Source organism: Zosterops lateralis (assembly GCF_965231275.1).
Source record: "Zosterops lateralis genome assembly, chromosome: 16".
NCBI lineage: Eukaryota > Metazoa > Chordata > Aves > Passeriformes > Zosteropidae > Zosterops > Zosterops lateralis.
This window is the reverse complement of record NC_139776.1, coordinates 13,256,498-13,398,315: the sequence shown is the minus strand read 5'-3', so window position 1 is coordinate 13,398,315 and position 141,818 is coordinate 13,256,498. Positions and strand designations below refer to the sequence as shown.

Below are 141,818 nucleotides of genomic sequence, written 5' to 3'. Positions count from 1 at the left end.
GCCGCGGCACTCGGCCCTCTGGGGTTGTGCCCGTGGCTCTTCCCACTGACAATCCACAGGAATCACAGAGTGCCAGAACGATTTGAGTGGGAAGGAACCTTAAAGGCCATGTCGTTCCATTCCCTGCCAGGGACACCTTCCACTATTCCAGGTTGCTCCAAGCTCCGTCCAATCTGGCCTTGCGACATTTCCAGGGACGAGGCAGCCACAGCTTCTGTGGGCAATCCACGCCAGGACCTCACCACTTGTTCCTTCCCAATATCCCATCTAACTCTGCCCTCTGGCTGTGAGAAGCCATTCCCTGTGTCCTGTCCCTCCATCCCTTGTCCCATGTCCCTCTCCAGCTCTCATGGAGCCCCTTCAGGCACTGGTAGGGGCTCTAAGGTCTCTCTGGACCCTTCTCCTCCTCAGGCTGAGCATGAGCCATGTATGATTCCATAACCTCAGTTTAGGTGTGTAATGTCTACCTCAAACAGATGTGATGTCTTCAGGTTTTAGCACCATGGCACAGTCTGGCTGCAGCATCACGAGCCCAAGAGCAGGGCTTGGAATTCAGCCAGGCAAATCCATGAGAAATTTGTTTGGAGGGCTGGGTAATACTCAAAAACACACTCACAACCTCCACAAGGGTGTTTCCCATGATTGGGATTTCCACTGTGCCATCCCCCCAAATTCAAGGTTGCATTTGAAGTTTATTCCTCTCAGACTGTGACTGCTCATCCCTGTAACTTGGGTAACTGCACAATATTGGAATTGCACTCAGATTCTGGGCTTTAAGGATCTGAGCTTTAGTTACAGAAGTTCAAATTCTATATGGCCTGCTGTCTCATTGGCCTCTTCCTTATTGTCACAACTGTTGGTCTTGAGTGAAATAAGAAAAAAAAAAGTAGAAGAAATCTTTCATTCTGTGTGTTTCTACAAGCTCTTTAACCCAGACTGTGCTTTTCTTACCAAAACTAATGTAGGATTTTTTCCTCAAAATATTAGATCAAAGATACAAGTTCCACCTGGTCTTGGCAAAATGTAATTGGTAACAACTAATTAACAACTAGGGCACCAGCATTCTTCCATTTCTGAGACTTAATTAATTCACAAGGAAAGCAAGGAAGAAGAAAGAACAGGGCAGTCCTGCATCCTGAACAGTCTGTTGGCATGGGAAGGGGGAAAATCAATGTAAGGTGATCTTCCAGGTGTGCTTTGATGTTGTGGGGCTACAACCAGGAGCTTCAAAGGCAGCCTTTTGGTGTCTGTGTGGAGAAACCACAGCCCAGCACTCCTTGCAGTTCCTTTTCTCCTGAGGCTTTCCAAGCATCATGCACAACATCATGTTGTGTTATTCACGAGGCAGCCCAGCTGAATGGAATCTCGGGATTTTTGATCGTCAAGTGTCTCAGGGTATTTGTCATCAATAAAATATATTGCCCAAGTATCACTGACAAAGAAAGTAGAAAATCTTATTCTAGAATGCGTTAACTGATATGTTATGGATGAGGCATTAGGGAATTACCTGTGCTGGTCTATTACTGCCCAGGAATCTGACGGAAGTGCTATGCCCAGAACTGGGCACTGAGCTTTAGGAATATGGACATTAAGTGAGGTGGAGAAGACAGCAATGGAATTGAGAACAAAAAGCTTGGAGGAGCTGGATTTGCATGTGTTGAAAAAGAAGGCTGTGGGGGCAAGATAAGAAGGGGCACAGTGATATTCCAAAGGCCTGTGGGTTATACAGGGAACACTGAGCTGGTGTGTCCTCAGGGACACTGCAACAGCCATTGGGTTAAGTCTCAGCAAGAAGGGTGAAGATTTTTTGTTGTCAAGCACTTGAAGAGGTTGTGGAGGGAATCTCTGTCTATGGTGGTTTTTAAGAACAGCATAGACACACATAACTGAGGATGATATAAAAATATCATTATCCTGTCTCAGGACAGGAGGCTGGTATAGCTGAGCCCTGGGCAGTGAGGAAGGTGTTGAGGCAGTGCAGGCACAGTCATCAGCAATCCATGTGCTCCAGCTTCATGCCAGGGAAAAGCATCCCACAGTGGACAGTCTCATATAACAGGAATAGCAAAGCGAAAGTCTGCAGCAAAAGAAGGAAGAAGAATTTGGTGGGAGACCAGCTTCAGTGTTACAGCAACACAAAACATATCTGATTAATATATTTCCAGTGACCAGAGACAGGACTGAAGGAATGGCTGGAGCTGTGCCAGGGAGAGTCAGGGTGGATATCAGGGAAAGGTTCTTACCCTAGAGAGTGCTGGCACTGCCCAGGCTCCCCAGGGAATGGGCACGGCCCCGAGGCTGCCAGAGCTCCAGGAGCCTTTGGACAGCACTGCAAGAGTGGGGTTGTTGGGTTGTCTGTGCAGGGACAGGAGCTGCATTGGATGAGCACTGTGGGTCCCTTCCAGCTCAGGACATTCTGAATAAAGAGCTGCCTGCAATACCTGAAAATCTGCAGCATCCCTGTAACACAAGAGCAAGTGACGAAGACACAAATGTGGGGAAAATACCCAGAGAAACAGAGTGGTACAGAAATGAGACAGAAAAGTAATCTTTTTGAAGCTGGTTTTCAGAGGCTTAACAGAAAAATATTGTAGTCATCTTGGGAAAAGCTAAAACTGGTCCTGTCCTAGTGACTGCTTTGTCTCCAAAGTGATGGCTTTGCTAACAGAGCATGCTGGGGGTCCTCATGCCCACTGAGGCAAGTGGAAAAGGCACAGGAAAGGAAGACCAAAGATAGACAAAATATTTCTTGTAGGTGATGGCAAAGTTAAATGATAGAGTGTGTGTAAGTTTACATCACCTAATGAGAAGTTACCTGTGGGCCTTCAAGAGTGCAAATGGTCTGGAAATATTAAAATGTAAAACAAATCCCGTAACAATGTTTAGGCTGATGGCTCTGCCTGCTCTAACACTGTATCTTGCATGAAACAGATGACCTTTAAATGTCAGAGTTGGTTGGGAGGCAGAATTTTAACACCTCATGGTAAATAGTTGTATTCATTGGTACCATATTCTTTTATTAGGTAGTAGTAGGGAAATGGAATGAGGCAGGTGTTCCTGCCCATGGCAGGGGGTTCAAACTAGATGATTTTTAAGGTCCCTGCCCACCCAAAACATTCTGTGATTTTATGGCAATCGGATTGGAGGATCTGACATATGAGGAGAAGCTGAGAGAGCCTGGTTATTCAACCTATAAAGACAAAGCTCAGGAGGATCATATCAGCGTGTACAGAGGTGAACAGAAGACAAAGCCAGACTCTTCTGGGTGACAGAAGGGGCAGAAGATACAGGAAATTCTGCTTGAACATAGAAAAAGGACATTTTATTGTGAAGATGGAAGAGGTTGCTCAAAGAAGTTGTGGTGGCCCCATCCTTAGATACTCAAAACTCAGCAGAAAGTCCTGAGGAACCTGTTCCCGCTGCCCCTGTATGAGCAAGGAGCTTGGATCAGAACTCTCCAGAGTCCTTTCCTGCATCCACAAGTCTTCAATTCTGAGGCTCACACAGGCTGACCGAACAACCTGTACCTGCATGAAGGTCAGCTCTCTTTTCCAGCTGGTACCTGACGCCTGCCTGGGGGCTTTAAGCTACTTAGGAGGAATTTCTTCAAGAAAGAGTGATTAGGCATAGGAATGGGCTGCCCAGGGAGGTGGTGGAATCACTGTCCCTGGAAGTGCATAAGGAAAGACTGGACGTGGCACTCAGTGCCATGCTCTAGTTGACATTGTGGTGTTGGCTCCTAGCTTGGACTCGATGATCTGAGAGGTCTTTTCCAGCCTAATTGACCCTGTGATCATGTGATTCTGTATTCAAGAGTGAATAAAGGCTCCCTGCCATAGGAACTGATTGTGTCCCAGGAGCCATGACCTCCAAAGGAGTTTCCACATTATTAAATAGCAGAAGAATGTACATTCTTACATACAAAAAAGCCCTTGATATTCTGACAACAGGGTATGCACAACAGCATGTGACATTATAGAGTCAAGGGCTCACTTTTAGGATATGGTGGAAATCTCTGTTCAGAGCCAGGTCAGGAACAGCTCAGCATGCAAAGGAGACTTGCATGGGAATGCCAACATCCCAACACCGAGCTAGTCAGAGAGAACAGTGGCACAGTTGGAGGCCTGTCATTAGTGGTGTCCCCCAGGGTTCACTCCTGGGCCCACTATTGTTGAACTTGCTCATCAGTGACTTGGATGAAGTGGTTGATGCCTCCCCATCAGGGTCACTGTGCATCCCCTCAGAGGGATCTCAGGCTAGAGAGACGGGCAGAGAGGAACCTTCTGAAATTCAGCAAGGGCCAACGCAGGGTTCTGCACCTGGGGAGGAACAGCCCCAGGCACTGCCCAGGCTGGGGCCAACCTGCTGGGAAGCAGCTTTGTGGAGTAGGACCTGGGGGTGGACAAGAAACTCTCCACAAGCCAGCAGGTGTCCTTGTGGCCAAGGTGGCCCCTGGGATCCTGGAAAGCATTGGGAGAAGCACTACCAGCAGGTCAGAGAGTGATTGCAGCCCCTCTCCTCAGCCCTGGAGGCACATCTGGAGTGCTGTGTCCAGCTCTGCCTCCTCAGCACAGCAGGGACAGGGAGCTCCTGGAGCAGGGCCAGCAGAGGCTGTGGAGCTGATGAGGAGATTGGAGCATCTCCGTGCCCAGGAAAGGCTGAGGAAACTGGGGCTGCTCAGCCTGGAGCCCCAGCCCTGTCTGTCCCTGCCTGCAGGGAGGGCTCCGAGCAGGGCCCAGGCTCTGCTCCCTGGGGCCCAGCAATGGCACCAGAGAAACGGACAGGACCTGATGTCCAGGAAGTTCCACCTCAAGATGAGGAAGAAATTCTTTCCTGGGCAGAGACTGAGCCCTGAACCGGCTGCCCAGGGAGGGTGTGAAGTCTCCCTCACTGGAGACATTTCAGAACCGTCTGGACGCAATCCCGTGCGATGTGCTTTGGGATGGCCCTGCCGGAGGTGGGAGTTTAAACCAGATGCCGCACCGTGGTCCCCTCCAGCCCCGTCCGTGTGGGGATGGCGGGGCTGCGCGAACACGGCTGTGCGAACACGGCAGGAGTTCCCTTCCCTTCCCTTCCCTTCCCTTCCCTTCCCTTCCCTTCCCTTCCCTTCCCTTCCCTTCCCTTCCCTTCCCTTCCCTTCCCTTCCCTTCCCTTCCCCTTCCCCTTCCCCTTCCCCTTCCCCTTCCCCTTCCCCTTCCCCTTCCCTTCCCCTCCCCTCCCCTCAGCGCTCCCGCCGCCGCCCGGCGCGTGCGCAGCGCGGGAAGGCCGCAAGTCGCGCGAGGCGGCGCGGCGGGCGCGCGCAGGCGCGGGGCGGGGCGGCGCGCGGCGCTGATGCAAGAGCCGAGCTCGGACTGAGCCCGCGGCACCCACCGACCCCGGCCCCGGCTCCGGCCCCTCCGGCCCGCGGCCCCGCCGCAGACATGTCCGGCGACGAGGTGAGACCCGCGGGCCGCCGCCACCACCCGCGGGACCGCCGCGCCCGAGGGCCGCGCCGCGCCGGGGCCGCCGCCATGTGGGCGCCGGGCCTGAGGCCTGCGGCGAGCGCGGCCTCCGCCCTGCGCCGGGCTGGGGCCGGGGCCGGGGCGGGCGGGGGTCCCGCCGGGCCGGGGCTGAGGCAGCGCGGGGGGCGCAGGCCGGGCCGGGCCGGGGCGGGGGCCTTGCGTGGAGCCCCGCCAGGCCCGCGTGTGTGTGCCGGGGCCGCAGTCCTGGGCAGGCCTGGAGCTCGCCTGGAGCTCCCGGTGTGCTGCCGGCGGCCGCCCCTGGCACGGAGAAGCCGGAGAGGGAGGCAGATGGCACCGCCACCGCTTCTCCATCGTGTTCTGCGCTCTATGGCGAAACGCAGCGTTTAGGAACGTTCATATCTCGGGTTTTAACCTTGAGAGCCGAGTAGCAACATCTGAACAAATGATAACTACACGTTTTCTAGATACGATGGTGTTTGTCCAGGGACAGTACTGGGGGAGTTGATACATCTGAGAAATTTTTCGGTTGTTGTAAATACCCTGTGTTAGCAGCTTTCCTGGCCTCATTTCCATTGCTCTCATGGGGAAAAGAAATGTTTTCTGTGTGTGTGGGGTGCTCATCAGCGCAGTGTAGCCCCTGGGAAGCTGCTCTGGCTGGATCCAGGCGATGGCTGCTTCTGGTCCTGTATCTTCTCTCCGGTGTTGTTTAAAATACCTGTGTGGCTTGTTTCCTTCAGAGCAAAGTGATCACTCCAGCCTTGGAGACAAGCTTGTCCTACCTCATAAGGGAGAACTGGTGTAATTACGACTTACTTTAGTGGTAGCTGTGTCTGACTTACTCAGCTGCTCTAACATCTACAATGAATACGTTGCATTTTTGTGCCTAAATGTGTCATGGGAGCTGCAGTTCTCATGTCTAGGCTGTTCTCTGCACTCAGGAATGCTTGCATCAGGTGCTGTCTGACTCAGGTGATCACAGGGCCATGTAACAGTTCATGGAGTGTCCTGGTTTGCATTTAGTTTGTAGCAGTAAAACTGGTTTTTTTTTTGCATAGTGGAGTAATTTGATATTGAGGTGATTCCTGGGATCCGTAGTGAAATTCCACCTCTGGGCTGCTTTATGTGGCAGAGAATAAAGACGATGGCAGATAACACAGTTGAGCTGGCACTGCTCTGCAGTGAGTGCAGGTGCCTTCCAGAACTTCTGTGTCTCTGGTTGCTGGGAGTCAAATACTTTGATATTGCTGTTTAGTTGGTGTAGCTTTTTAGAGCCTGTGAAATCAAGGAGGGTGAAGACACATGGAGACAAATTAACACTGGGAACTGGGATAGATGGTAAGAAGTTCATTGTGTTGAGCTGTAGTTTTCTCAGGGTTGTGTATGAATGAGGCTGGTGGCTGGGAGCATCCCTCAGTGCTGCCCAGAGCTGGGGCACAGCACAAGCCCAGTTTTTTGGGGGAACTGCTCTGTTAATGTCTGTTGGGTTTATTAAAAATCCTACAAAGTACATCATCCCACTGAAGATCCAGAAGTTCTTTGAATCTTGCAGTTTTGTGAAGCTTCAGGCAATAATATTAGAAAGTGCTGTATTTTGAGCAGCCAGAAAATTTAAATGCTGCTTGGTCTTAATAATTTTGCCCCTCACCCTCAACATAAATCAGTGTAGTGTAAGGACACCTGAACTGGCTTGGTCAGGGCAGGGGTAATGTCTGCTTCTTAGACATGCCTGTGTTTATTCAGACTAAGGAAATGGGTTTTATTTGTGACTTCTGGTGGAATCCGTGCCATTTGCCACTGTCACAGCAGCTCAGAGGATCATTGGCCTCAGTCTTGAATTGCGTTTGATCTTCGAAACTTTGGATTCTGTTTCCCCCCCTCTGTTTGGTCACTTGCAAATTTTCTGTAAGTTGGGATTTTGACAGTGTAGGCACTTGAAGTCAGGAGCAGGTGTATGAGAAGGAGCCATGTGTCTACAGGGGAGAAAACCCCATATGGGAACTTGGCTCTGAGAGCAGGAACAGGATGAGGATTTATTTTTTTTTCACACAGGAAAGGCATCCAGGTTTGTTGTGTTTGTGTTGGGGGTGTGGTTCCTTCAGTAGAGAACCTGCAACTTTGTAGTTTGTCTCCTCTGGATGGTGTCATAAAGTTCGGACCAATGTGCTGAGCAGAGAAAAGGAATAAAGAAGGTTTGGAAACGTCTGCCTTAGACAGGCAGAACATGACCAGCTGGGTTATCAGGCTGGTTCATTTATGTCATGATTTATTAAAGCAAACGTGACCTAAGGCTCCTGCTGAGTGCTTGTTGAAGCCCTTGGTGAACAAAATATTTCAGGCTTAGGCCTCCTCCTCCTCAGGCTGTGGAGCGTTACATGTTCTGAGCAGGTGTTGGGTGTGCAGAACCCTGGCCTGCCCTGCCTGGCTGGGGTGGCCCTGCTCAAGGCTCCTGGGTTTAATGCTGAAAACCAGTCTCCTGCATCCAGGAGTTGTCTTGGTGAGTTCAGTTCAGTGGTTTGGCTGCAGACACTCAGTCTCTGTAGAAACAAGAGATCCTTTATGGTGGTTCAAATGTCTTTTCCCTCACAAAAAGAGTGATTTGGGGTGGGTGGGCTGGTTCCTTCTTAGAAACTGTTACATCTGACCAAGGCATGATCTTAGGTTTGTTTCACATGAGATAATAAAAACCTCTTCAGAGTCTTGCAGAGCCTCTCCAAGGAAATGAGTCAGGCCTTTGTGCTCGATTCGAGGCTGTGCCGTGTGTCCGAGCCGTGTGTCCGTGCAGGGTGTCCATGCAGCAGTTCTGCTGTCCCAGCAGGCTGGGGGGCAGGAGGAGGCAGGTATGGAACCTGTTGGACGTGCTGTGATTTCTGTGCATTACAGCAGCGTAATTTGCACCACTGTCTAAGGAAGCAGCAGAGGAAATCTCTCTGGCAGAACTCTTTTCAAGATCATTCCAGCACAGTGTGTGCAACTGAAGACCCACTTCAGCACCTGGAAAGCCTCAGTGGCCCCCGTGTGTTTGCAGCCTTTGGGGGTGTTGTGGCTCAGACACCCATGTGAGCAGTTTGATGCCTTTTGTAGAGCCTGTGTGAAACATACATGTTTCAGAAAATGGGAAGAATATCACAAGAACAGCATGTGTAGGAGATTTAGAAGTGCGAGGAAAGGTTGTGTTGTGGGGAGAGGGAAACCACCAGACTTCAGGGGGTAGCTGGGCAAGAAGTTGGAGAACTGCTCCTTAGTGAAGTTCTGGTTCTTTCCTGTGTGAAGGTGTTCATGGTGGTGAAGTACAGCTCTGTGACAACATTCTTCCATTACTTGATAAGAAATAAACACTGGAGAAAGTGTCTAAAATGGTTGTATTTAGTTTACATCAGTTGTATTTAGTACGTACTGAGGTATGGCAGTCCAGGCAGATGCGTGTGACAAACTGACCAACAGCTGGGATGTCAGCTTGTGTCTGAAGTGAAACAAAAGGCTTTAATGTGTTGGAAAAAAATCCCTTAGGTCTGCAGTTGATGAATAGGTTAAAAGTGAGTCTGGGGTTAGTGCTTTCTTCACAGCCAGACAAGGTGAATTAAGCTGCTTTGCTGGCTAAAGAGCTCATTAGCAGCTTTTAATCACTTGGTGACTGAGGTTCAGTTCCTCAGTCTGGGGAGGGAGAAGGATGAGACCTTGGCCATTTCACAGTGTTCAGAGCTGATGTCTTGCTGTATCACCAGCCCCTTCTAGGTTTCCTCCTCATCCAGAGTGTTCTTGTCAAGAGAGTTGTTGGCAAATCTTACCTTGAATAAATGTGGGAATTAATGTGCCTCACAGGTGGAAGTGATCTGTGCTCAGGCCATGTGTTGAGTGGTGCTGTACTTAATACTGCAGAATTGGAGTCCATAATGGTCATAAAATAGAGTGGTAGCCAGTCTGGTCAGAGAGTCACAGCTTTAACATGTTTTCAGCTGCAATAATAAAGAGGTGACAAGAAACTTGGACTACAGGAAAAGTAACAGATGCTGTGAACTCCTGTAGTTGACACAGTTGAGGTTTAAGCAGAGGAGCAGTGTGGGAAAAGTGTTACCAATAATAAATGAGGGATGATTATTAAGCTGCTAAGGAGCTCTTGACTTTTACAGATGATTTTCGATCCTACTATGAGCAAGAAGAAGAAGAAAAAGAAGAAGCCCTTCATGCTGGATGAGGAAGGAGGAGGAGGAGGAGACACACAAGCGGAAGAGACTCAGCAATCAGAAACAAAGGAAGTTGAACCAGAGCCAACAGAAGACAAAGATGTTGAAGCAGATGAAGAAGACAGCAGGAAGAAAGGTAAAGTGAATCCATGTAGATAAACTCTCAAAGGTGCTGTTTTGAGACTACAAGCCCAGTTTCAAGAATTTGGCATCCCAGAGTGTAATACCAGAGCCTTGGTTTGTTCAGAGATTTGTGAGTAATCTCTGCTCCCTGTTTGGAGGGCAGATTGCCCTCCTGCTTGGAATCACGTTCGCAGACATCACCAAGCTCCCAGGGGCTTATGTAATTTCCACTTTCCTAACTCAAACAGTCCTTTGTTAAAGGCACTGAAAAGAGACTAAAATAGCGTGAAGGTTTAAATCTTCCATATGCAGTTGTTGCAGTAATTCCACAATTATGGCTCTTTTTAATTTGAACAATTAAGCAATACTGTGAATAGCAGAAACATGATTAAAGGAGTTTCTAGTTTTTGGACAGTTCTAAATGTGATAACCCAAGTGTTCTTTGGAGTCTTTCAGGAAGTGTGTGATTTTGTATAAAAATCTTTTTAAATTGAGGCCAATGTCATTTCAAGATTACCTAATTCAGAGAGTGCCATTAACTTAAATCCAGTTTGTTGATAAAATTGGCTCCTGCTGCAGACCAAAGAAACTGTACCTTCCTCCTGCACTTCTCATTTTTTGTCCAAGATCTCTAATGACAAAAGTGTCTAATTTATCTTGTACAGCAGAAAAAAAAGGTTAAATGTTTAAAGGATCAAAAGACACAGTTAGAAGATGGAGCAACTAAAACAGTATTTGGGAGCAGAGGAGGATGATCTCTTCAAACCTGAAGGATATCCACATGGGTTACAGATCATTGCTCATGTCTTACTGTAGTGTCTTAAAGATTTGGATGTAACTTAGAAACCTCAATGTCTGAACTGTTTCTACAGTTACACTTCTTTAGACAACCTTTTGGTTTTGTTTTTTAGATACAACAGATGACTTGGATGATTTAAACTTCTTCAATCAAAAGAAAAAAAAGAAAAAAACAAAAAAGATATTTGATATAGATGAAGCAGAAGAAGGTGTAAAGGTTTGTTTACATAACTTGACTATGGCTGAAAATGCTCTTCCTTCCATTTTCTTGAGACTGACAGTGGAGGAGTTGTCTCAAGTCTGTCACTGTCTTGGTGCAGTTCATAACTGAACTTTATATGTCTTTCATCTTTTTTGATGAACTTTTTGCTCCTGCCTGGACATTTTGTCCAGAAGTGGAAAAACCTGCCTGCTCTGCACAATGAGCAAATAAAAAAATTCACCAGTCTGTAGGGAGGGCTGATTAACCTCAAGGTTAATTGTCTTTTGGGGTTAGAGAGGTAACGATGTCAGAAGCCACACACAGAACAGCCATCTAAAGGCCAGCACTTCAAATAAAGTGCACATATCTGCCAAGAAATGTGTTTTCACTCTGGTGTTTTCTTTGGAAAGGATTGGCTACTGTGATGTGTTCCAGAAGGTGTACAAGATATTTTTACTCTTCTCAAGTTTTATTCCAAGTAGTGTTTTTGTATCACATGTCAGTGTAACTGGCAAGCCCAGAGAGCAAGGGGATAGAGAAATGTTATGTTATGCATAAACCTCCTCTACAGATTCTGCCTTTTGGGGAAGAAAATGTTCCTCTGATCTGCCTCAGAAGACAAAATACTTGCTCTGTGGTCTTTCAGTGTGCAGAATTGTGATAACAAATTGGAATAGCACAGCTTTGCCTTCCCTTACTGTCACCACGAGGGGTGATTTGTTCCCTCCTGTCCTCAGATGGCTGCTGCCTTTAAGTGCAGCCTGACCTTGTCCCTGACTAGCCAGAAGTTAAGCCAGAAGGTGCAAATCTGTCCCTGCTCATGGCAGTGGTGCAGGGTACAGGGCTCTCTTGGACATGCTGGAGTTCCATTCTTACCTGTTGGGTCTCAGGGCTGTGGTGGATGTCAGTTATTCACCTCTGTAGTGTGCAGTATTTCTGGTGCTGTGCAGTGGAGGGCTGTGGTGAACACTGGATAAACTACAGTCTTACTTCTTTGCAGGAATTGAAAATTGAAGGAGATGTGCCAGAGACAGTAGAACCTGAAGATGACCTTGATATCATGCTGGGCAATAAAAAGAAGAAAAAGAAGAATGTGAAGTTCCCAGATGAAGATGAGATAATGGAGAAGGATGAAGGTAGAAGTATAACCTAGCTCAGGGAAATGTCAAAAGTGAAATGTAGTCCACCTTGTATGTGAATAGGTTCTGTTCTAATGCCTTTAATTTTTCCAGAATTTGTCGGAAGACTGTTCTATAAAAGCACTGTATAAATTTCCCATGAGTGCTGGTGTCCCTTGTTGACAGAGAAGACTTGAGTCCACATCTTAGTGGAATTTTCTCCTGTATACCTTTTAGAAATCATGTAAGCATGAGGTTAAAGAATACTTCCTAATGAATCCCCAAAAACTTTCTTTACAGCATTTGAGGATGAAGATAGCAAAAAAGATGATGGAATTTCTTTTAGCCTTCAGTCAGGACCTGCGTGGGCAGGCTCAGAAAGGGACTACACATATGATGAGGTAATGTTCCAGAGACTTTAAAACATATTTTCCATGTTCATCTGCATCAGTGGAGCCTTATGCTCCTATTTCTAACTTCAAAGTGAAGGACTTGCAGTCAGAAGCTCATGAGCAGAAGCTAACGAGGCATGTCTTCTCTCACAGTAATTTTCACATGGGGCAACATTGAGTTGTAGTAGTTCAGTAGTTCAGACACCTCTGCCACAGGCAGAGCAAACCCTTGGGGAAACAGCGTTGGGATTCTGCATTTATCAGAACGTTTTAAGTGTGTTCTGGAGCAGGTGGGGAAATGCTCTTAGGCAGAGGTAGTCTGATACTCACTGTGAATGCTGTTTCAAGTGTTTTTTAGAGGTGAGGTGCTTTGAAGAGTGGAAAATGCTCATGTGGGTGTGGATCCCTTGTTTTGCAGTTGCTCAACAGAGTTTTTAACATCATGCGGGAAAAGAACCCGGACATGGTGGCCGGAGAGAAGAGGAAATTTGTCATGAAGCCCCCGCAGGTTGTGAGAGTAGGGACCAAGAAAACGTCTTTTGTCAACTTCACAGATATCTGCAAATTGTAAGTGTCCCCTTTAGATTTCCCAGGAATAGCAGATGGATGCACTGCTCTGTGCTCCTGTGGTGAAGGCAGAGTTTTCTGGCAAGTGACTGTGGCAAACCAGCAGTGGAAGCTATTTCAGTCAGAGAGCTCATTACATTTCTCTGTGAGAAGATATTTCTGAACATGATTTATTGAGATAATTTCTAATTTTATACTTAAATTATGAAAATGGTACGTGGGCTGAAACTTGGTGAGTTCATTGGCTTCTGTCAAGTTGGGTCACCAGTGACATTTGTGTGCAAGCCTTGAGGAGAAGGGTGGGAAAAGTTCTTTCTAATTTGAGCTGACTACAAATACTGTTCTCTTGGTAAATGATATGGACTCCCAGTAGTGTTTTCCCACTGTTTTCTGCAGATATCTCTGTCATAGTTATGTCTTGTGAAGGCAGCTCTGTTCTTTGTGAGCACTTCTGGGAACACAGATCTGATGGGTATCAGAAGTGCCAGAAAACAGGCCTGGTGAAACCCTGCTGAGGATCTGGGTTGTGCACTAAGGGGAGTTCTTAATGGTAGCTACTAATGTTTTTTCAGGGGATGGGACAGTAATAATGAAAGTGTTTAATAGAAAACTTCTTTTAACTAGTTGTTGTAATCTTGAGTTGGAGATAGTGGGAGATTTTTTTGTGTGGACTGTTCAGGTTTCCTGTGTCCTCATTAATTGTATGTGTGCTCTTTGGTGCAGACCCCTGGCACTGCTCCCTTTGAAACTTTCTAACTTAAGTTGGATTTACCCTGCCAGTCCTGTATAAATATCAAATTTCTCTGAAGTGGGAAGGTTAAACTTTTTTTTTTTTTTTTAGATTACATCGTCAGCCAAAACATCTCCTGGCATTTTTGTTGGCAGAATTGGGTACAAGGTAAGGCTGCTGGGCTGTGGGTGTGTTTAGGGCTGATATTGGTCAAATGCAACATTTTTGAGGTTAGATCTGTATAGGTGGGCTGGAACATGAGGCTTTTGTTCTCTACACTTCAGTGCTGTGCTGGGTAATTAAGGAGAGAACATTTTAGTGAGGAGGTAAAGAGGAAAACTCACAAGTCTAAGGGAATGGTCTTGTTCCACTCCCGTGATGTGCCTCCTGTAGGAAGTAGCTCTAAATACCTCAGAATTTTGGATTTTTTTTTCCCTACAACACAATTGTGGCTGTGCTCTTCTTGAAGGACACATCTTACCTTGCTTCATGTTCCTGATTTGTTTTAATGCTTCACATCTGCAAATCAAATAATTAATTTTCTCTTTTCAATTAGTGGTTCAATAGATGGTAACAACCAACTGGTAATCAAAGGAAGATTCCAGCAAAAACAGATAGAAAATGTCTTGAGAAGATATATCAGTAAGTAGAACTCCCTTTCCCACTGCAGATTTCTCCCAGGCCCCTTGTGATGCCCAGGGGCCCATGTGTGGCCCAGGGGTGTGCCCACCGTGGAGGAGGCTGAGGATAATAATAATGCACGTACAGGTGGTTCTGCCATGGTTAGACCATGGGCTATACTATGCCCTGCACTGAAACATGCCAAGGAAAACAGGGCATTTGAGAACTGCTTGTTTTCATCTGAGTTTCCTATCTTGGCTTTGATGAGGGCTGTGGAAAACAACAGTAATTGTTAATTTTGCAGTCTGTCGTGACCATGAATTGACAGATGCAGTGTTTGTGTGGCACAGCTGGTCAGAGGACTCAGATTATGAGTCACAAAGCTGCTGCTTTAGTGCTGTGTCAGTACCAGAGCTGCTGACACCTGGCAGTGCTGCCTCAGCAGAGCAGCTCAGGGAACCCCAATGGGAACTCTTTACTGGTTATGAACTTTACCACAGCGCCAGTACCACACAAAACCTCCTCTGCAGTAAGCAGGTCTGACTTTCAGGTTAACCAGCCCCTGTGAGCTGGTGGGTGTGTTTGGAGGGCTTTTGCAGAGAGCTGTGCAGCAGCAGCAGCAGCTGGGTTAACTCCCTGTGTTCCCTGCAGAGGAGTACGTCACCTGCCACACGTGCCGCTCCCCCGACACCATCCTGCAGAAGGACACCCGGTTATACTTCCTGCAGTGCGAGACCTGCCACTCCCGCTGCTCCGTGGCCAGCATCAAAACAGGCTTCCAGGCTGTCACAGGCAAGAGAGCACAGCTCCGTGCCAAAGCTAACTAGGTTTGCTAATCAACACTGGAGTTGGCCGAGTGTTCTGGGGAGATGGGACTGGACAGGTTTGCGATCTGAGTGGATTTACCATTGTATTAAAGCAAGGTTGTAAAAACGACAAGAAATTTGGCTTTTGATTGATTGATTGGTCTGTGAAATCCTTGCAAGATGCAGATCCTCAAGCTGTTCACATACATTTGCTCATTGAATATATTTTACCAACTGTAAGGAGCGTGGTGGGAAAGGAGGTGCTTTTTAATCCGTTCAGACTTCTGTAAAACACAAGATAAATTAAAGATACTATAACAGTGAGTGTCTTGGATTTGGATTTTTCCTTCAGTTTCCTCTTCAAACACCGGTGGGAATGGTTGGTGTGTTGTTCTGCAGATCATGTCACTGAGCTATGTCCAAGACCCAGAATGAAGTTTTAAGATAAAGGTTATTTTGCTTTTACATAACAGGCTTATTTTAGTTGTGCTGTCATGAAACAGGGAAACCAGTCACAGAGTCCCAGGCTGACAGGCCAACATGAGCCCTGCTCCTGCTGTACAGCCATGGGTGCCTTGTGCACAGATGGGGGTCAGGGCATATTGGTACTGCTTAATTAGGCAAAAACAGCTCTGAGAGAGTTCAGACACCAGATTGGTGCTGAATCTTAACACAGAATCAATAAACTGTACTGTAAATTTTCATAGTGTCATAGTACTAAATTTTGCAATTTCTAATAGAGAAATGTTTATATTTCTGAACTCCTGCACTCTTCATCACTTTAAAAAGAATCTAAATGCAGAAAAAACAAAACAAAACATAGTAGGTTTAAATGTCATTGTATGGTGGCTGCAACACAGTCTTCTATAAATCTTGAATTTTCAGGAGACACTGCCAAGTAATTTGGGTTCCAAATTAACACTTTTTGCTTCAGGATCTTCCCATGCCCTTCCTCTGCTGGCAGCGTCAGTGACCTCAAGGGGACACCCAGTACTGTCCTCGCTGGGTTTTGTGTAGAAGTTGTTCCAGCTGGGGAGTTCAAAGATGCAGGTGGGGAGTGAAGGTCCCCCGTGGGTTGCAGAAGTGGGGACAGTTGTCACTTGATTGCCAAAATGGCCCAGGGGGAGGGAAAGGTGCAGCAGCTCAGGGCCCACCCCTGCGGGTCAGGGGAGCAGCCTCTTCCCCAGGGGAGCTGGTCCTTCTGAAGGCAATACAGCAAACACCACAATTTGAAGGGTTTCTACTAAGTTTTAACCTTTGTATAATAACACAGAGCACAGTATTGCTGGGGAGTCACTCACTTGCTATTTGAAAACTTCAACAGCGCTGTAAGGTGAAAAATCAAGGTTTTATGGTTGGTTTCTTAAAAGCATTTTGAATTTCAAGTGAGCTATAACAATGTTGGATGTATCTTAAAGTGAATAAAGCCAGGATCAGTGCCTCTTGTAACATTATTGTTGTATTCTTATTTCTTCCTCTAGCAAAGAGTCTCCTATTGGGAATAAAACCTTGGAGAAATGTGAGTTGCCTTTTTGTTTTGGTGACTTGCTGGTGGGACACCCTGAAATAGCTGAAGAGCAATGATACTTTGTTTTTAAATGCTTGTTTTTCCCTGGGCCAGATACCTTTAACATACTTTAAAAAATACAATGTGGCCTTGAGCTGATGGCTGTATTTCAGAGCTTTAAAGAAAAAGTTTGATTTTGTGAAATGGGATCAAAAAGATCCAAGTTAATAAAGGAATAAATCATTGTTCCAACCTCAGCTGTGAGCTCTGGCTTGCAGGAGAGTTTCATGGGTGTATTTTGTAGATGTGCTCTGAGTCTGTGCATGAAACCTTGAAGGCTTTTAATGACTGATACTTGAGTGCAGCATCTTGAGCTGTAGGCTCAGATCCTGCTGTGGAATAACCTCACTGATGCAGGAGAAGTCTCTCTAGGAGTAGATATCGGTTGGGATTTATTTTTTTTACTAAAAAACTTCCAGAGTACATTCAAATAATGTTGTATGAACACAAATGTCTCATGCTTGTTGTGAGGCTGATGTGAGTTTGAAGTGCAGTTGTATTCAGAGGCAAAGTTTTCACTTGAGCTGGCTGTGAGAAAGCAGCTTAGGGCTGGAGTTCTTAACAGAGGAGGGGGTGGCTGTGGTTGCCCTGGGTCTGTGTACAGGTACCTTTTTGGAGGCAGAGCTGGTTTTGTCCATTTTTGTCTCTCTGAGCTGAAAATTGGCTGTGTGGAGATGTGAGAGCCAGATTTTAGGTACTGGAAGTCCCTGTGTGACCAACAGCTGGGCTGCTCCTCTCCATGGATTTTGCCATGCCCAGTTCTCCACCTGATCCAAGTAATGTGACCAATGAAGGTGAAACATCTTCCAGCCCAGAACACTGAAGAAAAAATCATCCGAGCCTTATCCCTGGGGGTGCTGGGAGAACAGACAATTGCTGTTGTGGTCAGCCAGCCTGACATTTACTGATGCCTTGGAAGAATAATCTCTTTATCCCCACTTCTGCCAGTGTGTGCTTTTATCTCCACTGTCAGGTGGTTGCAGCTCAGAGGGTTGGGGACCTTGCTCATGTCACTGAAGTAACCAGGGAAATGGGAACATCTCATTCCCTAATTGAGCACAAATCCAGTGGGATCAGCTGCCCTGGGGCTCATGTGCTTCTGTTCTGCTGAAATCGCTGGTGGCTGCAGTGAAAATCAGTAAGAATAAACTCCATTGCTGGCAGCTTCTGGCCAGAGCAAGAATTAAATAATTTTTTGTAATCACAGCTGGTGTAAAGGAGGAGCATTTATGAAATGGCTCTGTGGAGAGCTGGGAATTCCTGGTTGGTCCTGGGACTGTGACACTGTGCAGTATGTCCTCCAAGGATCACAGCCTGAGATCTTTGGTTTTGGGGCAGCTCTGGGGCAGAGAGTCTGGGGCACCTGGGGTTGTCAGCAGGGAGAGGAAAAGAGTTTCAAAGCTGCTGCCACCAGGACAGGGTTTGTCACAAACTGCAGGGGCTGTTGAGCTTTAATCGGGTGAAAGGACCTGTGGTGGTGGGTGAGGAGGAGGTAAGGAATAGAAACAGCAGCAAGTTCCTGAAAATCAAGAAAATGGAAAGTTAAGTGAAATGCCAGCAGCTGAGAATCATTAGAATTTATCTGTTCATCTTCTAAATAACGTTTCTCCAGCTCTCTGTTCTTCCCCTGTGCTCAGTTTTCCCCCAGAGGTGATTCCACATTACTGGGATAGTGTCCGAGAAGGTGAGAGGCCAGGCTTTGAAGAGGATTTAAATGCTGATGTAGAACAGAAATCAGTATCTGCACAAATTTAGCAGTTCACATTCAGTCTGGATGGAGAGCAAACTGCAAAGCGTCTCCAGCTCCTAAAAGGATTGCTGGATTTTCTTTCTGAGTTGTTCCTGCCGTGGTGAAGGTCAGTGCCTTGCTGCCAGAGGCCCCAGGTCCCAGGGGGATCAGGACAAGCCTGTCCTGGTGAAAACCCTTCCTGCTGTTTGCAGCAGTGCCAGAGCTGGGGAGGGCTGGATTCCCTCTGTGTCCAGGGGAGCAGCAGGCTGGGCCTGTCTGGCTCTGCCTCATTCTGCTCTCTGCATCTGTAGGGACATTTGGCACTTCACAGCTGGCTCTGCTTCCAGGGGTTTGTCCACCCTGGGAAAACTCAAGTGGCTCTAGTTTGGGTTAACAGCTGAGAGGATTTGGGGTGAACACTCAATCCTGTGGCAGAGAAAGGAGCACAATTCTGTGTGTCCCTTCCCTCAAATGCAGGGAGCTGAGGGAGCAGAAAGGTTGCTCTGATCTGATCAGTTGCTGAAATGATCTTGTGACAGGAGGAGGAAAAAGGCTTTTGGGAAGATATTATGTGGGAATATCTTCCTCCTAAAGAGAAACAAGTTCAGGGGCTGGTGCTGATCCTTAACACACATTATCTCACCTGGGCAAGACTTTCCTTTGAAGGGACCTCACCTGGCATCAGTCCCTGGGCTAAGAAGTTTGGTGTTTGCAGCTCTTTCATTATTTTAGGGGTTTTTTAGTCATTATTTTAGCTCTTTCATTGTTTTATCTGTTTCAGTGATGAGGACAGGGCAGTGCCATCAGAGGTCATTCAGCCAGTCTTTAGGTTTTAGAAAAAGCCTGAAGACAGCTTTTCCTATTACCTATATCCATGTATGGTGTTTCACCACACATGGATATAGGTAAGCTCTACATAAACATTCTCAGAGGTATCACAGCATAACTCTACACACTTACATATCCTTAGTACAGAATGGCTGTCAGTCTGTCCCAAGCCTGAGGGAGCAGTCTTTTATACAGAAGAAGAAATTCCAGCTGGCCCTGGAAATGTTTTGCTGCCAAGAGACCTGAGGAATTGGGTTTTCCTCACCAGAATAAAAATACTTTCTCACTTCCCTCTGCTCTTGTCTGTAAGGACAGGCTCATTCCTTTCTGCCTGGGCTCCCTGTGCATCCTTTTTCCTTTCTGCATATTGCAAACACCTGCCTAATTCTGAGATAAAGCAGTCACCATTTTATATCTGTGTTGGGACGCATTTTTCTGCCCAGTACCCACCAGGAATGTGTGGTACCTCCACCCCTCCCTCCCTCTTCAGTGCATTGCATTTCCCACATGGTGTCTGGAGTCACAAAAGTTCTGCTTTTTCTCACAGAAGCAGCATCCTTAATTCTACATTCTATAGTAAAGCAAATCACTTTTAAAATCCATTGTTTCTTCTCCCAGCCCTGCTTTGGGTAATTATCCCATAAGTTTGGTGTATTTCTTTCTTCAGTGTGAGAGCACTGCACTGGGGGAGCAGGACTGTGGGACTGATGGCAAAGCAGTTTGTGCCCTGAGTGTCACTAGTGTCAGATACTTTATTACAGGGAGGAAATCTAGATGTGATTCATTTTGAAAATAAGGCACAGAAGGCAAATAAAAAAATAAACTTTCAGTTATGTTTTTTGTTTTGTATACTGAAATGTCTCTATGCTGCTCAAGGCCCTCAGAATCTGCTGCAGGCCTTGTGCTATGTTTTTGTTTAGCACCAAAATTGCCTTTTTTCCACCAAGGCTGTGAAAAAATAAGTTCTGAGAAATGTGAGCTCATCTGAAATGAAGCTTAAAACATTTTTCTTTGCTGCCTTGTCCCCACCCTCCCTGACACCCTCTGATGAGAGGGAGGAGTGGTTGCTTTCTGTATTCTTCTGAAGGAGCTGTGCAGACAGCCCTGGGTTCTGATGTGGTGATTTGGGCTCCAGGTGTGGCTGTTGAGGTTTCCCTCCTGGTGGGAAAGCCCTTGCCTGGGGTTGCCTGTGGAGTCTCCAATATTCCACAGATGGCAGCTTGTTTTTAATTCCAGACTTTCTCCACTTTCCCCAAATTCATTTAAACCATGTGCTGAAGCACATTGTTTCCCTCTACTCTTTGCTCTGGATGAGGGAAGTGGCCTTTAAATCCTGCTCCTGGCCAAGAACATCCCTGGGCTTGAAGAAGGTGGAGTGTGCTGGGGCTGGAGCCCCTCTGTCCCTCTGGAGATGCTGCAGGCACAGAGGTGGCTCCTAGGCTGGCCCAAGGCAGCACACGATGCTCTGGCCTGTGTGGGCAGAAGAGAGAGACTGAGCTGGAGCCCAGGAGGGGCTGTCCCAGCTGAGCTGCCAGACGTGATCTCCTCACTCCACCTGCCTCAGGCTCGCCCAGCAGGAGGAAGCTCTGAGCAAACCCACTGTGTGCTGGGGGCTCTGCACCCTTGTGCCTGGGCCAGCCTGGCACAGACACAAACCCCCCTGGCCTGGGAGGAAATCTGGGCAATGAAAGGGGCTGAACTCCTTTTCTTGCTGGACCAGTGCAGAGTGTCGTGGCCAAGTCCTTTTGGCACCACTATCCCCATCCAAGGCTTGGGGGTGTTTTCCTGCCTGGGGACGGGCTCCACCAGGGGCCTGTGGGGTTCCTGACCACATCCCCACATGCAAAACTTTATTGAGAGGTGGGAATTGAAGCTCCTGCAGGTAACAAGAGACAATGCAGGAGGGATACAACCACTGTGACAGACACAGCTCTCACAAATTCCCCAAAGGACAGTCCTGTTACAGCTACAGTAACTGAAATGTTCCCAAAGTGCTGCGCAACCTGGAACTGTGACGCTCATCAAAGTTAATGGGAGTTATTAAAGCCAGTGGGGATTTTGTTACATCTCTTGACTCAGACTGAATGGATCATTGCAGGCATTTTGGCCCTTGGCCCCAGTGATTGTTTGTCCATGTCCAGAAGTAACAGGAGCATTTGGGACTGGAGGAACCCTGCTCTGCTCCTCTAATGTCTGTCCAGGTCAGCATAGGAAAACCAGAGCACCAAAGCTTCCTGCACATCTGCTGATCCCATCCCATGCCATCCCATTTAACCAAAGTGCGTCAGCAGCCTCAGACATTTCCTTCGCAGAGGTGCAAGCAGGGCAGCAGAGACTGAGACTTTGGGGGTGTTTCTAACCAAGACCACGCTGCTTTAGCCACTGATGGGATGGCAGCAAACAGCAGCTCAAGTGAGAAGGCAGGTGAGGTCCAGGACACTTGGGATGCGGCCTTCCCTCCGTGGGTGGTAGGGAAAGTCTGCCACAAAAGCTTTTTTTTCCTAAGCTCTCACCATGACAAGTGTGTATGTTCAGTTGAGCTGCTCAGTTTATGTTGGTCACTTTTCTTCAAAACATGCAGATGTTGAATTAATTGTTGCCTGTGGGATTGTTCTGGAGAGAATGGACTGGCCCAACCCTTGTCTTCCCACATCCCAGTAGGGCTGGGACAATTTACAGGGAGCGACTCTGTGGGAACACTGGACCATGGAAAAAGGGCTTGGGTGCAAATAGCATGGGACCCTTTACATTCATTCAAGAGCTAATGGGATCTGACACATCTTTTTATGTCATGGATGTTTAAGGGGCCCTGGGGAGGACCACACCTCTGTTAGGCAGGACAACCCAAAGGGCCAGGAGCTGGCTGTGCCTGTGTGCCAGAAGATCAGATGGGAAAGAAAACTGGCTTGGCTGAACTTCTGCCTGGAACTGAGGAGAAAAGAATTTTTGACTTTTGGAAGACCAGGTAGGCAATTGAGGACAACTACAAGGGTGTCATGGGGTTATGCAGGGAGAAAATAAGAAGGGTCAAAGCTCAACTTGAACTTAATCTGGTCACTGCCATAGAAGACAATAAAAAAATGTGGTTGTAAATACATCAGCAACAACAATAGGGCTAAGGAGAATCTCCCTCCTTTATGGGATGTGGCTGGGGGCTGCTCTCTTTTCCCAGATATCAAGGGATAGGACAAGAGGCAATGGCCTCAGGTTGTGCCAGGGGAGGTTTAAGTTGGATATTATAGAAAATTGTGTCATTGAAAGGGTGGTCAGGCTTTGGAACAGCTACCCAGGGCAGTGGTGGAGTCCCCATCTCTGGAGGGATTTAAAAAAGGTGATTTGGGCTTGGGGACATGGGTCAGTGACGGCCTTGGCAGAGCTGGGGGAAGTTGCACTGGGTGGCCTTAGAGGGCTTTTCCAACCTAAATGGGTCTGTGGGAAAACCCTGCTCAGGCCAGGGGTGACCCCTCCTGACACCCCATTCCTCTTCTGATGGACCAGAGGAGCCACAGGGAGCTCTGCAGGAGCTTTATGGCCCAAAGGGTGAATGAAGGGGTTGGGGGTGTCCCTGTCCCACCCCCGCTGCCCCTCTGGGTTCTCAGCATGGTCATGGACAGACCTCACTGAGCACCAAAACCCCAGAGCTCATTTCCCTGGGCCCCACCTACAGCCAAGAGCAGAGTGGAGCTCCCAGGGCCTGACTGGGAGCTCCCCAAGTCCCTTGCTCTCCTTCCAAAACAATGAACAAAATCAAACCTGGGATTGCTGGGAGGCCTCTCTAAAGCTGTGCTCTAAAGCTGAGCTGGGGTGATGCAGCCTCAGCCCCTGCAGCTCCCAGAGCTGGGTCTGTGGCTCAGCAGACTGAAGGCTGGGCTGATTCCCATCTTCTTGACAGACAGTTTGACTTACTTTGGTTTTGGGGTTTTTTTTTCCCCTCCTGTTGTTCCTCCTGCCAGCCACAAAGACACTCAACCACCAGTCTGATGCTGCTGCTTTCTCACATTGGAGTGAACTGGTGACAGGATGGATGGACAGGTGGATGTTCAGACATCTCAGACTCACCATAAACTCCATAAACACCATAAACTCAGGCTGTTTTGCTCTCCAGGGCTGGATGGTGGCTCAGCCACAAAGAACCCATCCAGGTTGGATGGGCCTTGGAGAAACATGGTCTAGGGGAAGGTGTCCTTTAAGGTCCTTTCCAACCTCAACCATTCTGGGAGTCTCCCCATGTGGTCACTAGTCCCTCCTGACACTGCTCTGGTGCCAACCAGAGCAACACTGTGCTTGAGCAGTTTTTAGCACTGCTGGCTTGTGCAAACTGGCAAAGCAGCCAGATTTTTCCAGTCTGTCATGAGCTGGACCAGTGCAAAGTCCAGAGATTAAAGGCCTGAATTTGGCCCCTGCTCTCCTGCATCAAAGATATTTCCAAACCTCCAGGGGAAAATCCCAGAACCCCTGTGAACACAGATGTTTTGCTCAGCGCAGTGGGACATACCTTGGACATAGAAGACTCCTGTGGGCAGAGCTGAGGCTTGGAAAGGGAAAAAAAACTTGTCTGGAATAGAAGAACCAAGTGTGTGTGTGTGTGTGTGGCAGAGAGAAGAGAGGGGAAGCAGATTAGGTTTCTTTCTTTTATTATACAGGATTGTATGTACAAGGTCACCTCTCTCCCAAACAGCAGCAGCACAGTCAGTTCATAGCCAAACCTGCAGCTCATCTCTCCAGGCCTGGAGAACAGCTCGGGGCAGACCTTGCACAGGAACGGGGCAAGGGCGGGGCAAGCACGGGTCTCCCTCCAGCCCCTCCTCAAGCAGCCCAAACTAAGAAATGCAAAGAAAACTTTGTGCTTCAAGAGCCATGCGTGCTCCAGGATGGTGCCGGGGCAGGGAAGTGTCACCCCTGGAGCTGTTTTCCCTTCACCCTTCCAGGAGATGCTGTGGATGAGGTTGGAGCACTCAGGACCACGCAGGTGTTGTGTGGGAGGGACTGGCCAGGGGAAGGCGTGGACACTGCTCTGGGTTCCAAGCACTGATGTGTATGTGTGTGTGTGTGTTCTGCAGGGGAAGGGGCGGGCAGGACACACCAGGTCTGAATAAAGTGCTGCGTGAGCTTCAGTCCCGTCTACCCGAGAAAACAGGACGAGCCCAGCAAGGAGAAACGAGGAGCAGGGCTGAGGCTGCTCCCACGCCGAGCCCTCTGCTGACAGCACGGGGCAAAAAGCAGCTGGATCCGGGAGCAGGGGAGGTGCTGGCACACCCACATGCATCGTGCTCGGGGTATTCCCTATCCCAGCCTCGGGCGCTGGAGCTCAGGCAGGAGTGGTCACAGCACTCTCCTGACGTGTCCTGGCTGGGGCAGGAGGAGATGTGGGCAGCCAGGGAAGGGGCTGATGTCTCTGGCTCCAGGCTGCAGGAGTTGGGTGTTCCACATCCCTCCCAGGGAGCAGCTGGTCCAAGGAAAGGGGCTCATCCACATCTGTTGGCACCCCTCACTCTGCAGGGGCTCGCTCAGCCCTGATACCAAACCACTGAAGGTGACGTTTGCTTGCTTTCTCGTGTTTGGGATCACTTGCTTTCCTGCAGCTTCCTCTCCCCTTCCCTCTCCAAGCAGCTTCCCAGAGCACAGCAGCTGCTCCAGCACCAACTCCTTTCCACCTGGAAGTGACCGTGGACACACAGCAGCTCATGGGGCACACGAGAGGTGACAGGAGGTGGCCGTGCTGGAGGACAGCTCACTCCACAGCCTCTGACCCAACAGGATGTTCAGCACAAGAACACAAACTGTCCAAACTGAGACACTACTCCTCCCTCAGGAAATGCTCTGGCTCTCACCTCGCACAGGAAAAACATATTTATTCGGCTGGGCTGAGTGCTCTCTGCTCTCCTGCAAGCAGCTCTAGGACACCTCAGGCTCCCCTGGGGACACACCTGCTCTCCTGGTCTCTGTGGTGGCCCTGGGTTGTGCAGGTCTGGCTCCTGCCTCCACTGCTGCCTGCAGAGCTCTGAATCCATTGCAGGGGTGGTGGGGATCTGCTGGGAGGATGAGTTTTCTTTGCCTTTGCTTTACAGATGGATGGAAGATGTCGGGCCATGTTTCTCCTTTGGATGCCAGGTAGAGATGACAGCAGCACTTCCATTCAGCTTGTCTTGCTCAACGTGCCAGGACAGGGTTTAGCCTCGTGCTTTCCTCACACTGTTGCTCACAGCTGCAAGGAGAGAAGGGGGAGCTACAGCACTGTCCTTGAACCCCAGAGATTTGTCACTCAGGAAAGGGGTGAAGGGCTGGCCAGTGACCCAGCTGAGCAGCCAAGCTCCATGCTAGGAAAACACAGAGGATCAGTGGAAAAGAGCCTCTCCTGAAGCAGCAACCCCCCAAGGCCAACAGGAGAGCTTTGGCTCCATCAGCAGCACGGGAGCTGTACCTGGTTACTGTAGCCTGGCATCCTCCACGTCTGTGTAATGGCTGTTCTCCTGCAGGGAAAAGGGAACCACAAACAGTGAATCACCCTGTGTCCCTCCTGCCCTGCCTGGGACACCTCACATGTGCTCACTCACCAGATGCTCCCCTGCTGTGGGACAGCAGTGCCAGGGTGCTCAGTGTGATGGACCAGCCACAAAACACACCTGGGATGGACACCAGGAGCCAGGGCTGTGCTTTCTGGAACAGCAGAGGCCCAGGGAAAACCACCAGTTTCCTCTGGCTCCTTATTCTGAAATGGCTCTGCCAAACAGACCTGGAGTGTGCAATTCCCTCCAGGGCTTGGAAGTAACAGAACCACAGAATCATTTAGATTGGAAAAGACTTCCAAGATCATCAAGTCAAACCATTAACCCAGCACCTCCATGTTCACTTCCCTGGGCAGCTGTTCCAAGGCCTGACCACCCTTTCAGTGAAGAAATTTCCCTGATCTCCAATCTAAACCTCCCCTGGCAGTGTGAGGCCATTTCCTCTCACTCTGTTTCTTGTTCTCTGGAATTTCCCCGTGCTGCCAAGGTGCATCAGCCCACAAAGGCAAATCAGTGTCCTGATTCTCGGCTGAGCACAGGAACTGGTCCCAGTTTGCAGCAGAACTCATTATCCAGAATGGTAATACTCATCCACCACTCCAAAGGCCACAATAATGGTGCTGAACGGCTCCCCATGCAGGGGTTTGGAAAGCATGGCATGTATTTGGACTGACTTGATGGTCTTGGAAGTCTTTTCCAGCCCTTATGGTTCTCAGTGGAATTTCCTCCTGGAGCTGTTGTGCAGAGCAGCATCACTGGGGGAATGGGGGGCTCAGGAGTGGTGTTTAACCTCCTGCACCGGCTGAGTATTTCGGGATGGAAATGGATCCAGGAGTTGTCTGCAGGGGAAATGAGGGGCTCCAAAAGCAAAGGCAAGACAAAAGGCTCTGCATGAAAGCCAGGGGAGGTGGCCCTGCCCTGGGCAAGAGCCCAGCTGCAGTGGGATGTGCCCTGGAACAGCCTGGGAGCCAGCTGGGAGCCTGTGGGGGAGGATCAGGCCAGCCCAGTGTGAGTGATGTTGTGGCAGTGGTGCCCCTGGGGGGACCTCCACCCCCCTGGCATCTCTGGGAAGGAGCAGGGCTGGAACAAGATACAGGAGACTTTTGGACAGCATCAAGAGTAAGTTCTGACCCAGCTGGGCAGGGGAGACATTGTTCTGGTTCCTGATGGCCAAGGAACACCTGGTCAGGGATATGAAGGTGGAGAGAGAAGCCTTGGCTGCAGAGCCAATGGGACTGTAAACCTGAGTATCCCAGAGAAGTGACCAACACCAAGAGCAGATCAAATTCCTGAACTTAAGAGAGCAGATTTTGGGTTGTTCACCGATCTGCTTGGTAAAATCCCATGTAAGACGGCTCTGGAGGCCAAGGAGGCTGGGACATCTGGACTCCCATGGTGTGACTTCCAGTGGGCACCCAGCATCAACCCCAAAAACTGTTTAGATGCACACTGGGCAGATAAATGACCAGAACTGCATAAAACCAGAAGAAAATCTGACTGCAAATCAACCCGTGTGCTGCAGATACCTGAGCACATCAGGATCCCTTTAGCTTTCCCTCCAGAGCAGCTATCTGTGTGCACAGATCTCCCCTGGAGCAGGGCATCCCTCAAGACACCCCTCAGCTGACACCAGGGCTGGCAGGTGACATTTTTCTTGCTCACATGTGACATTTAAGGCACACACACAATAATCTTTGTATCCCCTACTAAGTGTAGTAAATAGTATTGACCACCAACCCAGCTGCACTTAATATTTTCCATATCCAAATTTATGGCTCAGAACTCAATAAACTCCCTCAGCTCTGAGTGACCTCTGGCTCTTCTCCTGCCACTCCTCTGCCCCTCAGAGCCAAAGCGATTTTAGGGCCCCCATGTGGGTGCCACGCCCATGGACAGCAGGTGGTGACAGCCACACTGGGGTGTGGGATAAAGGAGTCTTTCCCAGGAACTGGGGGGACTTAAGTGCTGTGAGCTCTGCTGAGCTGCCTTGCAGGGCTTGAGAAGCTCCCTGCATATGACCTTCACACACTGCCCCGACCATCCAGAGCGCTTAGGAGCCTGCCTGAGGCTGGCAATACAATATTTCTGGTCTTGATGCCACATCAGGACCAGACAGTTACAGAAAAGAGAGATGTAAGTGAGCTGAAACAGTAATCTTTTTCTTTTCTTCTTAATGAGGACCAGCTCTTCCCAAACCACTGCCAGCAGATGTCTCTCCACTGTCTTCTTACCCCAGCAAAGACAGAGAAATGCACATTTTTTCTTGACAGGCTGTGTGCTGCTTTATTGTCATTAACATCAGCAAGCTTCCCCCTAATTCCTACCATCTGTTTGCCCTGGTGTAATTCAAACCTGGCCTTCCTTTTCCTGACATGGAGCTTGTGCCTTTCTTCTTCCCAGTGCCTGGTATGATGTCTCCCTGCAGCAGGACTGATGGACTCCAGCCATGAGGCCCCAGACCCAAAACAGCTGAAGGACCCGTTCAGAGCCCTCACCCATCATGGCTCAAGCAGGACAGGGCAGGAGAGCACAAACCAGCACACACCAGCTGAGGGTCTTTGGAGCTGGAGGAGCTTCAGGCCTTGGGAAGTGCCATGGATGTGTGGCGTGGTCACCCCAGGGATGGGGGATGAGGAAGAGGAGAGGGATGCTGAGCTTCAGCCTCACTTCTGCTGCCACCAGTGCTGAGGTGGGGAGGGACTGGAGCTGCTCCAGGGGCCACTCAGGGCAGGTCATGCCCTTCTGCCCTGCAGTCCTGTTGGCCTCAGCCTGGATCTGGAGCTGACTTTGTTCCCAGCAAAGTTTTGGTTTGGGATAAATGACAGTGCTGCCAGTGTTACTGCAGTGCCTGGAATGACCTGCTCTGTACCCAAACACTGGGCTCCCATCCAAATGCACAGATCACCAGGATCACCTTGTTTGGGGCAGGACTAGGGGCAGGGGGGCTGATGTGTGCCCCACACATCACTGGGGTTTAAATACTTGTGCCATGGGAAAAGTGCCTATGGAAAGGGACTTTGGATAAGGGCCTGGAGTGACAGGACAAGCGGAATGGTTTCACATTGCCAGAGGGCAGGGTTCGATGGGATATGGGGAAGGAATTGTTCCACCTTGTGAGGTGCCCAGAGAAGCTGTGGATCCCTGGCAGTGCCCGAGGCCAGGTTGGATGGGGCTTGGAGCAGCATGGGATAGTGGAAGGTGTCCCTGCCCACAGCAGGGGGTGGGATGAGAAGTTCTCTAAGGTTCCTTCAAATCCAAACTCTCCTGTGACTCTGTGGATGTCTGCTCAGCTGCAAGGACACTTGCAAATGCAGCTCTAACACAGCCTGTTTTTGCTGTGTGTTTAAATCCATCTAAGAATCACTTGGGAGCAGAGTGGCTTGGTTTAAACCACTCCTAGTTGTGAAATCAAGGACAAATGTCTGTATTACAAGAGCCAACTAGTTTCTTCAGCACCTCCACAGGTGTTTGCATGGGCAGTGCTTCTGAAGGCAGCAGAGTGGCTTGGAAGAACAAGCTGTGAGCAACAATCAGATTTAAACACAGCAATTTCTTTGGAGGAAGGGAAAACAACTTTCCCTGGGGATTTGGCAAGCTCCAGCGAAGCTGTGGCCCACTCCTGGACCCCTCTGCTGCAGGGATGTAGTGCCCCAGCTCTCTTACCAGTTCATCCTCGCACTCGTCCCGGGCCAGCCCCTCGTCCTCGTCCCCGTTGAGCGGCTCCTCGGCGGCGGCCTCGGCCTCGGAGGCCGTGTCCTCCTGGGACACCTCGCTCTTGCTGCTCTCCGCCTTCTTTCGCGCCTCTGCGGGAACAGCGCCTCAGCAACGGGAACCGGGAACGGGGAATGGGAACGGGGCCCTGCGAGCACAGACTGCCCCAACCCACTGCCGGGAACCACCGTGACGGAAACGCCTCCTGCACCGACTGCGGGGGGCTGCTGACTGTGAGGGGCAGCCTGCGACAGCCTGGGGATGGCAGGGAAGGTTCTACTGCCCCCAGCAACAGGGTGGGAACCAGGTAGGATAGGGCAGGATAGGGATAGGGATGGGATAGGGGTAGTGATAGGGATAGGGATAGAGATAGGGATAGGGATGGGGTAGGGATAGGGACAGGGATAGGGGTGAGGATAGGGATAGGGATAGGGATGAGATTGGGATGGGGTAGGGATAGGGATGGGGTAGGGATAGGATAGGGATAGGGATAGAGGTAGAGGTAGGGATGGGACTGGGATGGGATAGGGGTAGGATAGGGCTAGGATAGGGTAAGATAGGGCTAGCACTAGGGTTAGGATAGCGATAGGGCTAGGGATGGGATAGGATAGCAATAAGGGTGGGATAAAGGTGGGATAAGATTAGGATAGGGATAGGGATAGGATAGTATGGGATTAAATAGGATAGTAAATTAATAGGAAAGCAATGGGAAAGGAATAGAAAATAATAGAAAAAACAGGAATAGAAAGGAATAGAATAGAACATAGGATACAATATGATAGGATATTACAGAGTAAAATAGGATAGTAGAACAAAAAAGCAAAATACAAATTATATGACAAAAGAAAAGAAAGTCTCATAATTTTAACCCCCAACTCCATAATTGCAGCGTTTTTGGCATGTAAATTTGGCCTGTGGTTCTACCCAGGAACCTGGGGGTTGACACTTCCCTGCCAGAGCCTGGAGGAAGTTGTGATGCCCAAGGCCAGCCCTGAGGCACCCCCGCACCCCACTGACCTGTAGACAGCTTCTGTTCCTCAGCAATCTGCTCCAGCCGGCCCAGGAGAGCATCAATGTTGGATTTGATCTGTGTCAGCTCAGTTTTGATTGTCTGCAGCTCACTGCTCTTCACTTGGGGAGAGGAAGGAAGGAAGGAAGGAAGGAAGGAAGGAAGGAAGGAAGGAAGGAAGGAAGGAAGGAAGGAAGGAAGGAAGGAAGGAAGGAAGGAAGGAAGGAAGGAAGGAAGGAAGGAAGGAAGGAAGGAAGGAAGGAAGGAAGGAAGGAAGGAAGGAAGGAAGGAAAGGAAGGCACTCAGTGCCCTGCAGAGCAGCCCCACCCCGTGCCTGGCCCAGTGCACCTCTCTGAGCAGGCAGGAAAACCACGGAGGAACCCCAGGCTGGAAACTTGCTGGGAAACTGGCAGGGAAGTTGTGGGGCTGCTCCCAAAGGAGCCCGTGGGTGCTGTGTCCAGGCAGGCTGTGGAGGCCCAGCCCAGGCTTTGGCTCAGGCTGTACCTGCTCCTTCCCCAGGTGCAGCTGGGCTGCTGCTCCCGGGTGTCTGGGGCCTTCTGAGGGTTTTTGGGAGATCCCTGTGCAGCCCCACACACGTCCCCAGCCCTGGCATGTATCAGTGTGCTTTTTAGATACTGCAGCTGCTACCTATATCCCAATAAGCATCTCCTGTGGAAAAGCCACTTGTGGAAGGATTCAGGCAAAGCAGCCAAGCTCGCATATCCACACATGCCATGACTAGGCTCAGCAAGGAGAGGCAAGAAGGGCCTTTGTATGATTCAGTTCCAGCAAGGTTTAGTTCAGCACACTGAGGTGAATCAGGAACCAAAGACCTGCCCATGTGCTGTGTGCAGGCCTAAAACAGGGGTCAGGGACCAATAGTCTGAGGGCATGGGGTAGTACAAAGGTCAGTGACCCATAGGGAAAATGGGGCCAGCCACCCGGAATGCCACCACCAATAGGGAAACAAGGAAAGGAGAAACCACAAGAACCAGGAGCATGGGGAGAGACCGGGGCCGGCCGCACTGTGCACAGCACCACGGGGAGGGCTTTCTTCATCCTGGGCAGGGAAGACTCTATGGTCCATCCTCCCAAGGCAACGCCCTGGGAATTGCCCCGAGGGCTTCCAGGGACTCCGCACTGGCCCATACTCACACTTGATCTTGGCCGAGCTGTTGATGGCGGCCGACCTGGCGAAGAGCTTGACGGGCAGCGTGGCCTTGACGCGCCGCACCAGCGGGATGGTGACGCGCGGCCGCTTCACCGGCACCACCCGCGGCACCGGCGACACCCGGCCCCGGTACTCGAAGATCCTGAGGGGAAGGGGAGGGAAGGGCAGGCGGGTGGGGCCGGGCAGCCCTGTGCGAGGTGCCCCAGCCCCGGCCCCGCAGCGTTCTCGGGATCGGGGCCGGCGGACACCACCCCACAGCCCGGGCCGGGCCCCGGAGCCCGCCCGCCCCGCAGAGCCCCCGGGCTGCGGCCTCACCTGTCGTAGAAGTCGTCTCTGTAATAGTCATAATCGAAGTCGTAGCCGCTGCAGAGACAGTCAGGGCGTCAGGGGTTAATTAGTGCTGGTAATTCATTATTATTGCTCCCTCGGCACCTGCTGAGCGCCCCCAGGGCCATGGGGGTGAATAAATGGATCCCCCTCCCTGAGGGACTCTCCTGACTGAAGGGAGATGGGCCGGGCCCGGGGGACACCGGGGACTGAAGGCACTGGGGACGGTGATGTTGGCAGAGGGGTGTCAACCTGCTTATCCCCAGGAGGAGCAAGAAGATGTGGGTGGAGAAAAGTCGGGATGAAGGAGATATTTATGGGGATTTTTTAAATTTAAATCTCTCCGCCCTCCCTCAGCCAGACAATGACCACGTCCTATTTTCTTAAGCTTGAGCTGCATTTTAACCCAAAGTAGGAGCATTCCCCACTCCCGGGAGACCCAGTAGCCCTTCCCCCCTTGGTGCAGGTGGTTTTTCTCAAGGCAGCACAATCCAGATGGTCTGACCCCTCGCACTGGCAGCAGCTGTCCCAGCAGGACACAGCACCTGCCCTGGTGTGCTGGGACTCGGTTAACACTGCCCAAAGTCAGAGATGTTCTGGTGCTCTCCTCTCTGCTCTGAACAAACACAGCTAGTGCAAAGCACTAAAAGCACTTTTTCCAGAAAGCAAAGTCTGTCCTGCCTCCTGGAAGTGGCTGAAAAGAACGAGAGATTGATGGGGGAGAGGAAAGGGCTAAGCCCCGAGGAACTGGGGACAGGGAAGGAGGATGACCACCCAGGTGTGTAGCTGAGAGTTAATTTGGTGTCCTGCATCTTGGACAGAAGTGACAAGAACAGTGTGTGGCTGACTGGGATGGCTGGTGGGAAGTGTTGTTTGGAGCAGAATTCCAGGCTGGACCCAGGAGGTCTGTCCTGCCTATTCTGACACTGAGCTTCCCAGCCAGTGTTTAGTTGCAGTAACTGGCTGGCTTCTGAAATATGATTTTTCCATGTTCCTTGTGTTCCCCAGATGCTTGTGGCAGCATCTGGAGACCCAGCCTGTGCCTAGGGAGAACCTGAGCACGTGTGGATGGCTGGAGACACCAGAGCTGCTTTGGGGCCAAGGGGCTGGTTCCAGGGTTAAGGACAAGAAGGTGGCTTGTGCAGCTCCTGCCCCAGTCAGGCCCTGCCATGGGGACTTCAGTGAGGAGATATTCCATAAAGCTGGGCCTTATCTCTGATCAGCTGCCGCCTGTGGCATTCCCAGCTGGCTGAGGATGGGATGGGCAGTGCAGGGTCTCACTGCTGAGCAAGGAGACTGGTGGGGAGATGTGACTGTGGAGGTGGAATCACCACAACCCTCCCAGATTCTACTGCATGGTGGAAAAGAGCCATTTTTGACAAATTCCAGATTCTTTTCAGGCACCCTCCCCTTCTGACCTGAGTCGTAGCTAACATTCCTGCTGGGCTCAGAGGAGACAGGAATATCCCACAGCCTCTGTCCCAACCACTGCATGAGCTGTGTGTATTTATTCCCTCTTCTGGATTGAAAGGGAAAGGCAATTCCTCCCAGGGCAGCTGTTGCTGGAATGAACCCAGCTGTTTGTGGGGCTGAGGGGATGGACAGCATGGAATGAGGCACTTCCATGGAGCTTTTTGTGATGGGTAACTGGATTTTTGTTCTAACTGGGGGTGAAACCTGGAGATATAAAAACTCTCCAAGAAAATAGCTCCCCTCAGCCTGCCAATTCACTTTGATGTCTAAGGATGTTTGACTCCAGGTCTGTTTGAATCCAATAAATACAAAATGCCATCAAAATAGGAAGCCATTTGAAAGGAAAATTGAAGTAGGATGCTTCTACGCTGTCAGACTCTCCCTCTTCAATTTTTTCCCTCTCCTTAGATGCAACTCAAATGAAATTGCTGCAATTTTGTAATATTTTCAATCCTGACAGGCTCTGGTGAAGAGCTCCTGGCTCTCTCCAGCAGAGCCAGTGTTCTCCCCAGTCCCAGGCAAGAGGAGACAGTGGCATCTCCCCGTGGCTCCAGGGCTCCAAGCGGGATGAGGCAGAGCCTTCATTCACAGCACAAACTCTCTCCATGAGCAGCTGCTCGTGCTGGGAGGGTCCCTGTGGCTTGGAGACCACGAGGCAGCTTTAAGCATTTGTTCATAAACAACACAAAGCTTGGGGGTGTCTGGGGAGGGGACTTGGCTCCAGCACCAATAGGATGAAGCTCAGCCTCAGCTATTTGTAGATCCCACCTGGAGAAGGCTGGAGAAGAGCTGGAGAAGGACAGGGATGCCCAAAAGCTCAGGTGAAGCCTCTTCCCACACCAGTCCATCTGCTGGATGAAATGGCTAATGACCCCTGTCAATGTTACTGCACGGGTTTTTCCCTGTTTCCACAGGGAACGTGGGAGCAAAGCTGGGCAACCCTGTGCTTTCCTGGTGGGAATCACTCCTAGCAGGTTTGCAGGGCATTCCCAGAGGCAGTGAGGGGTCACACCATGCCTGGACTGCAGGCCAGGGGCCCCAGAGCATCTGTGGGTGCTAAGCCCAAGGGTGGGGGGTTCTCCTGCCCTGGCCCTGAATCTTTATGGGACTGGAGACACTTCCACCGTCCCCAAAGGAATTAGGGGCATAATTATCCCAGGGAGCTAGTCCTGAGCTCCCAAAACACAAACCCAGCCTCTGCAGTGCTGCTTGGATTCCTGCTGACCATGGGGCAGCCCTCAAGGCAGGCAGGGGGCTGGAATGAGGGATTTGGGGCAGCCTGTGGCTGAATGACCCTGCTGTAACACACCAGTCACTCATGGCTCAACAGATGATGCCAGGGAGGCAGGGGCTGGATGGTTTTAGCAGCATCCCTGGAATCAGCCTTTGAGCACAGGGCAGGTCTTCCAGAATGATTCCAGGAAAAAAGCTGGTTAAGACAGTGCCTTAGCACGGGTGATTTATCCTGAAAATTCCGCTGCACATTGGACAAACCATGCTGAGACTGAGGGATGATTCCTCAGTGACCTGGCAGCTCTGTCTTTGTGTACAGGAAGAGTTTTTGCTGTTTTTCAGTCAGCTGGTGACACTGCACCCTTCCAGAATAAAGCAGGGACAACCAGAGTGAAAGGCTGGAAAGCAGGAAGGCTTCAAGGAACACCATGCTTCCACCTCCTGATGCACTGCCTCTGCTTTGCTGGCCTTCAGCAATCAAACAACATTTTTACTGCCTCAGGTTCAAAATGCAACTGTTCATAACTGAGGGGTGATTGTTTGCATGTGCTGCCTCCCCACCACGTTTGTGGGGCCACTTCTGAGCCTGGACCTGAACAGCAAATGTGCATTTGAGCATCTGTGCTTTCATTACTGCCTGATACTGCTAATCATGAGTGCCACGGTGAGCTCAGCTCCCACCCTTCTGTCATGGCATTACTGCAGTGGGCAAAGCTGTGCTGGAAAGCTGCTTGGAAAATGTGGCATTGATCAGACAGGGATCTTGTGGAGCTGTATGAGACTCCTTCCTGCTGCACACAGCCAAGGCAGTGGGAAATAAGGCAATGTGGGATGAAGCCTGGCATTCCCAGAGTGCTGGGGCTGCTGGAGGCTGGGACGTCATTGCTCACCTCCCCCTCTGCCCTGGGGCTGCTCTCAGCCCTGTCCATGTGGATTTGGCACTGGGATGTCACTGCTCCAGCACCAGGGCCTGAGAGGGGTGTTTGGGGATGGGCTGACACCAGGTTTGGGTGTACACAGGGGATAGATACCAGTGTTCACTGGCTGTGACAGTCAGTCAGCAGTGTTTTGTCCCTGTCACCTCTTCAGAGACCCCTCCTAGGGCCACTGCACTGCAGACACTCAGCAGCTCTTGCTTGGGTTATCCTCTCTGTCCTTTTGGCCATGGAGCAGCTTTAGCCTCAGCTCTGCAGGGGATTTGTGCCTCCAAAAGCCCCGAGTGGCACTGGCAAAGCCACCCCCCCTTCCCAGCCAGCCGACAGCATCTGGGTGGGATCTCTGGCACCGACCTGAACGTAGCCCCAAATGCCCCAGGAAATCCTGTCCAGACATTTGCTGTGCAGGAAAAAAAAACAAACAAGTGTTGCCAGAAGGCAGATTTGGAGAGGCAGTGAGTGACTCCCTGGGGACAGGGTCACAGCAGCTCACATGCCCAACTGTGGTGGTGGCCAATGTGCCAGGCAGGGGCAGCCAAGGACCTTCCTCGTGCAAATGGATGCTCTGGGACATGGCAGAGAGAAGGAGGGAGGCCCAGAGATCCAAGAGTGGAGGAGAGCAGTGATGGCAGCAAGGCTTTGTGAGAAGTGAAGGTGCCTTGTGTGGAGACACCTGAGAAAACTGATGGTGGTGTGACCCTGGGTGCAGGTGGATGGGAGGCTACATCCCCCAGGATTTCTGTTAAACACCTGGACACCCACCTAGGCTGGTGGATAGGCGAAAATGCCACAACTGTTGTTCCCTGTGTGTTCAAAATGGAATTTCCCTTGCCTTCCCTTCCCCTCGGCCCTCCCATGCAGACTTGGAGTGAGGCAAAGCAAAACCCAGCCTTTGAAAAAAAATCCTCTGCTGCATTTAACACAGCACTTCTATAAATTACATTGCTGTGATTTTTGAAGTCTAACATTTAGGAAAATTGATGGTGGTTTGGGAAGCTGTAACCACAGCTCACTGCAAACCTGGGATCCCTGTTTTCCAGGTGATATCGTAAGTTCTGCCAGTCCAGATGGCAAAGTTTTAATCTGACAGCCAGTCTGGGATGAAATATTGCTGGAGCTCGGAGCAGTGCAGTTCTCTGGCCCATATTTTAGCATATCCATATTTGCGGGAGGGAGCAAACATCTCTCTCAGCAGTCTGGAATTCTGAAATATTGGTCATTCCAGAGGAAGGGATTAGTGCTCCAGGCATGGCTGAGCAGTAAATGAAAAGCTCGTTAGTGCAAGATGTATGGAAGGAGCTGATGTGTGTTATGGCCCCAGCCCCACATGAGCAGTCCACGTGCAGCTGAACAACAGGATTGGTGTCATCTCTGCTCCCATCTCCTTCCCCTCAAGTGGCATCCCCTGGGAATCCAGAGAGCCATGTCCTGTGAAAGGCCAAAGGGTCCCAGGGTGGGAGGAGAAAAATTCCTGGAAGCTGCCAGGAGGGAGCAGGGCTGAGGGCTGGAAGGAACCCAGGGATGCCCTGTGGGTGTTGGGAGGCTGCTGGGGCTCTCGGGGCTCTGGCTGTGCCAGAGCTGCATTTTCTAACCAGGATTTGCCACTCCACACCATGCTGGTGCAGGACCACATGGCTGAGCCTGAATCACAAGGTTCTCTTCACCCCTCACACTTATTTCTTCTTTTTCTGGAAAAATCTCCAGTTCTCTCATGATTTCCCCTTTTGCTACACCCACCTATAACCCCAACATTGATTTTAGTCTTTTCCTCCCAACCTCACACCTTCCAACTCCTGAGTCAGCCCCTCAGTCTCCTCACCATGAGACTGGCATCAAAATTATGGCAATTCATAAATAAAACACATTTGGGGACCTTGTTATTTGGTTTTGGGTTCCTGAACCTGCAGGGCACTCCTGATGTACCTTTTCATGTTTCCCCTTCTGCAAGCAGAAGCAACAACTTAATGAGTTTCTCCTGCATTCCTCTGACTCCAGTCTAGGGCTTAAATGCAAATCTTCACCTCTTGTGGAAATAATGATAAATTCTCTCAAGCTGAGGGCTCACTGGCATCTGTAACATGCTCCACATGCCACAGACCTCTCCATGTCCCACCTGTCCCTCCTGTTCCCTTGATCTCCTAGTTGTCCTCCTCAGAACAGGCTCCCTTGGGATTTCCCCTGGCCACCTCCTTGGTTCACCTCCATTTGCCACCCCAAGGGCTTCCCACTTTCTTCTTCTCTCCCTTCTACAACCATTCTTGTCTTTCCCTGAATTATCCCTATTCCCTGTTTTTCCCCCACACCCAGCACCTCTGTGCTCACTCCTGCTCCCTGGCTGGAGGGGGGTGCTCCTCTTGCCACCCCTCCTGTGGTTAAAGCAGCTACTGCCCACCCCTCCCCAGGTCCAACACCTGCACAGGTGGGACTATGCCCAGGAAATCTCCCACATCACCACAGGCACTGGCCAACCTTGGGGCCCCCACTGTCCGAGGGGCACTGGCAAGGGAAAGAGCCCTTGGGAGAAGCTCTGGATGTGTAGCAGTGCCCAGGCTGCTGGGGGCAGGCACAGGGAGCTCAGGGCAGTGCCTGGGGGGTGCTGGAGGGCAAACACCAGCCCGGAGACCTCACTCACTGTGCTTAACACCTACCTGTACAAGGCAGAGGCTGCTCTCTTCAGCCCTTTGGGTCTGTTGGGTTTGGGCTCCCCGGCCATGTTGATGTCTGCAGGGAAGGGACACACAGCTGTGACATGGCACATCCCTGACCACCTTCACCCCTCCTGGGCACGGAGCTGGGCTGGATGCACACAGCCCTGCCAGAGAGACATGAGCTCCTCCACACCTCCCACACATTCACACCTGCTTCTGGCATGTCTGGGGCCTGCTGGGGCTCCACAGCAAGGTGAATAAACCCTGACACTTGGCAAACTTCTTCCCTTGGCCTTCCAGAGCCACTCACCATTCCCTGAGCAGTCAGCACCCTGCACATGGCCCACTCCACATATACAAATCCAGGACAGCTTTCTTGGGAGAGTTTGGTGTGATAAGGCAAAATCCAAACCTGCTGCATGGTGCTACTGCTGAGCATCCACCCCTTGATCCTTTGGGAGTAACAAGGAACACTGGGAACGAGCCAGCCAGGCACTGCTGTGGATCTGGCTGTGGTCAACTCCGCACAGGGTACCCATGGCTGCAGCTGCTCTTGGGGGAGCATCTTCTGCCAGGGGAGGGGAGAACGAGCTCCTCTAATCCCCTGAGGAAATGTCACTCCTTGGCCATGGTGCCAAACGTGCTTTTGATGTGACGCAGCCAATTTAATGGAGCTGCTGAGAGCCTGGAATCCCACATCAGGTGTGGAGCCAGAACTCAGGGAGATGAGCAGTGGAAAATGCCCCACTGCCTTCTCTAATCAGCCCTAAACCCTGTTGGTTCTTCAGGTCCTGTGTGTATGAAGAGGTGTCAGACCTCTGGGTGTGTCAGATCTGAGCTGGGCAAGACAGGATTTCCTCATGTGGACCAGCACTGTCAAGCCCATCATGAAACCATGTTCCTCAGTACAGCAGGAATAAAGACAAAGAAGCATTTTTATAAAAAAACCCCTCATATATCAAAAATCCAAGTAGTGGAAGGTGCGGGAATGGAAGACGAGCTGCCAAGTCCATGGGGTTGGTAAGAACCCTCTTCATCAGCTGGTGTGAGGCCAGTGATCTCCAGGAGCTTGGAGGAGCCACACCTGTGTTTCTAGAGAAGTCTGGGAGGATCCAGGAGACTTTTCATCACAGGTGAGTCATCTACTGAACCTATTGGTCCTCAGGGGCCTGTCTTGACCTGCCCTGAGGGACCTGGGGCTGAGAATGTCCCACCCTGGGTACATCCTGCAGCTCCATGGGACCAGTTCCCCACGGGAGCATTGGGATAGACCAGAGAGGTGGTGGGAGAAAAAGATCCCAGAATGGTTTGGGTTGGAAGAAATCTTCCCTGAAAGCCCATCCCATTCTACCCCTGCCATGGCAAGGACATCTTCCACTGTCCCAGGCTGCTCCAAGCTCCATGCAACCTGGCTTTGGACACTTGCAGGGATCCAGGGGCAGCCACAGCTTCTCTGGGCACCCTGTGCCAGGGCCTCAGCATCATCACAGGGAGGAATTTCTTCAATGATGCCTTGCTTTCTGCTACCTGCACCTTAGGGGGCACTCAACCAACCTTTAGCACATCAGGCCATTTAAAACTTCTGTTTTTTTCATGCTTTATGAAGGGACTTTATGAGGAAATTTGGACAGGTGGGTCCACACACCATCAAAATAAAGAGCCTACAAAGTGAGCCAAAGGAACATCCCAAGAAAATCACCCTCAGGAGCACAGGAAGGCTGCAGCAGTGCTGGGATGGGCTGAGCAGGAGGAGCACAGGCTGCACACACAGAACACAACTCTGGAGGGGCATGGACACACTCCCACTGCTCAAGGCCTTGCTGTGCAGTTCCTTGGCTGCCTCTTAGGGTCTGTCAAGAGGCCTTACTCCTGCTGAAGCTGGAGCTTGGCCTCTTTCTCAGCTTGAACAACAAATGCGTGGTTGGCTCAGCCATGACACTGAGTGCTGCTCTAGAGGCACATTCCCATCAGAGCCTGTGTTTTCCTTGCTGCCTCCCTTCCCTCCCTCCACCCTGCCATTCCCAGCTGCAGGAGAGTGTTGAGCCTGGATGGTAAGAGGGCTGCACACGGGCACAGGGCAGGGCTAGCTGCTGCCAGCAGGACCATTTCACACACAGCCACCTTCCTGAGCCTGCTGAGCCACCAAGGCTGCTGGCAGTGCAGGGGAACAGAGGGGGATCAGTCCTTCCCTGCTGCAGCCCAGGACACAACCCTGCACAGCTGCAGCCCCCTGGCCATGAACCCTTTCTGCTGCCAGGATGTGTCTCTCCAGCTGAGGTTTTCTGAGAGGAGCCTTTTCTCATGGCACACCTTTCATCTCTCTCTTCAGCCAAGTGAGCAGGTGCCCCCTGTCTCTTGGCCACAACTCCTCTGTCTGCAGCATCACAAGGAACTCCTGGGTTCCCCAAGGCCCTCTCCATCCTATCTCAGGCTGCACATGTGGGCAACATCTGGGCTGGAAGCATTCCTGGCATGCTGAGCTCTGCCAGTTCTGCAGCTCCTCTCTCTGGAGCTCCAGAGAAGTGAGCAGAAGTTTCTGGGATCTGGATAAACCTCAGAGGAAGCAGCATGGCCTCAGCACAACTTCTTATGTCAGGCTGCTGTGCCAGCAGCAGGGTGGGAATGGGCTGCAAATTGCTTTCCTGTGTGCCTGCTGCCCACAGCAGGCTTGGAAATCACCATTTTTCATTAAAAATCCTGTCCCCAGTTCCAATTCTCAGCTTGGAGCTGGTGACAAGAGCATCTCAGAATATGACACCTCAGAGTAATCTGAATAAGCAAAGGTGCAGCTGAGGGGCGTGGGGAATTTGCTTGTTAGTTCTCATCCCACAGCAATGCAGACATGGGGGAAGTTCTCTCGTTTAACATCTGCTGGCTGAAGTTAGGCTGAGCTGCTCTGGAGATCAGCTCTCCTGACATGGGGACTCTATGCTGGAAGGCATTTTGCATGATGGCATGGACTGTAACACTCTGACCTTGGTGAGACTGATCCAGCCACGTAACAAACTACTTTACACCAAGCAGCTGCCTCTCTTGTTCCTTGCTTAAACTCCACACATTTCCAGACTGGGGTGGGGTAAAAATGCAAGAAAAGCAGCAGGCTGGGGCAGCAGGATAGGGGCAGCAGGATGGGGACAGCAGGCTGGGGGCAGCAGGATGGGGCAGCAGGATAGGGGCAGCAGGATAGGGGCTGCAGGATGGGGACAGCAGGCTGGGGGCAGCAGGATGGGGCAGCAGGCTGGGGACAGCAGGTGGGGGCAGCAGGCAGGGGTAGCAGGCAGGGGCAGCAGGCTGGGGACAGCAGGCTGGGGGCAGCAGGTGGGGGCAGCAGGCTGGGGTAGCAGGCAGGGGCAGCAGGCTGGGGTAGCAGGCAGGGGCAGCAGGCTGGGGGAAGCAGGCTGGGGGAAGTAGGCTGGGGGAAGTAGGCTGGGGCAGGAGGCTGGGGGCAGAAGGCTGGGGCAGCAGGAAGCCGGGGCAGCAGGAGGCTGGGGCAGCAGGCTGAGGGCAGCAGGCTGGGGCAGCACTCACCCAGGGTCTGTCCGGCCAGCACGCGGCCGTTCTCGCCCAGCACGGCGGCGCGCGCGTGCCGCTCATTGGAGTACTGCACGAAGGCGTAGCCCTTGTGCACGGAGCAGCCGACCACGCGCCCGTACTTGGAGAAGATGGTCTCCACGTCTGACTTCTTCACCACTGCCGTGTTGAGGTTGCCAATGAACACCCGCGAGTTGATGGACTTGGGGTCATTCTTGTTGGTGATGTTGCTGGTCTGCACCTTCAAGGACATCTTGGAGGCCTGTGAGGACAGGTGGGGAGTCAGGAGGGTGTGCAGAGAGATTCACAGGAAAACAAATCTCTCGGTGGAGGAGGCAGCTCCTCAATTTCAACTGCTCATAGTGTCACTGTAGTACACCACAGCAACACAAACACTCCGACTTCAGAAGGCTGAAAATGACTCCTTTATTCTCGGGAAGTGTCTCCCCTTTTATACTATTCTACACAGACCAATTCAAATGGTGACAAGAAGACAAACCTCTTCAATCACATTGGTCAGACCAGAGGGACATCAAGAAGAAGTCCCTCCTAGGAGAAATATGTAAACAAATTTGCCATTACCAAAACATGTCTCTTGTTTACAGAAAATTCCCTGGGACAGGAATTTCAGAAAACCAAACATGTCAGGCATGAACCAGTCACAGTGGGACAGATCCCATCTCCAGGAGCCTCTGGGTGTTCAGAGACCACTGGCACAGTCAATCCTAAATTTTTGCTAGAAATTAATTGATCAGGCTGACACCTGGTTGGTTCTGTGCAGGGCCAGGAGATGAACTTTAATGATGCTTGTGAGTCCCTTCCAACTCAGAGTATTCTGTGATTCTGAGGTTGTTTTAAGGGAAGAAACCAAGATTTAAATCCATTTCACATCTAAGTAAAAGCTTTACTACTGCCATACCAAAGCTTTCACCTCTCTATGATAAGTCACAATTCAAAGAACTCTTTTTGAAGCAGTCTGCATCCAGCACCTTGGTTCATGCCCACTTTCCAGGTTTTTCCCAGCCAACATCTCCCAGCCCAGCCCAGCCCTTACCATGCACAGGGATGGGTTTGTCCCTGTGGGGCCACACTTGCACCGGGGAAGGGGAGTTGGGATTTCTGGATATAAATGAAGAGACTGAAGCAGTGATCAGCCCATGTGCTCCTGCTGGCACCTGCGCTGCTCTGCCTGCTCCAGGTTTTGGGCTGGGTTTTGTGCGAACAGGAGGTGTCACTGTTGGCTCAGAAATCACCACCACATCGGCTGGGAGCCACTCCAAGCCCTTTCCCGCGGCTGCAAGGCAGGATCCTCCTCCTTCATGGCTCGGGTAGCTCATGGGCAGCCACTGGGAACAGGTTTGCCCTCTGAGCATGAGGGACAGGGCTGGAAATCGTGAGAAATCCCAGGCAGTGGCCTGTCTGCTCAAACTCCAGCAAAACCCACAGATGTCCAGAGAGATCAGCTTGATTTCCACCTTCCAGACCCAGAGGGTTACTTTGGGATCCCTGCTGTGCTGCACACAGAGGTGTGGGATTTACCTGGGAGCTGTGCAAAGTGTTTAGTGATGCACATTGAGGTGCTGCTCTTCCCCAGCCCCTTCCAGCAGCAACCACAGCTGCTCCCACTCCCAAGGGCAACACCATCAGGGTGTCCACAACTTCTGGAGGGCCCCAAGCCTGGCACAGGGCTTGCACTGCTACCACAGGGCCTGATGTCCCCTGCCTGGTGTCCCCTGCCTAATGTTCCCTGCCTGGTGTTCCCTGCCTGGCATCCCTTGCCTGGTGATCCCCAGCACCTCCCCTGGTACTGCCTGGCTTTGGGGTTTTGGCTCTCTGGGCTCCAAGCCCACGTCTGACCAGCCTGGCCCGAGGTGGGGACAGTGGCAGCTGCCTGCCTGCACTGGTGCAGCCCCTGTGGACACTGTCCCCTGGTCCCCAGCCCTGGCAGGCTCTGCTGCCCCAGCCCAGCCTGCCCAAGGCACTGACAGGGCCCTGTGGGATGTTCCAGCTTTGCTGAGCCCTGAGCCACAGAGTTCCCTTTCCTGCACTCCTGCCCCAGGCAGGCTGAGCCTGGCAAGAAGCCACAATATTTTGGGGTTGCATCCAAGACCTTTCAAACCCCCAGTCCTGCTTCTTCCTTGTGCTCTCCTGCACAGAGATTCCCCACAGGACATGAAAATCTCTGGTTGCTTCTCTCTCCTCTGCTAGAGGGGAGAACATCATCACAGCCATCTCACCCTTGCCAGGGGAGCCTGGTTTTGGCTCCTTAGGGGTGGATATTTTCCCTTTAGAGCTCCCAGTCCCTTAGGATCTGCTCCTGCCACAGTCCCACCCTGCCCGAGGGTGCCCACACAGAGCAGCATTGCTGTGTTAGGGCTCAGCAGCAGAGCTCCAAACCCCAGGATCTGAAATTCCAGGACAAGGACATAGGAGGAGACTGCCCCATCCCCACAGGCAGAGGGTATTTGCAGCCTGACCCAGGAGCCACAGGATGCTGAACAATCCCCCAGCAATAGGCTCTGTGCCCAGCTGCCAGGGGCACACCTCCACCTTCCCACCTGGGAGCACAGAGAGCTGCACACTCCATCCCTTTCACCACTTAAAGCCAGACCACACAGAGCACTGGAGACACCTGGCAAGTCTGAGCCTCTCTGTGAGGATGTGACTCCACAGTAAATCTCCTCTGGCTCCAACCCCTGCGACTCCATTAACCTGCCACTGAGGCTGGAAATAATCTTCCTGCTAAATCCAATCATAAAAAAAAAAAAAAAGTTAGACTTTGTCTGAGTCTGGCTCATATTTTCTCTTTCACACTTACAGACTGAAAGAGCCAGAGACTTTTGTTTTATTACTTTAAAACCAATTCCTGGCAGGCAGAGTTTTCCTAAAAACACTGGGAAAAATAGCCAAAGGACAGGACTTTTAAAGGAATCTAAGTGAATTCAATTCTCAACCTTTGGTAAGTGGTGCTCCAACTTCCACCCCTACATCAGCCCTTGTTTAATGCTCTCTATTTGAACTTATTTTTGCAGTGTCACCTGGAAGAGGTGCAGATGAGGAGAAATGGAGGCTTTTCCCAGCTCTTTGGTCACTCTGGGTACCCACCTTAAACCTTTAGGACTTGTTTCACAGAAATCCTGAGCATCTGCACCAAGCCCAGCTGGAGGCTGCTCCAGTGCCCAGGGAATCTCCATCCTGAATGTGCTGGGAGTGGCTGAGGCTGTGCAGGACCTTCAGAGAGCCTGCAGACTTTGGGGTGTCTGCAGCCCTGGGTGGCCTCACTGCCCCGAGGACACATCAGACCTGCCCTGAACCCACAGAGAGCCCTCGTGTCCCTGGGGATTCAGCAATGTCACACAGGGGACTCCAGCACGTGGCTTTACACCTGGTGACTCCTGGAGTCTCCAGCTCCTGAAACCTCTATCTTCTTCTTTCAGAGCCTGCCTGCCCTGGCACCTCTTTCCCCCACGCCAGGCCATGCCACGGGGACACCCTTGGTCCCTCTAAGCTGCTTCCCCTCTACAGGATGCACTCCCACCTTCCCATCCTCATCTGGTAGAGCCTGGGCAAGTCTCCAATCCATTTTCTACCCACCCGCGGCCCTCCTTTCCCCCAGACCTCAGAGAAATTCCCCTAGTCCCTGGGCAGAGTCTGAGCCCTTCTCCCCCATCCTTGGAACCCACCATCCACAGCTTGCCCTGCCCTAGGGCCTGGATCCCACCTGGATGTCAGGGTGTTGCAGGACTGTGTCCAAAGCTTTCCTGAAGTTAGGACAGACACCAACCACGTCACTTTGCCACACAAATAAAGTTGCTTGGTCAAATTTCCAGGCCTGTGTCTGCTGCAGGCACTGCTGAGGAATGTTCTCTTCCTCAAAATCAGACACAGCCCTGGCTCTGCCTTCACACCCCAGCACTGAAGAGCTTCACTGCTGCTACCCCCCAGTCCCAAATCAGGCAAAGCCCAAGGACGAACCAGCCCAGTCAGGTATTATTTACATGAGCCTGAAGCTCTGCCCAGCTGTTTGCAGCTGCAAAACCCAATTACATCAGGGGCTGAGCTCCTTTAGGCTGTGCAGGAGGGATGTGGGTTAAGGTGCCCCTGGGCCTGGGCTGGAACAGGCTGGCTGCAGCATTCAGGTGGGATGTGGGGAGGGTGGGGATTTCCCCCCCAATTCCATGGGCCCTCAGCAGGTGCCACATGAACCAGCTCTGCAGCTGTCAATGGACCCTTCCCCATGTGGGTTTGCTATTAAAAAAAAAAAAGATCTGGGTGAAGCTGAGGTGTGAGCAGGAATGTACCAGATGGATCTTCACTGGGAGAAGGAAATCTCCTAAGGCATCTCCCAAGATGAAGATTTTGGCTGCCGTGGACTTGGGGGGTTGGAAAATGGGAATCTGTGCCTCCCCCAGGTCCCTGCTGCCCATCCCCACCCACACCCTCCTTGTCTGGCTCCTGTGACTTTCCCCAGCTTCCTGCAGCTGGGCCAGCATGTGCTGGGCTTGTTCCCTGTGCTGTGTCCTCTCCTGCCCACCTGGGAGGCTGGGACCAAACAATCCCATAAAGCTGGACATGGGATGAGCAGCTTCCAGCCCTGTGGAAAGGGCTTTATCAAGCCTTCCCTATGGGTAACACACTCTGCACTGCAGGGACAGGGATGGAGCAGGGAGCTCATCCCTGGGAATGCCCAGTGTCACCTCAGGACACAGCAGGCCTGTGCAGGGGACGTGCCTGGGCTGATGGAGATGGGACAGGGCCACCAGATGGCCAGGCCAAGGTCAGGGAAGGTGATGGCCATGCTGCTGGGAGGGCTGGGCTGGGAGGGAGGCAGTGGGACCATGTCTCTGCAGATGGAGCTCTCCAGGGCCATCTGCCCATGCCCTGCTGGCCCTGCCCAGGCAGGCAGCAGAGATTTGGCAGCAGAGAGAAGGGAAGGCCAAGGCTGGGGAATTTGGAGGGTTTGGGCCCCATCACTGGTGTCTCACAACCCCTGGGCACTGTGTGTGCCAGTACCCAGCACTCTGCTGCTGCCACAACCAGCCAGGCATCCCCTGGAGAAATCAGCCTCCTTTCCTCCTCTGCCCCACTCATCTGGGATTTCTTCTTAAACACAGCAGTCACTTGGCACCACTTACTGGCCTCTTTACTGTAACAACTGGAAAAGGGCATTTTAACCATGGATGTTAATATTTCATACTCCCTCTCCCTGCATTCCATCAGGGAATGTGTGTCCAGGTGAAATCCAGCACAGCCATCAGCTGGCAAACAGCACAGCTCCACAGCTGGGGAGGAGAGTGGCCTCTGCAGGCACCATCACTTGGATACACCATGGAACATCCAGCAGGGCTGAGTCAGAACTCGGTGATGTGTCTGGTCAGAAACACCAACACAGCACACACACATTCCTGGTAATTGCAGGATATTCCAATAACCATTGCTGCCATCAGCAGGTGCATTTCCACAGCTCGGATTTCACCCTTCATCCCCCATCCCACAACTGCCACGAGATGGACTAGAGCTGGAAATCAGACAAAGGCAACAAGGAGTAATACCTGGACATGAATAAACAAACGTGGAAAGGGGTTCTTCACCTCTAGGATGCCAGAGAACATCAAGGACAGAGTATTAGGATTATCCCTATTTTCTGCAAGGGAAACTGAGGTCCAGACAGGAGAGGTCTGGGGTGGAGAGGTGTGTGCCCCCAGCCTCACCAAAGCTTCCAGAGATATTGCAGTAGCACTCCCAGACCCAAATACCCACAGACACAAGGAGATTTAAGGATGAGATTGCCAGGAGTAAGATTTCTCCTTCTACACTTCCTTCCTTCTTTCTACCCTTCCTAGAATCACAGAATCACTTGAGGAGGAAGGGACCTTAAAGTCCATCCCATTCCACCCCCTGCCATGGGCAGGGACACCTTCCACTGTCCCAGGCTGCTCCAAGCCCTGTCCAGCCTGGCCTTGGACACTGCCAGGGATCCAAGGGCAGCCACAGGTTCTCTGGGCACCCTGTGCCAGGGGCTCCCCACCCTCCCAGGGAACAATTTATTCCTAATATCTAATCTAAACCTACTCCCTTCCCCTTTTCCTTGCTTCTTTCTTTCCTTCCCTCCCTCCTGCCTGTGCCATCCCCTCTGCCCAGGCAGAGTCCCTGTGAGTCTGCAGGGGACAGCAGTGAGGCCACACACGGTGACCCCCGGAGCATCTGGGGACATCCTCTGCAGCCAGGCTGGGCTTTCCAGCACCCTCTGACCACCATCCCTGCAAGCTGACCCTCCACACACCCCTGGAGCTGGGATTTACCCGAGATTCTCCAGGGGTTCCTCCCTCTGGGCACAAGGACACCTCTGTGCCACTGCCAGGTGAGAAGAAAATACAACAGGGACTAACTGAGCTTTGCACCCCAGAAATTCAAGGATTCCCTGTGCCATTTCTAAGGGGTGGTGAGGAGCACTCCAGGGTCCCAGTGAGCTCCCACAGCCCAGGACAGGCTGTGCCCACCTGCACATGCCCTTGTTCCATGCTGGGAGGGATGGATGCCAACAAACTCCTCTCCCTGCCTCTGCTTCTCCTCTCTTCCTGTGACAGCACACCTGGCAGCAATGTCACACACTGTCCCTGCTGCCGACAACATGCAGGAATCCCTTAAAAATCCTTCTATTCCACAGGAAGAGCTCAGGGCTGGCACTGGTGTCCTGATAAGCTGTCCCCTCCTGCTCTCAGTGCCTTGTTTCCCAGATTAGCTGGTTAATTGAGAGCCAGGTGGCTGCAAACCCCAGGGGCCGGGTGAGTGACGAACTGTCATGGCAGGGGAAGGGAAAGCAAAAAGCAAACCCAGGACTCCTGCAGGAGCTCTTTGTGTCACTGTGACAGCAGCAGCCGGGCTCTTGTCCCCCCCCCAATCACATTTGCTCACAGGAGGGGAGATGTGGTTTTCCATCCTGCCCACATCTCCACCAGTCACACGTTTTTCCAGCTCAGAGGTTTGATAAATGCAGACATCCTGCACTGGGGCACAGGGACAAACTGGTCCCTGCCAGGTTTGGGGCAAATTTGACACTTGGGGTATTAGGAAATGCACCAGCAATCTGTGTCTTGCCAGCATGGATGGGTGATCCAGCCTGTGGTGCTCCAGTGGGAGTGGGGTGCACCTTGGCCAGGTCTTTCTAACCATCTCAGATCCTCCTGTGCAGGGCAAACTCCAGCCCTGACCTCACTGCTCTTTGGAGGTTGGCCTTACTGCTTTCATCCCAAACCTTCCACATCCAAACATCTTTCTTGCCACTTGCAAGGGAGGAGCACAAAAATTTTTTGGAACTTGATGGGGACAAAAACCTCTGTTGTGACAGGACACAGGAGAATGGTTTTAAACTGAAAGAGGGTCAGTTTCTGTTAGATATTAGGAAGGAATTGTTCCTGTGAGGGTGGGCAGACCCTGCCACAGGGTGTCCAGAGAAGCTGTGGCTGCCCCTGGATCCCTGGCAGTGCCCAAGGCCAGGCTGGACGGGGCTTGGAGCAGCCTGGGACAGTGGAAGGTGTCCCTGCCCATGGCAGGGGGTGAATTGAGATGAGCTTTGAGGTCCCTTCCCACCCAAACCATTCTGTTTATATGAACTTAAAGGCTAAACCAGCAGCATTACATTGGAAGACAAAGATCCAGCACAGGAGTGATTTGCACTTTCTTGCAAGCAGCCAGACAGATGAGTTTCAGGGAAGCCTGGGCACTTAACAGCCCCTACAACAAACTGGCACAACTGTCCCACAGGGGAGATCTCACTTGGGGCACCCATCAAGCTTCTCCTTGGCTCTGAGGGGTTTAGGAGAAACACAGAACGGTTGGGTTGGAAGGGACCTTAAAAATCATCTGTTCCACTCCTCTGCCACAGGCAGGGACACCTTCCACTGTCCCAGGCTGCTCCAAGCCCTGTCCAGCCTGGCCTGGGACACTGCCAGGGATCCAGGGGCAGCCACAGCTGCTCTGGCCAACCTGCTCCTGTTTTGTTTTGGTTTTGTTTTCCTTTAAGCTGAAAAAACAGTTTTGAAAACAAACACAGCCAGCTGTGAGACAGGATTGCCCTGCCCAGCTCCACTGGCAGCACAGAGCTGCACAAGCCCTGGGCAGCACAGTCCCCACCACCTCCAGTGCCAATCATTCCTCCCTGGAGAGCCCTGAGTAATTTCCTAGCAAGTCCCCCAACACTAGAGCTAGGCTGGAAGTGCTGGTTTAATATCCAACACAAACCCTGCACTCTTTTCAATAACTCCTGAGTCCCCAGCAAGTCCTGCACACAAACCTGGAGGGCTCAGCCCTCCCCACAGAGAGCAGGAAGATCCTGCTCACTGCTGTGTGCTCCAATAAACAGAATAAACTGGGAGGAAACCAGTGCTTGGGTTTTCTGGGGAAAACAGCTTCAATCCTCCCAAACATGAGTGTTAAAGGACTGGGAAGTTATTAAAAAAGGGGGCAGACAAAGATGCCACGATTATTAGACTGGTTCTGCAGGCCCAGGGCTGTCTTTTGGGGAAATATTTGCTGTGTTCAGAGCTGGAAGGGCTGGAAAGCTGGAGATGAGCTCAGCAGGAGCTGACTGTGAAGCTGTGGGGTCCCTTTGCAAACCTTGTTTCTCCTGGAAGTGCAACCAAGAACACCCCAGTTCAGGAGGATCCTTTCACTGCAGGCAGAGCAGGTCCCTGGGCCCCTCGAGGGCCATTCTGGGCTGTCCCCGCTCCCACCAGACAAGAGGCTCCTTCCACAGGCCCTGTGAACTCTTCCCAACACCTCCCCACCTTGCTCACCATGGAATCAGTAAGGTTGGGAAAGATCTCTGAGATCATCAGGCCCAGCTCCCCCTAAACCACACCCCCAAGTGCCACAGCCACAGGTTTTCTGATCACTTGCAGGGATGGTGACTCTGCCCCTGCTCTGGGCAGCCTGTCCCAATGCTTAACAACCCTCTCCATGAGGAATTTTCCCCTCACATCCAATCTAACCCTCCTGTGGCACTGCTTGAGGCCACAGCACTGGCCACCTGTTCAGCATCCCACCTGTCCAGGCTCTGTCAGTGGCAATCCCTGCCCTCCTGGTCCTGTGCAGGGGCACCTGGCTGTCCCCTACCCCCTCTCCATGGCCAGCCCACCCCACCAGGGCTGTGTGGCTGAAGCAGAGATGCAGCAGGCACCAATGCAGCCCTGCAGCCCCTGTGCATCCCGAGGTACCCCCTAGGAATGAAGGCCCTGCATGTCCTGCCAAGGGACACAGGCTCCCCTCCTGAGCAGGCTCAGGCTCAGCCCAGCTGCCAGCCCTGTTTTCCCTGGCAGAGTGAAATGCTGTGTTCACACCTGGCCTGCAGGGTCAGCTGTCACTCCTCAGGCTGGGGACAGCCCCAGGGACAGAGGCTGTGATGTCCCTGCACCCCCTAGTCATGGCAGAGCTCCCAGACATTCCCAGACATCCCTGCCTCTGCAGGCACCTGGACACCCCCAGGGAACTGGGGCTCCCATCCCTGTTTATAACCTGACCCCACTGCCTGCCCCACTCAGTTTATGGGGTGGGAGATGGGGCAGCTGCTCCCCAGCCTGATCCTCCTCCCCTGCTCAGGTGGAAGCTGCACCATCCCAAACTGGGTCTGCAAACATAAGGGGAGAGCAAAGAGCCAGGTCTGGCTGATCAGGGCACGTCCTGCAGGACGTCAGCAATAATCCAGGCTGCCCCAGAGCAGATGTGGCTCTGCAGGAGGGGTGGCTCCAGGCCCTGATCCTGATCCTGCCACGGCTGATGCACGGGGAATTGGCACTGGGAGCATCCTGGCCTGGAGCTGCTCCAGCACAGTGTCACCAGGCACCTGGGCTGGTGTCACCTGTGTTGCTGCCCCTGTGCCAAGGGCAGGAGCAGCTCCTTTAACCCCTCTTGTTTGCAGTGATGTCCCCACAGATTTGGGGTTCACTCCTGGCTGAGGCAGGGCTGTGCCCGGACACTGGGGACAGAACTGGCTCCCTCCCAGTCTTCCTCCTGCTATGCAAAGAGCCTCTTTTAATTTTTAATTAAAACAAGTAATTTCAAACTGCAGAAATCCTGCCAATCCTTTGAAAAGCTGGCTCTGTTTAAATTTCTGAAATCCTCCATAGCGGAGCCATAAATAATCAATAGCTGTTTAAATAAGCATTTAATCAGCTGTTAAAGGTACAATAGTCACAAAGTCTATCAGGTCAGCAGTCAGTTTATGACTCTGGCTTGTTACCATCTGTCCTATGTATTATTTATGGCTGTAGAAGTTTAAAAATCTATTCATTAGAGCATTAAATCCTCCCTAATAAGTGTGATAAAGGATGACCTAGAGCTGGACAGTGAGAGCTGTCCAAGCAGCCCCTGCTCCTCACCCTGCCTTGTCTCCACACATCTGGGGCTGCCTCAAATGCTGCACAACTCCCTGCACAGGGATGGGCTCACCCTAGAGCTGCTCCTCTGCATCTCCTTTGGAGACAGTGTTTTACCTTAAAGAACCATGAAATAGTTTGGGTTGGAAGGGACTTTTAAAGATTTGAATTGTTCCATCCCCTGCCATGGGCAGTGACACCTTCCACTATCCCAGGCTGCTCCAAGTCCAACCTGGCCCTGAATATTCCCAGGGATGGGGCAGCCACCATCTCCACCTGCTTGACAAGGCTGAAGTTTTGTCTTTGAAAGGATTTTCTCCATTAAAAAATATATTTTAAATGAAGGCACTTTTCTCCTAGAAGCCCTCCCTCCTCAAACAGGAGCATCCTTTGATTGCAGAATATGCAACAAGTGGAGTTTTCAGGAGTCTCTGCTTCCAGTCATCTCAGAAATCTCTCGTGAACAGACCAACGTTCTTTTTGACAGCAGCAAAATAAATTTTAAAGGTCAATTGAATCAGATAAGCCCAGTCTGGCAGCCCTTTCAGATGCAGAATTCCATGGACAACATTTAGGTTCTGTTTAAAAACAGAAAAAAAATTCTTTGGAGGAAAGAATCTTCAAAAGAATCTTCAAAAGAAAAAAAAAAAAAAGAAAAAAAAAAAAAAGAGGAAAAAAATGAAAAGGAAACAGCAATTAAATAGAATGTCATCCATAATCCCCCCAGTGCAAAACCTGCTGATTACCTACCACTGGACAATACTGCATGCACTAATCTAATTAAAGGCCTTTTTTACAGGCAGCTGAAGCCAGCTCATTAGTGTGTTACTGAGATGCTCATTAATGGCTGGCCATGACTAATTTCTTGAGAATTATTCTTTAATTCTTTATCATTCCCAGCCTAACAGAAAAACACAAGGTTTTCATCCCCCCTCTCCTACTCACATGGGTTCTGATGTTCCTTAATGAACATCCTCCACCAGCCCAACTGTTGTTTTACCAGCAAATGATTTATTTATTTCTGGGGAAAACCAATGGAATTTTTTGGGAAGTTTCTTAGCTGGTAATGAATTGGCATTGCTGCTGCTATCAGCATCCCCTGTCCCCATCCATGAGCCCAGGGCTCTCCTCCTCACATAAATCCCTCTGTCCAGGAGCTCCAGGGCTGGGCCACATCCTCCCCTTCCCAGGCCATGATGGAGGTTCCTGTGGGAAGGGCATGTGGAACTCCCACCACAGGAAAATACTGGACTAGAGGGAAAAATCTGAGCCCCAGGAAGGCCCTCATTTCATGCTGCCAATTAGTTTAATTTAACCCCCTCCAGGGCCACCCTGCTCCCAGAGAGGAGCTGCTGGAGGTGGAGCTTCACTGATGGAATCCCCTTTTTGAGCTTCACTGGTCTCTTAAATCATTATGGTTGAAAAAAGCCTCCAAGATCATCCAAGTGCAAGCATTAACCTTGTCTCCTAAGCAGAGGCCCTGCACTGTGCTGCCACAGCTGCTTCAGCACTCCAGGGCTGCTCTTCCCAGCCAGACTGGTCCTGCTCATCCCCCAGGTCACCTCTGCCAGGCCACGAGGGCAATGGCTGCTCCCTGAGTGAAATCAGGGATTCCTGTCCCTGGGGATTTTAACACAGCCCCAGCTATCAGGAGACTTGGCAAAATCCTGAGCTGAGGATGGCAGGACAGTCACCACCCAGGCCAAAGGGGTCCCAGGACTCAGACCAGACTGATCCTTCAAAAAGCCTGTCCATGTTCTCCTGCAGAGAAAACCTCCTGATTGTCCTCTCACCTGCTGAAGGACTCCCTGACACGGTGTCTTGGGCTGCAATGCAAGATGTAACCAGCAGTGTGTATTCTATTCCCAGCTGTTCAAACCAGCTGGGGCTGAGTTCTTTATCCCTTCCAGGGGATCTCTGCTGCCCATGGGCCATCCAGGCTCACTGCAGGGCTGATCCAATTCCATCAGACCATGGGGAGATGCTCCACCCAGGGGGAGGAGCCCAGCATTCCCACCTGGATCAAACCTGGCATTGAGAACAGCAGCACAGCCTGTTTGCACTGGATTCCCAGAGGAACACCAGAGCCAGCTCAGCACCACTGGAGCTTCAGAGGAAAACTCCACCCTTGTACAGGATCACTGCTCCACCAGAACCACATCTGTCACTGCAGGAGGGCTGGACTGGACTGACACCAACACCCTGAGCAACAACAGGGGGTCAGGTTGTGTTCTGACTCTGGCAGTGGTTTCTTTTGTGTTTGTTTGCTTTTCTGTACTACATTTCTATTTTTTATTTTCCTAGTAAAGAACTGTTCTTCCTATTCCCATATCTTTGCCTGAGAGCCCCTTAATTTCAAAATGATAATAATTCAGGGGGAGGGGGTTTACATTCTCCATTCCAAGGGAATCTCTGGCTTTCCCTGGCAGACACCTGTCTTTCCAAATCAAGACACTTGGGTACCACCAATGTCACACAGGTGCTCCCAGAGACTGGGCTTGCGGCAGGGGGACAGGACAAGGGATGAGGAGCCTCAGGGAGCCTCACTGAGAACCTTTACCAGCTGAGGGTTTTGCCACGGTCCTTTCTTTTCTCTGAGTTAATTACTAGCTATTTGCTTTTCACAATTATTTTAGTCACTTCCAATATGCAGAATGACATGAACAATTAAGACACAAATCTCTGTGAGTGGCTGGGATGTGGCTCCCACTTTATTTCTGGTTGGATTTGCTGAGGTTTGCTTGTCTAAATGCCACCTCTGAGGTTGCACAGAGCTTGGGGAGGCACCTTCTCTCCAGGGAAAGCATCTCAGGTGGGACAGGGAGACCTGGAGAGTGGCTGGGCTGCTTGAGGGGCCAACTACAGCCAGGCCTGTGGTGGGAGCCATTCCTTTTCCTCCTGAAAAACAATAAATCCTGCTCCTGATTTGTCTCTTCAGCTGCACATGGATGTGAGGACTAAAGGCAAGGCTGGTTTTGCACAGGGTGCTGTGCTCCCCTCTGATGCTCTGGGGGTTTCCCTCCCACATGGGCTCTGGGCCAGAGCTGAGATCAAAGCACATCATCTCCTGCTCCATCAGCATCGTGCCAGTCTTGCCAGGATGGGGGGTCAGGGCTGGGGGGCATCCTGGGACTCCCTGCTGGTGCTGCTTTCACCCCTTCACTCCCTGCCAGCCCCTCCTGGGGCCAGCACCCAGCTCCCACAGCAGGGGCTGAGGACACAGACCCCCTTCTAATAAAACAGCAAGATTAGCAGCCCATCATTGCTTGTTGATTATGGTCATTCTTTTCTGTAAATGAAGTTTAAAAGTCATCAACAGATTTGTCAGCTGTGACTTACGAGCCCTTCTTGCTGCAGGGGAGTGAAGCAATGCCAAACCCTCTCCACCAGCACTTCATCTGTTATGTGTGAGAAGTTGCTGTGCTCCAATTACCAGAGACCCTCAGAATCCATAAACAAAGAGCTCCAGAAATGTCCTCACAGCTGCTGGGACCATTCCTCAGAGCTGGCAGGTCCCTGCCACAGCCCCAGGCTCAGGGACCAGCCACATGTGGCTTTATCCATGTGAGCCAAGCCCTGGGCCCAGCTTTGGGAGGTGGATGGAGCATGTCCCAAGCAGGAGATGTGGCTGAAGGGCTGCAGGGGCTGAGGGCACTGGGAGTGTCCCCCATCCAGGGAAGCTGCTCCTGATGAAGATGATGAGGAGTGTGGAGAGCTTGCTGGGAGAGCAGCTGGTGCTGTACACAGTAGTGGGGGGTGCTGGACCTTTCTGGTTCTGCTCTGGGACGGAGGTGCCTCCCCACAGATCATCCTGATAAAGCCAAAATTCCAGGGCAGGGCAGACCCTGTGGGCACCATGCAACTCCTCACCCACATGGGATGCTCAGCTCTGCCCTTCCCATGGGATACTGAGCAGGCTCTCCTCCTGCTCACACTCATATCAGGCCTCAAACACCACGGGCTGCTGGCCCCTGGGTCCTGGCAGGAAGGTAAAAGCTCTCCAGGTCTCTGCAGATCCCTTCTCTAACCCTCTCCCAGGGTCAGCCCCAGTGTGGGGGTTACACACAAGGCTGGAGCCTCCCAGCCTCTCCCAGTGCCACTGGGGAAGGGCACAAAGTGCCTGGGGACACTGGAGAGCTTCTTGTTAACACAACAGCTTATAAAATCAATTAGATCACATTAAATGGCAATTTGGCCTTCATCACACTCAGCCTCCTCTGGGAGAGGGGTAATGGCCCGTGGACATCTCCTGGTTGGCTTTCATTTGTTGGGCCTGGTGGAGGGAGCACTCACAGTGGCAAACCTTGCTTTTCCAGGCAACAAACCTGCCAGTGAAACCAGAGACCAGCTTCTCTCCAGAGTTTCCTCTCCCAGGGCCCTCTGAGGTGTCCTGGGCGAGCCAGAGCAGAGCAGGGATGTGGCACTGCAGCTCTGGGGCTGCCACCATGGACCACAGCAGTGTCAGGAGCTCTGGCTTCCATCTGGCAGTGGCCAACAGCCAACCCTGCCTGTGACAGCAGCAGAGATGACAAAGAACAGCCCCTGACTGCCCTGTGTGTGCCTGGCATCCCCATGCCCAAAAGCTGATCATCCTTTGTTCACCTTCACACAGAAGCAGGCAGGAATTTATCCTATTAAAACAGAGTTAACCCTATTTTCTCCTATTTAACCCAATCACAACTGACCTTTTATCAGCAAACCTGGCTGTCTGGGCCTGAGCCTTCCCCCAGTGATGCACAGACCCCTGGGGCTCACCCAAGGCACTGTGACTTCCAGCTCTGTTAGTTCTCCTGGCTGTGCAGGGCATCTCTGACTGTCACAAAGAGCTGTGAGCAGAAACAGATCTGTCTGGACACGGCTGCTCCACAATTACTCATTTTAACAGTAGCAGTCACTGAGAAAGCAGCAGAAGAAGAATGATTTCGTTTTCATAACCTTGAGTTCCCCCTGCCCTGCTTGGATGAGTCTGCCTCTGTTATTTCCATCCCCCAGGAACACAGACCCCACGCTGCTCCTGCTCCAGAGCCTTTTCCACACGTGCTGAAGGCTCAGTCTCAGCTCTCAGATGCCCAGAGCTTGTTCCAGTGTGATGGATGATGAACCCCCCAGGGAATCTGTGATTAACCCTCATGGATAAACCCTGAGCAGGCAACCCAAACCCATTTCCTCTGGTGAGTACCCATCTGCAGTGCTAAATGAGCTGCTGTGAACTGTGCCCCCTGCTCCTCCACACCAACACAGGGGCCCAGCTCTGACTGGGTGATGAGCTGGAGCTGATCAAGTTGAATGGGGAATTTAAACTGGTTTATGGAATTTCATGGTTCGCTGTAGTGGGATTTCAGCCTTTCCCTCATCTTCCCCCTTGCCAGGGTGCTGATGTGCATGGAATCACCCCCCTGATACACCCACAGCCAGGACACACATGTATCTTTGACACCCTTGGTTGTGTTCTGTGTCTGGGAAAGGCAGGAGGTTTTATATTGTCATGCATTTCTCTTTTATAGAAGACTCTGAGCCATGCCAACACCTCTGTACCACACATGGTTATTGCTTAGGACCCCACTGCTGCACACCGCAAACACCAGAGACAGAAAAATAAAGAAAATTCCCTTTTGAAGGGTTTTCCTAACCCCAGCCCATCCACATGGCTTTTGTTTTGTTAAACCAGTGCCAGCTGCCTGGTTCTTTGCAGGTGGGCTCTGTCACGGCAGGACTTTGCACCCATTTCATGCCTGCACTGGGAACCACTGGTGACCAGCACTTGCTCCTGGAGCCAGGGGATTTTGTGAAACTCACTTTGATTTTGTCAGCCACGACTCCCACGATGCCTCTGCAGTGGAGAACAGCAAAGGTATTCCAAACACTGCAGAATCTTAGGATTATTTGGGCTGGAATATCCTCTAAGATCAGAGTCCAGCTGTTATCCCAGCACTGCCAAACTCGCCCCTAACTCCTGTCCCTTAGACATGGAGGAATAAAGAGAAAAGAGAGTTTATTTTAAAAACTCCCCCTTTTTTTTGTTAAAAACCAAACTAATGAAGAGGGTGAGGGAAGAACTCCTAACAGTTGTGTTTGTCTCCCTGCCCAGAGGACCCCTCACTCCTGAGCAGAGAGGAGGAAATATCCCTGCAGTCACCTCCTCCAGAGATATTTTATTCCTTCTCTCTGTGGCTCACAGGCTCTGTGCCTGGCTGCCAGTTCAGGAGGACATTTCTGACTGGGAGGGCTCTCCATGAAGAGCATTCATACAAGGAGATGAAAACTTCCCCCTTTGGAGCAGCCATGAGAACACCTCAGATGGGAAAGCTGGGAAAAATTCTCTTTATTTCTCTCTGATCTTTAACTTGCCCGTGCCACAGTCCATGTGAGTTGCTTTTTGGGCTCAAGATGAAGCCATGAAGGTTTGCTCAAGGCTGTGAATCACCTGAAAAGCAGCCTGTAAATGCCAGTGATGGCAGTGATATCTGCTACAGATACCTTCTGTAGGGTCATTAGTGCCAATCACCCCACACACAGCCAATATCCCTCTGGTCCAGTCAAGAGGGACAAGTTTTATAGCAAGATCCCGAGCTGGGTTTATAAAGAGGTATTGATAAACTGAGACTTCTTTCAGATGTTTGACTTGGGGCATGTGTTTTCACTCTGAGATCTGAACATTTACCCTGAGACTTGGCTGGGGGCTGCAAGTGCCATAATGGAGCCATGACAACACCCAGGAGCTGCAGGATGAGGCCAAAGTCACAAACACTTAATGCTGGGGTAAATCAGCCTGAGAGGCTTCTTGCTCTGACAGATCCTCTGTTGCTTTTAAAGTGAGGCACATAATCTTCCTAAAAAACCTGCTACCCCTTACGTGCTCCTCTAATATGGAATTCAGGGCAGTCCTGGGGCCTGATTTATACAGGTGGGCAGATTAAGGGATAATTTGACTTAATAAATTTATTCAGCAATTTATCACACACATGACAGCTCATCCACATGCTGCTGTCTCCCTCCAGTTCCGCATCCAGAGTTCTCCCTTTGCCAGCATCAGGACACCCTGGCAGAAGCAGGGGGGTCCAGCTGCCTTGCTAAAGCTTGTGGTAGTTCTAACTCCTCATAAAAAATATCTGAGAATGTGCCTCTGGCTGTTGAACTACAAGTTTTGCCATTTAAAGGATGCTCAGGACCTACTTTCCATTCTCTTTGAGAGGGTGCCCAGAGCAGCTGTGGCTGCCCCTGGATCCCTGGAAGTGTCCCAGGCCAGGCTGGACAGGGCTTGGAGCAGCCTGGGACAGTGGAAGGTGTCCCTGCCCATGGCAGGGGGTGGGATGAGATGAACTTTAAGGTGCCTTCCAGGCCAAACCATTCCATGAATTTATGAATCCAACCCAAACCATTCCACGCTTTTATGAATCCAACACTGTCAAACCACTGAGTGGATTTCTGCAGAAGCTCCATGGCTAAGCCATAGATGACACAATTCATGCCACCATCACATTTCATTCCTGCTCTTCAGAATCAAGTTGTCCATCTGGGCAACAAAACTTCTCTGGAAATTGCACTATTCACTCTATTTAAACCATCAGTTACAGCCTCTGGGAAATGCAATGGAGCTCAGTGAGGAGGAGATGGGCAAAGACAAGCATTAAATAGGTACAGGTGGAAAAACTTCAGCCAAGCTCCAATTTGGCCACCTTGAAGCTCTGCACAGGTTGTGCCTTGAGCTCCTCACATGGAGTTTGTGACTCCTTGTGCCAAAGGAACTCAGCAGCAGCTCCCGGCCCTATGCTGGTGCCAGAGAGCCAACGAGGGGCATGGTCCATCCAGAACATGGTAGAGAGGGCTAAAATCCCCAGAAGGTGGGAGAGAAAAGGTTCAGAAAGAGATCCCTTTCTTCTTAATCAGCTTTCATCTTATGAAATGATCATCCTACCCTGTGGGCAGTGCCCTTCTGTGCTCTCCCCCTCTGCCAGGGCAGAGCAGGAGGGCATTACACAGGAATTTGGGGAGATTTCCACACCTTTACAAAGCTCCCTGCTGCCTCCTGACTAGAGAGATTAAAGGGATTAGAAGCTTATAAATTATGAGGCAGGGAAGTGAGGGGCTTTAGAAAATACCAAGGTCTTAATTTACAAGGAATGTTTAAAAATGAATGGAGTGAGGATTTTCTCCCACAGGAAGGTGGGAAGATTTCATTGTGAGGGAAGGTTATTTGTCCAGTAAAATGGTTGGCCCACCCCATGTGGAAGGACCAATGTATATTTTATGCAGCACAGACAAAAAGCATCTCTTCTTTACAAGTGAGGTGAGGACAGTGAAGGGTGGCAGGAGAGCAGAGGACATGGGTTTATGAACGCAATGAGTAAAGCACTGCTACAACAGTTGGGAAGCACATTTCCACATGAGTAGTTCATTGACAAAAACTGTATTTTGGGGTAGGCTGAGCACTGCTCCCAAAACGCCCCTGTGGAGCACCTGCAGGAGGAGTAAAGTGCAGATATTTTATCTTCACACACACGTGTGGCAGTGTTTTAGTTCAGCACTGGCAACACCTGCTGGGCTCCCTTCTTGTTTTCACCTCCAGCCCTGCCCTGGGAGGGCTGTGCTGTTCCCACACTGATGGCCAGCTGGGGCCAGTTTAGCATCCAGCCCTGCTTAACCCAAAATTTAACTGAGCCTCTAAGAAGGAAGGGGTGGAAAGAGCTCTTGGAGGCTTTCCAAAGAGAGGTTTATGGGTCTGGAAAATGTTCTTCCCTCTCCATTCTCCCCAGGCAGAGAGAAGGGAAGCGCAGGATGGTTGTGCTGCAGAGGCTGCAGATCCTGCCTTTGGCTAACAGCTCCCAGATACTTGGATAAAAGCTCCCCAGGCCTGTTTCTGCAGGTTTCTCCTTAGCCATGAATGCAATTCCTGCAGAAGTAATTCCCAGGGTAGGTTCCTATCTGTGCTGGCCCTTTCAAGTGTGGTTTCCTCAATCTTCAGTCCCTGCTGTCTTGTGTATCCCAGGTAATTCTGTAACACCAGGAAACCAGGCAGTGTGTGCCTGCAGTGAGAGCCTCATTCTCACAGATTCCTGGAATATCCTGAGCTGGGAGGGACCCACAGGATGACCCAGCCCAGCCCCTGCCTCTGCACAGACACCCCAACAACCCCACCCTGGGCATCCCTGGCGGAGTTGTCCAAAGGCTCCTGGAGCTCTGGCAGCCTCGGGGCTGTGCCCATTCCCTGGGGAGCCTGGCAGTGCCAGCACCCTCTGGGGGAAGAACCTTGCCCTGAGATCCAGCCTAAAGGCCCCTGACACAGCTCCAGCCATTCCCTGGGTCCTGCCCCTGACACAGAGAGCAGAGACTGGAGCTGCCCCTCAGGAGGAGCTGCAGCCCCACAGACCCCTGTGCTCCAGGCTGGACAAACCAAGTGCCCTCAGCCATCCTCCTATGGCCCTTCACCACATTTGTGGGTTTGCAGAGATCATCTCCAATGCCCACCATGACAGTGCATGGCTGCACCATTTCTAGAAACCCTCTGAGACCTCAGCAGGGAAAGGACTCACGGTGAGACCCCTGTGTGCAAAACTGCTGGGACAGTTTGGAGGGGCCCCTGCCTTGGAGTGTCTGTTCTGCTTACACTTCCCTTACCACAGCATTCCACAGTGGTTTGGCTTGGATGGACTTAAAGCCACCCAGTGCCACTCCCTGCCATGGGCAGGGACACCTTCCACTGTCCCAGGTTGCTCCATGCTCTGTCCAGCCTGGCCTTGGGCACTTCCAGGGATCCAGGGGCAGCCACAGCTTCTCTGGGCACTCTGTGTCTCCCCACCCTCCCAGGTGGTCACTTATGCCAGGGGCTCCTCTGCCCAGGGTGCCAAGGGTCCCAGGAGAAGGAGGGGTGGTATGTAATGGCCAGGCAAAAAGCCATTTTGGATGATTTTTGATGTCTCTTATCTCCCACAGAACAGAGTAGAGCTGGAGTCACACATTATTCTGGAGTTCACACATTATTTCTGCTCGTAAAATCTACCCGAAGTCCAGACATTTCAGTGCAGAGTGGGGAGTAAACATGACATCTGAAGGGAAGGGGAAAGTGAGGAGGGTTTGGGTCTCTGTAATTAACCTTGTGACTCTTGTGAATGGTTGACAATCTGAGAGTGTAAGTTCTGACACACATTTTTATGTAGTTCAGCCTCCCCTGCAATGCCATAAACCATAACAAAACCAGGGCCATGCCAGAGGGTATGACTTGGAGTATTAAACCTGTTAATGTACTTAAACTTCAAAACCCCTGTGCAAAGTTAAATTAAGGCAGATCAGGACTCTTAATGGAAGTCAGCAGTTTCCAGTGCCTCAATTAAATTCCAAAATCCCACCCATTAAGTGGAGAAGGTGGGAAGCAAGGATGCTCCACTGGGGTTTCCAGGTCCCAATAGCTTGACCATGACCATGACCATAAGGTCTTTGGAGCCAGTTTGTCCCTCAGACCACCTGCTCTGTGCCTTGCAGAGAGGGGCTGTATTTCCTAAACTGCTCCATGGTTCATTCCTGCAGAAAAATCAATAATCACTGTAATCACACCCTGGAGTGCTCCTGATATGGTTCTCCTTCATTCCCTAATTTTGGAGGTGGATGTTGCTGCTTTCTGTAATTTGCTCCTGATTTATTTCTGAGGTTGTCACCAGTTTATCAGCCGGTGTGGCCAGCAGGAGCAGGGCACTGGTCACCACTCTTCACTTGAATCCTGGGATGGTTTTGGGCTCTTCATGACAAAGACATTGAGGGCTGGAGCATGTCCAGGGAAGGGAGCAGAGCTGGGGAAGGGGCTGGAGCCCCAGGAGGGGCTGAGGGAGGTAGGAAAGGGGCTGAGCCTGGAGAAAGGGAGGTTCAGGGGAGACCCTGTGGCTCTGCACAAGTCCCTGACAGGAGGGGACAGCCGGGGGGGTCGGGCTCTGCTCCCAGGGAACAGGGACAGGAGGAGAGGGAACAGCCTCAGGCTGGGCCAGGAAAAATTTCAGTTTGAGAATAAGGAAAATTTCATCACTGATAGAGTGGTCAAGCACTGGACAAGCTGCCAGGGCTGTGGTGGAGTCCCCATCTCTGGAGGGATGTTCAAAAGCCCTGTGGATGTGACATTTGGGGACAAGGGTCAGTGGTGGCCTTGGCAGAGCTGGGGAATGGTTGGACTCCGTGGTCTTGGAGAGCTTTTCCAAACTAAATGAAATCTGTGACTGTCTCACGTTCCAAACAGCCTCTGTCTGCCTCAGAGGATTGCTGGTGGCCCTGGGACCTTGGGGGTGGCTTTTGTGCCCCTCTGCCCCTCCATGTACCCAGGGTGTGCCCACAGGTCCTGCCCGGAGCCAGCAGGGCTCATTCCCCAGCCTGAGCACAGAAAAGCTGCTGATTCAGAGAGGAGGCTCCAGTAACCAGGACACTGTGACTTGACAGAGCACCTCCCAAACTTTCCAGGCTCTGGGTGAGATTTACAGAGCACTGGAAGTATTTCTTGTGGAGCAGAGGAGTGAAGGCAGCGAGCGCAGGAAGCAGCATGATCCATCAGCAGGGGAGAGCCAGACAACTGATCTGTTTGCTGCAATTCCACTTACAGCCAAGAAAAATGAGCCATCATCACAGGAATTATGTGTGGCAGGGAAGGACAAACTGCTCTAATCAAGTCAACAGTGGTTCAGATAACTCCTGGAAGAACCCTGGCACCCAGCTCCGTTTGGAGGGAGATATTGGGCTGGGAGGATGCTCCTGGCAGGACAGCGAGGCACAGACACTGCACAGCCTCCCCTCCTCCAGGATGGATAAATAAGCACTCAGGAGGCAATGCAATGCACCTCCAGAATACTGATTCCCTGGTGCTAATATTTCCTGGCTCCCTGCTACACAGCCAAGGCGATTTGATTTAAGCCAAAACATAAATAAAGAACTTCCCAACTGTAGGGTGAGGTGAGGCAGAAGAGGATGGTGGGGAGGAAATATGGGAGCAATGAAAACTAAAGCTTATCATGCAAGTTGCTGAGACTGACTGGCTCCCAGAAATGCCTAACTGGTTCCTGAAGGCAAAGCTTTCATCTGGGTCTCCACTGCTCTGTTATTTTCCTCAAGAGAAGTGCGAACCTCGGGGTCAACACCTTGAAACTCCTTTCAAGTTTGCTGATCTGAGCAGCAATGAACTTCCTTCTGCCCCTGTGTTGGCACAGAGCAAACCCCAGACTCTGAAAGGCTTTTTAATTCCAGGTTCTAAGGTCCTCATCATCAGAAGGATGTGGAGTTGCTGGAGAGAGTGCAGAGATGCTCTGAGAGCTGGAACCAGGCTGGGAGAGCTGAGGGTGCTCACCTGGAGGGGAGAAGGCTCCAGGGAGAGCTCAGAGCCCCAAGGAAATAACAAACACCCTCACTTAGGGATAAGCAGGGCCATCAGGACTCTGCAGTGCTGAGCAGACATCCCTCTCTTAGAGCTCATCTGGTCCTGCCCAGGGGAAGAACAAGGCTGCTGTGCCCACAGCTCCCCAGAGGGTTTGCCAGAGCATTCCCTGAGCCAGGCAGCACTGGCTCTCCTCACAGCTCTCCCTGTTGCTGTGATGTACGACATCTGGGAACTCTCATCTATCCACTGGGCAGGCTCATTTATACAGTGTTTGAGAAATAGATGGTGTATGAAGTGCAATTTGGTGTTGTAGCAGAGCTCTGTCCCCCTTGGGGTGTCAGGGCATTTGATTAAAGCCCTTTTATGGGAAATCAATATTTTCCTCATTATAACTTTCATTCTCAGGCCTAAAAACTACTGAGATGGACTTGTAAGATGCTGCACTACATGCATGCACACACGGGTCTATTCATTAGGGGACTAATCCCACAGCATTTGTTTTTCTTTCATAAGCTCTGACAGAGGGAAACAAGCAGTGAGGAGATCTCTCTCTAATGGGTTAGACATCATCTGCAGCAGGCATACACTGTTTACTGCTGGATTAAAGGATCCTGCCTCCAAAAAGTGGCTCAGATCTCCCCAAGATCCCAGCCAGAACCCTGGACAAAACTCTGCCAAGGCCAGAACAGCCTCGAGCGTTGAGTCACACCCAAGGGCTGCAGCTGAGTCTCCTCTGCCCCTGTGAGACCCCACTGCGTCCAGGCCCAGGGGACAAGGACATGGAGCTGCTGGAGTGAGTCCAGAGGAGGCCACAAAGATGCTCCAAGGGCTGGAGCCCCTCTGCTCTGAGCCAGGCTGGGAGAGCTGGGGATGTCCACCTGGAGAAGAGAAGGATCCAAGGAGAGCTCAGACCCCCTTCCAATGAGCAACTTTTTATACAGGCAGTGAGTGAAAGGGGACAAGGGAACAGTTTTAAACTGAAAGGAGAGGTTTAGGTTAAATGTTAGATGTCCCTGTGAGGGTGTGGAGGTCCTGGCACAGGGTGCCCAGAGCAGCTGTGGCTGCCCCTGGATCCCTGGCAGTGCCCAAGGCCAGGCTGGACAGGGCTTGGAGCAGCCTGGGACAGTGGAAGGTGTCCCTGCCCGTGGCAAGGGGTGGAATGGGATGGGCTTTAAGGTCCCTTCCAACCCAAACCACTCTGGGATTCCATGGTAGGATTCCATGCTCAGTGGAATGAAAGGAACAAAGGACTGACTTGAGATCCATGAGACACAGACTTGACTGAGCCTCTGCCTCTGCCCCCCGGGATCTGTGCTCAGGTGCTCCCTCCAGCACCACAGGCTGAGGTCACTGTCCTGCAGAGGGGTGACACCTGCACACAGACAACCCTTAGGGGCTGGAAAAAGACTGGGATCATGGCTGGGATTTTGGCACAGATCCTGTGGCTGTTCCCATGGGTGGTTCCAGCACATCCAACCTGATGGTACCACCCCAGCTGCTGCTCATTCCCACCCTGCAGCAGCTACAGGAACCAGACAAGCAGCAGCAAGAATAACCAAATAATGCTTCATAATCCATTCCCATGGCAGCCCTGATTTGTTTCTCCAAGGCCTTGCTTTGACTCCTGCAAGCTGATCCTAAAGTGCTGAAACCTTGGGAACAGCCACCAGCACCCTGCCTGGATCCAACCTAATTATGGAATCATTTGGCTTGGAAAAGACCTCCAAGATCATTGAGTCCAAATGATTCCCCAGCCCTGCCAAGCCCACTGTGCCTCTAGGAGCCACAACCACATGGAAATGATGATAAATCCTATCTCCTTCCTGCTCACCACTGAGGAGGCAGATGAACATGTCCATCAATGCTTCCTCTTTACAGTCTCAATTACAAGTTTTCACACTCCAGTTTATTGTTGCTCATTGATTATGGTGATTTTGGGAGCCAGAATAAGGGATGTGAGGCTGAGATGGCAAATGAGGCACAGAGAGAGGACAGGTCCTGTCTCAGTGTCCCCAGCCCAGCCCAGAGCTTCTCTCTACACCACTCCCCTCTTGGGCACCTCCACTATGGACTCACTTGGTCCTGGAAAGATCAGAAGAAACTTTATAACCTTCTGTTTAAAGCAGTTCAGCCACTCCCCCCACCCAGTGTGACAAAAGGACAAACTTCTCTACAAGATGAAAGGAACAAAGTGACCGTGATGGCAGAATGAAGGGACAAAGTCACAGCATCAGCTGGCGAGAGAAATGTTTGTTTGTTACTTTTTTCTTTCAAAATACAAAATTTCATTACCATCTGAAAGGACTGAATATCTTCTGCTTGCTCCCTGGAGGTTAGGAAGTGGGAAGGAAAAGTTTGCAAACATTTTCCAACTCTCCTACTGTTTATTCTTGGAAAAATGTCAGATGTTCAAAATATATCTGAGGGTTTTGTGCCCAACCACACATGGATAATGATGCTGCTTTGCAGTGGGATGACTGTGTATGAAAAATGCCTCCATTTAGAGGAAATATAACTGGGATGGGGTTTTATCCAGGATGGATGGGATCAGACAAAGGGAGTTTTGAACAGGACTCAGCTGGGTTGTGGGGACAATCTTCCTTTGGGTGAAGGCTGGCAGGGCTCAGATGGGGATCTGCTGCTGGGAACAGCCAACACCAGCCTGACTCTGCTCCAGTGCTCATCTGTGCCCTGTTATCTTCCACGGCTCCTTTCCTCAACAGTCACACTCCCACTAAGCCCCAAAATTAATTAATTTGTCTGGGTAAAGACAACTAGACAAAAAATATAACACAAAGGCAGGCATCAGTGTTCCAAGGGACAGCAAACCACATCCCTAAAGGCATTGCTCAGGTCAGCCTTTTCCTTGTGTCTGTGCCCAGGGCTGGGATGGCAGGGGGCAGCTCTGCATTTAGAGCCCAGGTGTAATGGTGGGCTTGTCTAACTCTCAGTTCTCTGGGCACATCCAGCTCTCAAACACCCCCTTGCCAGGCAGAACAAACCCCTGGTGCCTCCTGACCCTGCACACGACAGTGTGGATCTGCACAGCCCTCGCACTCCCCCGCCCCAATAATTTTAGGATTTGCCACTGAGGGATTTTCATCACTTTGAGAAGCTTAGGCACCGGAAGGGAGCCCTGCTGCTTCCCAGCACTGGCAGGATTTACAGGCAGGGATAGGGGAAGGAGACTTTATGAGATTTACACACTTTCTTTTCTTTAAAAAGTGTCATTTTCTATTTCCTGACCTGGTTTCCAGGCTCACATCTGCACGTGCAGTCAGCCACAGGAACCGGGCTTGAGGATTAGAGGCAAGCAGTGCCTTTAACGCCTTTATTTGATTTTAAAGGTGTCAGGAATAAACTCAGATGTCTCTCCTGAGCTCCCCAGTGGAATATGTCCATCAGGGACCCCAGAGCCTCCAGGGACAGGCACATCACCTGAGAGGGATGTGCCAGTGGAGATGCAGAGCTGTGACACAGAGGGAATCCAACAGATGGCTCAAAGCAGACACATGGAATCACAGAATGCCAGAATGTCCTGAGCTGGGAGGGACACACAAGGATCATGGAGTGGCCCCGCACAGACACCCCAACAACCCCACCCTGGGCATCCCTGGCAGAACTGTCCAAAGGCTCCTGGAGCTCTGGCAGCCTCGGGGCCGTGCCCATTCCCTGGGGAGCCTGGGCAGTGCCAGCACCCTCTGGGGGAAGAACCTTGCCCTGAGATCCAGCCTAAAGGCCCCTGACACAGCTCCAGCCATTCCCTGGGTCCTGTTCCTGGTCACAGAGCAGAGATCAGTATCTTCCCCTTCTCTTCCTCACACAAAGCTGCAGACTGTGATGAGTCTCCCCTCAGTCTCCTCCAGCTGAACAGACCAAGTGCTCTCCCCACAGGGCCTCCCCTCCAGGCCCTTCCCATCCCTGTGCCCCTCCTCGGGGACCCTCTGGGCTGCACTGGCTGCTCCCCACCTTGATAGCCACGGTGACATGGGCTGGGGACCCTGGGGGGGATTTGGGGCTGTCTCTCACTGGAGTGTGAGGTGCTGCTGGGTGAGTCCTGGCACAGCTGAGGGGAGGGAGATGAGACCTGCCATGCCCAGGGAGGTGTGGCCGTGACCCCACACCTGCACTGGAGTATCACCAGGTGCTGGGGGTCTCTCTGGGCTGGGTTTCCAGGAACCACCTCTTTTTTTCTCATCTCTGTTCTTTCTTCCGTGTGTGTGCTGGATACAGAAACCTCATTAGGCAGCATTATGTGGTCCAGCTTTCCCTAGTTTGGGTGGTTGTGGCTGTATTCCTCCCATGCAAATGCCCCTTATCTAAACATCGGCCCCATAACTAAAGCTACTGTGGCTGTCATCACATTATGGATTAATAAGGTGAGGAATTCATGGACGTTTCCTCTGGAAGGCAGGCACCTGGATCCATGGCTATCACACACTGAGTATATGTTTCATGGGTTACTTTAGGAAAGGTACTTTCTGTGAGGAAATGACAGCAGGGGAAGTTTTCTCCCAGCCCTTCAAGCAGTTCTTTGTGCCTACCCCACCAGCTTTGGAAGGGTTTAAATTTCCTGTAGATACTGACCAAGTGTTGCTGATAGTCCTGGTCTGTTTAGCTTTCAGGGATGTCAGGTGTTTCAGAGGTGAGGCTGACTTGGATCACTGCACAGGCACCTGCCCCAGGGACAGGGTGCCCTTCTTGTTGTCCTTGACATCCTTGGCCAAGGATTTCATCCTGGGACAGAAGGATGGGGCTGGGACTGTGTGTGTATTCCAAACCTGCTCCTGACAAACCCCAGAGCTGCTCATGCTACTGCATCTCAGGTGTAAATTACAACAAGTTCCATAAAAGTGAGTGGCTGCTCTGGGAAGGCCCTAAAGAGCCTTTCTCGGGTAAGACTGACAGGAGCACCACCCTTTTTAGACATCAGAGAAGGAACAGGGAGTGGGAACTTCTGAACAATGCAGTTCAGAGAACCTTCCAGCCCAGCCCATGAGAAAATCCATGTCTCAGCCTCTCCCCACCACCAGCCACTGCCGTTCCACACTCATGAACACCCACCCACACCCAGAGAGAGCTCAGCTGGGGCTGAAAATGGGCACAATTCTGTGGGGAAATCCATGAACTGAGGCCAAAAATTGCCCTGCATGAGCTACAGCAGCTCCAGCTGCTCGTGGAACTCTGGGTTCTGCCCTGCTTTTGCAGAAGACAATTAACTATAATTAATAATTAACTTCAGTGCAGCAGGATTGGTCCCTAGGGAAACACTAGGATGACTTGACTTGGTTTTGTTCACCCTGTGGGAAACACTGCCAGGTAACAACAACGCTCAGTAAGAAATTTCTACAGAAATTGTAGGACTTAGAAACTTCCACAGGATTTATAAACCCTTTGATTTTCAGGATAAGTGAAAATCACAGGTCTGTATTTTAAGCACCTCCTCCAGAACACCTTGTGATCTAAAATTAGCAGATTATCATGATTTGGGGTTTGACTGGAGTTTGACTGGAGGAATTACACTTCTCCAAAACCCAGGGTACTGCACACCTCAGCCTATCCACAACCATGACCTTGGCTAAGGCTGACATCCCTTGTTCCAGGAGAGAACCCCAGACTCTGAAGGCACTTAAAAATTAGTATGTCTGCAAAGTTTGAGTAGGAAATGTGATTTTTTTCCCTGTAAATTCTATCTCACTGAGGACCCTCCTGAGTGAAAACATCTTCTCTCTCTCTCTGAAGATGGTGAGGATTCAGGATGCTACAATAGAAAATTCTTCCTTGAACTTCCAAGTGCTTTCTGACACCTCTGGGGGTTTGCTGGTGTGCTGTGAGTGCCCTGTAATTTAACATCTGTGCACTCAAATTTGATTTAAAATGGTCACTCAAGTTTGAGTTTTAAAAGTATCTTCTAGATTTTCTCAATCAGGGGTTTGATGCTTTATTTTATTTTTCATTTGTATAAAAGAAGGTTTTAAAGATACAAAATTCCACAAGAGATGGAATTTCCCAAATCCACAAAAATCTGTGATTCAAAGATGCCAAAAAAATTGCTCTTAATTCTGGTAACTTCTAAAACTCCTGAGAGGTGCTTGGTAACTGTAATAAAAAAGCCAATAAACACCTTCCACTCCTCCAAAGTGCTGTGTACTGGGGAGTAGACACATTCCCACCAACATCACATTATGTTCGTTAGAAAGATCATTACATTGCTTTTGATTAAGTGTCAGGAATAAACTGTGGATGAATGATGGAGTTTTTTAATGAGTTCAAAGTCCATGAAATAATTTTCTTCCCTGGGTCAATTAGAATTTCAAAGCAAAATTCCTATGAGACCAATTTATTGGGAGTGCAAAGAGGCTTTTGTTCTGCATTTCCCAGACACTTCATAGGCTGGGCTTGTGTTTGGATATCTGGGATTTCGCTTACTCAGATAAGAGGCTGAATGCCCCAGCTGAGAGCTCTGGGGAGCAGCTTTCCCTTTCTGTCTGATAATACAGATTTTGGGGCTGTTACTTACAAAAGAGAAAAGATAAATGCCCTGCACAGTGAACACTTCCCCACGACTTGTCAAACTACCCAGGGATTTTTGCATAGAGATGTTCAGAGTAATCTGGATACAAGGGGCTCTTCCTCTTTACAGGGATCCTGCCTGGGATACCCACACAGGTCACCAAAGTGCCTTTTGCAGTGGGATAGGGAACAGCACTGGAACAAAGCAGAGAGAATATACCCATGATTTCAGACCCTGTGCAAGCCACATCATCCCAGTAAGGGTGTCTGGAGAAGGTGGCCAGGGACAGTATCCAGGCTGCTCTTGGGTGGCTGCTGTGACACAGCCATCAGCTCCCCAAAATTCCAGCTGGGAGTCATCTTCCAAACCTCTGAGAGAAACTGGCAACTGCTCCTGGCACCACCAACCACAGGAACATCCCAACTGCTGGCCCAGGGCAAACCAGAGATCCAGCCCTGTCTCTGTGGACAGGGGCAGTATGTGCAGGGTAATATTGAATATATCCAATAATTTCATAGAGGAAGTGAAGAAACATAGTTCAGAAACATTCCTATCCCTGGAAGTGCTTTAAGGACAGGCTTGATAGGGCTTGGAGCAACATGGAAGAGTGAAAGGTGTCCCTGTCCATGGCAGGGGGTGGAATGAGATGGATTTTAATGTCCTTCCAAACCAGACCATCCTGGCACTCCATGGAACATGGCAGGGAAGCTGGCAGAGGTGACTGCTGCCCTCTTCACTCTGCCCTCACCCACACCACTGCCTGACATGAGCCCTGACCTCTCCTCCCTGCTGCTCCTCCTTGGACTGTAATGCAGAGAGGCAGGAGAAGCCTGGGAACTGCTGGCACCAAGTCTTTTGAGGGACCTGGGCTCCAGGCTGCAGTTTCTAGACCACAGACATGGTCTTTGATTTAACCATCTGCAAGTCCAGGTGCTGCTCTTGCACAAAACACATCCAATCCAAAGTACCACAGCATCAGTTCTGCTAAATTCATGCCCTGCCCAGTAGGATGCACTAAAAATTGGGAAATCCATTCTTCAAAACTTCCCAGCACGTCAGATCCTGCAACTTCCACAATAAAACACAGACCTGGCCTCAACAGGAAAATAAGACATGGGCTCAAGTGATGCTTGGTCCAAATCTCTCCTTGGCAGAGTGAATTCCCAGATTTCTGATTTTCCTCATTTTCCATGCAAGGCAGCTTTATCTTTGCCCCCACAAGGACAGGTTTGTGCTTGAAGTGAAGGTTGAAGCCCAAGAAGTGGAGGGGCTCTCAAGGAATTCTCTGTGAGCCAGCACAGCTGTAGAAGGGAATCACAGGAAAACCATGGAATATCCTGAGCTGGGAGGGACCCACAGGATCACCCAGCCCAGCCCCTGGCCCTGCACAGACACCCCAACAACCCCACCCTGGGCATCCCTGGAAGAGCTGTCCAAAGGCTCCTGGAGCTCTGGCAGCCTCGGGGCCGTGCCCATTCCCTGGGGAGCCTGGGCAGTGCCAGCACCTCTGGGGGAAGAACCTTGCCCTGATTTCCAGCCTAAATGCCCCTGACACAGCTCCAGCCATTCTCTGGGTCCTGTTCCCAGTCACCAGGGTCCATCCATGTGAAATCCTCTGCTCCACAAGAAGGGGCAGTTGTGGATGTGCTCAGTACCCTGCTGCTGGTCCAGGCACTCAGTTAATTATTTGTTTAAACCTGAGCTCAAGAGCAGCCTAATTAGATGCAGCAGGACACCCCTCCAGCTTAAGTGTTTTGCTGGACCAGCTCCCTGGTATAAAATATAAAGCCAGGGGCTCTGTGCAGAATGCAGAGGGATTTTGATTAAATTCTTCTGACGGGGAAGGTGGGAGGGAGAAATGTAGCCTTTATTGAATGCTCTCCTCAGTTAACAATTTATATTCCAAAGAGCTGACAGCTGTGGTCTTCAGGCAGGGAGGAGGAGATCAGCATTGCCTGCAGGCAGCGTCCCCCCCTGCCCACCACGCTGTGCTGACATGGAACCTAAAAAGGAATCAACCTTATCTTATCTCTTCAGTCAAAGAGAGAAAAATTGAATGATTGTGCTTCCTCGAAGGAGGGACAAGACTGTGTGACTCAGGCTCTCTTTCCCACTGATTTTGGATGCCCCCAAAGGACTAGCCCAAATCTGCAGAGAGCTGGTTCTTGAGCTGCTGCCTCCCAGGAGGCAGGTACAGCTGGGCAGAACCCCCCTCCAGGTCCAAACAAACCTCACCTGGAGCCATTCAAAGGACAAGGGAAGGCACTGCCTGTGGAACAACAGGGTTCCTCCCCAATTTGGAGGTGCTGAATTTGCCCAGCTGTCAGGATGGCAAAGGGAGATTATCCCAACCTACCAAAAACCCCCAGCTCTCCCCGTCCCAGTCCTCCTCATATGAATCAACCCCCTGAAGTCCTCCACAGCCAGACCTGGCTGCACAGCTACATACCCCTAATGGCCAAAATGACAATTCATATCTCCCTCAGCCTGCAGAGCTTCAGAGATTCCAGCTGTGGTGGTGACCTGCTAATGACCCACCATCAGCTGCCAGCCCTGCCAGGACTGCCCCAAAACCAGGGGCTTTGCTGAGGGCTTCTACTAACCCTGTGTCAGAAAATCCCCATATTTCCCAAAAAATCACAGAATGGGTCCAGTTGGAAGGGACCTTGAAGACCATTTTGTTTTAACCTTGCTATCATGGCCAGAGACACCTTCCACCAGACCAGGTTGCTCCAAGCCTTGTTCGTGGTCTTGAAAATCAAACCATGGAAAATCAAACACATGTCAAACCAGCAGCACTGGAAAATCACAGTTTCCACAAGATGGCAACTTCCTCCTGCATGTTTCCATCAGGATTTCCAGAGGGTTTTTTACCAGCAGCTGGTTTGGAGGGGTTTGGCTGCTGCCAGTTTGAACACATTGTAGCTGTGGGTGGTCAGCACTGAACTGCAAACCAAGCTCGGCACATCAGTAATACCACGTCTCCCCAGATCTGGCTGCTCTGAGTTCATCTGTGTCCCACTCCTCCATTCATCTTGAGCTACTTTCTTCATAATTTCACCTTGTGGCTTAACCCCAGCTGGCAACTCAGCCCCACAGAGCTGCTCCCTTGCTTCCCCTGGGTGGGGTGTCAGAACTGGGAGGGTAAAAATGGGGAAAGCAGCTTGAGATAAAGACAGATCATTAGGGAAAGCAAAAGCTGTGCATGCAAGCAAAGCAGAACAAGGAATCCATCCCACGCTTCCCATGGGCAGGCAGGTTTCAGAATCATTACAGATTCATGGAACGGTTTGGGTTGAAAAAGACCTTAAAGCTCATCTTGTTCCACCCCCTGCCATAGGCAGGGACACCTCCACCAGATCAGGATTCTCCAAGCCCTGTCCAACACAGCCTTGAACACTTCCAGAGCATCTCGGGGCTCCTTCACCCAACAGTGACCTGGGAAGACAAACACCATCATTCCAAACATCACCTCCTTTCTCCTTCTCCCAGCTTTCCATGCTGAGAACAGTCCCACATGGCCTGGAATATCCCTGGGGACAGCTGGGCTCAGTGTCCCCCTTCCAGCTCCTCATGCCCCCCAAGCTGCTGCCCCAGTGGGGCCAGGGGCAGAACAGACCTCACCTCTGTGCCAGCCCTGCTCAGGTGTGACCACAACATCCCTGTAACACATGCACTGTTCCCAGCACAGACCCAAACCAGCTCCTGGGAGGAAAACCAACCCTGTGCCACCCCAAACCAGCCCCTGGAGCTGCAGCACGGGGGTCCTACATCACCACCCCATGGCCAGATCAGCTTCCAGCGGGATCTGCACCCAACTCCAGGCTCAGCCACAGCCCCAGCTGGCCTGGGCAGATATTTATTGAACCTCTGCAGGGCCATCTACAAATGGAGCCCAGGGAGTGGCCCCAGTCCCTGCTAATTCATGAACTGCTTGTTGTTGGAACCCTGGAGGCTGAGGATTTCAGGCTGTGCTGATGGGCACTGACCCTCAAGCAAACACTGTATTTGACCTGAGGCCGTGGAACAGGCTTCTGAAATTGAGTGACAGCACTGGGGTTGTGGGTGTGTAGTGTGAATAGAAGTGTGTGATATCACAGAGTGGAAAACTGAGGATTTAAGGGTTTAGTATATAGTAATATATATATATAAAGCAAGATGAAGGACTCAGGATGTTGGCTAAGTTCTTCTTTCACTTTCTTCTTCATGGGTCTGGGTGGTGTTTTGTAATGGTGTGAAAAGGTCTGCATTGAGGCCATGGGGGGCTGGTTATTGGGTTAAAAATAAAAATAATAGAGGTGTCATCTTGTTATTGGACAAATTATGCTTAAAACACTTTGGGAAGAGTTAGACACAGCCATTTTCTACCTTGCTAGCTAGAGCTCACAACCTGTGAGACTGTGCTTTAGGTAAGAATTAATAAACATCTGAGTCCAAACACAAAAACTGCATCCCCCATGCATTAATCCTGGGTCTAACAGAAGAAAAGGTAAAACCCCCAGACCTGTGACCACAGAGCACTGCCACCCCGCACAGGGAGGGCATGGCCTGCCCAGGAAGGGTTTTACAGAGGTCAACAAGTGGACAGCAAACCCACTGCAGAGGCTGCTCAGTGCTTCCCCTTTTATTTTGGCCACACTTCTGGGCAGATTTGTACCTTGTAACACTCTTGCCCTTTAAATGAGTTCCAAATTCTGGGGCTGGGTGGAGAAGGACAGAAAGTGTCTGTTTCCTTCACAAAGTAAAAAGGCCACTTTTGCATGGAGCAGGACCTTTGTTCCCCTCCAAATCCACTCTTGAGCTTCCCTGCCTATGCACACACACGGACAGGGAGCTCTGGGAGCAGCTGTGTGGTCTCAGCAATCCTCCACCTCCAAACAAGTCAGAAATATTCCTCAGGAGCAAAGACAGCAACCAGAGATGCTGATTAGACCAAGAAACTAATAAAGAAAACCTTTCACAGATCACAAAGGCTGTGACTCAGAGGCAAAGCAAAGCTTTAGGATTATTCCACTTACAGGTTCAGAGGAAAATTCAATTAAATGGCAGCCTACCTTGAGTGCCCCCTTTGCAGGGATGCAATGGACACACCAAGAAGGGCCCCCCTGGTATGATTTGGGGAGGGAAGAGCAGGAGGGAAAAGTGTCCAGGGATAGGAGATGTAGGACCCAGAGCAGATATTGGAGCAGCTGGAACAAACCAGTTGCAGGAGGCAATTTAAAGTAAGGAATTATGAGACAGGCAAGGAGAGTCTACAAAAACAAACCCCAGAAATTAATTCCTTTCAAAAGAGAGGGTGAGCAGCAGGTGGTGCTCAGCAGGGTGAGCAGGGCAGCCTGAGCTGCAGATCCCCCCTGGATGTGAGCAGCACAGGGGAGCAGAAAGCTGCAGGGTCGATGCAGTGGCCCTGCTGTTTCCTCAGGGATTTGACCCCGCTGCCACCTGGTGTCCTGCTGGCCTGGGCCTGACAGAAATGGGGCACAAGCCCAAAGCAGTGACCCACTTGCAAAGACCTCCCTGACTCACTGCCCTGGTCTCCCACTGCCCAGACTGGGAGCTCTGTGCCATCCTCTGCTAACCCAGCTCCTGTTTGGCCTGGGACAGCTCATTTTGGGATCATTCCTTTGCCTCCTTCCCATAGAGCACAGACCTCTCAGACCTCCTGTGCTTTGCTCTCCCCTCTATCTGCTCTCCTGCCTTGCTGGTTTCCCCAGGAGCTGCTGGAAAAGGAACCTGGGGTGGAGGAGCAGCATGTGGCAGCCAGGCTGCTGCATTCTGGCTGCAGAGTCCTTGCTCCACACCCCAGCACTGCCCCCGTGGGACCTCAGGGTCAGGTTCACCAGGTGCCACCGGGAAACCTGGGTGTCCCTGGGGAGACTGAACACCTCCATGCCACACATGAAAATACTCAGGTTTAAATTGCTGACATGAAAAACACATTGGCACCTGGAGGGAGGCTCTTTCTTAGGCAAATACATGAAATAAGTCTATAAAATTTAAAATAAAATAAAATAAAATAAAATAAAATAAAATAAAATAAAATAACAACACCAACAGGCTACTCGAGCATCCAAGACAAAATCTGTGCTGGTCATTAACTGCTGCCTGCTAAATTGCCAGGCAGTCTTTATTAACCAACAACTGCAGCAGCAAACTCCAGTGACAGCAAAGCTCAAGAGCTAAAATAAATCTCAGACTTTCCAGCCAAGACAGTGGAAACACCAGGGCTTGCAGCAATCTGGGATGCCTGGGGAGTGCAGGGGGAAGGACATTCAGAAATTGGCTGGGCAAGCTGTAACTACACTGAGCAGATCACCTCAGGTTAGCAAAGCTGGAGTCAATACCCAAGCCTTCAGACTTAGACTTTCAATCAAGTGCTTAATTAACAGAGCCTAGAAAAGCAGGGTTCTGCAATTTAATGAGACACTCAACACAGAGCTAAGTGCTTTAGATATCCAAGCTTTCAAAAAACATGAGAGAGCGATAGAGAAAGTGAGGACTATGCAAATATAACCCCTCTCTGGGTCGACTGCAAGGTTTGCTGCAAAGAAATGAGGCTGCACCATTGCTGGAATGGCTCTGAGACAGTGAAAGGAATATTGATTAAAGGGCTTGATCCTCAATGGTTTCAGCTTCTCTGAATTCAGGATATCCCAGATTTCCATCTGCTATAGGGAGAGCTGCCTCCTGCAGTTCACTCCCCTGGGTTCTTCACTTTCTTCAAGCTGGAAGAGCCCAGAAGTGGCGAAAAGCTGTGGAGGGAATTCTAGCAAAGTCTCACAAAACTGAGCCCCTTCAGGTGTCTCTTTTTCTCCTCTGCATGTTCTGACAAGGAGGATCAGAAGGCAAAATGCCCAAGCAGAGCTGGAGGTGCCCCCAGTGAAGGGAGTCATGTCAGGAAGGCACCAGGAGCAAACCAGCTTCAGATCCAGGTGCAGCTGCCTTTGTCCTGACCTGAGCTGGCCTGGCCAAAAGGACTAAATGGGACACATCAGGAGAGTCTGGGGACACCTTGCTGAGGTGACTCTGTGCAGTGCCACACTCCTGCTCTGAAGGCTCATGGCTGTGACTGTGGTAAACCACAGACAGAATCCCAGGATGGTTTGGGCTGGAGGAACCTTAAAGATCACCCAGTGCCACCCCCTGCCATGGGCAGGGACACCTCCCACTGTTCCCAGGCTGCTCCAAGCCCTGTCCAACCTGCCCTTGGACACTGCCAGGGATCCAGGGGCAGCCACAGCTGCTCTGGGCACCCTGTGCCAGGACCTACCCACCCTCATAGGGAACAATTCCTGCCCAATATCCCAGTGGGAAGACATTTCCTGTGTCCTGTCCCTCTATACCTTGTCCCCAAGTCCCTCTCCAGCTCTCCTGGAGCCCCTTTAGGCCCTGCCAGGGGCTCTGAGTTCTCCCTGGAGCTTCTCCTCTCCAGGTGAGCACCCCCAGCTCTCCCAGCCTGGCTCCAGAGCAGAGATCCCAAATCCCAGGCTTTGGGGCTTCCTGCCTGACAAGCACCCACAGGGGGCTCTGTGGAGGGTGAGTTCCAGGGCTTAGGGCAGACTCCAAACTCAGGGCTTGGGGCTTGGCAGGACTTTTGCACTTCTGGTTTGAAAACTGAGATGCTCAATTCAAGATTGAAATTCTGCAGATTGAAAAAGAATAAATTATAAAGGACAAGCAGCCCCAAAGGTGATTCAGGGTGGGAACAAAATGCTTGACAAAAGGAAAATTAAAGACTTCGTTCTGTTTAGCTTATCAAAAGGGATATGGGAAGGTGATGTGATTACTGTGTGTAAGAACCTTCATCTGCGGACAATACCAGATACCAAAGGGCTCTTTAATCAAAAGAGTAAAGACAGAACAGGAATAAATGGCTGCAAGCTGAAGCCCAACCAATTCAAATGAGATAAAGGGCACAAATTATAGCAGGGAAATGATTAACCACTGGCACGAGTGACAAGGGGGGCAGGGGAGTCTGACTGTTGACATCTTAACTGCATTTCTGTCTGAAAGAGACACTTCAATCACGCTCAGGTTCAGTGCTGGGTTGGACTGGGAGTGAGCACCAAGAGGCACAAACAATGGTGGAATGACAGTGATGGGCTGATCCCAACACCTCCCAGACCCTCCAGGCTTCTCCTTAAGGAAATGCATCCCCAGGGATCCTCCCACTGGTCAGGGCAGCAGGTTAACCCTGCCCTCGTGGGAGATGCCAGCCTGCCTTGGGATGATTTCCCAGATTTGGGAATCCATGCCCAGCCCACCTCCTCTGCCACTGGGTTCTACCTCCCACTTTGCAGAAGCAGCTGGGAGCCCATTCCTGTCTGTGTAAAACTGCAGCACCACGTGAAATGTTTTATTTGCTTCCTTAAATCACAGCTCTGCTTTTTTTACACTGCTCTAAACACCAGCTCCAGCCCCCAGCTCCATTATTTCTGCATTTCACACCCGGAGAATATATTCTGGCAATTCCCCCTGGTTCTGGTTTTTAAGCACAGCGAACAATTACATTCAACTGCACTCGTAAGGCAGCGTTAATGAGGCTCATCCACAGCCTTTACTGACAGCAGCTGCTGCACAAATCCCTGCACTGACCCGGGAGCTGCAGGGGGGTCACCCTCCCCTGGAATTCGGGGTCCTCCCTGGACGGGAGCCCTGCCCCGGGGTTTCTTCTCTCGCCACCAGCACCAGCAGGTCCTGGCTGTCCCAGCTGGAGCTCTGAGCAGGCACCACCTTCCCACTGAGGTCAGGGCACGGCCACCACGGGCTCTGGGCACTCCCTGTCTGGCACAGAATCATGGAATCATTGTGAAAAAGGCCCCGGAGACCATCAGGTCCACCCATCCACCCAGCACCACCACGACGTCCTAATTCACGTCCCCAGGTGCCACAGCCACATTCCTTTCCAACCCCTCCAGGAATGGGGACTCCATCACTGCTCTGGGCAGCTGTGGCAGTGCTTGACAAGCCCTTCCATGCAGGAATTTTCCTTGATATCCAACCCCACCAGCAGCCCTGGCTGAGACACTGCACAGGGCTGTCCCCAGTGATGTGCTGGAGCACCAGGGACTGGCACAGCTCAGTGACTCTGCACCCCCAGGGAGCTCCAGCTGAAATCATTTGGGATCTTGGGGTTCTCCTCTCTAGAAACCATTCCAGGGGTGATATCCAGGTGATTGCTCAGGGGCTGGAGAAGGAGGATGTATTCTCCCTGATCCCCAAGGGCACCCAGCACCCATTGAGGGCCTGCAGGTGGCTCTGGGTGGAACTGGGAGCCCAGCCCTCAGCTGGTGGGGCACAGGCTGCTCTCCCAGCCCAGGACTCCTTCGTGCTGGTGGCAGATGTGTCCCAATCCCTGGGAATGCATTAATGGAGTCACTGCTCCAACAATATTTACCTGCAGGCTGCCAAGTGCTTCTCGACTGAGCAAATATTTGTGTGCTGCACCCGGGCTGGGAACAGCATCCTTGGGAGATGTATCCTGGGGAACTGCACTGCTGAGGCTGCTCCTCCACAGCCAGAGCCCCAGCACAGGCCAGCAGGCCTTTCCCACAGCTGTGACAAGGGGATGTGCCCAGGGACACCTCGGGGTGCCTGCCTGGGGGAAACTGAGGCTGCTCCCTTGTGCCACAGGGCTGGTCCCGAATCCTGCTGGGGTAACCCCAAATCCAGCCCTGAGCAGAGCACACAGCTAACATCCAGTAACTCCCTGCTGGAAAAGCCCAGCTCAAAGTGAGAGTCTTCTAGTCAAAGTCTTTCTATGGACATGATCCATGAAACCTCCTGGGCAAGGATCTCTTTGGCTCCTTAAACCAGGAGACAGCAGGTTTGGGGGAGATCCAACCTTTCCAGAGGGCCCTGCTGGCAGCAGTGGGATCCATCCCTTTTCCCTGCCCACTCCTGCTGATCCCTGCCTGGGCTTGGAGCTGCCAGAGCTCCTGGACTTGGGCATCACAGGCTGCCCCACATCAGGCTCCTGCCTTGCCACAGAGGCATGAAAACTTTTATTTGTGGTCCAGGGAAACTCCAGCTCAGCCAGCCCAGAGATCAAGCAATTACTGCTAATTAGGAGGTGAAAATTGGGAGTGGTTGAGCAGAAAGGTTTTTGGGACAGGGACTGGTGATGGAGGGGACAGGGTGAACCATCCCTGTTAGGGAACCAAGGCAAATGTTTTCAGCACCTTAAGGAGGACACTTGGTGAGCTGTGATCTGCTCAAGTGCTGAGCCCTGGTTGTGTTTCATCCCAGGAAAGGCTGGATATGGCACTCAAGAGCCCAGGTTTATTCAGGGATCCAAGTTAATTCCATTCCTTGTGTGCCAATTTGTCACCTGTATCTCCAGTAGCTGGGCTGGCAGGGCTTGGAAGCAAATGTTGCCCTTGAGAAAGCAGCAGCATGTGCTGGGGGAAGAGACCCAGGGAAATGAGATGCATGAGGCTCCCCTGGAATGGAATTCTCAGGTCTCTGGGAAAGGGACAGAGCACCTGCAGCAGAGAATGGGGCTTTGCTGTGGAATTCTCACTCTTCTATCAGAAAATACCCCCTGACAGTGCTGGAGAGCAGCTGGAAAGGGAGAGGAAAGGGTTTGCCATGAAATCACAAAACTTACAGAAAAATGTATCAACTGTGCCCCCTCTTCTTAGATTAAAACTCAAAGTTACAATTTATGTTTCCCAGTAAAGGTTACAGCTTTCATTCTTCCTGTTAGAAGCATGACAACTCCAAAATGAAAAACTTTCTATGACAATTGCCTCATCCCAAGGCCAGGCTGGACAGGGCTTGGAGCAGCCTGGGATAGTGGAAAGGTCCCTGCCCATGGCATAAGGGTGGCACTGGATGAGCTTTTAAGGTCCTTTTCGACCCAAATATTCCATGGTTCCATGATGTTTGAGGCTTCTCTTAACCCAAACCACTCTTGTGATTCTGTAAATCTATGTCAATTTGCACTGAAAAAGTAATTTTTAACCAAAAACACTTGAATTGAAACTCACCCTTTCAATTTTTCTTCTGTAGAACAAAATTCCCAATGTTATTGTTATGGAGAGCTATGAAATCTATAGAAGGTGGCCTTACCATCCAACTCTGTGATCATGGCATTATTGATGTATCCCCACTCCACAGGACTTCCCTGCAAAGAGCCTGAAAAATTCTGATTATGGAGAGCATTGGTCAGCAAACTGCCAAGCGATTCACTATTTGCTGTGCTGCTCCCCGTGATAAATAAACAAAACTGCTGCTTTGCCCTTTATTGCATTGATTAGATCTGGGTAAAACAAACAGAAAAGGGGGAAAAAATCATAGGAGGGATTTACAGTTGCTCCTCAACTCAATCTCAGCCGGGGGGGAGGAGTTGCTGTTGATTGTGTTGTTTCCCCGGTGCTGCAGTGGGTGAGGATGTGACACTGCCCAGCTGAGGGTGGATACCAAACAGGCTGGAGTGGATGGCACAGCCCTGGCTGAGGGGGGACTGCAGGGGCAGGGGACAGAGCTCCTGAGCTGCTCTGGCCCCAGCACCCAGCCAGAGGCAGGAATAGCCTGAAGGAACAGGAAAATGGGGAGTCCAAAGAGGGAAATGGGTCCACAAGCTGCAAAACCTTTTCCAGTGAGGAAAAGCACTGCAAGAGCAGCACCCTGGTGCAGACCAGGAGCAACCTCTCCTTCATACCTCTTTGCAGAGTGCCTGGTGGCCTCTCCCACACTGGCCATGGTGCAGGAACACAGAGAGGGCTGGAACTTGGACCTTTCCTAGAGGCTGAGCAACTACAGGGTGCCCAGAGCAGCTGTGGCTGCCCCTGGATCCCTGGCACTGTCCAAGGCCAGGCTGGACAGAGCTTAGAGCAGCCTGGGACAGTGGAAGGTGTCCCTGCCCATGGCAGAGAGTGGCACTGGATGATCATAGAGGTCCCTTCCAACCCAAACCATTCCAGATTCTGTAATTTTGCCCTGATCCAACACCACTGTTCCTTGCGCAGCTCCAAGCCCTTAAAAGCACAGCAGGCTCAGAGCTCAGGGGCCACCACAGAGTCCAGGGGGGCTGCAAAGCCTGGGGTGGGTCTGTCCTGCTGGTGCTGCTCACCTACACCAGGTGAGCTTGAGGGTGTCGAAGCCAGCATCAGGTGATGGTGACGAGCTGGGGACAGGGATGGCAGACACCTGATGTCCCACAAGTTACCACACCATAGGGATTGTGTAAGGTGGGATGCACTGCAGGCAGGACCTGCCAGACCCCCAGGGCACACAGGAGCCTCTCAGTGGGGAGACACAAGGAGGCAACAGCCTGCAGAGCCACGAGATCCAGGTGTTTGTCCATGCACACCCTTCCCTCGGCTCTGCTTCCACACATCCCTCATTGCAGGGCCACCTCTCCCTTGTCCTGCTCTGCCATCCCTCCCTGGTCCTGCCCTGCCATCACATCCCTGGTCCTGCCCTGCCATCCCTCCCTGGTCCTGCCCTGCCATCCCTCCCTTCAGCACCCCCTTCTCCTGCTCTCTGATGGAAAATGATGGCACCAGACAGCCCCGATTTCCTTCTCCACAAAAACATCCTGTGCCAAATCCTGATTCATCCAGTGAGTAAGAGCAGAGCCTTTCTCAGTCCAAATGGTGATTTTAATCTCCAGAGCCTTCTGCCACCTGGACTAGAGGCTTCACTTCTAACGCCTGCTGTTAACAACTCTCCCTGCAATAGCAGCTCCCAGTGGTGTTTGTCCAAGGGCTTAGTGGGAATGGCGCCAGCATCACATTCCTTCCCACCCTTGGGCACTGCCAGGGATCCAGGGGCAGCCACAGCTGCTCTGGGCACCCTGTGCCAGGGCCTCAGTACCCTCACAGGGAAGAATTCTCTCCCAGTATCCCATCTAAATCCACCCTCAGTAAGCTAAAAACCATTAGAAGAATCCCAAATTTTATTTTCTGTTTGCAGCCAGAAACTTCCTCTGACCCGGTGGGCTCGCCCCACATTCCAGATAGGATCAAGCCACCTCAGCCAGCAGAGCCTCTGCTTTTTCTTTTTGAGCCCCCAAACCTTCTGTTCCTCTCTGTCCATCCCACCTGAGCCAGCACCTCCCTCCCTGCCAAGAGCAATCCCTGGGACAGAGCTCCTTGTTACTCTGAATTTTATGGAATATAGATCTGCCTTCTCCCCAGCTCTGAGCTTTGCTGACTCAGAGGAAAGGGATCTTTAATGATCCCCTAGGTAGCTGTATTTTTTTACCTAAATGCTCACAAATTGCATCCTACGACCAATTAAACAGACGGTCTCTCATTTTTTCCCAACAAACATAATTTGTAATTCCAAAATGTCAATAAAAAGTCCTTCCTTCCTTTTTATATTCTACAGCATTTGCAACTCAGCTTGGTAATTTTGGAGTCAATAATTAAAAAAAGGGGCAATTAGGGTATTAATTGAGAACCACCAAGTTACTTCATGGAATATATTCCATATTTATCCCCTGCCTGCTCTGCCCAGACTGCTCCCAGCACATGGAATGCAGCTCCATCATCACAGCTGGGGTTTTCAGAGCAGCTCATCCCTCCTCCCAGCTGGGCTGGAAACACCACACAAGTGATGGATCTGGTACAGGGCAAGGGAATGGTGAATCCTGGAGGGATGAGCAGGATTTACCTTGAACTAAGCTGTGTTTGCTTTTTGGAACCAGGTGGGGAAAACCAGCCTGGCCACTGTGGAGAATTACAGTGAGAAAAGGGGAAAAAGATATTCTGAAAATGTTGTTGTCCACCATGACCACAACAGTTTAATTTTATAAACTAAACATTTTGTTTCCTGCCCGCTGTTCTAGGTTATTCCTAGAACTGGAAAACAGAAGTGGCCCAACAGAAAGCAGGTTTTTGGTACTTAAATACCAGTGGTGTAGTTACCAGCCCAAATCACACTTCAGACATCCAGGCATCCATTTCCATGCCCTGGGAAAGGGTCTGGATATGGGACCCCTGAGCCAGGCAGGGTCCCCAAACTCTGGGGAGGCTCAGGACCCCACAGTGACCACAGAGTTGTGGCCTTTTCTCACAGCAGGGAAGGAGAGGATGGGTATGGAAGCCTTGTCTGATGCCAGGGAAGGAGAGGATAGGTATGAAAGCCTTGTCTCATACCAGGAAAGGAGAGGATGGGTATGGAAGAAGGCTATGGAAGATGGAGGAATGGGGAGTGAGCACCTTTGTTGGGTGGTGTCACATCCTGATCGTCCCCAGTCCTGCAGACACAACCCAAACCTGCTCCCTCAGCCCTGTCCCTCCTCCTCCCCTGCAGCCTGACATTTTTGGGAGTGGGATGCTGTGCTCTCCTTTCCCAGCCATATCCAGATTGACAGTAGTGTTCTGGATGTGCCAGAGCCAGCAGACCCAGCTGGAGCCAGCAGTCACACACCAGCCAGGCACAAAGGCAACACTCTCTGCTTCCCCCAGCTCCCCCTTGGAGGGATCTTCTGCTATCAGGAGGGAAATTTCAGATATCAGAGTGCTAATGCAGCCTGGCTTTAGATGGATTGGCAGCTCACCACCTGCAGTATTAAGACTTCCATCAGCTGCCTCGTCACACAAAGAGCAGCGTCTCTATCAAATCCTAATACCTGGTGATTCTGCAAGTTTGGGATTAATACCAAGGATAAGGAGGAAATGCAAGTCAGCTGAATGCAGGGGATGTTATCCCAGTTTGGGAACAGCTCCTCTGCACAGCACTGCAGCCCTGGCACTGAGTGCACACAGAGGATGAAGGCACAGGAGCACAAACATCCCAAGGGACTACAGGACTATTGCAGAGACTCTGGAAATAGTTCTGCAAGTGAACTGACGTGAAACAGAGCACGGGCAGTGAGGAACAGGGGAAGTTCCCATGTCAGAAGGTCTCACTGAGCCCACCAGAGGTGGTTTGAGGTGCAGTAGTGCCCTGATTCTGCAGCATGAGGCACTGGCAGCTCATCATCACCTCAAGGGAGGGGATTCTCCTCCTCTGCTCAGGTCAGACCCCACCTGCAGAGCTGCCTGTGCAAGAAGGAAATTAAGCTGCTGGAACAAGTGGCAAGGAGGCCATGGAGATGCTCCAAGGGCTGGAGCCCCTCTGCTGTGGGACAGGCTGGGAATGCTGGGGGTGTTCACCTGGAGAGGAGAAGGCTCCAGAGAGACCTCAGAGCCCCTGCCAGGGCCTAAAGGGGCTCCAGGAGAGCTGGAGAGGGACTGGGGACAAGGGATGGAGGACAGGACACAGGCAATGGCTTCCCACTGCCAGAGGGCAGAGTTAGATGGGATATTGGGAAGGAATTCCTGGCTGGGAGGGTGGGCAGGCCCTGGCACAGGGTGCCCAGAGAAGCTGTGGCTGCCCCTGAATCCCTGGAAGTGTCCAAGGCCAGGCTGGACAGGGTTTGGAGCAGCCTGGGATAGTGGAAGGTGTCCCTGCCCTGGCAGAGGTGGGATGGGATGAGCTTTAAGGTCCCTTCCAAAACCATTCATGACTCCATGATCACAGACCTTTGGAGCTGCTGCAGCACCAGTCCCAGCAGAGGCTCTCAGGGTGGAGGGACTCTGGGATCAACCCCCAGGACACTCCCTGCTCCCCTCAGCTCTGGAGGGGGCTCCCAGGAAGGGCCAGAGGCAGGAGCTCCATCTCCACTCCCTGTCCTGCCTTCAGGAATGGTTTCCAGCACAGATATCATGACTTTGGACACCCCCTTCCATGTGAAGTGCTGTGCTGGCCCCACAGCAGAGCTGTCCAGGGACACTTCACCAGAGTGCAGGAGAAACTGAGATGAGTTGGAGAGCTGGGACATCCCTCCCTGGATGCAGCACTGGGAGTTCAGAGGGCAGGATGGAAAAAAGGCAGCAGGGAGCAGCTGGCAGAGCCTCTCCTGGGGATGGGTTTTCTGCTGACATTCCATCAGTATTGGTGAGAGATGGTGAAGGATTTTCCTGCCACATGTGGCTCTGAGATGGAGCTCCTGATCCATGGATCACTGCTCACCAAGGAGACAGCTCTGAGAAGTGCTCAGGAGGAAGAAACGGCAGTCCAGGGGAACATTCTCTGGGGTCATTTCTCTTAGAAAAACTGCCCTGTAGAGTGACAGAACAGCTCTCAACTGAGCACCAGGAACTCTGCAGCTGGCTCTGAGCAGGATGATGGACTCATCCTCCAGGCTCATGGAACCACATTGGAAAAGCTCTTTAAGATCCTGAGTCCAACCATTAACCCATTAGCACTGCCAAGCCCAGCACAACCCAAGTCTCTAAGGATATTTTTTGAACACTTCCAGGGATGAGGATTCCACCACTGCCCTGTTCCAATGCCTGACCAGCATTCCAGGGAAGAAGTTTTCTCAATATCCAGTCTATCCTCCTCAGATGCAACTGATGCCATTTCCTCTTGTCCTGCTGTTCCTGTTCCCAGAGCTTGACCCCCCTGGCTGTTTCCTCTTGTCAGGGACTTGTGCAGAGCCACAAGGTTCCCCCTGAGCTCCTTTTCTCCAGGCTGAGCTCCTTTCCCAGTTCCCTCAGGAATCCTCCTGCCCCTTTCCTGGCTCCCTCAAGAATTCTCCAGCCCCTTTCCCAGCTCCCTCAGGAATCCTCCGGCCCCTTCCCCAGCTCTGTCCCTTCCCTGGACATGCTCCCGACACTGAGTGCTGCCCATGAGCTGGAGCTGCACTGATGGGAATTCCCTCATCACAGAGTCCTGGAGCCAAAATCCAGCCAAGTTTTACATTGCTGATCAACTTTCCAGCAGCTCCAATTAATGCTGCTACACCATGTCCAGCCCTTCATTCCTCCCTGCATCACACAGGACCCCGCAGGCACCACCCAGGGCCCCACAATAAGGTTTTTCCCCAGATCTCCCTGCAGATGGGTCTGAGCAGACTTTCCACAGCCAGGAAGGCAAGTGCAGCTTCCTCCACCCCTCCTAGTGCATCACTGCTGCCAGGCCATAAAACCTCCAGCACTACAAACTGCAGCATTTATCCTCTGCCTGTGAGCATGAGAAAGAAAAAGTTCACTGAAAGACTTGGCTGGGTCCAGATCAAAAACTCTCCATCCCTTTCCCACTTTTTCCTCAAATTACAAAATAATATCACCTGATTTTACAGTTCTGCAGATTTCATGTGCCACAAAGCAGCATCTATGTGTGTTCCCAATTTGGCCTGGAGCATCTCTTACCTGCCTGTTTTTATTTAAAAGTACAAAGGCAGAGCTCAAGTGCAGCTTTCCACCCCCTGCAAATAGAGATATTGGTGTTTATTTATAGCTCCTTGTTTGCAGAGAGCCCATGGAGAGGGGAAGAGGTGTCATTCCCAGGGGAAGGCAGAGGGATTGAATCAATCACCACACCAAGGGGCCTGGGGTGGTTCACAAAAGAACCACAATTCACAACAGAAGATAAATTATCCAAACAGATCCAAACACATCCTTGTCTGTCAGTTACTGTCTTCATACAATCTCCACAAAACACAGAGCAGGATCCCCTCTCTGAAGTCCATCAGTAAAGTACAGCTTTCCTCTCCAGTTTTTGAGTTTGCTTAAGTTGGAGTCTCACTTTGAATCTCAAACTGTGTCACTGACTGACCTCTAAATGGTCTCCAGCTTCTTCAAAGGTTTTGTTTGAGAGCTGGAAAACAAATCCTCCCAAAGTGCTGCAAACTGCTCTGCCAGGGACTGCTTGAAGGGTTTGGGCTGGAGAGACCTTAAAGCCCATCCATCCCACCCCTACCATGGGCAGGGACACCTTCCACTGTCCCAGATTTCTCCAATCCGTGTCCAGCCTGGCCTTGGACAGTGCCAGGGATCCAGGGGCAGCCACAGCTTCTCTGGGCACCCTGTGCCAGGGCCTGCCCACCCTCACAGGGAGAATTTCTTCCCAATATCCCATCTAATCCTGCCCTCCTTAAACTTTAAGCCTTCCTCCCTTCTCCTATCATGGCACACCTTTGTAAAAAGTAGGGTAAGGTAAGGATGGATAGACTGAGGGGCTGTTCCTACATGAAAAAAAGGATATTTCTGTACCTGGAGACAGAGGGAGAAGGGAGGCAGTTTCCTTTGCTCATGCATTGATAAAAATTGTTGAAGATGGACAAGCAGAGCTTCTTAATTTGGAAAAAGGTCACAGATTTCCCTGACATCATCGGAGAACTGACCTATCTTCAGGAGCTATAGGGTGATCCTACCTGCAGTGCCAAACTCAGCTGAAGAGGGAAGAATGAGAAACAGGGAGAATGAGGGAGAGAAAAAAATAAAAGAGAGATAATAGAATAAAATCAATGGAATGAACAAGTTCCCATGTTTCCTACACACCTCTGAGTGCGCAGGCAGCTCCTCCAGGCCATGGCCAATTACAGTCCTACAGTTCCCACACTTTATTCCCTAACCAAGTCTAACCATGCCACTCCCTCACTGTGGAACTGCAGGTATTTATAACCAGCCGCCAATTAAACCAACAATGCTGCCTTGGTTCCTCTGGGATCTTCTAAGCTCTACATGACCCATGCAGTGCCTGTTGTACCTCCTCATTTTCCATATGGTGGTAACACCCCAGGGCTGCTACACTCAAGGGATTACCAGTTTGATGTCTTGGAGTCAGGAGGTGGAATGATAGAATCCTGGAATGTCCTGAGCTGGGAGGGACCCACAGAATCACACAGCCCAGCTCCTGGCCCTGCATAGACACCCCAACAACCCCACCCTGGGCATCCCTGGAGCTTTGGCAGCCTCAGGGCAGTGCCCATTCCCTGGGGAGCCTGGGCAGTGCCCTAAGGGGGAAGAACCTTTCCCCAATATTCACAGGACATGATATAACCAACCACATCCATTGCCAGAGCCAGCTTCAGCCCCACTCTTTACACACCTGCTCCCCAGCAGACAGAACCAGCTCAGTCTCACAGGATCCCATGAAAATGGAAATCCCATATATGAGCACAGCTCTAACCAAAGTATTTTTCAGCAGGAACAGGGAGCTATGTAGATAATCACTCTTTTGAGCCCCAGCCTGCTGTGTTTTGTGCCTGTACTCCAGGGGAGCAGGTAATAGCTCATGATCTTGCCTTGCTGTGTGTTTTTAACAAACATATGCTGCCCATCCTCTGACCCCTTTCCCACTTTTGGGCTCAGCTTGCAAACCACGGCCACAGATGACAAAATAACCTGAATATCTGCAGTAATGTGCTTTCCAGAGCCATTGTGGTAATGGCAGGGACTGCTCTGTAAGTAAATGGACCATTTATGGGGGCAAATAAAAGCCCTCGATTCCTCAAAGCAGGGGTTCCCTCTTTGTCTGAGCTCTGAGGAGCTGGGCTAGGGCAGCCACAGGGCAGCTAAAAGACAGAAGAAAAGTAATTTATTCCCTCTTTCCTTCCTCAATTTCCTCACTGTTTCAATGCAGAGCAGGAGAAAGCTTCAGAGCAGCAGGAGAGCTGGGCTGGGAGCAGCAAGGGCTGCCCAGGGCAGGCTCAGCTGCACATCCTCATCTCCAGCATAATGGCAGGAACAAAGAGCTGCTAGGGGCACAGACTTCTCTGCCTGTTCAGAGCTGGGACCAGGCAGAGCCCAGCTCATCCCTGTCCCTGGAACACCTCCCTGCCTGCAGGAAACTCAGCACAGAATCTACACCAGGTGATGGCCACCAAGCCCCTCAATCTGGGTGAGACTCACTGGGAAAGGAACTTTTCCCTTAGCACAGCAATGGGATGGGAATTACCCAGAGTTAATTTGGAGACATTTGGGGTGGAAGCCAAGCCCAGGCAAGAGAGGGGATCCAACAAGCAGCAATCCTAGCCTTGTTGGGCCAGGAATTACAATGCAGCAAGGTCAGAAATCGGGGGGGAAATTCAGCCAAGCAATTCTGAGTGGGAGGGAAGGGTGGGATATGACACTGGCAAGCTCAGGGTGAAATCAAACTGGAGAAATCAATAATGGGAGAGAACAGGGGGGGGGGGGCAAGGGACACAGGAAGAGATAAATTAAAGGCTTGCCCAGGTGTTGTGATGGCTAGTGAGCAATAAATTAAATCAAAAAGGGCAACAGGGACGAGCAAGGCACTGTGAAAAATTAATTAAAAGGAAGGGAGGCATAACCAAGGCATAAAACATGGGTGCTCCTGGAAGGATTAGAGGAGCCAGGCAATGAAGAAGCTTTGGGAAGTGTAATAGGAGCCAAGGCAGAGGCTGCAAAGGCTGTGACTGCATGGGAGGGTCAGGTAAACAACACAGATGTATTTCCAGATTCTGAGAAGTAGGAAAGCATTGGGGAAGAAAAGAAGGTTCCTGCAGAAGGAGATGCTGGCACAGCAAACTTCGCTCCTTGGCTTTTGTAGCCAAAATGCAGCAGGGTATTGAGTCCCCCTAGCTGCCCCTCTGCCCAGGGTGCTGCTGCAGGGTGAGGCACTGCCAGAGGGCATTTCCCTGCCTGTGTTCCAGGGCACAGATACAGCCAAGGGGAGAGCAGGGCTGGCTGCCCTCAGGACTCCCCCAGGGCTCTCCTAAATGCACCCCAGGCTCCCTGCAGTCACCCCTGCAGGCATCCCCAGCTCCTGAGCAGAACCACCGGCCCTGGCTGCTGCAGCCCAGCTCAGCCCAGCTCTGGGGTGGATCCCCCTGGTTCTGCAGGCTGATGGGACAGGCAGGATTTGGGTGAGGCCTCAGGACAAGCACAGACTCACAGCCGCATCCCTGCTGGGTCCATGTGGGCTGGAATGCCTGGTGTGAGTGCACAGGGGACGGCCTGCTTCCCTCCAGGGCTGTCCTGGCTGAGCCCTTGGAACTGGAGCTGCTCCACTGTGAGCACAGCAGTGCCATCAGCTGGGACAGCCAGAGCTGGGGAAGGGCTGGGTGGGGAGGGAACAGCTCAGGCACTTGAGCAAGAGGGGAGCAGAACTTGCCTGAAACCCCATTTGTGTCCCGTGCCCACCATCCAAGAGCTGCATGGGGTCAGCCCAAAGCCCTGCAGCCCATCTCTGCATCACCTGGGACATTGGAAGGTGTCCCTGCCCATGGCAGGGGTGCAGCAAGAGGAGCTTTAAGCTCCCTTCCAACCTGAACCATTCTGGGATTCTGTGAAATGATTACAGGAATATTTTCAGGCTCTTCAAGCCACAGGGGAAAAGAAAGAATCGGCCAAGTCTGGCTCACACCTGCCTTTAAAGCAGCTTTCTTTGAAATGAACAGGCTGCCTCAGTGCTAAGAAGATTATAGGCAGAGACACCTCTGCCAGAGGAGGGAAGAAGGAATAATAAAGGCATTCAAAGCTATGACAAGAAAATGGGGAAAAAAAGAAAAAAGAATGCAGCAGACTTTTTAGATGTAGCAGGAGGGGTACAAGGAAGATGAAGGCACAGACAGTGATAAGCAAAGCTGGACAAGGAACAGATTCAGAATATCTCTGTGGGGCTGAGCCACCCAGCCCAGAAGCACAAGGACTGTCCCAAGTCCCAGCAGACACTGAGCAGGCAGGGAAGGCTTGGAGGGAAAGTAGGGCAATAAATGATGGATAATTAACAACATCAGAGAAAGCTCACTGGCCCACAAACCTCTCCCTGCCCTGACAAACTTCTCCTTGGCTTTGGACCAGAACTGTGGGAAGCCAAGGGATGGTTGATTGCACCCCACTCCTCCAGGCTCAGGGAAGCTGTAATATGGACAGGGGGAAAGAGGGATTTCTCCTGCCTCGCCACAACTCTGGGCTCTGCTCCCAGGGAACAAGGGACAGGACAAGGGGCCTCAAGTTGTGCCAGGGGATATTCAGATCATATACTGGGGAAAATGCCTTCATTAAAAGGGTGGTCAGGCATCAGAAGAAGCTGCCCAGGGCAGTGGTGGAGTCACCGTCCATGGAAGGATCCAAAAAACATGTGGATGTGGCACCTGGGGACATGGTTAGTGATGATCTTGGCAGTGCTGGGTTAAGGGTTGGACTCCATGACCTTGGAGGTCCTTTCCAGGTGTAATGATTCCAAGATTCTCTGAGGGGACCCCATGGGAGAGGAACAGGGTGCAGATGTCCTGGTTCCCCACAGCAGAGCAAAGCCAGGGAAAGATGTGGGGGAATGAAACAAGGTTTGATGACAGGGCTTTCCCTCAGTACAACAGGAAAAACAGGCAAGAGACTGAGGCTGCCACAGCCCCTTTGTGTCTCTCTCCTGGGAACGGGGCAGGAACAGCCCATGACCAAGGGTTTGTCCCAAAGAATCCTGGAATGTCCTGAGCTGGGAAGGGCCCACAGGATCACCCAGCCCAGCCCCTGTCCCTGCACAGACACCCCAACAACCCCACCCTGGGCATCCCTGGCAGCTCTTGGAGCTCTGGCAGCCTCGGGGCCGTGCCCATTCCCTGGGGAATCTCTACAGAGTTCACCCACCAGAGGAAAGTTGGGGACCCCCATCAGTCCTCCAAGCTTGCCCAGCACATCCCAAGGTCAGCCTCACTGATCCACTGGCCCTGTCATTCCAATGGAACCTCCACCCTCAGGAAGAAACTAAAAAGAACGGATTTTAGCAGAACCACCCCCCCCAACACCTTACCTCAGACAGCTCATCACAAACACAGGGGTTGTCTGTGGACCATCTCCCACACTCTGGACAGCACAGCCCAACCCCAACAGACAGCACAAGGTCTCTTATGTTTCACCACATCTTTCGTCACAGCACTGCCTGTGAAAGGTCAGTGCCTCAGGGAAGCAGCACATTTGATGATGAAATGGCAAAATAAGCAACTTTTCAGCTCGTTTCCAGTTCAGGTTGAGCTGGAAGCAAGTCTCAGGCCTGGGTTCCTATAGATGAAGGACTGTGGCCACCTCACCATTTATCTTCCCTGCATTTCTTGCTAACCCTTCTTTGTCTCCCTAAAAATGCCCTAAAGTCCATGTTTACATGTTGTATTTGATGCATCTGCCAAGGCCAGAGCCATCATATCCCATCCAGCACACGTCAGTGCAGCCTTGTAGGGGAAGCTGAGTAAAGATGTGCAGGGAGATCTATTTTTGTACTTTTGTTTTAAGGCACCCCCTTGACTCCCTCCTTTTCTGACTCACATTCCAGCTCCAGAACTGAGGAATGCAGCCACAAAGCTGCACCCAGTCAGGAGAGGACATTCTGCCTATATTTTCACCCAGAGTTTGAGCAGACCCACAGCAGAAGAAGGGACTCGTGCCATCATCTGCCTGCTGTTTGCACAAGCAGTTATTTGGGAAAAGATTTTACATTTTCCATTCACGCACTACCTTAATCTGAGTTAACCTCCAAGTCTTGAGAGGTGCTGAGAAACAAGATAATTTCAAAAAGGAAATCCAGGAATGAAAAAAGAAAACCAAAAATCCCCCAGTCAGATAATTTAAATCGACATCGTATTTCAGTAAGATCGAGATTTGCAGAAAACTGAGTGTTCATTAAGAATCGCTCAGCTCTTAAAAGAATCAAACATTTGGGTTGATCACAGAAAACCAGCTCAGCTCTGAAGATGAATCACTGGCTTAGGGAGGTGTTTTTTTAACCCATGGCTTTCTTGGAGCATTTGAGTTTTGCCTGAATGTACAGGTTAACAATTCCACATGTGCTTGAGTTTCTGTGGCTTCTCCAGGTTTACATCCCAAAGCAGGAGTGGTGCAATGCATGGATCATGTTTGCTGTGGGAACTCGTGTTTGAGGGATCAAACATGGTTCTGTTGATTTTCTGTTCAGCCTTGCAGCCCTTAAATAACACCCAGTACTCTGCTCTGCCCAGATTCCAGGTGCCAGCTGAGCCACACAACCTCCCACCCTCTGACTGCACCACCAAGGTCCTGAGCAGGGGCTCCTGTCCTGCATCCCTTGGCATCTCTCCTGTTGCTTTGGCAGAGCTGAGAGCTTCAGGCAGTTCATCTGCTTATTGAAAAGCCCAGGTAAGCCCAGGGACAGGGCTATGGGGATGTTTATAAAGGGTTAATCAGCAGCTGCCCTTCCCTCACCCACCCAGTGTCCCTCTCTGAAGGCTCCAGGGGCACCACGGGAGTTCAGTGTGACTTGGCTGTCTCTGGAAAACCTGATCCATGCTGGGACTGCCTGGGTGCCCACTCCCTCTGGGGGCACAGGGAGGGGATGGCTCCATCCTGAGAACTTCAGGGCTGGACAACACCAGGGGCTGCCCCTGCAGACCCCACTCCTGCTGTGTGCAAACACTGAATGACCCCTGATCATCCCCAGCTAAAAATAATCCTTGTGCTGGAAGCGTCCAAGGCCAGGCTGGATGGGCTTGGAGCAGCCTGGGATGGTGGAAGGGGTCCCTGCCCATGGCAGGGTGGCACTGGAGGGAGTGTAAGGTCCTTTCCAAACCAAACCAAGCCATCCTGGGATTCTGTGTTTTGCTTTCACTGCAGGCTGTGTGCCAGGAACACCTCAAAACTCCTCTGCTCCCCTGCAGAGTGGTCAGGGCCTGGTCTCTGTGTGAGGAGAGCTCTCCTCCCAGCCTGCCTTTGTCAGGTGGATCCAGAGTCCACTCCCATGGACAGCAGTGACCCTGCTCCAGCCAAAACCTCCTCCACAGCCCTGGGAACAGGCTCCAGCCAACCACTCCCAAGAATTGCACATGCCATGAAATCATTCCCAGCACAGACCAGGGCAATCCTTCCTGGAGCCTGCTTAGAACATGAGTTTGAACTTTGAAATTTTTTTTTTGTGTCTTTGAAAATTTTTTTTTACAGCAGATAAAGGCTGGGCAGAGTGTAATCTGGGGGGAAATTCTGCTTGTGCCCTCCCCAGCCTGGTTTCTGATGGTTCACAGCTCCTGTGGAGCCTCAGGAATGAGTTCCAACCTGAGTGATCCAACCACCTTTTGTGTCAGGAAAACTCTTTTCCTGACCTAGAGATGGGGCTCCTGAGAGGAATTTTAGAGACTTTTATTTAATTTTCAGTCTCATGTGAAGGGTGAGACAGTACAGGTGTTACAATTCATGCCATCACAATCAGAAGCCAAACTATTTCCTAATAACAATATATTTGTGTTTTTTGACCTGTCAGCTTTTGCCACACAATGCTGCTAATGCTTCTAAGCTAATCATCTAAAAATACCCCACATAGGTCTTGCTACAATACATCTTTCATAGTTCTATTTCTCAAAAATATTTGGTCTATTTGCAAGGTTATATTTTGAAACTTGTTTCTAGTTCTATTCCTCTCTCAACAATGTCTGTCATATTCCATGGCTTTTTAAAGTCAGCATACTTTATCTCAAAATTTGCATACAGGTGCACAAGACTATGTGAGCCTTCTGTCAGGCTTTGAGAATTCTCTACAAATCCATTTTCCACACCATCTCTTGCCAGAGGCACCTTAGGCACAGAGGGGAACTCAGTCCTAGAGTTCGGCTTTTTTAAGCTCCACCATAACCCCAGTGAGGGTCCTGTCCCACAGTCTGCTCTGCCCTGGGCACTGCAGCCCTTCCCAGCCGCTGCCCCCGCTGGTTCCAGGATCTGCAACCTCCTCCTGACCTGGTGTTCTCTAAATTAAGAAGCTGTTACATCCCTTCCTGCCGTGGCCCACGGGGTGCTAAGAAGGTCACCAGAGATCATGGCTTAAAGGGCCCCAGTGCCCCCCTAATCCTGGCCAGACTGAGCTGCCCGAGCTGGTGACGACCTGAGCAGGTGATTAGAGCCTGGATTTATCTGTGCTCAGGGCCCCCATGGCCCCTCCACCCCAGGCTGCTCTGAGACTCACAAGGAAGTTCAGCCATCCCATTTTTGCTGAGCCACCTAAGGATGGATGGTCCTCCATGTCCTCCCATCACGGGGCACTCCCAGCCCAGTGAGGATGGGCTCAATAACAGCAATTTCCAACACTTTCCCTGCATCCCTGGAATAATGGGCATTTTCATCAGCCTGCCTTGTTCTTCAGTCACTCTCTATGTTCTTCTCTAACTGCCTGAATGACAGATATTTCCCCACTGAAATATTTCCCAAGGAACAGGGAGCTCTGCAGCTCCTTCTGGAATCTGCCTCTGTTCTGTGTGCCACCAGTGAGTGCAGGGAGAAGTGAAAAATGAAAGAGCAAATAATCAGCCAGCAGTGATCAGGGGCTCAGGAGTCCCGAGGAAGGGAAGAACTTGCTGGATAAAATACAATTCTCTCTCCTCACAGTAAGTGCCCTGTACAAAAAGAAGAGTCCACACTTCAAAACTCTACTGAATGTGCCAACAGCCAAAACAAAACTTGGAAAAATTTCTGGCAATGTCCTTGGTAAAAATGTCTTCAATAGTAAAAATCCATGTATTTCTTCAGTGCTGCTGAGTCCCACAACTTCATTTGCTGAGTTAAATCCTGGTCTATGGAATTAAGGTACAGTAGCTGTCTTAGTCATGCAGAAAAGGGTTTTCAGTCAGGTCACTTGTTCAATTTATCCATGTGCCAGAATATTGTGTGTCAAAATATCCTCACTACCACCACAGGCAGGTACACTGAGCTGGAACAGATATGGTTATAGACAAATCTGATCAAACCCAAGTTCCCTTTCTCCCACAACTGCCTCATTTTGATTTGAAGAAGTTCAGGTGAATCTTTTTGCTGTTGTTGTTTGGAGCTTTCTGGATGAGATTTCCAAATAAGATCCTTATTTACTGTGTGTGGTATCTCTGGGGGTCCATCACACAGCAGCAGAGCTCCTACCTCTGTGATAAGAAGTTCTATCTGATCACATTTATTTCTTCTCTCTTCTATGTAATAGCCAAAGGAAAAGTCCATCTGTGATACCAATTAAAACACAAGTTCTGCAAACCCTGCTGAACTGGAAACTGAGAACCCCATCCCTGCAGTGCCCACAGCCCTCTTGGATGGGGCTTGGAGCACCCTGGGATAGTGGCAGGAGTCCCTGCCCATGGCACAGGGTAGGACTGGATGGTTTTTAAGGTCCCTTCCTTACCCACTCTGGCAATCTGTAGTTTCTGCTTTCAACCATCTGCCCAGGAACTGGAAGAGAAAATCCTCTGCTGAAAACTTCACTGCTGCATCTTTCTGCCATGAGTTGAGCACAGAACAAGGATACCCTGATATCTTCACCCTCTGCTGAAGCAAACTCCACGTTTTACTCCCCTGCAGTCCTGCTAATCCATTCTTACACAATGAAAGTCCCAGCAGAGCAGCAGAGCCCTCCCTGACCTCATGGCTCAGCAACCAGAGCAAGTTTCCAACAGGCACAGTCATTCCCAGGCCAGCATTTCCCAACCCTGAGGTCATGCTGCCACTGGACCTGATCCCTAAATCCTTTCCCATCCCTCCATAAAACCTCTGCTTCACAGAGGTGATTTCACTCAGCTCCCCTGGCCAAGCTAGGCCTGGGGGATGTTAAACTTCCTAAATTGTGGCCTGAGGACACCCCTGTACCCTTTGGGGATGGGGAACTCCTCTGTCCTGACCTAAGCACTGACAAACACAGCCCCAGCAAGGAAATACCACAGGAATGTTTCCTCCCAGCCCAAGTGCCAGGTCTGCTCTGTACCCCCCATCAGGGACAGCACCAGAGTGTGACCAAAGTCTGTCCCCCAGCCCCACACAGCAGCTCTGCACCTTGCCTGCCCCCAGCACAGCATTCCCCATGGGCAGCACTTCCCTCCACGTGCTCCCTGCATGTCCTGGCTCTGGGATGTGACAGCACAGGCAGGAGCAGGGCTCACCTCCAGCTCACTCTCACATCACACTCGTTTCCAGCTCTACCACCACAAGAACTTTTAGGAGCAACACCAACAATAAATCTAAAATGCAGACATGCCCAAACCAGTGTCCAGAACAACCCACAGGGTGTAATCACAGACTCAAAGAACCACAGAATTATGCTGGGAAAGACCTTTGAGGTCACTGAGTCCAACCTCTGACCCAACACCTCCTTGTCAGCCAGACCGTGGCACTGGGTGCCACATCCAGACTTTCCCTGAATATCCCCAGGGAGGGGGACTCCACCACTGCCTGAGGTTAAAGTGATCCCAGCTCCATCACCAACAGCACCAGGAGCAAGTTCTCAGCAAATCCATCAACCTCTGATTCCCTGAACACAGGCCAGGGTGAGGGAAGTCAGCATCTCCCAGCAGGCCCCAAGGGAGGAATCCTCAGACTGAGCCCAGAACCAAGGCACCTGTACAGTTCATCTGCTGCCAGGCTGGTGCTGCCCCAAATCCCCGCGCTGGGAAGCACAGGGCTGTCTCCCAGCACCCCAGACCCAGGAACACAGACACAGTCACTCACCAGGGCAGGCTGGGCACTTGGGCTGTGTCACTGTCCCCGTCCCTGAAGCAGGAGCAGGCGCAGCTCCTCTCTGTGGCTCTTCACCCTGCAGGAAGCAGGACATGGAAGGAGGGTAAGCAGATAATCCACGACTTTCTGTGAGGGTGTGCAGTGCTGGGAAGCAAAGCTGCTGCTGTCTGCAAGGATCAGAGCTGGGACTTTCTGAGCTAAGACTCTGAGCTGCTTAGCACGGAGCTGGAAGCAGAGCAGACAGAGGTGGTTGTGTTCCCAGGGCTGAGCGCTGGGGGGGTGGTTTGGGCTGGTTCAGACACCAGAAATCCCACAAAAAACTGTTCCATCAGGTTAATGCTTGCAGAGGACAAGGACAGAAGCAGAGAGGAATTTCTGGTCATGATGGCTCAGGGAAAAAAGATATTTCTTCAAAGTGAAATATCCCACAGTAAAACATTTTCATCATTTTGTATATTTATTTAATATTTGGAAAATGTGCTTTTGAAACTGAAGATTTTACTTTGGGTTAGTCCAGCTTGAAACCATTCCTCAATGAAACTGAAATGCTCTGCTTTAAGTCAGTTCTTGTGCATCCCCAAGATGCCCCAAATCCTCCTGGAACTTTAAATGAAGGTGCTTTCCTTTCCCTGCCATGGCTGGATACTTGGCTGACCTGCCCAGCATGAGAGATGTGCCAGGTGGGGACATAACCACAATTCAGAAGTGAAAACTGCGGGCTTTTTAAGGTGTTTTTTGGCTGGGTCACCCTCAGCACCCAGTGGCAGAAGCTCCTGGTGCAGTGGAGTTGATCCAGACATGGTGTCCAGGGATGCTCCTCACAGGGAAGGGTGCAGAGCATGGATGCTCAGCTCTTTGTGCCCCCAAGGATGTTAAATTAGACCTGGGTGAGCTCTAAGAAGTTGATTGATAACCTGGAGTGGAAGCAGCAAAGAGGTGCCACAGAAAAACCTCACCAAGAGTAAAATCAAGGGAGCTGAAAAAAGGCTGCACTGTCCCAGATGGCTCCACGCCCCATCCAGCCTGGCCTTGGGCACTGCCAGGGATCCAGGGGCAGCGACAGCTTCTCTGGGCACCCTGTGCCAGGGCCTGCCCACTCTCTCAGGGAAGAATTTCTTCCTCATCTCTAACCTAAATCTACCCTCCTTTAGTTTAAGGCCATTCCCTGCTCTTACACTGAACTCCCCTTTACTGTGTTAGTCCTATGGAATTCAGGCAGCAAAAGCAGCAGAGCCCAGCAAGGCTGGAGTTGATCCATCGAGCGCCCATCCCATAATTTTTGTAGATTCACTTCAACCCACAATGCAAAAGTGAAGGAGAATGGAGGCAAGTGCTCTGCCAAAACACAGCATCTCTTGAACAAAGTAACTGCACTAAAACGTGCTGGTTTATTTCCACTCTGGGCTCCCCAGGCCTTTCCCTGCTCTCCCTGAATGATAACGGGCATAAAAATTAAACAGAAGTTCTCCAAGAGCAAAGGAAACACACTGAGGAGCAATAAATCATGGGATGGATGGCATTCCCAGGGAGCAGGGGGAAGGGAGAAGGGATGAACAGTGCAGAAAGTGACTAAGATATATCACAGACCCTTAAAAAGCCAGGACTGTCCTGGGGGCGGGGACTCCACACACTGGGCTAAATCTGGCTGGAGCAGTAAAGAATGTGCCCATCACAGCTGTGGGGTTGGGATGTGCTGTCTGGGGTCCCAGCAGGCTCAGGACACAGACTGTGTCACCTCAGCACCCTCACTTGGGCATGGAGACCCTGACAAAAACCCCTCCTCCTCACTTCCTGAGAGCCACAATTCCGTACCCACTGCTGTGGGCAGGGCACCTGCAAACTGCTGGGGGTTTTTTTGGGATTTCCAAAAAGTGCCCTTCCTGCTCAGCCAAAAGGCCCTGCAGGATGGACACAGGGGGCCAGGGCTGCCTCTCTCCCGTCCCAGGACTGTCCCACTGACACCAGGATCAGCTGGGGGCTCCAGGGAAAGGAAAGAGTCAAAGTGAAGCCAAGTGCTGGAGCAGGATCCAGACACCTCTGAGCAGCAGCTCAGAATTCCCACACAAAATGCTCTCACTTTGGACCTGGGATCCTGACAGCAGCACTTCCAGTCACCCCAAACACTCCCAGGGCATCACACACAAGCCCAATGTTCTGCAAACACCAGGAATCAGCACTGATTTCTTCTTGCAAACAAGATCACCCTTAATTTCGCAGGCACCTCCTACTCTGTTAAAGAGCTTGCTCTCCAGGGATTTGCTCCTCAAGTGGGGCAGGAAATGAAAAGACACAAAATACCATTTAATTGGGGATAAAGATCCATCTTTGGATCTTTATTATAAAGATGTGTCATTTAAAAACAAGTGTGGAGCAGGTGTGAGATGGCACCAGCTCTGGATGTGCATAAAAAGGGCTGAGAGCAGCAGCATGTTTCACAGAGAATCTGATGGCGCAGCTTCCAAAACTCCTGCTCCCTTTGGCTTCTCTCTTGCTCTGTCCCCTCAAACTTCTCTGCAAAACTGACTTTTGAAATGAGTGAAAAGAAATGGCATCTCAGGGAAGCCAAGGGCTTTGAAAGGAAGAGAATGAAGCCCCTGAAATTGTGGGGCAGGGCTGGTGCTGGTGTCGAGGATGGAGAAGGGAAAATCACCAGCACAGCCAAGGTTCAGGGATCAGAGCTGTCCTGATACCCAATCCACACCTCCTCTGACACAGCTCCAGCCATTCCTGGGGGCCTGTCCCTGACAGGGGATATCAAGGTGCTGATGTCTGCCTTGGGAGGTGGGAGAGGGTCTCTGCTTTCCCTCAGGTCTCCCAGCCCCTCTCTCCATGCTCAGCTCTAGGAGGAGCAATGTGATAAATCACTTTAATACTGAGGGTTTCAGATGACCTGCAGGGAGCAGACTCAAAGGCAAGGAGAGCTCATGGATGTGTTATGCTCCTTGTTCTAAGGAAAGGGAAACCTGGAATTCATCTTTTGAGCTGCTGAGGAGTCTCCATGGAATTCAAGGCAGCTCAGTTGGCTCAAGCCTGCCCAAAACAGCTTCCACAGCTGAGGCTGTTCATTCTGAAGGATCAGAATCCTCACGTTGTGTCCCTCCACACTGAGAACTCCTCCAGCTTTCCATGGGAGCTGGAGCTTGGATCTGATTGTGCCCCAGCCTCTCTTGGGCATAAAACCAGGGGGTGAGTGTGACCCCTGAGCACTGGGAGAGAATGGCAGGGATCCTGGAGAAACCAAACCATTTGACTTCATGCCAAAGGCAGAGTGGCTCAGCTGGAAGTGTGAGTTCCAGCTGGAAAAGAGATGCCTGACGCACCAGAGCAGAGGTCTCTGCTCTTTGTGCTTCTCCAGATGTTATCTGCAACACCTTGGATTTATTTAAATCTGTTTCTAACAAGTACCTTTTCTGCATCTCCTTTCATGGCAGACAGAATAGGGAGGAACCCTGTTTAATTGATGCACTTTAATTAACTGCCTGTTTTGTCAAAGCTCTGCTCCTGTATTCTGATGCAAATTCACAGCCTTTCATTGTAAGCAATACCTCAGCTTGGCTTCAGTCTTAACTGATCTTTAAATGTCCTATTTTCTCCCCTGTGGATCCATACTCACAGAATCCTGGAGTGGTTTGGGTTGGAATGGACTTTGAAGATCATCTTGTTCCAATTCCCTGCCACAGGCAGGCTGCTTAGATCCTTCAATTATCACTTCTCTGCTCATCCCACCTTGGGCTGGGTTTCTTCAGCCACTGAGCACATCAGTCACTTTTCCTGGCCGAGCTTTTGGGCCAGGATGTGATCAGGAGTGTTCTGGGAGCTGGCCCTGCTCCCACCTCTCCCCCACTGTCCTGCTGCAGGAGCCTCTGCCTGGGAGCAGGGCGTGCCTTCCATGAGACAAACAGGAGCATCTTCTGTCACAGAGACAGAAAACCCTAAACCACGTCCCAGGCCCTATCCCAGGGAGCAGGGATGGGTTTTCCTGTTTCACTTCAAGGGGCAGACACAGTTCCTCATCATCCTTAATTTTGTATCTTGGCATCTCCACCTTCTGCCTGTGAATTCTCTCCTGCTGTCAGAAGGTCATCAGGCCACTTGGAAAGCCATTTTTCACACCCTGCCTAATCCAGAGGCACCTGGCTGCCTCCTTCCACTGGCAAAATGCTGACAACAAAACTAATTAGTGGGCAGCAGGACTGTGGCTGGGTGACAGCACTGGCCTTTACTGTACCAGCCAAAAATTCAAGGGACTCAGGAGCAGCTCCTGGCTCTTCCCCAGACTCCTTTTGTGACCTTGTGCTCCAGCTCTGTGCTCTACCCACTGAGGCTGATAACACTTCCCAGACATGGCCCCGCAGGTAAATTAATTTATGGTGAGGAAATAATTCATTAGGATGGGCACAAAGGTCTGTTTAGAATAAAAATGGCTGAGTTTCTTGGCTAAGCTTTTCACCAGACCTGTGCATTAGCTGAATATTCCCAATATTCTCACAATGTCTGGGCTGAGCAGGTTCAGTGGAACAGGGTGCCCAGAGCAGCTGTGGCTGCCCCATCCCTGGAAATGTCCAAGGCCAGGCTGGATGGGGCTTGGAGCAACCTGGACTAGTGGAAGGTGTCCCTGCCCATGGCTGGGGTGGGATGGGAAGAGCTTTGAGGTCTCTTCCAACCCAAACCACTCCCTGACTCTGTGAAATGTCCAGGGCCAGGGGATGCTCTGCTGCAGGAGGCAGGTCAGCAGGGGTTAACTCCTCCTCACTCAGTTGCTGTTGTGATGACACTGATGAAATCCAGCACTGGAGAAGAGTCCATGGACCACCATTCATTCTGAAATCAAATGGGGGTGGCAGAGCACCCTCCCTGTCCCAGGCAGAGCACAGGCATCCCCTGGAGACCAGCAGCTTTCCCTGCACCCCCCTCCAGCACAGACCCTGCCTGTGCAGTGCTGTGCCAGCCTCCAGACACCCCTCCAGCCCCTGGGATAACCCCAGCTCAGAAAGGGAATGGAAAACATCTCAAGAGCCCCAGGCAGATGGCTCCTCCTGTCTCTAAGACATGAAGGGGGGCTCGGTGAGCAGGGCAGTGTCTGCTCAATCCCAGCACACTGGGACACCCTGGAGACAGACGGGAAAGGAGAGAGAAGCCCTGAGCAGCCTGTCAGAACTGCAGCAGTGGGGATAATTGGTTTGTACACATTTCTCCCACACCCAATTACCAGCTCGGTTTGGTGTTTGATTGTACACGACCGTGGTCCAGCAGAGCTGATGCTGTTTCCATTCCTGCACACATCACCCAGTCCCTAAATCATCTTTAATAGCTCCTCTCCTCGCGTGCCCTCCCGGCTCATTCCAGCCCCATCAGCACGAGGCAGGCTGCAGATATGGAGGAGCTGACATTTCTCTTTTGAGTAATTTGCAGTGGATTTCTTTGCCCGTTTGATGTAGTCATTTTGTTCTCGGCACTGATGTGACATTAATTATTGTTAAATATTCTTATCTGTTACACACAGTTCTGTTTAGATAAAGGTCAGTGCGTGAACCCCTGACAGTGCTCGTTGCTGCCATGCTCCAAAGCCAATTTGTCATCCTCTCCCTTCAATACCTTCGTCTTGGTTTCAGTTCATTTTTCCATTAATTCAGGCACGGTAGAGAGCCATTAAAAAATGCAAAATCTCTCAGCTGTTCAGCTCAACACTCAGACAGGGAATTATGAGGCTGGGAAGGACCAGTTGCACAGGGAGGGCAGGGAATAATGCCCAGGAAAATCCAGCAGCAGCCTCTTTGAAGGAACTGTGAGGCTGCCCCCCAAAAATCTGTGCAGAGTTCTGCTTTAATGAAGATCAACTAAGCCTTGTGCAGCACTTGGTGTGCAGTGGGATAACAGCACAATCCAGAGGCCCTGGCACAGGGTGCCCAGAGCAGCTGTGGCCGCCCCTGGATCCCTGGCAGTGTCCAAGGCCAGGCTGGACAGGGCTTGGAGCAGCCACGGATAGAGGAAGGTGTCCCTGCCCATGGCAGGGGTGGCACTGGATGGGCTTTAAGGCCTTTTCCAACCCAAGCCACCCTGGGGTTTGTGGCTCTCTGCCATGCCCACACCACCCTCTCTTGGCAGAGGACAAGCAGGACAAGCTCAAGCTGTCAAAGTGTCCCAGGACAGAAGCACCACCCGCAGTGATCCATCTCCCCAGAGACTTGAGGAGCAGCTCATGGTGAGTGAAACCTGCACCAGCCTCTGCTCTGGCTTTGCTTTTTACCCCTCTGACCAAATAATTCCCCTCTGCCACCCTGAGGTGTTACTTTCCCACCATGTCACCTGCAAGGTGGGGACAGCAAGGCAGGGACAGCCCTGCTGGGACTCAGTGCAGCACCCCCTGCACACTTTGGGACCCCTTAAAGAGCCAAAACTGGGTATCCACAGCCAGCCTGGATCCCACCACAGAGCCCTTCATACACTCAGGGCCTGGAGGAGGCTGAGAGAGCCCCTCAGAGCACACAGGCCATGAGGTTTTTGGGAACACTGAAGCCCATTTTGGGGTTTTTTTTTAGTGATTATTGCGGGTTTTTTGGCGATTTTTGTGGTTTTGAAGCAATTTTTGGGTTTTTTGGGGATGATTTTGGGGTGTTTGGGGCAATTTTGGAGGGTTTGGGGGGATTTTTGGGAAAAAAGGGATGGAAAAGAGGAGAAAAGGATGGAAAAGGGGAAAAGAGGATGGAAAGGGGGGAAAATGGATGAAAAAGGTGGGAAATGTGTGAAGAGGATGGAAAAGGGGGACAAAGGTGGGAAAAGGGGATGGAAAGGATAAACAGCCCCAGCTCCCTCAGTTTTTCCTCACAGGATTTGTGCTGCCAGCCCCTCACCAGCCTCGTTGCCTCCTCTGGATGAGCTCAAGTGTCTCAACATCCTTCCTAAACTGAGACACCCAGAGCTGGACACAGCACTTGAGGTGTGGCCTCGCCAGTGCTGAGCACAGGGAAGAATGACCTCCCTGCTCCTGCTGGACACACACAGGCTCCATGGAGCACAGGGAGCACAGGCTATGGAGAGGAGCTAAGCCCTAAAGCCAACTCAGTGACAAGGAGCAGGGTGAAGAGGCTCAGGAGGCTCCAAAGCCAGGACTAGGATAATCCAAGGGCTCAGCTGCCTGGAAAGGTGGGCTCTGTAGAGATGGATGCAAAGGTGGATTTGGCATGATTGAAGTACCACATCATGAACTGTATGCTCGTCCCAGCACTTGGCATATGGAAGAACATTTGAACCTTTATTCAAAGTGACATTTAATTCTGCATTGTGTTAAATCATTCTGTACTTCTAAATAAAAGAGAATAAACTTCCAAACTTGTCCCCCATTCAATGAAACACAGAGAAATAGTGCAATGTGCTGAATGTAATCAAGTGTGGGGTTTTTTTCCTTCACTTGCAATCACAGAATCATTAAAGCTGAAAAGGATCTCTAAGATAATTGAGTCAAACAATGCCAAGCCCACTGCTAGCCCATGTCCCTAAGCCCCATACCCACATGTTTTTTGAACACTTCCGGGGATGGTGACTCCACCACTGCCCTTGGCAGTGTGTTCCAGGGCTTGACTACTTTTTCTGGGAAGACATTTTCCCTAATCTCCAACCTAAACCTCCCCTTGCACAACCTGAGGCCGTTTCCTCTCATCCTGCCCTGCCCTCCTTTCACCTGGGAGCAGAGACCAACCTGGCTGCACCCTCCTACCAGGGAGCTGAAGAGAGCCAGAAGGTCCCCCCTGAGCCTCCTTTTCTCCACACTAAACAACCACCTTATTCATCAGCACCATAAATATCCTGGACAAAGGGATACTCCCATCCCTTGTCCCTAGCTGCACCAGAGCCAGTGGGCAGCAGCACCACTGCCCCCCTGCTCTTGGCTAAATCGGGAGTAGGGAAGGGTGAAAGCTGGCTTCACACGTTGGGAAGGTATGAGACAGCTCAGGTCCCCTCCAGGCCTGGGGACAGAGTGTCCTGAGGCTAAAAATACAGAGACAAACCTAAAAGTCAAGGCTAGCAAGAGGCATTAACAGAGCCTGTTTATTTCTGCAGCCAGTGAGCATCCAGAGCGAGCCCGAGCCCCCGGCACTTGGTGCCCGCGTGACGGACAGGCTGCTGCAGCTGGAGGAGTCTGGTTTCCTGCACACACAGGGCTGTCCCCTGGCCCCTGCCCCAGGGCAGCCTCATACCTTGCCTGCCATTAATTTTAGCTGCTGCACAAAGCAGGGTGACGTGCAGGAGCAGAGGGACAAGCACACCATGGAAAGCACCACCCTGGGGAAGGCTCTCGCGGAGGTTCATTGAGGTTTGTGAACAAACTTGTCCAGAGTCAGTGGGATCCAAGATGGAAATTTCCCCATCAGTCTTTACCAGTGGGAGATGTCCCACCCCCTGAGCAGGACTGTGCTGCCCACAGTGCTCCCACCACACCTGGACACACCTGCCACAGGCGGGGCCTGGCCCCTCCTCAGCCCAAAAAGCCAGAGGTCCATGGAAAGTTTGCACTGCCAAAAGCAGTGGGATGCAACTTCAGGGGTGGCAGTGGCAGTGCTAAGGACAAGGATCCTCCCTGAGCCTGCTCCGAATGGAATCATCACAGAATCCCAGAATGGTTTGGGTTGGAAGGGACATTTAAGACAATCTTTCTCCAAGCCCCTGCCATGGGCAGGGACACCTTCCACTGTCCCAGGCTGCTCCAAGCCCTGTCCAACCCGGCCTGGGACACTTCCAGGGATCCAGGGGCAGCTACACCTGCTCTGGGCACCTTGTTCCATGACTGGAGCTGTCAGAGCTCAGCTCCCCTCATCTGGCACAAAAAAAATCCCAGTGGCACCAGGATGGAGGCACTGGAACACCAAGGGAACACCACAAGGAGCCTCTGGCACTGGCTGTGTGCCAGGCTGAGCCGCCCACACAGGGCTCCTCAATTCAATTTGCCTTCCGTCATTAACCACAATGGATCTGCACCCGAACCACAACTGAAAACAATCACTTATCTGTCTACTTAACCCCATTCCTATGTTATCATTCCCCCTGTCCCGCGTTTGGCTCCCCTCTGGTATCCAAATTCTTGCAGGGCTGACAGAAATCTGGCACAGTCTTCATACCGCAGGACAAACTTCCAAGGTAAAGAAAGGATAACATCCCACTTTATTCTGCAAGAGTGATTTCAGCACTAACTGCTGCAAAAACATGAAGAGAAAACTCCAGACTTGTAAGTGCAGCTGATCCCTCTGCAACTTGAATTCCAGAGCATGGATAAAGGTCTGTGCCCTGGTGTAAGGAACCACATCCCGGCAGGAATGCTGCTGGGAGCTCTGGGATAAGCAGGCACTTGATTTTTCAAGGCTGGAGGCAGAGGTACCTCACAGAAAAACAGCATCCAAGAAGTTTTACCCACCAGCAGATGCTGCTGGCTCTAGGTGCTGGTGCAGCACTGAGAGCCACAGAACTAAAGATCTCCAGTGTGGGATAATTAAGTTTTTGTGCTACTTTGGCCTCTGAGAGCACATCAGATGAGGCAGAGTTGGTCTGAAACTGATGGGAAGGTGCTACTGCTGCTCTGCCATTGCTGAGCCTTGACACAAAACACAGCAAACCCCAGTCCAGCAGCCACCTGGACCCCTGGCCACGGTGCACAGACCATGGTGCCTCAAAGCTCTGAGCAGTTCCTCACTCTCATCATCACAGGCACCCCTCTTGAGAGCCTCCTCCCAAAGGAGCCAGTGATCCCAGTGCAGCCACAGGAGACTCCCCATGGCCAGGGGACCTCCAGGGATGTCCCCACCATCCACACAGCTCCAGCTGGGGAGGGGGATGCCCATCCTGCACTCATCTGGGTGGTTTTTTGTACACAAGCAGTTCCTTTTCTGTAATGGAATGGGTGGTGTATCATTAGATTAGGCACAGTCGTTACATCCAGCCCTTAATTAGATTTGTGTAATTAGAAATTCACTGAGTTATTTCACACGGTGGAAAAAGTCCTGCCTGGGTGGGGTTACATGAGACAGTGACAGATTCCTCTGGAGCTTCCAGAGCTGACTGATAACGTGGAACAAATGACACCTCAGGTCTGGGACCTCCACAGGGTGTGCATAATGCTCAACATCAGGCTGATTTTGCATGGCTGAAAGGCAGAAATCAGGCAAAAACACATGGAAAATACCATGACAGTTACTACCAGTATTTTCTTCTCCTGCAGAGATATTCAAGCAGCACAATCAGGAGGCTGATGCTGCAGCCCTGGGGCTGCACTGGAGCCCCAGACACCCAGCTGGGACCAGGAGAAGGGATGTCCCCAAGTCACCACTGTGGCTTGGGCACAGGAATGAGATATTCATGTACCAAGCACAGAGAAAGTCACTGGGAGAAATCCTAATGGATCAGAAGGCTTTGCAGCAGGCCAGGCAGGCAGATGGGAGAGCTGACCCACAGGACTCAGATCCAGGATCAAGATCAAACAAGTTGGTTGTCCTTTTTGGGTTGTTTATCCTAAAACACCAGCTGAGAGGTGAGCCAGGCTGCTTCCCACAGGGGCAAGAGTCAGGTCAGACAGAGAATCACCTGGGCTGAAAGAGAAACTGCTACGCAGAGAAATCAGGGAATGGCTTGGAGGGGAAGGGAGTTTAAAGACCATGGCATCCCAGCTGCCCTGCCATGGGCAGGGACTGCAACCACCAGAGCAGGTTGCTCCGAGCTCCATGGCCTGACCAGGCTGCAAGCAGATGGTTTTACACTCCAGCTGGGGGGGACACTGAACCCAAAGTAATTTTAATTCACCCTAGGGCAGAAAAGCATCCTGTAGCATGGTTAGGAGCAGATTGGGACTCACCCTGTGGCACTGCAGCTTTGAAAAGCTCCCTGGGCATTTCCTCCTGGGACAGCTGCTGGCACAGTACTGCACCAGGCACCTGTAATGGGCTGAGAGCTCTCTGCACCCCACAGGAAAACACCAACAGCACTAAACATCGAGAGAAGCAGCAAGAAAATGCTCTCTTGAGAGACCTGAGCCTGTCTTTTTTTCCATTAGACTATTTTTACAGATGGGGAAATGAAGCGAGAAGCTGGAAATGGCCCCCAGGCCCAGAGTTATTTACTGGTAAGTGAACAGCCAGCTCTGCTATCAGATGTACACAGGGCTGCATTGCTACCCTGAGCAGTGTCTGCCCCTCAGGGAACTCCTCCCATCCAGGCAGGGCTGTGCAGCCCAGCCCACACGGCCAGGCTGTGCTCAGGGATGAGGTGGCAGCCAAAGGATGCTCCACACCTTCCCCTGGCTGGCTCAGGGCTGGCCAAAGGGCCACAAAAGAGCCTCTGAGAAGGGAACACCTGTAACACCTCCACTGGCTCAGATCCAACTGGGAAAGGTTGTGTCAGGAGTTGAAAAAAGCTGAAAGAGAGAAAAAACAGCAGGTCTGAAATTTGAGATAGTAATGCTCCAAAAATCCTGGCTTCTCCTGGAGAGTTTTTTCCATGAAACTGCTTCTGGCAGGTGGGAAAAGGGAGAACCAGCTACACAAACAAGTAACTCATGAAGATAAGAGCATTTGATTAAGGGGCACTTCAAAGGAGGTCCTCCACAAACATTTAAAGGACTCTAATACATGTTTGCAGTCATGTTTGGAGCTACTTTAAACAAAATGTTTAATTGCACAACCAGCTGAGAGTCAGATTATATAGTGAAATCTGGTTTTCTTCCTCTTCCACAGCTTTCCCTTAGGTTTGTGGTCCCTGCTACCCAAATTTCTCTCAGTCCTGTTAGTGGCAATAACACTTTTCCTGCTCCCCATCCAGGCTCCCAGAGCTCAGTGACTGCAACCACAGCCCTGAGTGACCCTCAGGGACCCTCCACCTTCCCAGGCCAATCACAAACAAGCAGCAAAGCTGGAATTTCAAGTATTGCTTGAAGCTGAACAACTCTGAGAGCTCTTCACCAAAACCACTTGATGAACAAGCCTGGGAGAAACCTCCTGTCTGGAGCAGGGGCTGGTGCAGAGGAACCTGCATCCAACAAGAGCCTCGGAGTCCCCAGAGAGCTGTTCCCAGGGCACCATCCCAGTGGGGTTTGGGACCTTAAAACTCATCCACTGCTACCCCCTGCCATGGACAGGGACACCTTCCACTGTCCCAGGCCACACCAAGCCCTGTTCAACCTGGCCTTGGACACTGCCAGGGATCCAGGGGCAGCCACAGCTTCTCTGGGCACCCTGTGCCAGAGCCTCCCCACCCTCAGAGTGAGAAATTTTTTTCTAACATCCAATCTAAACTACTCTCTCAGTTAGAAGCCGTTCTCTTGTCCTGTCCCTCCATCCCTTGCCCAAAGTCCCTCTCCAGCTCTCTTGGAGCCCCTTTATGCACAGGAAGTTTCTGAGGATGATGCTCCTGGTATACTCCCAGAACAGGGCTAGAGCAGATGGACTCAGGGCAAAAGTTCATTTCCATTTCATTTAAACCAGAAATCCTCCAGTTTTAGTCCAAAGCTACTCACTAAACCAGAACAGCAGGTATGCTGTAACATCCACTGTGGGCATCCCTGCAGCTCCCCAGCAGCTTCCGCAACTCAAATCTTGTCCAAAAAGCCCAGGGGCTGCTTACCCAGCCCCCTCAGCTCTGGGGCAGATCATGCACATGGTTGGGATCCAGGGATGGGATATGAATTCTTGGTCACATAGTGGCTCCAAATCCAGCTCTGCACCTGCAACCCACACAGTTCTGACCTCCATACAGGGGCAGTTGTGGGAAGAAGGGACCTCTGGAGGCCCCTTCTTACCCCATTGTCCCCAGCACAGTGGGGCTGACAGGTCATCTGGGGTCAGCAAAGCCAGGAGGCAGCTGGAGCTGTCCCCTGCTGGCTCTGCAGGGCCCTCCTGGCTCCCTTTCCTGCTGGACACTTGTGGCTGTTGCTGGCCCAGACAGATGGAGGCAGGTGGGTGCAGGAGGGGACGGCCTGAGGACACCCCCAGAGGTTTTGCAGAGGGCCCTCCTCAGGCAGCACCCACCATGGGCTTCTCCCCCGCTCCAAGTATCCACCACCACTGTGAAGGATCTAACTCGGGTCCTGAGCTCCCCTTCCTTTGCCAAAGCAGCTTGGAGCAGCCCCAGCACCTTCCCCTTGCTCTGCCCACACCCCAGTTCCCTCCAAACCCCCATTCTGGGCACTCCTGCTCTGCAGACTCCTCCTCAGCAGAAAGAGGGGATCTCTGCTCACTGTGGGCCTTCACACAGGGCTGGGTAAGGCCATGCATGGATGAGAGGTGGGATCCTGGAAATGTGAGCTGGGATCCTAGAAATGTGAGCTGGGCGTGCGAAGGGAGAGCCCCCCTGGTGCCATCCCTGCAGTGACACTCCAGCTGTGCCCTTGCAGAGGTGCACCTGCTGTGGATGAATAGGAACCTGCTGGGCTCTGCTCCTGCCCCCAGCAGATCTGGAAACCTGATCCAAGAGGGTCCTGACACAAAGCCCTCCTGCTCCCCACCCCTTCCAAGGGGAATGACTGTCCCTGACTGCGTTGTCTCCTGGCAATGAAAGGCAGGCAGGCTAACCCTGTGTCTGTGTGGTGGGAGGGAAGAGTCACAGGGTCGTGGGAGGGGGTGTAACATGGTGGTAATTTCAGGAGAAAGATAATTGCCTTCAAGGTAATTACAGGGCAAAGGTGCCTTACAGGGCTGCAGCCATGTCTGCCCCTGGCAATGGACACTGCCAGCTGAAATCCCCTCTGGAATCACCCTGACAGTGAAGGTAAACACCTGTTCCCCTCAGACTACAGGCACAGCCATTGTCCTGGGCAGTGCTGGCCCAGGAGGGAACACCTGCCCACAGTCCCAAAGGACTGTGCCTGCCCTGCAAGAGCAGCAGCACTGCCTCCACCGGCCCAGACACCAGCTGGGTTAGTGGTGCCCTCCACAGAGGGCTCAGCACATCCTGAGCAGTCCCCAGCCCACCATCCATGAGCAGCTCACTGCCAAGGTGCCAGTGGAGGAGATACAAGAGCTTCCATGATTTCAAAAGAGCATCCTCCCCAGATTGATTTAGCCCAATTTGTCCTAAATTGATTTCCCATTCCCACTGGCTTGAGGAAAGAGCAAAACAGCTTGGAAGAATATTTCTGATTCTTGCAGCAGAGCAGATCTGTGCTGGTTAGAAAATGTAAAGGTCTTGTTGAGGCAGGAATATCAGCTTGGGATTCCTGTTGTGTGTGTGGAGAGGAGAATTTCCCCCCCCAATACCCCAGCTCTAGGGTCCTGAGCACGGGAAGCAGCTGGAGTCGTTGGAGGGAGTGCAGAGGAGGCTCTGGAGATGCTGTGGGGGCTGGAGCACCTCTGCTCTGAGGAAAGGCTGAGAGTGCTGGGGTTGTTCAGCTGTGAGGAGAGAAGGCCCCAGGGAGAGCTCAGAGCCCCTGCCAGGGCCTAAAATGGCTCCAGGAGAGCTGAAGAGGGACTTTGGACAAGGGATGGAGGGACAGGACACAGGGAATGGCTCCCACTGGCAGAGGGCAGGGACATATGGGATATTGAGCAGGAATTGTTTCCTGTGAGGGTGGGGAGGCCCTGGCACAGGGTGCCCAGAGCAGCTGTGGCTGCCCCTGGATCCCTGGAAGTGTCCAAGGCCAGGCTGGACAGGGCTTGGAGGAGCCTGGGACAGTGGAAGGTGTCCCTGCCCATGGCAGGGTGGCACTGGATGGGCTTCGTGGTCCCATCCAAACCAGTCTAATTCTCTGATCCCCACCCCTGCTGTTGAGACTGGCTTTTCAAAAACACCTGGAGAATGTAGGGGATCCAACACCCCTGGAATTCATTGGGATGGCAAATGAGACCCAAGTGAGGAAGACACCTGAGCTCCACTCAAAGTCTGGCTGTTCCACATTTTGATGTTAACATTGAAACCATGTTAAACACGGTTTACTCAGTACAGTCTTGCCTCCATTACTGCACCTCTCACTTCCAGACAGCCCCAAGCACTTTTCCAGCTGCCCTGGCTGCACCTACAGAGCCACATCTGCACTGAGAATGTCACATCCCACACAACCCCTTCCCCAGAACCCCAGAGCAGGTGCCACCAGGACAGCACCCCTCACCCACCTGGCCTTCTGCTGTCTCTGTGGGCTCTCCTCTCACAAAAAGCCATCATCATCTTTCCACAAGAACAAGTTTCCATGAGACATTTTATGCCCAGCCAAATTTCCCAACCCATCTGTTCACTGGGCACCAAGTCCCTTCTACAGAAACCCAACCTGCAGTTCAAGCCTGGCCTCCTTCCTGGGATGTATGGGCAAGGAGGAATAACAATCATGGACATTCAGTTATTCCCTACTCTTACAAACCCTAAACTAAATGAAATCCAAACCCTACAGTGCTTTTATGGGGGTGTATATTTCATTAAGTTAAAAGAGGAAGCAGTGGGACAAGAAAAATACTAAAATCCTTTAAACTGCTCCCCTGTTTTCTCATTTAGATTCCAAGTTACTGGCCACATTCAAGTCATAAGGATTTCAAATATGGTTTGGAGCTGTTTGGCACCACCTTTGCATGTGGATCTGGAAGATTTTTTTTCTCTCATTCTACAAAATAAGCTTTTAGTCTTTATAAACTATGGCACCAGTTCAAAAGTGGACAAAAATCAAAATGCAGCAGCCCTTCCTCCATGCTGTGCTGCTCCATAAATTAACCAGGTCAGAGAGCAGAGACAATGAATTGGTGGCACTGTTGTGCCTGGAAAAGCAGCCAGGGACAGTCCTGGAGTCCAGAGCTCACAGGAGCAGGAAAGAGCAGACAGAGGCTTAACATCTCTCAGAGAGGTTCACAGAGACACCCTCAGCTTCCCAACACCTGGAAATTTCCCTGATTTCTTCCCATTTGTAGGAATGATGCTTTCCACCTCACCTCTCTCATGGGAAAAATGCTGCTCAATTTGCCCTAAGCCCTAAGGATCATCCAATATTCCACTTCCTTCTCATCCAGACTGTGGCTGTAATGTCTCATTAAGATCTGCAGTAGAGCAGTGGAAACCTGGGTTTTTTTTCCAGTCCAGCTCAAACTCCCTGTGATCCTAGCCTGTCTCATCAGTGATGCAGAGGCTGCAGCAGTGCCCTCTGCATCTGTGCCCTTCTCACTCCAGCTCAGCAGCCTCCAGTGGGCATTTCTCCACCAGGCCAGAGATCAAGCTGTGCAGATGAGCAATTCCCTCACACCAGGAGCCTGCAGGGCCCCTGGCACACCAGGAAAAGGTTCCAGTAGGGCTCAGGCTGATCACTACCAGGTACCAAGGCAATGCTGAACCACGGAGGGACTGGTACCCAACAAGATCCTGGGATGGGCAATGGCACCTCCCTGGCTGCAGATGGAAGTGCCCACTGAGGAGCAAGGACAGAAACAGAAGATCTGGAGGGCAGAGGAGCCTGGCAGGGGGAAAGGAGGGAGCTGAGTGTGCAGGGGCAGAGCACAGAGGCACTGGCTCACTGCAGCATCATGTGCAGCATCCCAGGGGGACACTGCTGCTCTAAGCAGCCTCTAAAGCAACCCCTTCCCAAGGACACAGGGCTGTGCTGAGAGGTTTGATCCCACTGATCCAGACTGGTCCAAGAGGACAGCTCTGTGGGCAGAGGGAAAGTGAGGCAGACTTTCCCTTTATCTTTCTTCAACATCCTCCCACAGGGCAATGGAGGGGCAGGCACCAATTTCTTTTCTGTGACAGGGACAGGACCTAGGGAATGACTGGAGCTGTGCCAGGGGAGGGTCAGGCTGGATATCAGGGCAAGGTTCTTCCCCCAGAGGGTGCTGGCACTGCCAGGCTCCCCAGGGAATGGGCACGGCCCCGAGGCTGCCAAAGCTCCAGAAGCCTTTGGACAGCTCTGCCAGGGATGCCCAGGGTGGGGTTGTTGGGGTGTCTGTGCAGGGAAAGGGGCTGGGCTGGATGATCCTGTGGGTCCCTCCAGCCCAAGATATTCCATAATTCTGTGATTATCAGAGCACAGGCTGAGATCTCAGCTCCAAAAAACACAGCTCCTTATTCTCTCCCAGCTCAGTGCTGGTGCCAGGCAGAGCATCCCTGCAAGGTCCTGGAGCTGCTGCCCTCACCTACCCCAAATCCCATAAACTCAGCTGCCTCACACCCAGCCAACCAGGATCCAGCTCTTAAAATTACAATCTCCCAATTCTCTTCATCTTTAAGAACAGCTCAGCACTTCAGATCCCCTAAAGAAAGTCACACTGTGCCTTAACAGGGGGTCAGAGCAAGGCAAGAGTGGGATTCAGGAACACACAGCCAGGAGCATCACCCCTCCCTGCCCAGATGCTGGGATGGGGCCCCCCCTGGGGATCTCTCCCAAACCAAACTGATCTCTCATTTTACCAAATGGTGAAGGAACCCAATTCAAACCTTGACTCCAGCAGCACAATATCTTGTTTTAATCCAACCCACAGATGCAGCTCCACCCCTGCACACAAAGCAGGCAAGAAACAAATCCTGTGGCTGCAGCAGTAAAGGACAAATTCCTCCCAGCTGACTCCATGTGCTGGGGCAGCACTGTAGGGAAGGGTTTGGAGCCATGTGCCCAACAGGGCTTGAAGGGAGCACTGGAAAGAACCTCTGTGCACATGGCTCAGGTGACATTCAGCTGCAGCTCCTGGGGTATTGCGGCTGTGGTGCCTCCAAGCAAGAATTTCCATGAGAAGTCTGGGGATTCCACCTACAAGGAACTGGTCCTCGCAAAGAATCCCTCTGCAGAATCAGAACCTGTAAGCAACAATGGCTTCTTTTCACAGCCACTTTCTAGGGTGAAACATCTGGAATAGCTCAAGACAATTTGGAGCAGCCTTGTGCTCATTCCATTGCTGAACTGGAGAAGGTCCAGTCCCAATTAATGTCTGCTGGGAGTGCCAGGATCCAACTTCTGAGCAAACAGCCTCCCAAAATATTCACTTCAGATAGTCACCAACACTTTGCCTTCCATGAAAGAGCAGGTTTGATGGAGTCACTCCTCAGCCACAGGAGGCAGCTCCAGGTACAAAGCATCACTCATTTTGGTCCCAAAGTCCTTGCCCAGTATCCAGAAGCTTCTACACAACCCAGAGCTGGGCTGTGCACTGGAGAGCAGCAAAGCTCAACCCTCAAAACACACTGAATTAATTGGGGTCTTGAATTAGTGAGGTCACAGCCAATTAGCTCAATTTGACCCAGCTGCTTTAAGCAACGTTTTTCCACTATATTGGAGGTTGTTATCACACAGATTCATCTTGGTGCCAGGTGAAAAATGAGCTGTCAGAGTAGGAGTGACCCTTTGGGATGCATTTTCATCCTTCCTGGGGGTGACAACAGCAGAGCCCAGGAGGAGAGAGCAGCCTGGTGTTTGCAGCCCAGCACTGCCAGGAACAGCCTCTGTGTGTCCACTGCTGGTTTAGGGGAAAAAATGCCCAGACACCCCTGTCCTCCTGCCAACCCACCTGCTCCACATGGAACCTGCTCAGGACACAAAGTTCAATAACTTGGTGTTATTAGTAACTTATTAAACTTAATGTTTAATAACTTTGTGCCCAAGCAGGGGCAGCCACAGAGCTACCACTGCCCAGGTACCACATTAACTCCAGCAGTGCACCTGCAGTTTACCAAAATTCCTTTTCTGGACACATTTAATCTGCAGAAAGAAAGGCCAGGCTGAACAGGGCTTGGAGCAAGTTGGGATAGTGGAAGTGTCCCTGCCCATGGAGGGGGTGGGAATGGATGAGCTTTTAGTCCCTTCTAACTCAAACCAGTCTGGGATTCTGTGAAAGAAATAATCCTGCTCTGTCCCTTTTCAGTGTAAGAATGAAAAATGCAGATCAGAGAAAACCCAAGCCACAGCACCCACGTGAGCAGCAACCTCAGCACCTGGGGTTTTACAAAAATGAAAGAATCCTCAACAAAACCTTCCCTGAAAAAAAATGTACAGTTTGAGGGGTTCTTTTAGAATGAGAAATGTGAATGCAAAAAAAAAAAGTTTGATTTTTTTTAACCAGTATTTCAAAGCAACAAAATAAGCAACAAAGCAACGCCGTTTTATGTGTCACTTTATTGACATCCCCAGCTATGTGAATGGCACTGCACACCCCCTCAGTGAAGTGGAAAACACCAAATTCTCCAAATTTGTTTTTATTCTGTGAGCACTACTTTGAGTCTGTCAGATGTTCTTGTCAAGATGTCACATCCTGAAGCATTTAGAATTTCTTACAGACAAATCCTCAGTTCCAGAAGCTCTCCACAGGTAGCAGTGGAGGGCTGCTCATCACATCTGGCACCAGCAGCAGCTCAGGGCACTGCTCTGTGGGAGATGCCTTCAGAGGAACCCAGGAGAGGTGACTTAAAAGGTTCCCTCTATATTAGAGGCCATTCAGCCCCAAATTCCTCACTGCAGCTCCGGCTCATCATGACTGGGACATCCCAAGCAGGATCATAACGAGGAGGTGTCACAGCCCTAAAGGATCATTGAGTGATTTAGGGTGGAAAAGATCTCCTAAGATCATCAGGTCCAACCACATCCCAGCACTGCCAAGGCCACACTAAACCATGTCCCCAAGTGCCACATCCAGCTGGATTTTAAATCTCTCCAAGGATGGTGACTCCACCACTGCCCTAGGCAGCTGTTCAGTGCTTGACAACCTGTTCAGGGAAGAAATTTTCCCTCAGATCCAACCCAAATCTTCTCTGATACAGCTTGAGGGCATCTCCCCTGGTCCTGTCACTCATTCCTGGGAGCAGAGCCTGACCCAGCCTGGCTGCACCCTTATGGAGCTGTGGAGAATCACAGAGCCTCATGAGGTGTCACATCCCTTCCTCCAGCAACTGGAGCAGTGACAACCCCTAATTCCAGGGCTTGGGGCCTGAGATCCCTGCTTAGGGCTCCCCAGATCACCCTAAGACTGGAAACATCTTGTGTCCCCCCAGCAGCTGCAGTGGGGAAAGCCCAGCTCCCCCCAGCAGCAGCACCCAGCCCACGGAAAAGCACTGGGATGTGGCCCCTGGCTGTGCCCCAGGCCAGGCTGGACAGGGCTTGGAGCAGCCTGGGACAGTGGGAGGTGTCCCTGCCCATGGCAGGGAGTGGGATGGGATCAGCTCCAAGTTCCCTCCAACCCAAACCAGTCCAAGGTATAACTGCAGGGCTAAGACGGCATTTTGCCCCCCTCACTAAATAAAGAGATAAGATAGATCAAAATAAATGCACTCAGTGAATAAGCATTTGCTGCTTAGAAGTGTTATGGAATCAGCCATGAACTCTTTCTGCCTACCTTTGATTGAAATAATGGATTTTTTAAAATTCATCTTTCCTTAACATCCCCTTTTTATAATAACCAAGCCTAATGAATGCAATTAAAGCTAAAAGTCTCTCAATTTCTTTCCTTTCTGAACAGGTTCTATTTATTGGGTTTTTTGTTGGTTTGGTTTTTTTTTGGTTTGTTTTTTTTTTTTTTTTTTTTTAAGCCCTGGAACAGAGGCGCAGCTGAAGTCACAACTCACACAAACAGAATTTGGAACAAAACCCCAGCCCCAGTAGCTATTCCTCCAGGATTCCCAAACACACAGCCTCAGAGATTAGGGAAATGGAGGGGGTTTGTGCACAAAGCTACAAAAATAAAAGTTAAGTGTTGTGTTGGGCCAAGAAGAAAGCAAATTCACCAAGGAATAGCTCTTTCTGCCTCTATTAGTTTCAGCAGGCTGTGGTGCTTCCCACAAACCACTAATGCAGCCTAATTGGGAGGGGAGGGATGGAGCTCAGCAGCTGCTTAGCAAACTTTATCATTATTTTTCATGAGGTCCCAATTTTCCCTGCTGCCTTGGATTTGCTTTGCCTCTGCCTATTGTGCTGTCCTGTGCTTTTTCTTCCCTCTCTCCCTCCTCCTCATCTCTCTCTGTTTTATCATAACCCCCAGGGCTGGCTACTGAAAAAGAGCCTTCACAAGCCCCTCAGAGCCTGGCAGCAGCAAATGTGAGTGAAACATCAGGACAGCACATTCCTGCATCCCCACAGCTCCTCCCTGGGCAGAGGATGGCAGGACCAGGGCAGGGTTGGATGGGATATTGGAGGGAATTATTCCCTGGGAGCCCCTGGCACAGGTTGCCCAGAGCAGCTGTGGCTGCCCCTGGATCCCTGGAAGTGTCCAAGGCCAGGCTGGACAGGGCTTGGAGCAGCCTGGGACAGTGGAAGGTGTCCCTGCCCATGGCAGGAGTGGCACAGGATGGGCTTTATGGTCCTTTCCAGCCCAAACCATTCCAGGATTCCATGATCACCAGGACCAAAGGCCCTGCTTTTACTGGCTACAGCCAAGGCTCTGGAGGCTTTGTAGTGACCAGGATGAATCCAGACCAGCTGACAGGCTGGAAACACCAAGTCGGGCTCCTCTGGTAGAACACCCTCAAGAATTTTTCACCACAGGCTGTGAAACAGATGGGCAAAGGTTCTAGGGACACACTCCCACAAGTATCAGGGAATCAGGGAATGTCCTGAGCTGGGAGGGACCCACAGGATCACCCAGCCCAGCCCCTGTCCCTGCACAGACACCCCAACAACCCCACCCTGGGCATCCCTGGCAGAGCTGTCCAAAGGCTCCTGGAGCTCTGGCAGCCTCGGGGCCGTGCCCATTCCCTGGGGAGCCTGGGCAGTGCCAGCACCCTCTGGGGGAAGAACCTTGCCCTGATTTCCAGCCTGACCCTCCCTGGCCCAGCTAAAGGCACCCAAACCCCCCCCCATCCATCCCTGTGCACACAAAGGAAACTGCTCCTGATGATCTCCTAATTAAGCTCTGAGAGGTCCCAGGCTCCATCCTGGTCCCTCCCTGGGTGGGTTCCACCCTCCCCAGGCCTGAGGACACGGCTCAGGAATTACACACTTCATCTTCTGTCCTTTGCTCCCCCGGAGGAAGCACGGCTCCAAATTGAATTATCACAAAGAAATCAATTCCAGATCAAACCTCTGTGAAATTATAATTGCTTTAATGATCTGCAGGCTGGAATAGACAGGGCCCAGGGAAAGCATCATACACTTTCCCTCTTCAGTTCATAAGGCTCCTGTAGGAATCAGACTTTGTTCACAGGGAGCATTAGTGTTTTCTAATTATGTATTAATTTAATCTACTATTAATTTTCAATTATTGTTATTACACAGGAACTTCCCTTTTCCCAAATGTGACTGCTGTGTAAGATGCTGAATTCCAAGCAGCTCTGGGGTGAGCTGACAGGCAGCTGCTTAGCCTTTAAAAAGAGAAAAAAAAAAAAAAAAAAACAAACCCTTCAACAACCAATTTTGATGAAGACATTCCAACCAAACAAAAAGATATTAAAAAAAAAGACATACACAAACCTTTCTGACTCATCTAAAAAATGAGCAGCATTTTACCAGCAGCCTGTTTAGCCTAAAGGCTTAAATCACTTAGGTATGGCATGTCTGTGGAGATTTTCATTAGAATTGACATTTTGACAACTGCAAAAAAAACTCTACAACAACCCTGCTCACAACATGACGGGCAGTTTAAAAATAATTATCAACCACAGGACAAAGGCAGCCAGGGAAATGAAGTTTCACTGAAGTCTCTGCTTCCTAAAGATGGTATTTAGAAAATAATCAACCATCCTTCCTTAATTAATTGAAGATGCAAAAATAGCTCTGGATTTTCAGCATTACACATGAGGAGGAGCAGAAGGGACAGGGCTGTGAGCAGAGCTACTCTGGATGGGGAGCAGAAGTGCCTCAGTGTGGGGAGATTTAACTCCTGGATTTCACATTCCAGACACTCTGCCATCAGAAAGCTGCTGGCACTGAGGGTGGCCCTCCTCACTATGGCAAACATCCAAGGTGCCCAGGGGAAGGGAAAGCTCCTGAAAAACACAGAATATGTCAAACCCAACTGGCCTGGTTTGTGCTGCCTTTCCCAGGAATGCTGGGGATGAGGCTTCCCACAGGGAATGCCTGTGCCGGGACACGGGGCCTGTCTGCCCTGGCCTGGCAGAAGATGCTCAGATTTTCCATGAACAGCTGGAATCCCACTCAAGAACTAGTGAACTAGGGAGAGACTCCCCAAAGGCTTCAATAGCTTTGGAGCAGAGGGACTCACAGACACTTGCAGTGTATACAAACCAAGGAATTAGACAATCCTGGAAATAAAAGCCCAGGAAGTGCCTTTGGCTGTGGTGGTCCAACTGCAGCAGGATGAGCCCATTGGAGAGGAGATCATGGAGCACCACAGTGACAAACAGCTCCTGGAGCAGCACGACTGATCCTGCACAATCCCTGGGAAGAGCTGACTCATAGCCCAGGCACACCCCCACTGTGAGGTCCCTGTGCTGGGGTCAGCCCCCTACAACCCACTGAGGTGACAAACCTCCCAGGCTGAGGGCACAGGGAGCACCCCAAGGTCTGTGTCCCGTTCCCTGAAAGACACAGCCTAAATCACTGCAGGGAAACCTTTGGACAAGTCTGCACAACACAACAGGAGAAACATGATTTTATTTTTTTTTCAGGAATAATAAAATCTAAGTTTGCTTCATGAGGACAAAGAGGTTTCTTTTGATCTGTGTGGTCCAGATGTGCTGTCTGCCAACACTCCTGCCTTGTCAAAGCCTCATTTATCACAGAGCTCCATTCCTCTATTACTGTGCATCAAAACAGCTGTAGTGAAACCAGAATTACTCCCAACTTGGACCAGAATATCAGCAAGCCAACCTCAGCTCATCAGCTGCAGAAGTGTTCTGGCATGGAAAAGCTGCAGAGTGAATAAAATCTTCCTGATACAAGAAAATACCTCATTCTGTCTCCCAAGAGATGCCACCATAAAAATCAAGAACTTGGCAAGTTGAAGACAAACTGGACTGGCAGAGAGATAGAGGTGATAACTCAGGACATCTTCAAACATGAGTATCTGAGATGCCCTTCCAATGCCTAAAGGGGCTCCAAGAGAGCTGAGATGGGACTTTGGACAAGGGATGGAGGGACAGGACACAGGGAATGACTCCCACTGCCAGAGGGCAGGATTAGATGGGATATGGAGAAGAAATTCTTCCCTGTGAGGGTGGGGAGGCCCTGGCACAGGGTGCCCAGAGCAGCTGTGGCTGCCCCTGAATCCCTGGAAGTGTCCAAGGCCAGGCTGGACAGAGATTGGAGCAGCCTGGGACAGTGGAAGGTGTCCCTGCCCATGGCAGGGGTGGGACTGGATGGGGTTTAGGGTCTCTTCCAGCCCAAATCACCCTGGAATTCTCTCACAGACAGCACACAGTGGAATTAAACTGGAAGCAGAGATATGAGAATGCCCATGAAGTGTGAAAAGACTTCACAAGGAAGCACAGACACTCGTTGGTCCTACAGAGACCAAAGGCTGAGGATTTATCCCCTGCAACACCCCAAGGCTCCTCAAACTCTAGTTAGGATTTTTTTAAGTATCTACCATAAACACTTCCCTGTGCTGCCTTTCCAAGTTCATTGCTGCAATGGTCAATGAGCACGCAGGAATTACAAACACTCATAACAGGGGAGCCTTAAGGAACCTCAAGGATTTCACTGGCTTTTGGGGCCTAAATCAGAATATAATTTAAAAAATAATAAGAGAAAACTCCCATACCTCCATCAGATGCAGAGGTGTAGCACATTTTAAAGAGGCATTTTAAAGAGAACCATCAGGAACCTGAAATTGCAGCACAGGTCTCTCTAAACAAGCACAAGGTCACCAGCTCCCACCACCTTCCAAGGTTTGGCAGTATTTATTATTGAGTTCCTGAGACTTGGGACTCCCAAGGTCAAGCAACATGAGAATCCTGAGGTTTTTGAGGTTTTTTCCCCCTATGCCTGCTGCTGGCCATCCTGCTGAAATAGCTGTAAGAATAAATCTTGCAGAATAAATCTGGAAAACAACATCCCTGGAGGAGGCCAGGCAGCAAAAGTCAGAGAGGAAACAAAAGTGCAACACTCAAAAAAATACAGAATTTGAAAACATGAGACCACTCATTTGGGGATACTTGTCTTGGGACAGAAAAGGATAACAAAAATCCACCAAGAATAGAAGATGTATATATGGACAGCAAAAATTTACTGAAAGATATTTTACTCAGTGAACACCACAAACAGGAATGGGGTTTGGTTCAACATTTTAGCTGGTTGTGCAACCAAGATCACCAACTCGAAATAACTGCAGTTCCACCCAAGGGAAATGTGCAGTTGTGATGGGACAGTCCAGATGTGCAGGGCTCCTGCTCAAGTCTCATAGGATCATAGAATGAAACTTGGAGAAGACCTTTGAGATCAAGTCCAACCTATGACCCAACACGTCCTCATCAAATAACCCATGGCACTGAGTGCCCTGTCCAGTCTTTTTTAGACATATCCAGGGACAGTGATTCACACCTGACTCCTGAGCCCTCCCCAGTTCCCACCACTCAGTCACCAGGAAATCTGCACATCTCTTCCCAAAAAGGGGCACAGAAAGTGGGGACAGCGTGCCACACACGGCCACCAGCACTGACTGACAACTCCAGCCTGGGCTGCTGGAGCTCCCACTGCCCCTGCAACACAGAAATATGTAAAGTTTGGTCAATTTGCTTGGGCTGGCATGTTTTCTGCCCTCCTTTAAACCAAGTAACTCATGCTAATCTGCAGCTAAATCCCACCATCCCAGAGGCACTGCTGACATCAGTCAGGAAATAATTCCCATTCCAAGGGACAAATCAGATCCTATTGACAAAATCCAGTGTCACATTTTTATTTAAAGGAGTCCCAGGCTCTGCTGAACAATCAGGAGACACCTTGTTTTGAACATTATTTCAAGGATGGCCAGATCTGAGCTGCTCCCAGAGGAGCAGGCTGGTTTTGGCAGGGTCATGTTTTATACATGACCCAGCACTGCAGCTCCTGCAGAACACAGCTTTGAAGAGTTATTGTTTATGGATGGGGGATTTTAATAAACTGGAACGAGCAGAGGATGCAGGATTCCCAGCTCCTGTGGCATTCCCAGGTGATTTAAGATCAAAATAACCCATGTGTGCATGAAGGCAAATCAAAGCACAGCCTTGGTGGCAGCAGAGGAACAGGCAGCACTTCCCAAGTGAGTCCAGAGACTCATACACCTTTTTAACACTACAAGTTAATGGAGACAGCCTCAGTGGAGTGCTGGAGACCCTGAAGTGCCTCCTGGACTCTGACCAGGGTGGTTTGCTACTGAATCAGCAGCAGGGATGGACAGAGCTCCATGTGGAGAGGCTCCCTACAGAAAAGCTCTCTAGACAGGCAGGTGTGGAATCCAGCCCAAAGGCAGCCCCAGGGGCAGTTCCACCTCAGTTCCCTGCCTTGCACAAGGAGCAGCCAGACAGAAAATGCAGAAGGTTAATAAATTCCTCTTAGAGAAGGACTGGAGGCACACAGGGTGGTCCAGGGTCAGGGACACAGTTTGGCAGACTTCTGACAATCCCAGGACTTCTGTGGCCCTTGTTGCTCCTCCTGAGTCGTCACACTTGGCTGTCAAAAAAATCATTCCAACAGCTCAGGCAGAGGACTGATTCCATTCCAGTTCTAAGGAGGGAGAAAAGCAGGCTGATGGGAGAAGCAGCCTGGTTCTGGAAGCAAACCCACCCCAAAATGCCAAGAATGCAGAGCTGCTGGCTCCAGCTGTCATACCAACATCACCTCCCTGGCACCACGGGAGCAGCTGTGCCCAGGCCCTGTGCAGGGAGAGCCCCTCTGGCTCTTGGCATCCTCAGGGCAGGATGGTGCCCACCACCCCCACAGCTCGTGTCCAGCACCACCACAGCACTGGTAACAGTATGGAACTGCCTGCATGTGCTCCCCTGGAGCTCTGGAGCCAGGGAAGGGCCCAGGAGACACCAGAGCCAAGCAGAGATCCCCCCAAAGTGTCTGTGCCTTCCAAACACCTGAGCTTTGCTGTACTTGGCAACTGAGACCTGCAAGGTCTTTTCCAGGAGAAAGCCAGCCCCAACAGCTGAAGTCAGTCCTTCCCAAGGCCACTTTTCTATGGATAGAGGTCCTGGTGAATGCAAAATCCTCTTCACCTCTGAACTTTCAGGAGTAAAACCTCCTCAAAGCAGTGAACTCAGCCCTAGCCCATCTTCTCCCACCTGTATTTACACCAAATTAACAAAGGCCCTGATGAGCTGCTGGGACACTCAGCCAGGCTCACTCCCCTTGAGACACAAACTTCCCCCAAACCTTTCTCAGAAGGACTTTCTGCCATGAAAACGTTTGAGATTCATTGTTTTGGCCAAAGCAGTCATTTCACTTCTGCTGTCAATGCAGAAAGTGGCACAGGATCCTTCCTCCCTCCCTTTTTTCATCTCTAAAAATAAGGAGTTTACACACTGCTTTTAAAATCAAGTCAGGTGAAAACTGCAGAATACTCGAGTATCTCTGTTTGCTTCACAACCAGAACAGCTGAGAGACCCCCAAAAGCTGAGGGGACTCCACTTGTGAGCTCACCAGAACCCAGAGCACAGCAAATTCACCCCCAGCTCTGCTCTCTGCCTCCACTTTAAATCCCCACGGTCCCCACTCCATCTCCTGCCCAAAACAAGCCCAGATTTCCTGGTGGGACTCCTGACTCACCAGCACATTTTCCTTTTAAAGGTCAAAACAAATGTGTTGCGGTAATAGGGATTTCATTAGTTCCCTCTTAGTTTCAGTTGATCAGCAGGAGTTTAAGAGATTGGTTGCACTCTGGAGCTTCCCTAACAAGGTGCTCTTCAGCTTATTTAGGAGGAAGGGAAGGAGCAGCCATGGGAAACGTCTCATCCCTGAATCTGTGGCTGAACACAGCAGCAGAGCAATTAGCAAGGTGCTCTCTGCAGCAGAGAGCTGCTCTGGGATGTTCTCACACTCATTTACACACTGAGAATCAGGACTGCAGCTGGAATTCTTGTAGAGTAGGACAAGCAATTTTCAATTATTCCAATTTCTCTTCAAGTGTTCCAACACTGCTCATTTCCATGAAATTTTGTGTGACTCCAGGAATTCCAGAGTCCATTTCCTCACACTGGAAGCCCATTCCAACCCAAGAGCAAATGCTCCCAAATCCATGGAGCAGTTACAACCACCCATCCCAATTTACTGTTCCAGTCACCAGGAACTGCTCATTGCCACTGTCCTGAGCTCCTGGGTGCTCATCCAGCTGCTTCAGGACACAACTTCCCATCCCATCTGGAGTCTCCTGGAAAGCTGTTAGCACCTGTAACAATCCTTCCTTTGCTGAATCCTTCCTTTGTGGCAGATGCTGGTCATGTTCAGAGGAGGAGGTGGCAGGTGGAGCTCTTCTTTCAGCTCAAATGTTTCTTGGTAAGACTTGTGGAGCAGACAGAACCATTTTAGTACTGGAAATATCTTCCACCCTGCACTACGTTGCATAAGGACATGCACATATCCATCTCCATCTGCTCTGATGAGGGTGGTGTCCCCTGCCACTGCCCCAATTGTGGCCACTTCCAAGGTCATCTCAGCTAAGGAAAAGTAATGTGAGCAGCAAAGCCAGTTCCCTCTTCAGATTCAAATGAGCCTTAGGTCCTGTGTTTACCTGTTTCTAATGGATGTTCAGGGTCCTGTTTTCAAATTCTCCCTCCAAAAAAGCCCCTTTTGTGAGAAAGGAAGTTCCTACATCACCCACAGAACCTCAGGACTGAGGACAGAAGAAACTCCCAACATGTACAAACCAGCGAGACTGGTTTAGGTCTCCTGTTTCATGGGATGGGATCAGACTGAAGACATCAGAGGACCCTGACGAGTGGCAGATCAGCAGGAACAGTGTCCTTGATCCCTGTTACTTTCATCCTGGTCAAGCATCGCCCACAAGACAAACACACCTGGATCTGAGGCTGTGTCCACGAGCAAGGGGAGACTCTCAACTGCTCTAAAAGGTGTTAGATCAGGTCCCTAACTTGCTCCTGGGCATGACAGGTTGCCTATTTCCAACTTATTTTCTCCTCCCCCACTGTCAGAGTCAGAAGAGGTCAAGGAATCCCAGAACAGGATTGGCTGGGGGGGATGAAAGGGGAGGGAGAGGCATTTGCATGTGAAGAAACACAGCAAGAGAAACATGGGCTGCAGAGATTAGGGAACAGGCTTTTTAGTGGGAGCAGAGCAAGAGGCAGCTGCTGGAAGAAGGGCAGGGAAGCATTTAGCATTTCCAGCTGCAAGGCTAATCTGATATGACACTGAGTCAAGCCTGGATACACGGCTCCGATAAACCTTTCATCAATAAAGCTCATTGTCACAAACCTGGAGCACGCCAGGAAGGCAACAAACTCCACCTGCACACACAGCCCCTGTAGGGTCTTCCCTAAGGACATTTCTCATGGAGACAGCATGTGAATTTTGTGATCCTCCCTCGCTGGCTGCAGCGAGGAAACGCTGTCAAGTTTAGTCTTCGTAAAGAAGCAACTACACATCTGACCTACATAGAGTGCACAGATGTGAGTAGCCTCGCACAGCACGCCACAGATTATATTTTTTTTTAATGCAGAAAAAAATTAAAACACCACCTGCTTTGCCTGGGAATTGCAGGAACAAAAGGCAGCTGTGCACAGGAGTGCTGCACCAGGATTCAGATGCAAACTCGGGAGCAGCACGTCCATCTTTTTTTGTTTAAATACACTTCCCAGGATTGCCCATCCCTGAAAGTGTCCAAGGCCAGGCTGGACAGGGACTGGAGCAAGCTGATCTAGTGGAAGGTGTCCCTATTCATAGCAGGAGGTGGAATGGGATGATCATTGAGGGCCCTCCAACCCAAATCATTGCAGGATTCTATGATTTTCAAGACTGGGACACAGCTTTTGTTCCCAGGACTGACAGCCCTGTAACCTTGGGCAGGAGTGTGAAGGATTGACATCCATCCCCTGAGGATCCTCACGGGATCATTAATGGCACCAACACAGGGACAGAGCCCTGGGGCTGCTGAATCAGGGCACAACCACAGCACTGCTGTAAAACCTCTTCACCTGAAATAAGCTGCACACTCCTGCAGCACCCAGGTTGACCTGACAAAGCCCAAGTCCCTCAGGACAGGTTGGGGTCAGGCTCTTCTCCCGGAGAACAACCAACAGAATGAAACAGCCTGAAGCTGTGCCAGGGGAAGTTTAGATTGGATATTAGGGAAAATCTCTTCACTGAAAGAGCAGTCAGGCATTGGGACATGCTGCCCAGGGAAGTGGCACAGTCACTGGAAGTGTTCAAAAGCCACGTGGATGTGGCACCTGGGGATGTGGGTCAGTGGCAAACACAGCGCTGGGTTAACAGTTACACTCAATGGTCTTAGAGGTCTTTTCCAGTCCCAGTGATTCTGTAATTTCAGGTGTCTGTTCCCTCACAGAGTTTAACCCTGAGACAAAAAAGACAGGAAAATCAGTGGGTGCAGCAACAGGAAACAGGTGCTGCGGGCAGATTTGCCAAGGAGGGTGCTCAGAGCTGGGCCAGCTCCTCAACCCACTGCTAAGCCCATCAGAAATGGCTGCTATGAGTGAAATCCCACATGCCAGGCATTCCCCAGAGTTCAGAGTGAAATCCCACATGCCAGGCACTCCTCAGAGTCCAGACCCTCTGAGAAAATCAGCTGTGACAGGGCAAAGCCCTAGGAATGGGACTGGAATGGCCAGGAGCAGCAGTACTGGGGCTGGGCTGGGGATCTGGGGGAGGCCACAGCAGCACAGAAACCTCACAAAGCAGGGACTGGGAGCTGAGATTTGGCTTCCTTCCCAGCCCTGCTGCTGCCCAAGGTCAGGCCAAGTCACATGCCCTCCTACCTGTTATATATTTAGAGCATCAACGCCAGAGCCACGACTGCTCCTCACCAAGCCCAGAGCTCCAGATACCACCCTGCTGCAGGGGCAAGTGTCAGCACTGGCTACCAAAGCCTGCAGATCTCACAGATTTAGTTATTTTTTTTCTTCGAGGTGGGAACAAAAAGCAACTCTAGAGGGTGGGAAGCCTTATCCAGACCTCCTGGCTGCCTTTACTCTCACTAGGTAACTTTGAGCAAGCAAAATTCGAGGGACGAACAAGAATTCAAGGAAGCGATCACAGCACCAAGCCTGCCAGAGCTCAAGGGATACCTGGACAATGCTCTCAGACACAGGGGGGGATAGTTGGGAGTGTCCAGGAGTTGGACTCAATCCTTGTGAGTCCCTTCCAGATGTATTTCATATGTCTAATAAAATAAATTAATTTGTTTGCATCAATTTTATCAGCTGGTCTATTTGCTGGAAATTCCTCTTGCTCAGGACAAGTTGACAAGCTTCACAGTAGGGAAAAAAAAAAAAAAAGTAAAATCTAAACTTATTTCTTGATTTAACCTAGCAATTTATAAAGCAGCCACTGACAGTCCTGGTTCCCTGCACCTCAGCAGCACCAGCCTCTTTGGTATTAACAAGGAAAACAATTCCAGCACGTGCTGAGGGCATCTACTTCCAAAGGCAGCAGCTTCCAAAAACACTTTCTTTTAACAAAAACTCAGTGGATCTAAAGGCTGTTTGCCATCACTGCACAAAGCCTTCTCTCTCACATCACTGCAGGTTGTGGAGATGCTCAGGAATGCTCCCCTCCTGTTACAACCCAGGAAAGAGTTTAAAATTCACTGTATTTTTAAGATTGTTGGGCTGCTTTGCCCAACTGCATTTTGCCCCGGGATATGGCTCCTACCCAGCCTGAGCAGCCTGTTAATGTGGTTCATCCTCTTTTTGGGGACTTGGAGAGAAAAGGCTTTGTGTAAACATGCAATATTTACTCCCCAACATGCTGTAGTTCAGCAACCCAGCTGCGCAGACTTGGGACAAGCCATAAATTACTCACATCACTGAGTGGGTAAAAGCCTCTGACTCGCTGAGCCAGAATCCCCTGCACCAATGCCTCACAACAAACTATAAAATATAGATGTTTATGCTACATATAAGGCTAAAAATCTATTAACTCTGAGGTCACACTGTTTTTCCCCCTCCTGCAAATGAGGAGTTGCATAGGCAGAGAGCATTAGCACACAGAAAGGGATGGGGATATGGAATCTGCAAACTGAACTGCAGAAGGAGGTTGAAATGAGATGACCCTTAAGGCCCCTTCCAACCCAAACCAGCCTGTGACTCTGTGATATGATAAATGATAATAAAAGCAATGAATGCAGCCTGGATCACAAACCCACACATAGCTCAGGCTGCTGCATCCCCCTTCACTGAGCCAAACTCCTCAGCCCAAGCACTCCAGGGCCTCATCTCAGCAGTATTTGGGACATACACCAGGAATAAAGTGATTGTACATCTAAATAATCTGCTCCCTTCCAGCTCTGCTTGGGAGAGAGGCTGGTGTGACGTGTTACCAATAAAGTGTTAACAATAACACCACAAAAAACTGTGTCTGCATAAAGGAGCATCAGAAACCTGCTCCAAATGATTGATTAAACCTTCCTGCCTGTTCAGCTGTAGCTCTGGGCTTTTCCATGCTGAATTAACCACCTCTGCTGTCTGCTGCCTGTTTGACACAGAATAAATGTTCTGTTGTTAGCAAGTGCTTTTTTTCTCCAGATGTCAGTGCTCAAATGGCAAAGGAAAGGATCAAAAGTTTCTTTTCCAAACTTCCAGGCCAGGAGCTGCCAGAGTCAGGCATCACCTCACCTCTGCATCCCATTGTTTAAACAGCATCACCCCATGGAGCCCCCCAGCCCTTCCGTAGGGAGCAGCAAGAGCAAAGATCCCACTGCTTCAATAAAGGGATAAAAAGCCATTTTTAAACAGGATCCTGCTCCCCAAACCAAACACTGCTAGATTCTGCCTCCAAATTTAGTTGCACTTTGGCTTTTATCTCTCCTGGAATCCCTGCTGCTTTTGCAAACTGGCCTGGAAGATGAATCCAGGAGAACTGGGCAAAAACATGGGAGCAGCTGATTTATACTTTGGCTGAAAGGGCTTTAATTCTCCCGGCCCATAAACACAGCCTGTTTATTTGGGGGGAAGAGGTAATTTAAAATATCTTTCCTAATGTCTGCTGGCAGAACGAAGATGAAGGACTGTAAGAGATGATCAATGTTTAAGCCCATCTTCAAAGTGATTTGGGGAGCTGCTGAAGATAAACAAGCAATTGGGGTTCAGGAGCCAGGCTAAAAGCTGACAGAGAAATTGTTTTTTTGCAAGGCAAACAGAAGGAATGGCTCAGTTCAGAAAGGCCCCGCTCGCACCCTCCTAATATAAGCAGGGCGAGAGATCAAATTTAATTTCATTCTCACAACAACTTTAATTAAATCATCTAAGCCCTCCCTGCCTCTCTCCTGCCACGAGGTGTGGCTGTGCTCACAGGAGGTATCAGCAAACTCGGCCTTATTCCCGCGGCCTCCCTGGAAATGCTGTTTATGCCGCAGTCAAATGGCTGGGGAGCCCAGCTGCAGGGAAGCACTCGGCTCCTCTTAACAGGAAAACACACAAACTCCACCTTTGATGTGCAGCAGCCACTCCCCCAGTGCTGGAGATGCCCCACAGCATTACCTGCACAGGGCTCCTGCCAGGGGAACTGCCAAGGGATGCTTTTCCTCACCCTCACCTCTGCCCTGAGGGTGCCCAGGAGCCACCAGAGGCACAGGATGGACATTGGCTGCAGGGCCTGAGCTGCACCAAGGATTTTTCATCTTAAACTGAAATTTCAGAGCCAGTTCCTTGACTTTGGACAAGGGATAGAGGGACAGGACACAGGGAATAGCTTCCCACTGCCAGAGGGCAGGGTTAGGTGGGATACTGGGCAGGAATTGTTCCGTGTGAGGGCAGTGGGGCTCTGGCACAGGGTGCCCAGAGCAGCTGTGGCTGCCCCTGGATCCCTGGCAGTGCCCAAGGCCAGGTTAGACATTGGGGCTTGGAGCAGCCTGGAATAGTGGAAGGTGTCCCTGCCCATGGCAGGGTGGCACTGGATGGGCTTCATGGTCCCATCCAACCCAGCCCATCCTGGGATTCTCTCAGAGAGAGGTGAGGTTTTACTGGCCTGTTGAAATGTGTGAACATAAGAGCTGTACTCTTTGGAGCAGAAGTTAAAAATTATAAATAAATACAAAAAGTTTAAATTACTAGAAGAGCTCAGGAGGATTTCTGCAGTGCTTACAGGTTTTACCAGCTCCAAGAGCTTCGGGAGCTGTAAGAGCTCCAAGCATTGCAGATTGCTGCAGCACCAACAAAAATACCTGCTTTACAGCAGACACAGCTCCAGGGACAGGAACCAGGAGCTGCTGAACCACCAAACCCCTCCAGTGCTGCCCCTCAGCAGGAGCACAGCCCAGGCCAGACAGCACCATCAGCTCTGCAAGGTCTGTCCCACAGCAACCACTGAGATTTTTCTAGATGAAAAAAAAAAAAAAAAAAAAAACAACCAAAAAACCTACAATTATGTTTGAGCACCAGCCACCTGCAGTCTTCTACACAGGGGCCACATCCCAGGCCAGAATAGTCACCCTGAAGTCCTGGCAAGTGGAGGATGTCACTGAAGGCCACGTGAGAGGCACCCACGAGCACCGAGGGCACTGACACAGATGCCAGTGACACACCAGGCACAGCAGCAGCTGCCCTGTGCAGACCCAGCAGAGCCAGCACTCCCCACATCCTGCCAAAGGAACAACTTCTCTCACAAAGAGACAGGTTTCCAAAAGAAAGTTTGCTAAAGACAGAAGGGCAGCACAAGATTTAGACTAACAAAGACATCAAGAGCTTTGGTGGGGGAGACCTGCAACCACTTCCCCTGTCCACCCCGGGACTTTTGCCAGCCTATCCTGAACTCAGGAATTCATTCACATTAAAATGAACAATGGTTCCACAACGAGTTCCCACTGCCACCTTTTCCTCCACACCTTCTCTTGCAGAAATTTTCTCCCGTTTAAGTGCCAGCAGGCAGAGCCCCAGGGAAAGGATGTTCTCCCTCCAGGGAAGGTGGGACACAGCAGGAGCCGGAGCTGCACTGTCTCAGTTATTACTCCTGCTCACACATTTAACCTGGCCATTCTTATTCTGCCTGCAGTAGCAACCCGAAAATGAGTTCACATTCATTCCCAGTGCGCTGTATTTGTTGAAATGCAAGCTGCTTGCAAAAGCATCAGATAAAGCCTGGCACTCCTCAGCTCCTTTTGTTTGGTACCATCCCCACATGGAGGTGATGCTGCAGATACCACCTGGGAGTCACTGAATTCATACAGACACAGCCCAGAGGTGCCCATCTATTTACCTTACTCTTGGTAGAAACAAACCCTAGCAACCTGGCACTGTGTTTTCTATTTTAAAACCAGATCTTTTAGAACAAATGAAAAAAAAAAAGGAAAAGAAACAAACAAAAAAAAAAAAACCCAGAAACAGTTGTGCAACATCACTGGGAAAGCCTGTGGAAGTTCAGTAAAGGAAATACTCTGCTGCAGGTGCAGGGATGCTCCTGGAACAGAGCTGGGCATCCTGCCGGGCACATCTTGCCGGGCAGCTCCGGCAGCAGAGGGGAAGGAAAAGCCCAGAAACGCTGAAAGCAGCTGGGGACCTTCCCTGCAAAGGCAAGGCCAAGCCCTGTCTCACATCACCAGCACCACTTGCTCTACACGTTTGCAATACATTCTCAATGCTTGCTTTAAAAAAAATGATAAGATATTAGGACTGTGAGGTGCCAAGGTGAGAACTGCAGGATGCTGCTGCTCCAGAAGCTGCAGCTCAGAGGTGCCCCTGAAGAGGATCCATCCAGTCCCACATCTCTGTGTGCTGCACAATCCAAGAGTCCCCGGCCAGCAGGACAAACAGCATTGTTTGGGTGTTAGACAAGAGCCAAAATGATGACTCAGGCTGCCCTTATAGCCCTTCCCTGGCTATCCAGAGCCAGGGCTGAGGAAGCAGCTGCTCCCAGGGCTAGGGGTGCTCCAGGGACAGGTCCTGCCCAGGTGAGGCAGCCCTGGCACTGCTCCTGCAGCCAGAGCTGCCTTCAGACAGGTTTTCAGACAAAACTTACTCTCGTTTTATTTAAGAACAAGAAGTCATTACAATACTCGCAGGATTTCACCTTCCTCTAACAAGGAGCATCTCACTGGGAGCTCACAGCACTCCAGATTGCAAGCAGCAGACTTTCCCACATCCATGCTCCAGCATCATCTGTTACATCCTGCACAATATTCCCTCAGCTCGGGCTCCGCAGCAGCAGCTCCTCTTATTTGCCCAGAGCCTGGCAACAGCAGGATACTCTTTCTGATTGTTTTAGGCTGCAAGTAACATGAGAAGCCCCAAGAAAAGCTTTGGATTGACTGCGTGTATGCAGCCTGGTCTCTGTGAAAGGAAACAGCCCCTGCTCATGGTTCGAAGCCTTGGCTTCGGTATTTCCAACATCTCAAATACTAAACTAGACACAGACAGATGTGAATTCTGCAGAACACCCATCTAAGTCAATCCCTTCTGCCTTTTATAATGCGCCTACAATGAATTTTCTATTGGAGAGGGAGCTGGCAGACACCCGACCTTCTCATTAAATACACACTTTCAGGTGAGACCCCTGGGCACTATTATTCACTGGAATTAAACAGATACACCAGGACTGGTGGCAAAAATAAAAATAGCCCCAGCTCTCGGCACACCGGGGAAGGCAGCGGCCTTCTGTGCAAAACAGCAACATCAACTTAATCACAGATGACAACTTCTGAAAGCCTTTACTTTGGATTCATCCTTGGCATTTTTCTAGGCCAGCTTGAAAACAAAAGCTTTGTCTTCTTAAAATGCAATTGCCTGAGGCACCTCTAAAAAAAGTGACATAACTCAGGTTTGAAAAATGCCTCCTGGCTTTCAGATCCTCCTAAGAGCCTCTTTACTATTCAGCTTGATTCAGATTACCCAGATCAGCATGAGCTCTGCAGATTTAGCCCCAGCTACCAGCACAGGTATAAAATGCACACATTTAGGATTATTTTTTTAAACTACATGATTAAAGCTCTACAGTTATAAAAAAGAACTTGTTATTGATCCGAATGGTTACTCCCTCTCTTTTCTCCAGCAGGTTTATAAACACTCTCTGATGACAATTTATTCTGAATTTCACTCTGTTCAGCTTATTCCAGATTTTTTTTCCCCTAGCCTATTTTTCTTGCTGGGCATCTTCAACCTTCCCATCACAAACCTCAAGCTGTGAGAAGAATGAGCAACTTGTTTTGGAATCACAATTTGAGCCTAAAATTTGATTCCTGTTTCTTCTCCCCTGCACAAATCTTTTTTATTTCAGTAATTTTACGAGCAGTGACTTTGTGCTTCTGCAAATCCAGGAGCAAAGCCCTGTGCAGTAACATGATGGGAGGGAGCAAGGAAGAAAAAGCTGCAATTCTCCAAGACAGACACAGCTATTCCAATGTCTGTAATTAACACCTTGGGTAAGTCCGCAGTACCTTTAGCATATCACAGATTTTTATACCCACAGGCCGTTTTCTTTGAGCAGATACAAATTTACTGCTAGGTCTGAAAACTCCTTCTGCAGCTACCAGCAAAGAACTCAAATCAAAAGGAGTTTTGTTGCTTTTATCGAATGATTTGGGACAAGGAGAGCTGCAAGCTGTCTCGGTGATGGGAACACATTAGAGTCTTTTTCTGAATGATCAAGTCCCATCACTTATTCCACATAAACTGTTCTCTGTCAAGAGCTTTAATCCTCTCTTTTCAATCCCTAAATAAAACATCCTCCCCAAACTCGCTGCCTATTATGAGCCATTTCTAAAGAAAGCGGTTCTTAAGAGACACACCTCTTTCTGCTCTGCCGTTCCCCTGAAACCCATCTCCAGTACCAGCCTGGCAGAGTCTACCAGCAGCGCTCCTCCCCGGCTGGGAGAGCTGGAGTAGTGTCTGAACACCCGCCCCTCGCCAAGGAAGCTTTCACAGGCGGCCGAGAGCGAGTCACAGAAAGGCTCCCAGGAACAATAAACCTCGGGACAAGCTGTCAGCCAGAGCAGGCGGCCCACCAAGGTGCTACAGGGTCACCGAGCTGAGGTTCTGCTCCGGCAACAGCAGTCCTTCCCTTCGCTTCCTTTCCCTTCCCTTCCCACCCATCCGTGCAGCCCCCTCACCCAGGAGCTCACTTAAAGCCAGCCTCCTTCCCTGTCCTTTAGAATCGTGCAAAGAGCCCAAATCTCAACAAACGGCAGAATAAAAGGGCAAAATGAAAGGGAAAGCACCGTCTGCCACTGAGCTGCCAAAGGGAGACCGAGAGTGGAGGCACCTGTGGAGGGGCTCAGCCCTCGGCACCGCGGGGACAATCCGGAGGTGCCGTGACACAGCCCGGCCCCCTTGGCGAATGACACAGCCAAGGAAAACAGTCCGGCCAGGGCGCTGAGTCCAGGGCAAAGGCCCAGGGCTTGTGCTGCCCCGGGAGGAGCCGGTAGCAGAGCCCACCCGGCCCCTCCCTGCCCAGCCGGCACCGGGCATCACTCGGGATTTACTGGTGCGGGATAGACAACAACAATTTCCTCAAAATGAAATAAGAGGGTCTTTTCTCCCGGCCTTGACAGTCAGCTCAAGCCAGCCGTGATGCCACTGACTTCAGTCTCCTCAAAAGCCCGAGCGGCAGCCGGAGTGTGGGGAGGCCCCGGAGCCACGACCAGCACGGGCTGGTTCCCAGCCCTTCCCCACGCCAAAACCACGGGAGAATTACACTCAGAAGTGCTGGAGTCACCATCCCTGCAGGCATTTAAAAGAGGTGTAGAAGTAGCACTTGGAGACATGGTTTAGTGGTGGTTTGGCAGTGCTGGGTTAACGGCTGGACTCGATCTTAGCGGGCTTTTCCAACCTAATTCTGGGATTCTGTGCTGAAGCACTGCAGCAAACACAACTGCGAGGGGTCGCTCCTGCAGGTGGGCTCTTGCCTGTCAGGAGCAGGCCAGGAAAACAGAGGTGCACCTCCTCCCCGCTGTCCATCCCGCAGTCCGTGTCCCAGCCCGGGCCGCCTGAAGAGGGACCGGACACCCTTCCCGAGGCACGGCCAGATCTCACTGCTTCACACTCACCAAGCTGCTCTGGAGCAAGACCAGGAGTTTTACACATCCTCTCAAATCAACAGAATCACTAAGGTTGGAAAAAGACCTCCAAAACGATCACGTCCCAACCTCTGACCGAGTCCCCCTGCGCCCACTAAAACCGTACGGCCGAGTGCCACATCTGCTCATTTTTAACATTCTCAAGGATGGTGACTCCGCCACTTCCCTGGGGAACCTATTCCTAAATGCAACTCCCGACAGAAACCACCAGCCCCAACAGAACCGCGGCAGAGCAGCTCCGGCACCGCGGGGCTCGGCACGGAGCGGCGGGAGCGGCGCGGCTCAGCCGCCGGGCCCGATATTCCGCCTCTTTTCTCGCCACGAAGCCGCTCCCGGCTGCCCGAGACGGCGCTGGCAGAGCCACCGAGCATCTCCGGCTTGCAGGAGGCACAGAGCACCCCGCGATCCCGCGGTCACACCGCGGACATCCCTCCCCAGCGCCCGGGACCCGCGGCGGGCTCAGCCCGGGGCCATCGCCGGTGGCGGGGCCGGAGCCACCCGGCACCTGCTCCCCATCCCGCGGGCACCGGCATCTCCGCTCCCGTTAAACGGGGAAAACGTGCATCGGGGGCGGAAAAACCGAACCACACGCAAGAAAACCGGTGAGGAAAGAAATAATAAAGCGGCACTAAGTCGCTGGCAGGGGGACCCGCGCTGCCATCACGGACCGCGCGCTCCGGATGGCGGGAGCGGCCCCGCGCAGCAGCCGGGGGAAGGGGCGGCAGCACTCACCGGGCAGGTCGGTACCGGGCAGGTCGGTGCCGGGCAGGTCGGTGCCGGGCAGGTCGGTGCCGTGCGGACGGAGGGCCCGGCCCGTCCCGCCTCGCCCGCGGGAGCCGCCGGCTCAGTGCCGCGCACCGCCCCGCGCCGCGGCTCCTTCCCGCCGACCGTACCACGGCTCCGCGCCGGGGGGGACCCGCGCACCGCGGACAGCTCACCCCGCCGCCCGCCGCCCGCTCTCTCCGCTGCCGCGGCGGGGCCCTCACCGGTCCGCCCTCACGGGGCTTTGCCGGGCACGGCCGCGCCGCCGGGACTCGGCCCAGGGCAGCACCGCTCGGCCCGCACCGCCCGCCCCCTCCCGCTCCGCTGTCCGTGCGGTGGAAGAGTCCAGAGCGGGGCGGGCGCGGGCGGGGCCGGGCGCGCGGGGCTGCTCCGGGCGCGGGTCCCCGTGAGGCAGCGGCGGGGCGGCCGCGCCGGGGCCGGGCTGTGCTCGGGGTCTCGGTGTTGGGGTCCCGGTGTTGGGAGGGTCCCGGCCCCGCAGCGCGCCACGGGAACTGCAGAGCAGCCGCTCCCAGCGCTCGCACCGGCACCGCTCGCTCTTTGCCTACACCCGGTTCGCCGGAGCCGAAGTTGGCACCCGCGGCGTCCCCGCCGAGCGCGGAGCGGAGCCGCGGCTCCACCCGGAGCTCCCGCCCGGCCGCTCCGCCCCGGGGGCTCTCGGTAGCAGCGCAGTGCTCAGCTCGGCTGCTCCATTCTGTGTCCGCCTGGCACTCACCGGGAAGAAAACGGTTCTCCTGGGAAAAGGATTTCTGAGCGAAGCGAACGTCCAGCATTTCGTCACCGCCTGAAGGCGCGGAAGGCCGGGCCGAGCCCCGGCTCCAGAGGGACGGGCACAGCGGGGCTGAGCGGGGACGGCCTCGCTCGCAGCTGGCACAAGGGTCCCTCCGGCTCCCGCCGTGTGCGCCCAGCTCTCGGCAGCGCTGTTCAGGTCACATCAATGCAAATAATTTTATGCAGCTGCTCTCAACAGCGTGTTAGGGAAGGGCAAGAGCTCACCAGCAGGAGCGACCCATCACAGAGGCGTGAATCAGAATCACCATCAGTCCAACCATTATCCCAGCACTGCCAAGTCCACCACTAACCTATGTCCCCAAGGGCCACATCCTCACAGCTTTTTAAATCCCTGCAGGGATGGTGACTCCCCCCAGTGCCCCGGGCAGCTGTGCCAGGGCTGGGCAACCCTTTCAGTGAAGAAATTTATTCCTGTTACATGCCTGGGATAGTGCCACAGCACAAATTATTAATTGACAATCGAGGCAAAGCCCCCTGAAGTTTTCCCCACTGATCCCAACAGAATTATAGAGGTATTTAAGTGATCAGTTACTCGAAACTATCTGACACAGTGCTGATTGCTGATGGGACTGGTGGGAGTGTTGAGGTGCTCACAAGATACCACTGAAGGTTGGGTAAAGACCCCTCAGTCTTTAAAATGAACTCTCCTGTCAACATCAGACCTCTCTGGCTGTGAGCTGAAGGCAAGAACTTGGTACCTACCAACCCAAATGTGAGCAATTAACTGGCTTAATTTTTCTTGGGCAACTCATGGCTAACAGGGATTAGGCTGGATATCAGGAAGAAATTCTCCCCTCTGCAGGTGGTGAGGCCCTGGCACAGGGTGCACAGAGAAGCTGTGGCTGCCCCTAGTGATGCCAAGACAATTTTTTGCCTATTATATACCTTTTATATAACTTTTATGTATCCTCAATACTCCTAGCATGCATACTTATAATTCCTTAAGTCTGATAACTTAGCACAGGCCCAGTATTGTGTTAGGCCAGGAGACCAAAATCCTAAAGGGCTCATTGTAGGAGGCCAGAAAACCCTTCACTGTCTTGGGAAATCAAGGTCTTCTCTAGAACAGATGCTGTAAACTGGAGATTTGGGCCATCCAGGGGAGAATTCCATGGATGGGGGAATATCACACCATTCATCCAGGCCTCCCATTGGGGCATCCCTGTTAGATGTGCTGATTTGTAAGGTCTGTAAATTGTACCTGTGATCTCTCGTGTGTGCACTGGGGCACTTCCACCTTGGGGAAGTGGTGCCCCAAGAAGGATCCTTATTAAAATACTGAGGCAAAAAATCCTTAGCCCTGTCTGGCTCTTAATTTTTTAAATCCAGGGAAAGGCATCACTGGATCCCTGGAAGTGTCCAAGGCCTAGATTGCTGAGGCTTGGAGCAACCAGGGATAATAGAAGGTGTCCCTGTCCATGGTAGGGGGTGGAATGAGATGGCCTTTAAGGTCTCTTCCAACTCAACCCATTCTATTATTCCATTATTCCATGATATCCCTTCCAAGCTTCAGTTTTTCACCTGCACCATGTGCTTTCCTTTGGCAGAGTTGAAAGCCACATCAGGTTCCTAGTGGAATACATTGTTTTCCCATGAAATCCAAATCCCCCAGTCTAACATGGGATGTTGCTCTCCTGCTCTCCTCAGAGAACAATGTCCTCTTTGGGTTTGGCTTTCCATGATAAATCCCCCTCAGAATGAGATTAGAGAGGGCATCACAGCAGTGCTGTGATCAGGGCATCAAAGTGCCTGTCCTGGGCATGGCATCTCCTGGTTTCCTTCCAAATTCTAATTCCCTTGGAGCTACACAACAACATTTCAGAATCATTTAGTGATATTTTCTCAGGGTTGGAACATTCAGAGCTTTCACCAAAATTCTCCACCCACCAAAGCCCCAGGAACGTCTCTAAACTAGTGCAACAGCAGGTGCTTCTCTTATTAGCCCAGAATTAAGTTTTCATCAAACCCTGATTTTCTTTAGAGTTCTATTTATTATTGCTTAAAAATCACTTGAAAGTCTATGGGTGGGAAGCAATACAAAAGCATCTTTCATTATTCATTAAGGACAAGCGATGCAGGGCTTTTGGAAGGGAATAGAAAGCACACAGACTTTTCTGCATTTAAAACAATTATTTCTTATTAATAACCCTGCAGAAAGGTGCCCT

General features: G+C 51.2%; 2 protein-coding genes across 8 annotated transcripts; one reads left to right on the top strand and one right to left on the bottom strand.

Annotated features, from left to right (window-relative positions):
• The first annotated feature begins 5,327 nt into the window (after positions 1-5,327).
• Positions 5,328-15,324, top strand: EIF2S2 (eukaryotic translation initiation factor 2 subunit beta). The gene is made up of 9 exons (XM_083873245.1): positions 5,328-5,435; positions 9,590-9,779; positions 10,678-10,781; positions 11,767-11,902; positions 12,185-12,285; positions 12,695-12,843; positions 13,685-13,741; positions 14,130-14,215; positions 14,846-15,324. The coding sequence occupies exons 1-9, from the start codon at positions 5,421-5,423 to the stop codon at positions 15,019-15,021; spliced, it is 1,014 nt and encodes a 337-aa protein (XP_083729371.1). The 5' UTR covers positions 5,328-5,420; the 3' UTR covers positions 15,022-15,324.
• Positions 15,325-23,749: 8,425 nt separating this feature from the next.
• On the bottom strand, positions 23,750-139,023 carry RALY (RALY heterogeneous nuclear ribonucleoprotein). Of its 7 annotated transcripts, none has more exons than XM_083873075.1 (10): positions 138,829-139,023; positions 99,077-99,161; positions 41,666-41,930; positions 38,138-38,210; positions 31,837-31,884; positions 31,506-31,663; positions 30,359-30,472; positions 29,294-29,433; positions 25,546-25,594; positions 23,750-25,329 (listed from the first exon to the last, which is right to left on the bottom strand). In XM_083873075.1, the coding sequence occupies exons 3-9, from the start codon at positions 41,919-41,921 to the stop codon at positions 25,550-25,552; spliced, it is 834 nt and encodes a 277-aa protein (XP_083729201.1). In that variant the 5' UTR covers positions 41,922-41,930; positions 99,077-99,161; positions 138,829-139,023; the 3' UTR covers positions 23,750-25,329; positions 25,546-25,549. The 7 variants fall into 7 exon arrangements, with proteins under 7 accessions (XP_083729201.1, XP_083729202.1, XP_083729203.1 ...); XM_083873076.1 differs by having other exon boundaries at positions 138,844-139,023; XM_083873077.1 differs by lacking the exon at positions 138,829-139,023 and adding an exon at positions 138,814-138,825.
• Positions 139,024-141,818: the final 2,795 nt, after the last annotated feature.

What these genes read in the sequence shown, in the direction of transcription:
- EIF2S2 (XM_083873245.1), top strand. An exon ending in AGAAGACAGCAGGAAGAAAG is followed by an intron (nt 9,780 to 10,677) that starts GTAAAGTGAATC and finishes TTTGTTTTTTAG; the next exon opens with ATACAACAGATGACTTGGAT. An exon ending in AAGCAGAAGAAGGTGTAAAG is followed by an intron (nt 10,782 to 11,766) that starts GTTTGTTTACAT and finishes ACTTCTTTGCAG; the next exon opens with GAATTGAAAATTGAAGGAGA.
- RALY (XM_083873074.1), bottom strand. An exon ending in AGAGACGACTTCTACGACAG is followed by an intron (nt 31,664 to 31,836) that starts GTGAGGCCGCAG and finishes CCTTCCCCTCAG; the next exon opens with GATCTTCGAGTACCGGGGCC. An exon ending in GGAACAGAAGCTGTCTACAG is followed by an intron (nt 29,434 to 30,358) that starts GTCAGTGGGGTG and finishes CTGTTCCCGCAG; the next exon opens with AGGCGCGAAAGAAGGCGGAG.